This window comes from Nerophis ophidion, linkage group LG07 (genome assembly GCF_033978795.1).
Source record: "Nerophis ophidion isolate RoL-2023_Sa linkage group LG07, RoL_Noph_v1.0, whole genome shotgun sequence".
Taxonomy (NCBI): domain Eukaryota; kingdom Metazoa; phylum Chordata; class Actinopteri; order Syngnathiformes; family Syngnathidae; genus Nerophis; species Nerophis ophidion.
The window spans coordinates 54,869,474-54,992,328 of NC_084617.1; the positions used below are offsets into that span (position 1 = coordinate 54,869,474).

At 39.1% G+C, this 122,855-nt stretch overlaps 7 protein-coding genes across 10 annotated transcripts; 3 read left to right on the forward strand and 4 right to left on the reverse strand.

Annotated features, from left to right (window-relative positions):
* Nucleotides 1-1,831: 1,831 nt before the first annotated feature.
* On the forward strand, nucleotides 1,832-13,467 carry gatc (glutamyl-tRNA amidotransferase subunit C). The gene is made up of 6 exons (XM_061906539.1): nucleotides 1,832-1,981; nucleotides 2,068-2,241; nucleotides 2,322-2,372; nucleotides 11,771-11,940; nucleotides 12,903-13,006; nucleotides 13,101-13,467. The coding sequence occupies exons 2-6, from the start codon at nucleotides 2,080-2,082 to the stop codon at nucleotides 13,160-13,162; spliced, it is 549 nt and encodes a 182-aa protein (XP_061762523.1). The 5' UTR covers nucleotides 1,832-1,981; nucleotides 2,068-2,079; the 3' UTR covers nucleotides 13,163-13,467.
* Nucleotides 13,468-16,144: 2,677 nt separating this feature from the next.
* Nucleotides 16,145-30,785, reverse strand: pxmp2 (peroxisomal membrane protein 2). The gene is made up of 5 exons (XM_061906538.1): nucleotides 30,602-30,785; nucleotides 30,355-30,477; nucleotides 20,568-20,730; nucleotides 17,574-17,693; nucleotides 16,145-17,497 (listed from the first exon to the last, which is right to left on the reverse strand). Exons 1-5 carry the CDS (start codon nucleotides 30,709-30,711, stop codon nucleotides 17,429-17,431), a joined length of 585 nt encoding a protein of 194 aa, XP_061762522.1. The 5' UTR covers nucleotides 30,712-30,785; the 3' UTR covers nucleotides 16,145-17,428.
* A 2,737-nt stretch (nucleotides 30,786-33,522) lies between these two features.
* Nucleotides 33,523-46,815, reverse strand: unga (uracil DNA glycosylase a). 2 transcript variants are annotated; one of them, XM_061906543.1, is made up of 7 exons: nucleotides 46,607-46,815; nucleotides 46,086-46,298; nucleotides 40,275-40,370; nucleotides 35,673-35,770; nucleotides 35,511-35,599; nucleotides 33,954-34,132; nucleotides 33,523-33,872 (listed from the first exon to the last, which is right to left on the reverse strand). In XM_061906543.1, the coding sequence occupies exons 1-7, from the start codon at nucleotides 46,700-46,702 to the stop codon at nucleotides 33,732-33,734; spliced, it is 912 nt and encodes a 303-aa protein (XP_061762527.1). In that variant the 5' UTR covers nucleotides 46,703-46,815; the 3' UTR covers nucleotides 33,523-33,731. The 2 variants fall into 2 exon arrangements, with proteins under 2 accessions (XP_061762527.1, XP_061762526.1); XM_061906542.1 differs by lacking the exon at nucleotides 46,607-46,815 and having other exon boundaries at nucleotides 46,086-46,448.
* LOC133556536 (DNA oxidative demethylase ALKBH2-like) lies at nucleotides 46,073-53,558 on the forward strand. 2 transcript variants are annotated; one of them, XM_061906545.1, is made up of 4 exons: nucleotides 46,073-46,336; nucleotides 49,258-49,544; nucleotides 49,764-49,962; nucleotides 50,024-53,558. In XM_061906545.1, exons 2-4 carry the CDS (start codon nucleotides 49,295-49,297, stop codon nucleotides 50,331-50,333), a joined length of 759 nt encoding a protein of 252 aa, XP_061762529.1. In that variant the 5' UTR covers nucleotides 46,073-46,336; nucleotides 49,258-49,294; the 3' UTR covers nucleotides 50,334-53,558. The 2 variants fall into 2 exon arrangements, with proteins under 2 accessions (XP_061762529.1, XP_061762530.1); XM_061906546.1 differs by lacking the exon at nucleotides 46,073-46,336 and adding an exon at nucleotides 46,451-46,833.
* usp30 (ubiquitin specific peptidase 30) lies at nucleotides 52,767-67,199 on the reverse strand. Of its 2 annotated transcripts, none has more exons than XM_061906540.1 (13): nucleotides 67,051-67,199; nucleotides 62,568-62,677; nucleotides 62,318-62,491; nucleotides 62,133-62,236; nucleotides 61,963-62,061; nucleotides 60,602-60,647; nucleotides 60,387-60,481; nucleotides 60,135-60,194; nucleotides 59,968-60,054; nucleotides 59,808-59,888; nucleotides 56,040-56,262; nucleotides 55,853-55,961; nucleotides 52,767-53,919 (listed from the first exon to the last, which is right to left on the reverse strand). In XM_061906540.1, exons 1-13 carry the CDS (start codon nucleotides 67,119-67,121, stop codon nucleotides 53,664-53,666), a joined length of 1,515 nt encoding a protein of 504 aa, XP_061762524.1. In that variant the 5' UTR covers nucleotides 67,122-67,199; the 3' UTR covers nucleotides 52,767-53,663. The 2 variants fall into 2 exon arrangements, with proteins under 2 accessions (XP_061762524.1, XP_061762525.1); XM_061906541.1 differs by lacking the exon at nucleotides 67,051-67,199 and adding an exon at nucleotides 66,784-67,018.
* A 303-nt stretch (nucleotides 67,200-67,502) lies between these two features.
* Nucleotides 67,503-93,712, forward strand: svopa (SV2 related protein a). The gene is made up of 16 exons (XM_061906547.1): nucleotides 67,503-67,634; nucleotides 75,950-76,116; nucleotides 76,194-76,279; nucleotides 76,362-76,460; nucleotides 77,950-78,021; nucleotides 80,439-80,563; nucleotides 80,644-80,707; nucleotides 80,782-80,907; nucleotides 80,973-81,101; nucleotides 81,166-81,239; nucleotides 81,316-81,392; nucleotides 86,076-86,180; nucleotides 86,310-86,421; nucleotides 86,497-86,578; nucleotides 87,418-87,507; nucleotides 89,271-93,712. The coding sequence occupies exons 1-16, from the start codon at nucleotides 67,588-67,590 to the stop codon at nucleotides 89,481-89,483; spliced, it is 1,668 nt and encodes a 555-aa protein (XP_061762531.1). The 5' UTR covers nucleotides 67,503-67,587; the 3' UTR covers nucleotides 89,484-93,712.
* Nucleotides 92,458-121,132, reverse strand: LOC133556538 (D-amino-acid oxidase-like). Its single transcript, XM_061906548.1, has 11 exons — nucleotides 121,059-121,132; nucleotides 117,561-117,756; nucleotides 117,373-117,487; nucleotides 117,186-117,262; nucleotides 117,044-117,109; nucleotides 99,302-99,356; nucleotides 99,112-99,216; nucleotides 98,965-99,041; nucleotides 98,741-98,858; nucleotides 93,823-93,921; nucleotides 92,458-93,752 (listed from the first exon to the last, which is right to left on the reverse strand). The coding sequence occupies exons 2-11, from the start codon at nucleotides 117,752-117,754 to the stop codon at nucleotides 93,627-93,629; spliced, it is 1,032 nt and encodes a 343-aa protein (XP_061762532.1). The 5' UTR covers nucleotides 117,755-117,756; nucleotides 121,059-121,132; the 3' UTR covers nucleotides 92,458-93,626.
* Nucleotides 121,133-122,855: the final 1,723 nt, after the last annotated feature.

The window sequence follows — 122,855 nt, forward strand, 5'->3', positions numbered from 1 at the left end:
ATGAGTTGACTAATGAACATTATCACATAATTTATTCAGAAAGTATAAATAACGACAAATAAAGATAGAATACTGTTAACCGCAACATGTAAGTGTAAAACTAACCCAACAACATTATAATTTGTGCATTTCCAGTTCGTGCTTGTTCTATTTTTAAACAAAGAAAACAATCTTGAAGTTGTCTATATGTTTTAGGTTATCGTGCCGTGAACTTACCAGTCCGGCCCACTTGGGAGTAGATTTTCTCCATATGGCCCCCCATCTAAAATGAGTTTGACAACCCTGTGCTAAAGGTTCTGAGTGTAGTACGTGCATACAAATGTTTTAAATTAGATTTTCCTCTGAGATTATATTTCCCCTCTTTATTTGAAATGAAATTAAATGAAATAAGTTTATTTCGGTCATATAATCAATCAATCATTTTGTGTGATCAGTTTAACAGTACAGGATATACATAAACAATCATACACATACACACACAAAAGAAAAGAAAAAGAATAACTGAAAAAGGAATAGGCTAAAGCCAAAGTTTATATTTGCCTATCCTATAACTTCACTGAAAATTACATTGCCTGGAACATCAATGTTAAAAAAAAAAAAAATCAATGGGATGAAAGTAATTGGTACTATATTTGATCATTTTCAATTATTTCACCTGTCAAGGTTTTCTTAAACCTTATCAAAGAAGTGCATGTCTTCAGCTCATCAGTGAACTTGTTGCTTGAGAATAAGTGTTGTACATTCTGGTAGCAGGTTATAATTTGCTTTGTACATCATTTTAGCTGTTTGCAATCTTACCAAATCAACAAACTTTAATAGTTTTGACTCAATAAATAAAGGGTTTGTATGTTCTCTATATCCAACATTATGTATTATTCTAATTGATCTTTTTTGTAACACGGTTAACGAATGTAGCGCACATTTGTAGTTATTTCCCCATATTCCTGCACGATAACTCAGATATGGTAACACTAGCGAGCAGTAGAGTATATGAAGTGATTTTTGGCCCAGGACGTATTTTGCTTTATTCATTATTCTCACCCCTGAAAGGCCCTGAAGACGTCGCCCCTTCATTCATATAGTCCAGGGGTTCTCAACCTTTTTTTTAGTGACGTACCCCCTGTGAACATATATTTAATTCAAGTACCCCCTAATCAGAGCAAAGCATTTTTGGTTGAAAAACAGAGATAAAGAAGTAAAATACAGCACTATGTAATCAGTTTCGGATTTATTAAATTGTATAACATTGCAAAATATTGCTAATTTGTAGTGGTCTTTCTTGAACTATTTGGAAAAAAAGATATAAAAAATAACAAAAAACTTGTCGAAAAATAAACAAGTGATTCATCCATACATCCATTTTCTACTACTTATTCCCTTTGGGGTCGCGGGAGGCGCTTGTGCATTCCTCAGCTACAATCGGGCGGAAGGCGGAGTACACCCTGGACAAGTCGCCACCTCATCGCAGACAAGTGATTCAATTATAAATAAAGATTTCTACACATAGAAGTGATCACCAACTTAAAGTTCCCTCTTTGGGGATTGTAATAGATCCATCTGGATTCATTAAATTAATTCTAAACATTTCTTCACAAAAAAAATAAATCTTTAACATCAATATTTATGGAACATGTCCACAAAAAATCTAGCTGTCAACAATGAATATTGCATTGTTGTATTATTTTTCACAGTTTATGAACTTATATTCATATTTTGTTGAAGTATTATTCAATACATATATTTATAAAGGATGTTTTAATTGTTGCTATTTTTAAAATATTTTTAAAAAATCTCACGTACCCCTTGGCATACTTTCAAGTACCCCCAGGGGTACGCGTACCCCCATTTGAGAACCACTGATATAATCAAAGAGAACCATCTCGACGCGCATGCGCTCCTCCAAAACAGCGATGGGTGGGGCGCATGCGCATCAGTTTAAAGGTTACCACAGCTGTGTTTTCAGAGCTCCGCTTGACAAAAGGTACTTTTAATCTTTAATGAGTCGAATTTACTCAACGAAATTGCATGTGAGATCAATTCATTACAAATATAACCTCATTTGTACAGCTCCCCAAGAACATGGCTACGTTTAGCTTCTCTCTCGGGCGCACTGGCTGGAGAGTGACACGGAAAGGGCTTCCAGCTTTCTCAGTGCCACAATGTTTTAATGGCAGAATATGTCGGCGCCGTCACGTCGTTAATTTAAGGCGAATGTTCAGCTCTCAACCTCACAACTCCAAGGTAATTTACACGGTCAACGTTAAGATAGAAATAGTTTTAACCCACATTACAACATGTGCATTTCCTGTTTCCGGGTTGAGGTGCCAGCAGCTGCTACCTGGAAGCCAATCCAAGAGGAGCAGCTTCCAGCGGTATGTACTGTATGGACAATTTATACATTGTGGAGTACAAATACAAGTATAACTACATTAGGAATACACTTGAGTGGTATTTCACAAAACAGATTAAGTGAAAACTCCAGTATGTAAACTGATGGTTTCCAACCTTTTTCCACTGAGGGCCACACACTGAATCAAAGCATGGGGGGGGGACATTTTGATATTTTTCATAGATTTTTTTTTTTTTAAACCTTTAGGCCAAGGGTTTCAAACTCATTTTAATACTGGGGCCACATGGCGAAAAATCGACTACCGAGTGGTAAAATCCCGGCACGATAACTTTAAAATAAAGACACCTTCAGATTGTTTTCTGTGTTTAAAAACAGAAGAAGCACATTATATCTATATCTAAGAAGCACATTCTGAAAATATTGTTTTTTTTACACCTACATGGCGGTTAATAGTATTCTATTTTTTCTTGTCGTCATTTATATTTTCTGAATGGATGAAAAACCCCCGCCTCCCCCAACCCCACCCACCTCAACTGAGGCATGGAGGGTAGTGAGGGTGTATAATGTAGCCCGGAAGAGTTAGAGATGCATGGGGTTATGGGTATTTATTCTGTTGTGTTTATGTTGTGTTACAGTGCGGATGTTCTCCCGAAATGTGTCTGTCATTCTTGTTTGGTGTGGGTTCACAGTGTGAAGCATATTAGTAGGAGTGTTAAAGTTGTTTGTACCACAACCCTCAGTGTAACCTGTATGGCTGTTGAAGAAGTATGCCCTGCAGTCACTTGCTCGTTGAGTCAGCAGCCGCACACTAAATGTGGCCAACCGGCACTCAGATAGCATAGTACTAAAGCGGACGCGACGACATGGTCGAGAGGACGTTTAAGGCATTGCCATCACGTCAAGCCCTCAATATTGTTGTCCTGGTGAAAATCGGAGAATGTTATCCCGGGGAGATTTCTGAGAGAGGCACTGACCCCTGATCTACAGAGATACAAAGAATTGCTATTGCAACATCAAGTAGACACATGTAGAAGAGCTGTTTCTTCCATTAAAAAATTTCAGGTTAATTTATACACTTAGCAAACTCATCCCGCGGGCCGGATAAAACCTGTTCGTGGGCCTGATCCGGCCCGCGGACCGTACGTTTGACACCCCTGCTTTAGGCAGTGGTGTGTCGTCAGGGCCAGCAAGTGCTTCTCTGCTAGCCTAACATATAGGCTAGGTTATCATGCTCATAATTAAAGGCCTACTGAAATGAGATTTTTTTATTTAAACGGGAATAGCAGGTCCATTCTATGTGTCATACTTGATCATTTCGCGATATTGCCATGTTTTTGCTGAAAGGATTTAGTAGAGAACATCGACGATAAAGTTCGCAACTTTTGGTCGCTAATAGAAAAGCCCTGCCTGTACCGGAAGTATGTGCGCGTGACGTCACTGGTTCAGGGCTCCACACATATTCACATTGTTTTTAAAGGGAGCCACCAGCAGTAAGAGCAATTTGGACTGAGAAAACGACAATTTCCCCATTAATTTGAGCGAGGATGAAAGATTTATGAATTAGGATGTTGATAGTGAAGGAATAGGAAAAAAAAAATAAAACGACTGCTCCGGGCAATGGCAGTGTGAGCGTTTCAGATGTAATTAGACACATTTACTAGGATAATTCTGGAAGATCCCTTATCTGCTTATTGTTTTAGTGAGATTTTAAAAGATTGTAAAGACATACCTCGAAGTCGGATGGCTGCGGTGAACACGAAGTGTCTCAGAGAGAAGCCGAGGAGCCAAGCTCACAGCTGCCGCTGCTGCGGGACGACAAGTAATCCAATGATTTCTCCGGTAAGATATATATCACAATTTCCCCATCCAAAAACATGTTGGTTGACGTAGAGAAAACATGTTCGCTTGACGCCTCCGCTTCACAACAAACAAAGAAAAATCGGCTGTGTCTCGGTGCTAAAGAAAGCTGCAACACACCGCTTTCCACCAACAGCGTTGTTTTTTATTGTCTCCATTATTAAATGAACAAATTGCAAAAGATTCAGCAACACAGATGTCCAAAATACTGTGTAATTATGCAGTTAAAGCAGACGACTTTTAGCAGCGAGTGGTGCAGCTGCTAATATTTCCTGACAGTCAGTTACGTCATGCGTACGCGTCATCATTCCCCGACGTTTTCAACAAGAAACTCGCGGGAAATTTAAAATTGCAATTTAGTAAACTGAAAAGGCCGTATTGGCATGTGTTGCAATGTTAATATTTCATCAATGATATATAAACTATCAGACTGCGTGGTCAGTAGTAGTGGGTTTCAGTAGGCCTCTAAAGATGACATTTATTTTTATTTTACTTTCCCTAAATATCTAAAATTATTCATATTCTCTTGTCATATTATGTTCCTTCAAGCACTGTTTTTTTTTTAGTTTATAGAGTTTTTATCCAATCAGAATTCAGCTGGTTTATGTTGCCATACTGTACCAAATCTGCCTGAGGCCTTCAGGATCAACAACGCGGGCGTCCGTGTGCTGTACGTAAACGGACACAAACATTTGACAGACAGTTGTGATAGCCAATCAGATTTTAAGTTGTTGTCAGTAAGGCCTTTTAGTTGGCCTAAGGCCATAGTTGCCAACCTTGAGACCTCTGAATTGGGAGATTGGGGGGGCGGGTTTTGTTTGGTGGTAGCGGGGGTGTATATTATAGCGTCCCAGAAGAGTTAGTGCTGCCAGGGATTCTGCGTATTTGTTTCTGTTGTGTTATGGTGCGGATGTTCTCCCGAAATGTGTTTTTCATTCTTTTGGTGTGGGTTCACATTGTGGCGCATATTTGTAACCGTGATAAAGTTGTTTATACGGTCACTCTCAGTGTGACCTGGATGGCTGTTGATCAAGTATGCCCTGCATTCAGTCATGTATGTGTAAAAGCTGCATATATTATGTAACTGGGTCGGCACGCTGTTTGTATGGAGGAAAAGCGGATGTGATGACAGGTTGTACTGTAAAGGTACTGTAAAGGTAGTGCCTTTAAGGCACGCCCCCAATATTGTTGTTGTCCAGGTGGAAATCGGAAGAAATTCAGGAGAATGGTTTCCCCGGGAGATTTTGGGAGGGGCACTGAAATTCGGGAGTCCCCCGGTAAAATCGGGAGGGTTGGCAAGTATCCCTAAGGCAGACATATATTGTGATGTTCTGAGCTAGGTAACATAAGAACTGCATTACCCAGTACGCCACAGTCGTGAAGTGCATGCACAATAGCCCCGTTTAGGTTGTTGGATGTAGCCATGCCGGCAGCGGGATGTTTTTGATGAGCATGCTGTGGAGTAAAGTTTAAGAACTCAGCCATCACGCCTCGTCTGCATCTTTTATGATTAGACAAAACAACACATATATTTACAAGGCCATTTTCAAGAAGGATATTTAAAGAGAAACTACATCTTGTGAGATGATGTCGGCCAACCCTGAAAGCTCCAATGGGTCCTACATACTGTGAGTTCAGATATTTTATTTCTTTATTTTTTCACAATTAATGTTTTTTGAAATTTAAATTTTGACAGTACCACATAATATATGTTTTAATTGCTGATGCGGGTTTATTGATTTTTAAATGCGCCAGAAAATAACCCATGTTGTACACTGTTGAGGTGATTTAATGCCCAGTAAATGTGTTCTTGTGTAGTATTTATCCAGCAATGGCCATGTGGTGACATAAATAATGGTATTTTGAGAGGTAATTATTGAAGTTGGACAACACTGAAGGTGGGAAACGCATGGCCTGCCACTGCCTTTAGGGCTCCTTTCAAGTTTGGTCCCGAGGATCTGGAAGCATCCCAGTCTCAATAATGAAACAAAATAAGCCACATAGTTTTTTCATTTAATGCTTAAATCTCTAGATTAGCTTCAGGTGAATCGGTCGATAAAAAGTATAAAACTTTTTTTAATGGCAAAAACACAAAATATGCATTATTTTCCCACCAAAAACTCAAAAGTGGAATATTTGATGTGAAATAATTGTAGCCTTAAAAAGGTCAAATAAACCTCATTGTATCCTTGAATTATTCATCAAATTGATTTTTATTATTTTTTTGAGCAATGACAGTTTAAAAAAAACAAACACAAAAATTATTCGGGATGCAAAAGGGCCCTCCCTACTCATAAGTGCTAAAAAAAAGTCATAGCTTTTTAATTTTTTTTTCTTTACTTTCAAAGCTAAAGTCTCCAGATTGATTTAAGATCCATCTGCCCTTTTGTCAAAAAACAGATTGTTTTGTATACGGTAAACTCAAAAGTGAAAGTGTTTCCGCTGGGCATTAAAAGTCATTGAATGGATTTTGTGAAAATTAAGGCCTTAACTGGCCTTAAAAAGCATTAAATATGATATCCAAAGGCATTATAAAAGGGATAGATTCTATGACATACTTCGCATTTTTTGATCGTATCTGCTTTTAGTGGTAAGATCTCACTAAGTACTCCGATAGTTTGCTCTATGTTTGCTGCACAGTTGCTGTACTGGTTTGGTGGCCCACCACATTGTTCACTTCTGTTCAAAAATCACATGTCCGAATACAACCTATTGCGATAAATTATATTATTGCCATTATTTTTTGAGACCAAATTAACAATTGATGTAATGATAGTGCATAATAATGCAAGTATACCCTTTTCAAATGGAATAAACTTGTATTTCTCATATATTTTAACATTGTAATTGGATTCAAAACTTTTACATTTCCAAGTTAAGTTAAACAAACACATAACAATAAAATAAACGTTATATTAGCAAAATGTTGCACTTAAATAAAAATTACAACCAAAAGCAATACAATATGTTACGGTTGGGGGAGAGAGGCCTCAAATATACAGAACCAAAACAATAAATAAAATGGCTAAATAAAGTATTGACAAACAAGGGTGCACTTCAATATTTAACATGTAGGCAGAGAGATTTACGGCTATATAAATAAACATTGATTGATTGATTGAGATACAGTTGTACATTACTCAACTGAAAATCAAGTTAAGACTTTTTTTTTTTTTTAAACAAAAGTGCAGAGTAACAATATAAACACTACAGTTTAAGCAGATGTATTAACAGGTCATATGCAAAAAAAAACAAAAAACTGAAGTCTGGCAGATTCCGAGTGTGGAACACAGACATCACATGACAACAGGAATAAAGTCTGTCAGACGTTTGCAGCACTTTCAGAAATGCTAGTTTTATAACTGTATTATAGGGCAGCATGTCTTTGGCGATGTATTTAACCACACTTTCTGTGAGCGCACACCATTTTGCACTGTTTTGTTTACAATGACCTGGCTTGTTCACCGAATGCGAAGAGAGTCCGAACAGCAAGTGGTTGTTTCAAATGGGAGTGGAGGTTTGTTGTAGTTGCACATATTCTGCAAATTGGCTTCTCCGTGGAAATAGGCTGATCTTGTTCCAAAGGTTTAAACTGAAATATTCCCACATTGGTTGCTGCACAAAGAGTCAAAGTCACTTAATGAGGCCAAGATTATTCACCCCCTTGTTTCCATTCCGCTATGGTACAAACCCGCATAGCTGCTGAAAGCAATTAAAAGCGTGTAGGCTTTTGAAGCATGCAGACGGCTAATTATCAACGCTGTAAAACTTACCGACTTAATTTAGTTTATCGTCAGTTAATTGACTTATCAAATATTGTCTTCCAATTACAGGGATGTTCCTGACATCACGTCCGGCTCACGTCCCGCCCAATGAATATGCGTGGTGGTCAAGCTAGCTCTGTTCTCAATGGGAATAGGCGCCATTCAGCCTTTCTCGAAGAAAAAATGTCCTATACTTGTGTTGTTTTTGGCTGTACAAATCATTCAAATCGCAAAAAGTATCAACATTTCATCAGAGTTCCTTAAGAGGTAATTAAAAAGGGAGGAAGAGTGCAAGATTTTAACAAAACAAGAAAAGTGAAACACATGCCAGTCTAAGGGAGCAGAGTTGAAGATTGGATGAGTTTCAGTGGTCACTTTGTTAAAGATTTGTTTGATATACTTTTAACGTTTATTATTTTCCATTTAAGTGTTATCTTGATATTTGTATTTCTTAAACAACATATTTGCTACGAGTATTTTGTAAAGCACCAACTCGGCAAGTCTAAATGGAAGAAATAAAATCTCAGCGAAACCTCTGTGAACCTAACCTGATAACTGGGAGATTTTATAGAACAAACCCAGATATTTCTTTGTCTTATTCATTATGATAAACGTGAAGTAAGATATCAGGCATGCATCTGTCCCTTCGTAACCAGGACATGTTGAAAATAAATACAATTTTGAATAATTATGTCACAAAACGATTTTGAGGCGATGGTTTTTACAAAACCTGTTTCCATATGAGTTGGGAAATTGTGTTAGATGTAAATATAAACAGAATACAATGATTTGCAAATCATTTTCAACCCATATTCAGTTGAATATGCTACAAAGACAACATATTTGATGTTCAAACTGATAAACTTTTTTTTTTTTGCAAAGAATCATTAACTTTTTAGAATTTGATGCCAGCAACACATGACAAAGAAGTTGGGAAAGGTGGCAATAAATACTGATAAAGTTTAGGAATGCTCATCAAACACTTATTTGGAACATCCCACAGGTGTGCAGGCTAATTGGGAACAGGTGGGTGCCATGATTGGGTATAAAAACAGCTTCCCAAAAAATGCTCAGTCTTTCACAAGAAACGATGGGGCGAAATACACCACTTTGTCCACAACTGCGTGAGCAAATAGTCAAACAGTTTAAGAACAATGTTTCTCAAAGTGCAATTGCAAGAAATTTAGGGATTTCAACATCTACTGTCCATAATATCATCAAATGTTTCAGAGAATCTGGAGAAATCACTCCAGGTAAGGGGCATGGCCGGAAACCAATGACAATGACCTTCGATCCCTCAGACGGCACTGTATCAAAAACTGACATCAATCTCTAAAGAATATCACCACATGGGCTCAGGAACACTTCAGAAAACCACTGTCACTAAATACAGTTGGTCGCTACATCTGTAAGTGCAAGTTAAAGCTCTACTATGCAAAGCGAAAACCATTTATCAACAACATCCAGAAACGCCGCCGGCTTTTCTGGGCCCGAGATCATCTAAGATGGACTGATGCAAAGTGGAAAAGTGTTCTGTGGTCTGACGAGTCCACATTTCAAATTGTTTTTGGAAATATTCGACATTGTGTCATCCGGACTAAAGGGGTAGCGAACCAGCCAAACTGTTATCGACGCAAAATTCAAAAGCCATCATCTGTTATGGTATGGGGGTGCCTTAGTGCCCAAGGCATGGTTAACTTACACATCTGTGAAGGCACCATTAATACTGATACAGGTTTTGGAACAACATATGCTGTCATCTAAGCGCTGTATTTTTCATGGATGCCCCTGATTATTTCAGTAAGACAATGCCAAGCCACATTCAGCACGTGTTACAACAGCGTGGCTTTGTAAAAAAAGAGTGCGGGTAGTTTTCTTACCCGCCTGCAGTCCAGACCTGTCTCCCATCGAAAATGTGTGGCGCATTATGAAGCATAAAATACAACAGTGGAGACCCCGGACTGTTGAACGACTGAAGCTCTACATAAAACAGGAATGGGAAATAATTCCACTTTCAAAGCTTCAACAATTAGTTTCCTCAGTTCCCAAATGTTTGAGTGTTGTTAAAAGAAAAGGTGATGTAACACAGTGGTGAACATGCCCTTTCCTAACTACTTTGGCACGTGTTGCAGCCATGGAATTTTAAGTTAATTATTGTTTGCAAAAGAAAAATAAAAGTTTGAGTTTGAACATCAAATATCTTGTCTTTGTAGTGCATTCAATTGAATATGGGTTGAAAAGGATTTGCAAATCATTGTATTCCGTTTATATTTACATCTAACACAATTTCCCAACTCATATGGAAACGGGGTTTGTAGTTAGACATACAATCCTTGTATGAAAACAACAAAGACAAATCCTTGATTTTACATTTTTAAACTTTGTTGGGATTTGTTAGAAAGTAAAAAAAAATTTGAGTACCTAAAAATTTTTTTTTTTTCATTATTGTAATTAAAGCTGTGCCATTTCCTGCTGAGAACTGCAGCGGCCTCCAGACTAATACAATAATGTCCACTGCAGAGGACGCCATGAGTGTATTATTTCATTTGCACAAATTGATCGACCATAAAGTGAACTAAACTGATTTTTAGCAAATGAAGAAAAAAAACGATATTTTATATATTTATTGTCTGTCATAATCAAAGTTTAAATAGACATTAAAATTGATATTTTGGGGGTATGTCATTACTGTAAATATAAGTGGTATATGTGCTGTATCTTGTACAAAAAACAAAAAACAATAATACTCTGCCAACGCGAGCTGAAATGGTAAATTGGGTTAAAAGAATGAAATATTTGGCCACTCAATGAGATTTGCTTTGCATTGACTTTACATGTCAATTGTTATAAAATAATTCAGAGATATTTTCAGGTACCTAATTTGTGTTCTTCTACCAGTGGGACTGCAGCGAAATAAAAATATTTTATTTCATAACATTCCTCCATTTGTTTACCTCTGGGCTAATAGGAAAATTTGATTACATTCTAATTTAATAAACTTCAGTAATTATGTCATTAATTTGCATATTTTTTCTTTAAAAAGGGTTAATCTTACTTACCCTAAACATGCAATAACAATTGGGTAAAGAAATACAGTGGAACCTCGATTTGAAATCTTAATTGGGTCCTGAACAGGGTTTGTAAATAGAAAAGTTTGTACATTGAACCAAATGTATATATAAGACAAAATGTAAATATGAATAATAGGTTCCACCCTCAGTAAGTGTACATTTAGTTATGGTTTGTACACTTTGAATACAACACAGAGTGCTATACAGTACTGCAGTGATTCTCAAACTGTGGTACGTGTGCGCCATACAGTCCAATGCCAAATAATCACTTGATTATTACAGTGATTATTTTTCCTACATTCAAACAGTGTTACTGTTCAAAGTGTGTGGCCAAAATATTAAATATACTTGTTTTGATGAGATATGAAATGATTACTTAGGCATAATACGCAACTTTATTGTACTGTACATTATGGTGGTACTTGGAGAGCCAAGTGTTTTCTGAGGTGATACTTGATGAAAAAAGTTTGAGAACCACTGCAGTACTGTATATCAAGCAAACAATTTATCAACTATTAACTGAACTATCCTCATTTGCAGCCTCACTAGCACTGTGGTGCACTCGGTTTGAAATCACAAAACTAAGTTTAAAACCCAGGTTGCTACAATAATTGCTACCTTTCATTGACATCTGAAAATTTGTATCTTTCAAAATGAAGTCAGAATATTTGATGAAGAGTCCCACTGTACATACAGTCTAGTTGTTAAAAACATATTTTGTTTTCTAGCCGACACGAGTACCACCTGACCTGGTGGACAAACTTGAGCGTCTGGCTTTGGTGGACTTCCGGAATAAAGAGGGTGTGGCCTGTTTGGAAAAAGCCATCCGCTTTGCAGATCAACTTCATGTTGTGGACACGTCTGGAGTCGAGCCCATGGATTCGGTTCTGGAGGACAGGTATGCAACAGCTTGCTCCTTTCACAGTGCATACCTCTCTATTACCTTTGTGCAACATTAAGATTGACGATACACACTTACTCCTAGGATCAAAAAGGGATCCGCTCATTAAAGTGTAACAAGTCATCAATAAATTAATAAATATTTACTTTCAGCACTTGAAATATTTTAAACACTTCAGATCAACCTATTGATATGTTTTTTTTTATTTGTGGCTTTTTTGTCCAAAAATGCAATATTTCAAAAAAAAAAAAAAAAACAAAGTTGCAGGGTGGAATTAGTTGCGGTCGGTTAATTACTGCATTGATTACGTCAAATATTGATTTATAGCAGACAAATATGTGAGAGAAAGCAGGCAGGAGTTATTTAGTTCACAAACGTTTTTTATATTCATCTGCCATGTTATTTATGTATGTATATACTTCTGCCCGAGTGCTGCTGGGATAGGTTCCAGCACTCCCCGCAACCTCGGGAGGGACAAGCAGTATGAAATGGATACAATTTTGATTGCATTTCAGTGGTTTAATGGCAGTTGTTTATACTCGTCAAAGCTCTGAGAATTATGCTAAGTTTTTTGGCACCATCTAGTGGTTAAAAGGCAAAATTACACAAACAATATTATGGTTTGAGTTTATTTTGAACATAAATGTATTTTTTAAAAAAAGTTTTAGGTCATTTCCATGCAACCAAAAGAAGCCACTCCAACCTGTAGCCTGTTTTGAAAACATTTTATTATTATATTATACCAAATAATACATTGCAAGAGTCTGTTTCAATCGACTCGTCACCCCAGAAATAAGAATGAGAAATCATTTGGTGCCCAAAGGCTCACATCTCTATGAACAATCATATCACATTAGGAACACATGTAATGTCAGATTTTGTCCCTGGGGGTGCTCAAGGGGTTAAATACTAGCATCCCATTAAATATTTGTGTTTGTAATTCTTTATTTCACATCCAGAGTTTTATACCTGAGGCATGATGCAGTGACGGAAGGAAACCACGCAGAAGAACTTCTGCATCTCTCCAAAAACACAGTAGAGGAATATTATATGGCACCACCAGGTACAACAAAACAAACTAATGTTTAGCAACATGAAAGTAGTTGAGACATTTCCACCATGTTTTATTAATTGTCTTGCTCTTTATTTTACTACAGGAAATATTCCGTTGCCAAAGAGGGAAGAGCGGGTCGCCATGTTGCAACACTCTGAATTCTGACATTTTGGACTTTTATTGGTTTTGTAAAGTTTATTCTGGTTGGGCGGTGGTCATGGTGCAAATCAATGACAGGACACACAAACATTTACCTTCCTACTCAAACCTGTGGACAATTTAGAGTTTACCATTACCCTAACATGCAGGAGGATGTGGGAGTAAATTGGAGTTCCTGGAACAACCCACACAAGCACAGAGAGATTTCACATCCTTGTCCGTGCAGGATGTTTTCTTTTTTTGTGTAAACCTTATCTTGCAGTATAGTTTCAAAAGAAACAGTAAATGAGTAGTGTGCACCAAGAACAACATTCAAGTGTCTCTCACTCTTTAAAAATATCTGTTAAGGTCATGTAGTTGAAAATATATTTGAAGGGTTCTTGTATACAATGCTAATCTTTTCTTTTTCACAGCAAGACTTATTCATTAGTTTAAAGTCACTTTATTAGAGCTATGACATTTACTCTTATTTTTTTTAATTCAGCACCTGTCAGCATAGCATCTTGGGTTGAAAGGATGGTCTCCCAATCTGATAAGAGCGACACCAATTAGTAACTGTCAATCGGGTTCTACATGAATCTTTTACTTTATTTATTGGACCATATATATAAAGTAGAACAGTGGTTCTTAACCATAGTTAGACTGCCCAAAATGTTTCTCAGCTGTGGTCCATATGAGCTGCAAGGGTACTCGGAAAGGCGGAGGAAGATGGATGGATGGTACTTAGTTGGAATGCATTTTTCCACCATTTGTGGCAGTATCGACTATCAACCAAAAAAAAAAAATCAGGTGAAAGACAAGTAGAGACAGCAGGAGCAGCAACAGCAAATTAACACTGTTGGTAGTAACATATATTTGGAGAATGCAGCCTGTTGTCAACCTGGAACTCGTACCCTTTTCAGGGCAGGCAAGGTTTGATGCCATACAGAAAGGCATCAACATGCTGCAGCTTAATGTGGAGGGCCTTACAAAGGCCAAATCTGTCATAATTGAGTAACTTCTACAGACATACAAAATAACGGCAATCCTCCAAGAGACCCACGTAACCGACCGTTCTCGTCCAAAGATCCCCAGATACACATTGCCCTCACACTTGTAGAGGGACATGCATGGGCTTGCCACATAAATTAAAAAAAAGTGTGAAATGGAAAGCAATTGCAACATGCCCCCCAGACTCCAGCCTGGAATGGGCAGCCACACAAATCTAAGGTGTAACTGTCATTAACATCTACAAGACCCTAACAACTCAGCTTCAGGTAAATTCCATCCCTGCTTTTTATGCCGGTGACTTCAACTGTCACAGCACTACTTGGGAATGCAGACAGTGTCACTCTCGAAGGAAAGGTCATCAGCAACTGGCATGAAACTCCTTCAGAGACAATAAAAGTAGAGAAAGATGGGAGGAGATGGTGAGAGGAATTGACTTCACTCGGTCCTGGAGGAAGTGCTTGGGAGACCTTTAACCACCTTGCAGGTAGAAGCTCCAAACATTCTCAATGCCCAATGACAGCCCACTGTCCCGCCGTGAGCTGCACGAGCCCCGGGAATGACCAAAAGGCACCCAAGAGAAAACCAGCGAAAGTGGGAGAGAAATTGAGGAAAATTCAGAAAAAGTGCAAAAAAGGTTAAAAAGCATACCCAGAATGGACTTCCACAAGTCCCGATATAGCTGCACAGCTCCTTGCAAATGGCTGCTTCAAGGATCAAACCAGATCCATCAAGAAAGAAACAATTAGCCTATGGCAAACATTAGGAGTTGATGGCCATACATCAGTACCATTCTCAGCTGGAGAGCTCACTAACGTCATCACCCAAATAAAGAGTGGAAAGGCCCCAGGCCCTGACAACATCCCACCTGAGTTTCTTATACACAGCGGCCAGAAATGCCTAGACTGGCTCCAGGTGTTCTACTCCTCCCGTCTCCTTTGTCAGTTGATACCCAATTATAGCCGACCCAAAGAACTACTGCCCTATTTCACTACATTATCAACACAAAGCTGATAATGTTCCTACCAGCCCACAGGCCAAAGAGACAGACCATAGGCATTTGAGAGAAGCCCTCAAAACATGTAACCCCAGCTGGTCATTTGTGAAAAGTGCTTCCAGTTCCAGAAATAAAAACAGAGTGGAAGAAGAGGAAAAAAGGTAACAGATGCAACAATATTCTCATTCCTTATGTATCAGGTCTATCTGAGAAACTGTTTTACCAACACAACGTCCCAGTACACTTCAAACCAGGCAACACCCTGAGACAGAGACTGTTGCATCCTTAAGACCGGAGACCCCACACCCACAAAAATAATCTGGTGTATGCTATCCAGTGTAATGATGAATGCACTGATTTATATATTGGGGAAACAAAACAACCACTAAGTTGATGCCTGGCACACTCTTAGCTGTCTTCTTGCACCTCAGCGAGAAACAACACTCCTTCGTGAACAAAAAATTACAGATTCTGGACAGGGAGGATGGATGGTACAAAAGAGTGAGGGAAGCGTCTGTCAAGGTTGAAAAAACATCCTTGTACAGGGGAGGTGGTCTGCAACAGCACCTGTTTCCCACATACAACACTGTCCTTTCAACCTTTCCTAAAATACTCTGCAATTTAGCCTCCTACAAATAACAGGAGTTGGAAACATTCTGGTCACAGAAAGTGACATTTGTTTACAACTGAATAGAATGCATATGTGAGGGATTCTGACTGTTTTGGACTAGTAGTAGTCGATCCACAGCTATGGTTCTGCCACATAATACCTAAATGCTAACGAGGGGAAATTATACTTTAACGACTGTCGTTGGCTTTGACAGTTAGGATTGCTGATTGTTTTTCTCACTACGACAGGGCGAAACCATCCTTGCCCAGACACACCCTCCTGGTTTTTAGAGTACAAATATTTGAGGTTTTGACACCAGCTGCTGGACGAGATCTGACCAATCTAAGACTGAGCGTGAACTAATGTGAAGCCTACTTGGATGAGAGACGAAACGTTTAAGGCAAGGCAACTTTATTTGTATAGCACTTTTCATACACAAGGCAGACTCAAAGTGCTTCACAGACAACAAAGTGAAATGAGAGAAAATAAAAGTTATGCAGACAATAAAAAAAACAGTGCGGACGTTAAAAGATTAAAAGATTTAGCTGAAAGCTAAGGTGAACATAGAAGTTTTTAGTCTAGTTTTAAAAGTGGTCAGAGTTGGGGAAAGTCTGACATCTTCAGGAAGTTTATTCCAGCTATTTGTTGCGTCGTGACTGAATGATGCTCTCCCTTGATTTGGGTTTACTCTGGGAACCGCTAACAGATTGGTCTCAGATATTAGTGATATAGAGCAGTAGTCCCCAACATTTTTGTAGCTGCGGACCTGGGAGAATTTTTTTTTTTTTTGTCATGAAAAAGGGAGGTTTTTGGGTTGGTGGACTAATTGTAAGTGTATTTTGTGTTTTTTTATGTTGATTTAATAAAAATTAAAAAAAATTCAACATTTAAAACATTTTTAAAAAATTAATAAAAAATTATTCTGCGGTCCGTTACCGATTGGCCCGAGGGTTGGGGACCACTGATCTAGAGGGCTTATATAGTGGGAGCATATCAGTGATATACTTCAGCCCTAGACCATGTAGTGATTTATGTGAGCAGGAGGATTTTGAAATCAATTCTCTGATGTACAGGGAGCCAATGTAAGGATTTAAGAATTGGTGTAATGTGCTCATATTTTTTGGTCTTTGTTAGAACTTTAGCAGCAGCGTTCTGAACAAGCTGTAGTTGTTGTTTAAGACAAACTAAACAGTCCAGTTGAGATCGATTGAATGCCCTGAGATGACAATGACCTGGATGAATGAGAACATTCACAATTAAGGATGGCTGTACACCTGAGTGCAACATCCGGGCGCTGAGTGCATTCTCTGCCATGGTTAGTGTGAACAATCGTGAACTTCTCAGCATAAGTGTGTAAATTGAGTCATCTGTATTTCTGTTATATTTTATTTTTCATATTACAACACCGACATCTACCATTCGAGGCACTTTAGTATCAGTAGTTAATACACAATTTTATTATTTAATACAGTATTATCGTGACTTGCAATACAGGTCTTGGTATGTTTTAAACCCTGTCAAGTATTAGAAATGTTTAAATCACAGTGATAAAAGTTATTGTTATATTATTATTGTCCACAAAAATGGACTGCTGACCAGTTGGCTGCATGTATAATCTCATTGTTCTCCCATTGTAGTCCATCCAGTTGATTTACCTGAGTTGAAATCTTGGGATGCTTCATTTCCTGACCGATGCGAGGTAGGCGTACCAAAATAAGGCCACCATGTTGGCAAATAGCACTCGGAACTGAAAGCCAAACACACACAGCCAAGGTTGGCCACCGCAATGATGAGAGTGTGCGTAACAAGAGTGAAAAAAATACCTGGAGAGGCACAAAGTTGATATTGATGAACTGGAAAGGTGTCCAAACCCTCCAGTTCATCTTCAGAGCGGTCCAGTAGCTTCTTCTGAACTTCTTCATAAAGTCATCCAGTCCTTTTACCTGAGATTAGGACATATGCTTTTGGTCCATTATTTTGATACATGTTTTAATACATTTGCCCCTAATGCAATTTCCTTTGAACAATTACTGTATCTAAAAAGGCATTGCATGATTTCTGAACAAAATAAGTCGGTCACATAAATACTAAATTGGAAGACAGGTAGCCTCAACTTTTTTATAACCAATACACAAATAGTCAATAAGTTATGGGAGAATGACTGTAGCAGAGATGTTTTTGTTGAAGGCAGCCATGTTTTTTCTACCAATCTTGCTCAAATGTTTACAAATGTGTGCTTATCAGTCCCCTAAGTGTGTACAATGTTCCTGGTCATTCCGCCAACACGCAAAAGTTATGTAAGGTATTTTTTTTTTTTTTTTTTTAGAGAACATTGAGAGCCGTGTGAGTGATTTCAAGACACTGAGCTCTGGGGTCAAACTTTGGGGTTCTGTTCAATTAAATCATTTATAAATGTAATAACAACCCCCGCTGACCAAAGTGCTGTGCGGACATAAAACAAATGAAAAGTACATACAGGGTGGAATAAAATTCTTGAATGGCAATCATACAAAAATGTTACCACGTAAAAATAATAAAATATAGAAAGTAAAGACAATAATAACCAATATATGCCGCCAAAGTGGATTTTAAAGCCAGGGGTTAAACATACTTTGTTTCTTAGATTGTGTTTAAACTTACTTGGGGACTGAGAAGATCGGAATACATCCTTAGACTTCTTCTGTCCAGTTGAGATGCATGATTTGTAATCTACTCAAAACGTACAGGAAGCAAGGAAGCGGCAGACCACTCGATGATGTAAACATAGGGACACAAGCGCCTCTTTAAATAGTTTGTGTTAGCACTTATAATAACAATATCACTAATACTTGGTTAATATTCAGGTCATGAAACGTAAATGGAATATTGTCAGTGTTTTATTGAATGTATAATCGGATTTTATGGGTGAAATAGAGGAGCTCCCATTGGCTCCGCTGTCACCGGATTTTATTTGGAAATTATAATGCGTTAATGTCTTTCATAGGGATTGTGCACGATAGGCAACATTCCCAAAAAGTGCAGTTCCCCTTTAAATTGTTTGTAACAATTAGAGGTCAGAAGACAAATAGCGCTGTCATATCTGCAAAGAGGGTCCGTTTGACCAAATATATTATTTCTATTTTATTTTTGTTTCAATATGGGAAATTCGTCCCTATCCATGCCTGGACATCATGCAGACATTTCTGCAGAGTAGTCATGGTTGTTACAGGCAGATAATGTATACATGCCATCTGCAAAACAGGGAAAACATACATTGTGCTTTTAAAAAACAGCCCATAGGAAGCCTGTGTAAAGAAATGAGGACAGGCACCAAGATTGATCCCCGGGGTACACCTCAGTTGTGGACCAACTCAGGAGTATTGGCAAGGGTGCCCAAACCTTTTCCCCTAAGGGTGGCACACACAAAGAAAAAAATCAAAGCATGTGGGGCCCATTTTGATGATTTTCATTATAAAAACCAATACGATATTTTTTTTTCCCTTTAGGGTTCCCCTCAAGTTTGGTCGCAGGGACTAAAAAAGGGTTTCAATCATAAAAAAGTTAAATGTTGATGTGAATATTTTTATTGTGAGTTTTGTCAAAAACAACCCAGTTCTTATGGCAAAACTATGCATTATCCCCTCAAAAGTGGAATATTAGATGTGAAATAATTGGAGCCTTAAGTAGGTCAGTAATTCATAACATAACATTGACAGTTTGTAAAAAACAAAAAACTAAATCCCACCAAAATTATTCAGGGATCCAAAAGGGCCCCCACTCATAAGTGTAAAAAAAGTTCAAACATTCATTTTCTTTTTCTTGTTCAACACTTACTGTAAGATTAACTTCAGATCTATTCGTCGATTACTTTTCAATTGTTTTTTATGGTAAAAAACTAAATATGTCATATTTTCCCCAAAAAAGTATTTCAAAGGGGAATATTTGATGTGATGTAATTGGAGCCTTAAATAGGCCAATGATTTATAAAAACATTGATTTTGATTCATTATTATTTTTTGAGCAATAACAAAAGAAAAGAGAAAACGATAGCGTGCATGGCGGCTTTGTGTTATTAACATTGAACTATGTCTCGTTATATTTAACCTGTTTGCTCTTTTTAAATAAATAAATGGGTTGTACTTGTATAGCGCTTTTCTACCTTCAAGGTACTCAAAGCGCTTTGACACTACTTCCACATTTACATTCACACACTGATGGAGGGAGCTGCCATGCAAGGCGCCAACCAGCACCCATCAGGAGCAAGGGTGAAGTGTCTTGCTCAGGACACAACGGACGTGACGAGGTTGGTACTAGGTGGGATTTGAACCGGGTACCCTCGGGTTGCGCACGGCAACTCTCCCACTGCGCCACTATTCCACTTTGGTCTTTTAAAATAGTATTTTTAAAAGGTGCCAGGAGCCGTTAAAAATTAGTTGCGGGTTGCAAATGGCCCCAGGGGTACACTTTGGACACCCCTGGCCTAGGCTTACAGAAAAAAAACAAGATAGGACGGGAACCATTTTAGGGTTGTACTCTTAATACCCACACACATCTGCAGGCAAGTCAAATGAATGTTAAAATGCTAAATAAAAACGCCACCAAGTACTGCATATTTGATTAAATATACACTAAAAAGGCGTAGTTTATTACAAATTCTAATTTAGTCCACAACAGTTCAGGACTGTGATGGTAGATGTGTTAAACACTCCCCCACCGTGCTCCCGTTATGCTATGTAATGGTGGATAGAATGTGGTGCTGTTAAAACTAAAAATAAAACATTTACCACAGAGGTTTTCAGAATCAAAGTGAGACAGCAGTCAGTGTGGTAGGTACCCACCTCAAGGATGTTCATTACAAAGAAGAAAAGCAACAGGAAGCCAGGGGCAAAAACAAGGCGATCCAAAAGCAGACGTTTGAGCACACAGTATGGATCTGTACTTGGCATCCACACCTCCATCAGCTGGTAAAAGTAATGGCTGACTGGTCCTGTAATGAACAAACTGGAACGACACAAAACCGTGTGGGACCAGCACAAGAGAGACTTTAATTCTTGAATAATTTGTTTAGCTATGGAATGGGTGTTAAAAAGTCCCACTAGAGATGTGACATTTCTTGAACAGTCTTTTAGACCAGTGGTCTCAACCTTTTTTCAGTGATGTACCCCTTGTGAAATGTTTTTTTAATTCAAGTACCCCCTAATCAGACAGAGCAAAGCATTTTTGGTTGAAAAAAAAGAGATAAAGAAGTAAAATACAGCACTATGGGCGGTATAGCTCGGTTGGTAGAGTGGCCGTGCCAGCAACATGAGGGTTGCAGGTTCGATCCCCGCTTTTGCCATGCTAGTCACTGCCGTTGTGTCCTTGGGCAAGACACTTTACTCACCTGCTCCCAGTGCCACCCACACTGGTTTAAATATGTAGCTTAGATATTGAGTTTCACTATGTAAAGTGCTTTGAGTCACTAGAGAAAAGCGCTATATAAATATAATTCACTTCAGATCTCATCAGTTTCTGATTTACTAAATTGTATACCAGTGCAAAATATTGCTCATTTGTAGTGGTCTTTCTTGAACTATTTGGGAAAAAATAACTAAAATCTTGTTGAAAAATAAGTGATTCAATTATCAATAAAGATTTCTACACTTAAAAGTAATCATCCCCGCGACCCCAAAGGGAATTAGCGGTAGAAAATGGATGGATGGAAGTAATCATTAACTTAAAGTGCCCTCTTTGGGGATTGTAATAGATCCATCTGGATTCATGGACTTAATTCTAAACCTTTCTTCAAAAAAAAAAAAGAAATCTTTAACATCAATATTTATGGAACATGTCCACAAAAAAATCTAGCTGTCAACACTGAATATTGCATTGTTGTAGTTTTTTTCTTCACAGTTTATAAACTTACATTCATATTTTGTTGAAGTATTATTCAATAAATATATGTATAAATGATTTTGAATTGTTGCTATTTTTAGAATATTAAAAAAAAAATCTCATGTACCCTTTGGCATACCTTCAAGTACCCCCAAGGGTACGCATACCTCCATTTGAGAACAACTGTTTTAGACGATTTTTTCAAGTGAATGATTCCCAGTTGTGAACGTTTTGGTTTTTTTGCACGTAAACATTGAGCATTGGCGATTACCCCCTCTGAACGTCTGTGCCACACGACTGGCAACAATGAGTCAGAGTAAATATGAAAATACTGTGTGTGTGCGTGTGTGTGTTTGTGTGTGTGTGTGTGTGTGCTTCATAATGCGCCACACATTTTCCATGTGAGACAGGTCTGGACTGCGGCAGGCCAAGAAAGTACACAAATTCTTTTTTTACGAAGCCACGCTGTTGTAACACTTGTCTTGCTGAAATAAGCAGGGGCATACATGATAACGTTGCTTGGATGACAACATATGTTGCTCCAAAACCTGTATGGAACTTTCAGTATTAATGGTGCCGTCACAGATGTGTAAGTTACCCATGCCTTGGGCACTAATACACCCCCATACCATCACAGATGCTAGCTTTTGAACTTTGCGCCTATAACAATCCAGATGGTTATTTTCCTCTTTGTTCTGGAAGACACCACGTCCTCTGCTTCCAAAAACAATTTGAAATGTGGACTCGTCAGACCACCTTTCCACTTTGCATCAGTCCATCGTAGGTGAGCTTGGGCCCAGCCAAGCCGGCGGCGTTTCAGTATATTGTTGATAAATGGCTTTCGCTTTGCATAATAAAACTTAGAGTTTCAACTTGCACTTACAGATGTAGCGACCAACTGTAGTTACCGACAGTGGTTTTATGAAGTGTTCCTGAGCCCAATGTGGTGATATCCTTTACACACTGTCAGTTTTTGATGCAGTACCGCCTGAGGGATCAAAGGTCCGTAATATCACTTACGTGCAGTGATTTCTCCTGATTCTCTGAACTTTTTGATGATTTTACGGACCGTAGATGGTAAAATCCCTAAATTCCTTGCAATAGCTCGTAGAGCAATGTTCTAAAACTGTTTGACAATTTGCTTTCAAAGTGGTGACCCTCACCCCATCCTTGTTTGTGAATTACTTAGCATTTCATGGAAGCTGCTTTTATACCCAATCATGGCACCCAATTGCTCCCAATTAGCCTGCACACCTGTGGGACGCTCCAAATAAGTGTTTGATGAGCATTCCTCAACTGTATCAGTATTTATCGCCATCTTTCCCAACTTCTTTGTCACGTGTTGCTGCCATTAAATTTTAGAGTTAATGATTATTTGCAAAAAATATATATATATTTATCAGTTTGAACATCAAATATGTTGTCTTTGTTGCACATTCAACTGAATATGGGTTGAAAATGATTTGCAAATCATTGTATTCTGTTTATATTTACATCTAACACAATTTCCCAACTCATATGGAAAGGGGGTTTGTGTGTGTGTGTGTGTATATATATATATATATATATATATATATATATATATATATATATATATATATATATATATATATATATATATATATATATATCTTCTACCGCTTATTCCCTTTCGGGGTCGCGGGGGGCGCTGGCGCCTATCTCAGCTACAATCGGGCGGAAGGCGGGGTACACCCTGGACAAGTCGCCACCTCATCGCAGGGCCAACACAAATAGACAGACAACATTCACACTCACATTCACACACTAGGGCCAATTTAGTGTTGCCAATCAACCTATCCCCAGGTGCATGTCTTTGGAAGTGGGAGGAAGCCGGAGTACCCGGAGGGAACCCACGCATTCACGGGGAGAACATGCAAACTCCACACAGAAAGATCCCGAGCCTGGATTTGAACCCAGGACTGCAGGAACTTCGTATTGTGAGGCAGATGCACTAACCCCTCTGCCACCGTGAAGCCCCATATATATATATATATATATATATATATATATATATATATATATTAGGGGTGGGCAAATTAATGAGTTAATTACGAGTTAACTCATCAATTTATTAACGCCGACAATTATTTTATCGCACATTTGCGTATGTTGTTTACATGCTTTTATTTTGTTAACGCCTTTTCTTAACAAGATGGCGTCGCCCGGTTGGGAATTCGGCGTCGAGGGGCTCTTGGTAAAGATGGAACATTTGACAAAAATACCGGACAATTCTGCAAATTTCATGGCTGGCTTACAGTGTCGTCACTCCGGGATCACTTACGACCGCCAGACAATTCTGGATGTGGATAGATCGGGCCGTTTTGGACTGAATGACGCGTGCTTGCTAGACCGTCTGGGAATACTTTGCCGGCTACATCCAGCGGCTTGTGAAGCAGCGGAGTATATGTGTTGTCTGTCTATTTATGAATAATGCAGACGAGGCGTGTTGGCTGAGTTCTTAACGTTTACTTTCAGAGCGTGCATATCACAACATACAAGATGCCGTCATGGCGACACAACCTATACCGAGCTACCGCGCATGCTCGTCACTCCTATTGCATGCTGGGTAGGGTAGTTTTTTTTTCCCTGGCTCATAACATCACAATATAGTGCCATGTATATGCGTTCAGTTTATCAAAGCACCAAGCAAACAATCGGAAAATTCCTATCATATTAATTCCTAGATATGGTCATAATTATTTTAAGTGCACTACGCAGAATAAACACAACATTAATATTGCTACTACGGATAATTTGATCAAAAATTCCCTAAAACAGCCCACTACCTATAATATAGGTTTTTTAAACATAAAATCCCTGATATAAAAAAAATGTTTCTGCTGTTACCTCAGAAATTGCCTGTTCAGATGTTATGATTGTGGCTCAGAGATTTGTATGTAGATTATATTTATTTTCCATAAACAGGATAACTTAAATACCATTGCAGTGGCAATAAGCTTAAATGTTTGTATTTACATTTTTTGAGTTGATTTTCATAAAATATGCTATTTAACTGCTACTGGTTAACAAGGACTGATTTAAATTGTGTTTGCACAACAAATGTTTTGGCGCTTTTGTTCATGTGGGAGAATATTCCAATAAAGGTGCAGTACACACTACTTTTGAATTCATTATTGGGCTTTGCGTATACAATGCAGTTAATCGCGATTAATCGGAGAAATACTGCGATTAACTCAGATTAAAATTTTTAATCGTTGCCCAGCCCTAATATATATATATACACACACACACACCGTATGTTCCGCACTATAAGGCGCACCTTCAATGAATGGCCTATTTTCATATTTTGTTCATATATCAATCAATCAATGTTTACCTATATTGCCCTAAATCACTAGTGTCTCAAATGGCTGCACAAACCACTACGACATCCTCGGTAGGCCCACATAATATATAAGGCGCACCGCATTATAAACCGCATAGAATAGATGCTACAGTAGAGGCTGGGGTTACGTTATGCATCCTTTAGATCAGTGGTCCCCAACCACCAGGCCGCGGCCCGGTTCGCACAAAAAAATGTTGATTGATTGATTTATATATATATTTTTTTTTTTTATAAAATCAACATAAAAAACACACTATATACATTATATATCAATATAGATCAATACGGTCTGCAAGCACACATGATTGTATTTCTTCATGGAAAAAATAAATAAAAATGTTCAAGCGTTGATCAGTCCGCAACTACAAAAAGGTTGGGGACCACTGCTTTAGATGGAGCTGCGCTAAAGGGAATGTCAACAAAACAGTCAGGTCAGTCAAACTTTATTAATTGTAGGAGCCATTTAAGTCATCCTTATTTTTGAGATAGCATTTACTTTCTTTTGTCACTAGGTGGTGGGCTTTTTGGTTGAGCAGTGCAGGGGGAAGGGAGATGTAGGAGCACAGGTGAGCCAAACGAAGAAGGACTCGGGTGTGGGAGCACAAACCTTTCTTACCAACGGCAGACAAAGGCAGACAGCAACAGGGAGGAGAACATATAACACAATATCACTGCAATAATCCACGGTATATTTCATTCACCCTGCAAGTTCTTTAATAAATATGCATAAACTGGATTTCCAACTTGACCTCACTTCATATGCAATGTTTGTTTTACAGTCGTCCTGTCCCATGAGCAGAAAAACACCCCCAAAGAATGATGCTACCACCCCCATGCTTCACAGTATGGGTGGTGTTCTTGGGATGGTACGCATCATTCTTCTTCCTCCAAACACGCATAGTGGAATTATGACCAAAAAGGTCAATTTTGGTCTCATCTGTCCACAAAACTTTCACACAGGACTCCTCTGGATCATCCAAATGGTCATTGGCAAACGTAAGACGGGCCTTAACACGTGCTGGTTTAACCTTCCGTGCCATGCATGATTTCAAACCATGACGTCTTAGTGCAGGGGTGCCCACACTTTTTCTGCAGGCGAGCTACTTTTCAATTGACCAGCTCGAAGGGATCTACCTCATTTATATATATCATTTATATTTATTTATTTATGAAAGAGACATTTTTGTAAACAAGTTAAATGTGTTTAATGATAATACAAGCATGTGTAACACATATAGATGTCTTTCTTTCACAAAGACAAGAATATAAGTTGGTGTATTACCTGATTCTGATGACTTGCATTGATTGGAATCAGACAGCAATGATGATAACGCCCACATTTTCAAATGGAGGAGAAAAAAAGTTGTCCTTTCTGTACAATACCGCATGAAAGTGGTTGGTTTTTGGCATCTAATTCATCCAGCTTCCATACACTTTACAAGAAAAACATTGGCGGCAAATTCCGTAGCTTGCTTGATTGACATTCACGGCACCCGAGGGTCTTGTGAGATGACGCTGGCTGCTGCCAGTTCATTATTATGAAAAAATGACAGAGAGGAAGGCGACAAAACACTTTTTATTTCAACAGACTTTCGCGCCGTCCCTTCCGTCAAAACTCTAAAGGCCGACTGCACATTTCCTATCTTCACAATAAAAGCCCTGCTTCATGCTGCCTGCGCTAACAAAATAAGAGTCTCGGAAAGCTGGCGTGCACAAGTGATGTGCACGCCAGCTTTCTGAGGGATCGCTTGTGCACGCCAGTTTTCCGAGACTCTGTATTTAGTTAGCGCAGGCAGCATGAAGCAGGGCTTTTATTGTGAAGATAGGAAATGTGCAGTCGGCCTTTAGAGTTTTGACGGAAGGTACGGCGCGAGAGTCTGTTGAAAAAAAAGTGTTTCTCGCCTTCCTCTCTGTCATATTTTCATAATAATGATCTTGCAGCAGCCAGCGTCATCTCACAAGACCCTCCGGTACCGTGAATGTCATTTAAGTGACGTCTTGGTGAAGATTGATGATCACTAATTTTTAGGTCTATTTTTTTTAAAAGCCTGGCTGGAGATCGACTGACACACCCCCCGCGGTCGACTGGTAGCTCGCGATCGACGTAATGGGCATCCCTGTCTTAGTGTATTACCATACATGGAAATAGTAGTCCCAGCTCTTGTCATGTCATTGACCAAGTCCTGCCGTGTAGTCCTGGGCTGATTCCTCACCTTTCTTAGCATCATTGAGACCCCATGAGGTGATATATCTTGCATGGGGCTCCACTTCGATTGAGATTGACCTTCATGTTAAGCCTCTTCCATTTTCTAATGATTGCTCCAACAGTGGACCTTTTTTCACCAAGCTGCTTGGCAATTTCTCCGTAGCCCTTTCCATCCTTGTACAATTTTGTCTCTGGTGTCTATGGACGGCTCTTTGCTCTTATCCATGCTGAATGTTTGGGTCTTACTGATTGTAAGGGGGGGACAGGTGTCTTTAAGCAGCTAACGACTTCACAGAGGTGCATCTGATTCAGGATAATACAGTGGAGTGGAGGAGGACTTTTAAATACGGACTAACGGGTCTTTGAGGGTCAGAATTCTAACTGATAGACAGGTGTTCAAATACTTATTTTCAGCTGTATCACATGAATAAATTGTCAAAAAAATCATAGATTGTGATTTCTGGATTTTTAAGGGGGAGAACTTGCAAAATAGCAGGGTGTTCAAATACTTATTTTCTTCACTGTGTGTGCATATATATATATATATATATATATATACATACATACATACATACATACATATATATATATATATATATATATATATATATATATATATATACATACATACATACATATATATATATATATATATATATATATATATATAAGCGGAAGAAAATGGATGGATGATATATATATTATACACACACACACACTTCTAATAATTTATTTTCATTTGAATTCACTTTTCGGGTTGATTACTCTAACGCGTAGTAGTTTAAGCCTACACACAGGTCGTAATTAAGGCATACACACACCAGGTAAGTTAATATAATTTTGTAGTCACATTTTTATTCTGTCCTAATTTTTTTGAAGTTTTATTAAACTTTTTATACCTAGTAATGCGTTTTATTCTTCCTAATAATTAGTATATTTGTTTTCTCTTTAGGTAAAATGCTAAAAATATTAGGTGAGGGAAAATTCTAACCCGTGGTGTCACTGCCAAGGCATGGAACTATGGCAACGCCTTATGGAATGTTTACATTGAAAAACACAACAAAAAATACAATTATAACCAATACTTGCGAATAATTTCTATAGGTAGAGTAATATTTGTGTCAATTTAATTATTCTGATGTACATATTTGATCATTTCCTTGATTAAAAAAACTGTTAAAATTATAGCTGCAAGCAGCGATGGACGGGACCGACTTTTGCTGGTGTTTCCTGCCTTTACCCATTCAACATATCTTTACCTTCACGTTACCTACCTTCCCTGCATCCTGGGGTCACACTGGTGCTTCTTCCTGTCACCCATAATGTTTGAAAAAAGGTGACGGGTTTTTACAAAACTTTTGCTTTGAAGGGGTAATTGCCAACTTCCTGTGGATTTTTGCTGAAGGATGTCAATTATTAAAATGTAGGTTTAAGTGAGACCTACATAGAGGTTTTTTGTTTCATGTCTTTCCAACATTCCTACCGGAAGTTACAAGCAGTTTTGTCTGTGTTTCTTCCTAGGAGCAGTTTTGTCTGTGTTTTATTCCTAGGGGTCGCTAAAGCGCAGAGTTTTTTGTTTTTTTTATTAGATCGCAATTTTCGCCAGTCCTAAAGTGTGTGTCCAGTTTGGTGAGTTTTGAAGCATTTTAGGAAGTCAAATTACAGCTCAAAGAGGCAAAAATTACATTTTTAGGAAAATTTAGTTTTGAAGTGGTTTTTGCCAACTTCCCATTGATTTTTGCAGAAGGTCGTCATTTTATGAAATCTAGGTCTTAGTCAGACCTACATAGAGGTTTTTTGTTTCATGTCAGTACGACCTTCCTAACGGAAGTTACAAGCCAATTTGTCTGTGTTTTTTCCTAAGAGGCGCAAGAGCGCAATTTTGAGTTTTGGGGTTTGATTTTTTTATTAGATGGCCATTTTCACCAGTCCTGATGTGTGTGTAAAACTTGGTGAGTTTTGAAGCATGTTAAAAGGCCTACTGAAATGATATTTCCTTATTTAAACGGGGGTAGCAGGTCTATTCTATGTGTCATGCTTGATCATTTTGCGATATTGCCATATTTTTGCTGAAAGGATTTAGTAGAGAACATCCACGATGACGTCACATGTTGATGGCTCCTCACATATTCATATTGATTTTAAATGGGAGCCTCCAACAAAAACAGCTATTCGGACCGAGACACCGAAAATGTCCCTATTAATTTGAGCGAGGATGAAAGATTCGTGTTTGAGGATATTGATAGCGACGGACTAGGAAAAAAAAAAACACAATTGCATTGGGACGGATTCTGATGTTTTTAGACACATTTATTAGGATCATTCTGGGAAATCCCTTATCTTTCTATTGTGTTGCTAGTGTTTTAGTGAGTTTAACAGTACCTGATAATCGGTAGTGTACGTCCACGGGTGTCTTGACGCGCAGTGTCTCAGCGATGTCGACGGCAGCTATATGGGCGGCACAAGCTCAGCTGATATCCGGTAAGAGGCGACTTTTTACCACACTTTTCTCACCGAAACCTGCTGGTTGACATTCAGTTGGGATCCATGTCCGCTCTGATCCATAGTAAAGTTTCACCTCCGTGAATTTTAAACAAGGAATCACCGTGTGTTTGGGTGGCTAAAGGCTAAAGCTTCCCAACTCCATCTTTCTACTTTGACTTCTCCAATATTAATTGAACAAATTGCAAAGGATTCAGCAACACAGATCTCCAAAATACTGTGTAATTATGCCATTAAAGCAGACGACTTATAGCTGTGTGTGTGCGCAGCGCTCATATACCCTAACAGCCCGTGACGTCAAGCGTACTCATCATTACGCACGTTTTAAAAAAAAAAAACTCCGGGGAAATTTAAAATTGCAATTTAGTAAACTAAAAAGGCTGTATTGGCATGTGTTGCAATGTTAATATTTCATCATTGATATATAAACTATCAGACTGCGTGGTGGGTAGTAGTGGGTTTCAGTAGGCCTTTAAGAGGGTCAAATTACAGCTCGAAGAGGCGGCGGAATAATAATAATAATAATAATAATAAAACCTTAGAAATACAATAGGGTCCTCTGTCCCAAAGGGACATTCGGTCCCTAACTAATTATAATAACAGGCCAATCTTTTGAACGGCTCTTCAGGATCCGGCTCCCTTTGAAGAGTCATAACTCCCATCTGTAAAGACTCACCCATAAATGGCATAGCGTGCAGCTCCAGCTGTGTCAATCTTTTGGACTACTCCATCATCTTTGGACTTTTTTCTTGCCTCCACAATCTGAGAAAGCAGATTTCCTAAGGCTGAGAGGATGCCACTAAAAAGAAAAAACAAGGATAAACATTGAAGTGTACAACTTGTTCACTACACAAACAACACATAAGTGACATTAGCTGCTAAGTACAAACAAAACAAATATGCCAAAGTCCACTACGTCCGACCTTGTTATTGATTTAGTCAGAATGGGATATTTCTTCAGAAGAAATAAATACTGTTGAAGCAAACTGAAGTGAACGGACACATCCCGCACCGGCAAACTATTAACAGTCATAATTGCAAACTTCCTCACAAACACAGCTGTCACTCCCCGGTCGGTATCGGACTACCAGATCAGTCCACGCATGCGCGAAACAACGTCACTTCCTGTTGATTTATTTATTTATTTTTAACCTTTATGTATACATTTCAAAATTTACAAACAATCGAGAAAATATAACCAAAATAACAGCGCCAGGGGTACAGGAATCCTGTCAACTTATTTTACAGTAGGTATGTTCGTACATGCCGTCACCATTATTTATTTTTTTGTACTCGTTAACAACAAAGCAAACGTTTTTAAGCGTACACTATTTATTTTTAAAACGTACATATACTGTACATTTATTTTGGAATGGAGATTCGAGGTTGGCTGAAAGGCAAAGGTATGTCCACATTTACTATAGAATAAATTAAATGTGGTATATTTATGAAAGAAATTATTATCAATATTATGTTGCAAGTTTGTCATAGATAAATGTCAGTTTCTTAAAGTGAAGCCCAAATTCTCTCTTTGTATTATCCATCCATCCATTTCTACCGCTTATTCCTTTTTGGGGTCGCGGGGGGCGGTGGTGCCTATCTCATATACAATCGGGCGGAAGGCGGGGTACACCCCGGACAAGTCGCCACCTCATCACAGGGCCAACACAAATAGACAGACAACATTCACACACTAGGGCCCATTTAGTGTTGCCAATCAACCTATCCCCAGGTGCATGTCTTTGGTGGTAGGAGGAAGCCGGAGGACCCGGAGGGAACCCACGAAGTCACGGGGAGAACATGCAAACTCCACACAGAAAGATCCCGAGCCCGGGATTGAACCCTGACTACTCAGGACCTTCGTATTGTGAGGCAGACGCACTAACCCCTCTTCCACCATGAAGCCTCCCTTTGTATTAATTATTTTAAATTATTTATACACCCTTGGAAAATGCTAAAAAATATAAAATAGACAAAATGTCTATTGGGGGAATTTAGGTTGTTTTGTTTTTATAACTACTGTATGTTGACTGGGGATTTTGGAAAATATTGAAATGAATTGGAGTTGTGACTACCGTATTTCCTTGAATTGCAGCCGGGGCGCTAATTAATTTAAAACCTCTTCTCACTCCTGCGCTTACCAAAGGCATGCGGTAAAAGTAAGCATGTGCTAATTATTTTAAAACCTCTTCTCACTCCGGCACTTACCAAAAGCATGCAGTAACAATTTGAGTGTGATGTAAGCTTAATTGGACCTTAAATCCCACTGAATAGCTCTTAATCTTCTTCCCTTTATGCGATTTCAATTTACCGGAATTCAAATCAGCCTCCTCCATTTTGAAAATGATGACAGTGGAAGTGTCACTCGTGACGTCACGAGTTTGACCAGGCGGTAATACTACGCATGCGCTAATTAATTTTGGGAAGAGTTCGACCCGGCCGTAATTCAAGGCAGGCGCATTCTATATGCCCTGCGGCAATTCAAGGAAATACGGTATATATTGTTCATGTATTCATTTTATAATAAATAAAAACCTTTACTTAAATTTGAATCTGCAACCTAACAAAAAGTACAGTTACATTGTCAGTATAGTGAATTGATGTAAATAAAGTGGTACCATTCAAACTTTATGGTTGATTACGTTATTGCTCATACAGGAAATCACTTTTTTTACCTCAACATTCATGATACTGAATTAACACCAACCGGAAGTATTAAATATTATTCTATTGGAAGCTAAATTTTTCCTACGTCAAAGTATATTTAAAAAAAAAAAAAAAAAGGGATTCATTACTTTAAATTACTAATTTAATCTTGGAAAATGTCACCAAAAAATAGTAAAGCCTTTAAATGCCTTGAAAATATTTAATTTGTTATAGATAAGCCCGCCCTGCGATGAGGTGGCGACTTGTCCAGGATGTACACCGCCTTCCACCCAACTGTAGCTGAGATAGGCACCAGCACCCCCACGACCCCATGGGGAATAAGCGGTAGAAAAAAGGATGGATGGATGGATAGTTAAGCCCATTTTATTAAATGTTATTATCTCTTCATTTGTATTGTCTCTCATTTTAACTTTTACTTCCTTTAACATGTTTTGTTTTTATTTAACTTTTATATGAAACATTGCTGAACATGTTGTAAAATATTGGAAACAATTAATTTTATTGAACGTGTCTTTAATTTGTTTGAACATTGTACATATACCGTTTGTGTGTTTAATTAAAAAAAAATGAAAAATACTAATCGGGACAGTACAGTAATTCTCTGCGTTTTGTTTGTGCTGTACTTTAGACAATAATATAATTTTTATTTATTTATTGTAAAGTATTTCAGGATAATTAACAATGGTGGAAAAAAATCTTTACAGCAAGATCAGGGGTGTCCAGAATGCAGCCTAAATCAAAACTACTGGTATTACAAAAAAAACACAATTGAATAGAAGCGCAAACAGCAAAAATAAACATAAGCATATTGTTTTTTTTCTATTTAAAATGTAAATAGTATTGATGTATGTATATGTATATAGTATTGATTTTGAAAGTGAAAAATATAAAAAAATGGCCCCAAATCTTTTGATACCCCTGAGCCTAATAAATGAAAACATATTGTATAAACCATTTTAGTTGATGTCCTGCTGTATTAATAAACATCTGTCCAAATATGCAAGTCGAATTTAATTCACATCAAACTTTTTTGATAATAAAAACGACACCACGTGATCTCTTCTCCTGGTTAGAATTTGTGTACCAACTAGAGGTTTTCTCTCATGAGTTGCTTTGGTTTGGTTTTATTTGACGCTTACGTTGACTGAGCAATTGAAATGTAATAAAAGTGATAACAAATCAGTGAAAGGTTTAATGTATACAAAAATATTTACAACACTGACACTACAAAGAACAGGAAATAAAAACTAAACGCACCATAGCAGCATGCAACAAAATAACTTTGCCACATAGCTTAAAAGTGTTATAGTGTAACTTGGAAAGGAGAAAAAGCTTATAGAGGATTTTTACGAGTGTTTGACGTGTAGTTAAACCAAGACGATGTGTTCAAAGTGCCTTCCAGTCGACTGGTGACTTTCCAGATTTCTCCAGCAGATTGTTGGCCTTTGAGAAATGTTTGCAGCCAAAGAATCCTCGATGGGCCGACAGAGGAGAAGGATGCACCGTCTGCAGGATGTGGTGACGTTTCTATGGTGAACGTGACCATCGTTATTTAATAAAACAATGTAGCGTGATAATGCACAAATGTACGGTTGAATATATGCTTACTCTGTTAATGGTAGCTCCCTTTTTCTGAGCGTAGGCCCCCCACAGGATGAAGACCAGGCCCTCCTGGTTGTTGCTGAGCCACTGTACCACTGCGTCAGTGAACGTCTCCCAGCCTTGGTCTTTGTGAGAGTTGGCCTGGTGGGCTCGTACGGTCAGCACGGCATTGAGCAACAACACGCCTATTGGGTTACAGATAAATATTTTATAGTGTTATGTGGTGATCACGGGCGTATTCAATCTTTTGGGACCCCAAGCCAAACTCAGTCATTGGGACCTCCAGATAACTACCATGACAGCTGCACATTAGGGATTGGCAACATTTTTACAGAGATCATTATTTGTGTAGTTGGACCTGACATGCAGCGCTATTATTGTGAAATGTGTGACTGGTGGGAAAAAGAGAGCTAATCACGGTGATCATGTTTGAACGAGATGAGACTGTTGACTTTAGGAAAAAAGTTCCTACCTGCCGAGCTTGCCTACACCTTACCAGACCCTCGGTTATGACAGTTTATCATTTTGAACTCATTAAAACTCACATGTATGTGATGAAACACGTCGCTCTCCACTTGCACTGCAGAGATTACATCTATGGCTCTTTGAAGGGAGCTGTTCCATTACAAGACTGGCTTTTATTTATTTACTAAGGAAACAAACACTTGTTGCAGTAATAACATACCATCTGATTATAATATTTTACCAATTAAGACTATTGGTGAGAAATTATTTCAAAAATATTGAATATAATTCTTTCATTTTTCTTTTTTTTACCATAAACATTCCATACGGTGGTGCAAGTTCCCCGTTCTTTGACAGTGACGTCACTTTTTCGATTTTTCCTCACCTGTTTTTGTGTATTTGGGATCCCTGTAAGCCCCCGAAAATTTTAAATCAAACCACAGATGCATTGTGCGGATTGAAAAAAAAAAATAATAATAATAACATCTTGTCTTCTTCCAAACCTGCTCCATAGAGCCGCTTTGAATTTGAGACTTGAGTGACGTATTTTGCCTTAGCTACGTTACCAGATATCTGCTTATATGGTAGAGGTTTACCCGAACAGCTTTGCGTAAGTCTGACATTTTCATTCAGTTGTTGTAATCCAAAGTTGTAGTCAACAAGTTCCTACTTTTCCTTTGTCTTCTTGTTGTGGTGCAGACTGGCTCATACATGCACATGCATCCTCTGCGGTTGCCATTTCTATTGAACAGTTGTGGAAAGTTCTAACTTATATCTGTCAGTAGATTTTTTTTATAAAACTTTTATAAAAACCTGTCATATCAACAGGTTTGTTTTAAATGGTCTTCTGGAATCAAGTCTGAACATGTGCAGTTGCATGGAATACAGTCCTTTGCTTGACAAGGGCAAAAATTTGCATGATACATTAAGCATTTTATTTTATTTAGAAGGGTACAAATTAGGGCAAAAAAAGACAATTGTTCTCCAAAGGAAAAAACTGTTGTTTTTTATGAGATGTTTAGTGTTTGCCTAATAGTTTTAACTCACCCTTGTTGGTGATTATGTGTTCAGTCTTCTAGATTTCATTTTAAAACCCACCTTGTTTGGCCCAGCAGGTCAGATCTCCATGTCCAGGGCGCTGGAAACCTTCAATGTCACTCACCAGCTCTTTGTACATGTTCTCCAAACTGCAAATAGACACAAACATGTTTATGGTGATGCCACGTGAGAGAAAGGTATATTGCTGTCATTCGTGAGTACCTGGGCGGGGGAGGCACGGGTCTTTTGACACTGAAACACAACCCATGGGCTTGGTTTAGACCATGGTACGGGTCCTGACCAAGGATCACTACTTTGACCTGGAAAGAGAAGAAAAACTAGTGAGACAACGAGATCTGTAATAAATAATGCCTCACTAGTTTTCAGCTTAGCAAACATCAAAATATTCCTTTTTGAAGTTTGTTAGGCTTTATAGGACTGCTTCACAACTCTTTCTAAATCATGTGAAGACAATGATATACACAAGTATCATTATCACATGTTAGTGAAGTAAAAGTACAGTACCTCAAAGTACAAGATTAACTGTCTCTGAGATGGAGCTCTTATCTCAACACACATGTATCTGAAAGCTATATTGCCGACAGAAATAAATCAAAATCAATTAAAGCGGTGTTTGCCCCTCCAAAACAGCACAACTTTTAACATGCAACATGTCTGTTAAAAAGAAAAACTAACTTTTAAATGAGAAATATTGTATACAAACAATACAATATAATGTACTAATAATAACTACAGAAGTTTAATGAAGTAATGTAATATCAAAGTACAGCATTTACCTTGGAGAGTGGACTTCTACAATGTCAATAGCTGCTTCTCGATCAAACACAGCATCAGCAGCTTTCACATATATTCATGGATACATTTCCGCAGTTAAGATGTTATTTTAAAAGTCTTTGTAGTTTGGCGAAGAAGTATTGTATAAATAGTCATATTTCCAAATTTCCCTAACTAAACGCTCCTCGTTCTGCACCATTGTTTCTATAATTGAGGGTTTAGTTTTGTTTTGCTTTCGCCAGGCAGGAAGCCCCAAAAATGATGTAGTGACAAGCGGACCAATCACATCTCTGCGTTTTGTGTTACCGCTGCCGCAAAGCTAGTTCTTTTTGGATGACCACGTCAAGGTCTGCGGGATGATGCGCAAGATGGCGTCGCTTCCGCAAACTGCGTGACACAAACGTATATTCCAGGCTTTAGACGGAGTGTTTTTAGGTGTTTCACTTCTTTTATACAAATGTATGTTGGTTAAAAATGTAAAAATGTTCTTTCATAAATATTTAATGACTGTCACAGTTTCGCCCTGGAACATATTTCAATTGGTACTACTTCAATAGGGAATATTGTGAGAAATTCTCCGTAAAACTTGGTTTGGGGGAATGAGTTGAGCAAAAGATATGGTAATTTGACCAGTATAAATGCTGGGGATAAAAAGAGGAAGATTGAGGGAAAAAAGAGGAACATTTTTAATCAACAAATTGCTGCCTGGCAGTCCCCAAAATAACATTTTGAAAATCAAGACTAAATTTCTACATTTAAATTTTACCTTTCCATTAATTCTCATCTACCAACTTCTTTTGGCTGTCTTTGACACTAACATGTCATCTAATGTGTAGCACAGTTTTTTTATACTTTACTAACATTACTATCTTTGAAAATGGGATGTAAAATTCTATAACATGCATGCAAAGATTTCAGAATCGTGACCTCTTTTTACATCCGTCAAGTCAAAAATATACCTTCTCACTGGCTACTAATACTCCAGAACTACAACTGGTTCGGAACTAACAATGGTTGGATTGTAATCATTAAAATACAATTAGTAGAAAAGTTGACACCCGTCAACGTTGTGGCTCGGAGAGCGAACGCAGGCGACAACAAGTACAGTGGGGCAAAAAAGTATTTAGTCAGCCACCGATTGTGCAAGTTCTCCCACTTAAAATGATGACAGAGGTCTGTAATTTTCATCATAGGTACACTTCAACTGTGAGAGACAGAATGTGGAAACAAATCCAGGAATTCACATTGTAGGAATTTTAAAGAATTTATTTGCAAATAATGGTGGAAAATAAGTATTTGGTCACTTCAAACAAGGAAGATCTCTGGCTCTCACAGACCTGTGACTTCTTCTTTAAGAAGCTCTTCTGTCCTCCACTCGTTACCTGTATTAATGGCACTTGTTTGAACTAGTTATCTGTATAAAAGACACCTGTCCACAGCCTCAAACAGTCAGACTCCAAACTCCACTATGGCCAAGACCAAAGAGCTGCCGAAGGACCCCAGGAAAAGAATTGTAGACCTGCACCTGACTGGGAAGAGTGAATCTACAATAGGCAAGCAGCTTGGTGTGAAAAAAATCAACTGGGGTAGGATTAATTCCACTGATAATCTCCCTCGATCTGGGGCTCCACGCAAAATCTCATCCCGTGGGGTCAAAATAATCATGAGAACGGTGAGCAAAAATCCCAGAACCACACGGGGGGACCTGGTGAATGACCTGCAGAGAGCTGTGACCAAAGTAACAAAGGTTACAATCAGTAACACACTACGCCAACAGGGATTTAAGTCCTGCAGTGCCACACGTGTCCCCTTACTTAAGCCAGTGCATGTCCAGGCCCGTCTGAAGTTGGCCAGAGAGCACATGGATGATACAGCAGAGGATTGGGAGAATGTCATGTGGTCAAATGAAACCAAAATAGAACTATTTGGTATAAACTCAACTCGTCGTGTTTGGAGGAAGAAGAATACCGAGTTGCATCCCAAGAACACCATACCTACTGTGAAGCATGGGGGTGGAAACATCATGCTTTGGGGCTGTTTTTCTGCTAAGGGGACAAGACGATTGATCCGTGTTAAGGAAAGACTGAATGGGGCCATGTATCATGAGATTTTGAGCCAAAACCTCCTTCCATCGGTGAGAGCTTTGAATGGTTGACCAAATACTTATTTTCCACTATAATTTATAAATAAATTATTTAAAATTCCTACAATGTGAATTCCTGGATTTTTTTTTCACATTCTGTCTCTCACAGTTGAAGTGTACCTATGATGAAAATTACAGACCTCTGACATCATTTTAAGTGTGAGAACTTGCACAATCGGTGGCTGTCTAAATACTTTTGGCCCCTCTGTAAGCCAGCTCGATGATGCTAACTAGCGAGCTTGCTTTGGTGCTTTCAACCACGGTCTTAACTTTTTTCCTTCTATTCATTTTGTAGCACTGAAACAAGCTTAATAGTTAGTTAGCTAACCATCTAACTGCCTTAGTTGTTGTCGCCTTTATTCCCTATCAGAGCCACAACATTGTCGGCTGTCTACTTTGCTGCTAATCTTATTTGCTCGTTCTCTAAGTCAGTGCTGAGTTTAGGCAAGAAGAACAGTAATTAACCTGCTCAGTGGCCTAGTGGTTAGTGTTTCCGCCCTGAGATCGGTAGGTCGTGAGTTCAAACCCAGGCCGAGTCATACCAAAGACTATAAAAGTGGGACCCATTACCTCACTCAGCATGAAGGGTTGGAATTGGGGGTTAAATCACCAAAACGATTCCAGAGCGCGGCCACCACTGCTGCTGCTCACTCTCCGGTTGTGTTGACGTAGGCATTTTGTTGCATAAAAATAAAATATGGGAATGCCTTGTGTTAAATTAAATATACAAATTGTTGAAATGTTTAGGTGAAATATTAATAAACAGGGTTCAACAAACAAATTATTGAGTACTGTAAATACATTTCTAAACAAAGCGGTACTCACATGCTAAATTTGGGCCAAGATTTTTGTGCTTGAACAAAGTCAACAGAGAAATTTAAAAATAAAATGTTTGATATTGAGTTTTGAAAATACAGCAGTGACTCTCAAATATGCGTACCAGACTCTATCTAGTAGTAAGCCAAATATTTACTGAATTAAATATTGTTATGACATGACTAGAGCGTTATAAGTTTCAACAGTTTATCAGCTTCCCTAATTTCTATCTCTCAACACCTGTGGGAACCGAATGTTCTACACATTCTCCACTTATGTCCGTCCTTACCCAGCCTAAAAGCCAATCAACACACTTAACACTTGAAGGCTGAGTCATACCAAAGACTATAAAAATGGGACCCATTACCTCCCTGCTTGGCACTCAGCATCAAGGGTTAGAATTGGGGGTTAAATCACCAAAATTATTCTCGAGCGCGTCCACCACTGCTGCTCACTGCTTCCCTCACCTCCCAGAGGATGGGTCAAAAGCAGAGGGTAATTTCCCCACACTTAGTGTGTGTGTGTGTGTGTGTGTGTGTGTGTGTGTGTGTGTGTGTGTGTGACTATCAGTGGTACTTTCACTTTAAGTACATGTGGCTGAGGAGTGTTTAACAAATTTTGTTCGGATTGTATTTGTATGGATATTTCATAAAAACATGTGGAAGTGATACTTTGACGTGAGAATGAACGTTTAAAAACGTGTTTTGGCAGAAATATTGCATGCCTGAAATAAACAGTATGTTGATTTTGTTTGCGTAGTTCTAAATAGAAAAATAGTTTGCATGCTTTTTGTCTTCCTTTTTGTGTACGTCTATATACTGTGTGTATATGTATAGTCGAGGTTTCTATGGTTCATCTGTTATTCAGTGCTCATTACCGGGGTAGAGCGGAATATACGTTGGGTCAGGGAAAAAACACTGCTCTTCAGGGGATAAAAGCAGGGGAACCTGCAAAACAGGCTTGTAGGAATGAAATAGCCTCTGTTTTTTTTCCCTGACATGTATATATGTATGTATGTTTGCACACTAGTGCTCATTAAAAATATATGATTAAAAAAAAATGCAACTCACATCACGAACGTCACACATCTGAGTCCAAGTGAAAACCTGTTCAGGAGGAGGGTAAACTGTGTGACGCTTTCTCTCATCATCAACAAACCGCATCAACTGTAGGGAAGAAAAATAAAATCGGAGTAACACTCAGTGGTCCTCAATTATTTCCTGTCTCGCTTACCTTAGGGGACAAAAATGCCTCTCCGCAACAATTAAAACATTGAGAACCTAATAATATTTTGTTATTTGTACAAATTAAACCACTGTATGAGCGCATGAAAACAACATTTTGCATACAATAACTTGACAAGTCATGACTTCATACTTGATAATAAAACTTTCTAATCTATTGTAATATCAAATATATTAATACAATTAGATGTGAAAACATCTGCAACACCAAAACAAATTCCAAGTAAAGTTTTTAACTTGAGCATGACACTTCACCCTTGCTCCTGATGGGTGCTGGTTGGCGCCTTGCATGGCAGCTCCCTCCATCAGTGTGTGAATGTGTGTGTGAATGGGTAAATGTGGAAGTAATGTCAAAGCGCTTTGAGTACCTTGAAGGTAGAAAAGCGCTATACAAGTACAACCCATTTATTTGTAACATTTAAAAATGGTCAGCATGTTGATTAGTTAGAACACTGCTGCCTCCTAGCTGGTGGAGTGTGTATTGTTAAGCATGAATTTTAAAAAAAATACATAATACAGAGAGTGCCCCTGCCTCTTTTAGTGAAATTTTAAGATGGTACGAATAAAAATAACCACATTCAACCGAGGAGGTAGCATTTGGAATGTTTTGGCTACTTACATTGTTCATTTTTGTGTACCAAACCATAAGTGTGACTGCAGCTTCCTTTAACTTTAAAGGGGCACTTCATTTTGGGGGGAATTGTGCCTATCATTCACAATCCTTATGTAAGACAAGAATATGTTCCGTTTTTTAAATACATTCTATCTTGTAAAATACAGCAAGTACGGGGTGGCTAATAATGCAGCTAATGGCCATTCTCGATTGGGCCGAATAGAGCCCCCTAAAAAACATACAAAAACGCCAAATACTCAATTTACATCTCGTGACCTGAATATTAACTAAGTATAAGTGATATTGGTATTTAAAGTGGGCTTCACGGCGGCAGAGGGGTTAGTGCATCTGCCTCACAGTAAGAAGGTCCGGGGTAGTCCTGGGTTCAATCCCAGGCTCGGGATCTTTCTGTGTGGAGTTTGCATGTCCTCCCTCTGAATGCGTGGGTTCCCTCCGGGTTCTGCGGCTTCCTCCCACTTCTAAAGACATGCACCTGGGGATGGGTTGATTGGCAACACTAAATTGGCCCTAGTGTGTGACTGTGAGAGTGAATGTTGTCTGTCTATCTGTGTTGGCCCTGCGATGAGATGGAGACTTGTCCAGGGTGTACGCCGCCTTCCGTCCGATTCCAGCTGAGATAGGCACCAGCGCCCCCCGCGACCCCAAAGGGAATAAGCGGTAGAAGATGGATGGATGGTATTTAAAGTGCTAACGCAGACAAAACTATTTTTAGCGACACCGGGATCACACAGAGCTAACCATCTTATGCAACTATTGACATACTAAGCTGCTGCATCCCTTTGGAGTTGGCGTAAGTAAATTCTAGATGATGAATCATGGCGTTCACTTGAATAGAAGGTTGGTCAACTTTGACATTCAACATGAACTCGGAAATGGTAGGAAATATGCCGAAAAGATGCTCGCTTTTTTTAACCTCTGTGAGGATTACCGGTATGTCTAATTATTTATCTAAACGCGAAGACAAACAGTCCATTAGTCAGCATCCCAGGGAGAGCAGACATTGTACAGTAAGTTATTGTTTTATTATGTTTGTAGTTTGTATATATTGTTGTTTATTTCATTAGGATGACAAAGTTATTTACCTTCCAACTACAGTATGATGGTAAAAGTTCTACAGTCATGGTAAATAAGTTAATATATATCCTTTTAAATGGTTAGTTGCATTATTATTATGTATTCGAACTACATTTTATCATAATCACTGTGTAGTTTTTATCAGTTTATGAGTATGATGCAAACAAAAGCTCACAGTCTGTATATAACACAATATTTTTAAAAGGAGATTTTTGCATTTTATTTCCATTTGTGACCCCTTGAGACAAGAATATGTTGATTGACTCCGGATTTGCAGGTTTGCCTCTATTGCCACCCGGCAAGCCCGATTTGAAGCGAGACCAAGACGACCCGTCTGCCCTAGTTGTCCTACATCGGACCCGCTCCGGCTCGGCCCCAGCGACTCCCGTCGGCGTATACCCCCTGGGCCCACGACCCAGGTGGTGCCTTCGGGCCTGGGCAGCGACGGCTGCGGTGCTTCCGGAAACACCTTTTTCATGTCTTTCTTAGCTCGTTATTTTCGCAGTTTTATGCATTTTAAGCATAAATCGAGAATCAAATCGCAATATTGGAGACAAAAATCACAATTGGGTTATTTCTGAAAATCATGCAGCCCTATTCAGCACTTAACAATACTGCTACTGCACTATATGATGTATAGTAGACCTGGGTATCCTTGGCCACTTCACGAATCGATGCAAAGGGCTACGATTCGATTAAAAATCGATTATTGATGCATCTTTAATTTATGTATATTCATGCAGTTTTACATTTATTTTTGTTTCACTAAATAAGTGTTTATCACGTGCAATTTTTTAAAACAGTGCATTTGTTATAAGAATTCTCATCACATTTATTAAATTAATGGACATGTGTGAAAAACTGGAACATAAGTGCCCTATAAAGGAGCTGGTCAGATCTCTTAAGGCGGTAGCTCGCTGCAGTCAGCCAAATTTTAGAACTGTCTCCATTACTTTATTTACAATAAATAAATCAATAACTATTGCCGTTTACTAATCGATTTTATAATCGTCCATATCTGATTTACGATGAATCTAAAAATCTATTATTTCCCCCACCACTAATGTTTACTATTTTACTAAAACTGAATCTTTTTAGCACACAGGTTCTAAAACTTGGACCTCATCCTCTGAATACTCAGGTTAAAAAAATACAAGATCATGGATCATCATTTGTCCCAAAGTAGTTTTTGTTGTCTCTCAGTCTGCCATGAGGACTTGCGCTGTTGTTGTAGGAAGAGCAAACCGTGATGAGTCTGTGAAATTAACGCACCGCTGTATGCTCAAAATACGTAAATATTACATGTTATTATAAATGTGCCTGTTACTAAATGTAACATATAGTGTGTATGTAAACAGTAACACTGTGCTGTGCGTGTATATAAAAGGTTGATGGAGGTTTTTAGAGGACCTTATAGGCAGAATTTGGCAAATCTCACTATTAGTTTCTGCTATGTTTATTTATGAGTTAGAATGCATAACAAATAAAAGCAAATGGAACAAAAATGTATCTGTTTAGCCACAATACCCAGCAATATGTTTAGAGGAGAAAAAATTGGGCCTTTAATCCCAGGAACACCAGCCTAAAGCATGGTGGTGGTAGTATTATGCTGCGGGCCTGTTTTGCTGCCAATGGAACTGGTGCTTGACAGAGTAAATAGGACAATGAGAAAAGGAGGATTACCTCCAAATTCTTCAAGGCAACCTACAAACCCCGTTTCCATATGAGTTGGGAAATTGTGTTGGATGTAAATATAAACGGAATACAATGATTTGCAAATCATATTCAACCCATATTCAGTTGAATATGCTACAAAGACAACATATTTGATGTTCAAACATAAACATTTTCTTTTTGCAAATAATCATTAACTTTAGAATTTGATGCCAGCAATACGTGACAAAGAAGTTGGGAAAGGTGGCAATAAATACTGATAAACTTGAGGAATGCTCATCAAACACTTATTTGGAACATCCAACAGGTGTGCAGGCTAATTGGGAACTGGTGGGTGCCATGATTGGGTATAAAAGTAGCTTACATAGAATGCTAAGTCATTCACAAACAAGGATGGGGTGAGGGTCATCACTTTGTCAGCAAATCGTTGAATAGTTTTAGAACAATATTTCTCAACGAGCTATTGCAAGGAATTTAGGGATTTTAGCATCTACGGTCGGTAAAATCATGAAAAAGTTCAGAGAATCTGGAGAAATCCCTGCACGTAAGCGATGATATTACGGACTTTTGATCCCTCAGGCGGTGCTGCGTCAAAAACCGACATTCGTGTGTAAAGTATATCACCACATTGGCTCAAGAACACTTCATAAAACCACTGTCAGTAACTACAGTTGGTCGCTGCATTTGTAAGTGCAAGTTAAAACTCTACTATGCAAAGCCAAACCCATTTATCAACAGTATCCTGAAACGCCGTTGGCTTGGCTGAGCCCGAGCTCACCTAAGATGGACTGATGCAAAGTAGAAAGGTGTTCTGTGGTCTGACGAGTTCACATTTCAAATTACATTTGGAAACAGAGGACGTGGTGTCTTCCAGAACAAAGAGGAAAATAACCATTCGGATTATTATAGGCACAAAGTTCGAAAACCAGCTTGTGTGATGGTATGGGGGTGTATTAGTGCTCAAGGCATGGGTAACTTACACATCTGTGAAGGCACCAATAGTGCTGAATGGTCCATACAGGTTTTGGAACAACATATGTTGTCATCCAAGCAACGTTTGCTTATTTCAGCAAGACAAGTGTTACAACAGCGTGGCTTCGTAAAAAAAGAGTGCGGGTACTTTCCTGGCCCGCCTGCAGTCCAGACCTGTCACCCATCGAAAATGTGTGGCGCATTATGAAGCGTAAAATACAACAGCGGAGACCCCGGACTGTTGAACGACTGAAGCTCTACATAAAACAAGAATGGGAAAGAATTCCACTTTCAAAGCTTCAACAATTAGTTTCCTCAGTTCCCAAACGTTTATTGAGTGTTGTTAAAAGAAAAGGTGATGTAACACAGTGGTGAACATGCCCTTTCCCAACTACTTTGGCACATGTTGCAGCCATGAAATTCTAAGTTAATTATTAGTTGCAAAAAAAATTTAGCTTATGAGTTTCAACATAAAATATCTTGTCTTTATAGTGCATTCAATTGAATATTGGTTGAAAAGGATTTGCAAATCATTGTATTCTGTTTATATTTACATCTAACACAATTTCCCAACTCATATGGAAACAGGGTTTGTAAAATCATCAGCCCGGAGGTTGGATCTTGGGCGCAGTTGGGTGTTCCAACAGGACAATGACCCCAAACACACGCCAAAAGTGGTAAAGGACTGGCTTAATCAGGCTACAATTAAGGTTTTAGAATGGTCTTCCAAAAGTCCTGACTTAAATGTGTGGACAATGCTGAAGAAACAAGTCCATGTCAGAAAACCAACAAATTTAGCTGAACTGCACCAATTTTGTCAACAGGAGTGGTCAAAAATTCAACCAGAAGCCTGCCAGAAGCTTGTGGATGGCAACCAAAAGCGCCTCATTTTAGTGAAACTTGCCAAGGGACATGTAACCAAATATTAACATTGCTGTATGTATACTTTTGACCCAGCAGGTTTTGTCACATTTTCAGTAGACCCATAATAAATTCATAAAAGAACCAAACTTCATGAATGTTTTCGGTGACCAACAAGTATGTGCTCCAATCACTCTATCACAAAAAAACAAGAGCTGTAGAAATGATTGGAAACTCAAGACAGCCATGATATTATATTATTTACAAGTGATCGCGACTGTATGTGTGCTTGTCTCACATAAGGATTGCTAAAGGCAAAATAGCAAAAAAGTGCAGTTCCCCTTTAAGAGTGGTGCACTTAAAAATGCGCTTTCAATACAAATTAATTAAAAGAGTAGTGCACTAGCTCACAGTGCACTCACCTGTTTGAAATAAGGTTTTGCAAACTCAGCAGCGAGTGCCTTTTGCCAACTTTCTCCAACCCCAGCAGGAATGTGGCCGGAAGTAAGCTTCTGCAGCGCTGCCTTCTTGTTACGGGCGATGGCGTCCAGCTGCTCCTGAGTTAGAGGCGCCGGTGGCGGGCTGGAGGGCTCCGGCTCCGGCTCCGGCTCGACCTCCGAGGACTTCCTCTTCTTCTGCAAGATTTCGGTACATTGTGCACAAAACAGAGCAGGTAAGAAATGAGCTGCCGTGGGCGGAATGAGCTGACTAAAAGGAAAACGGCGCATCGCAAACATGGCCACACGCTCTTATTTAACGGTCCTAAACAGACTTGTGGTTTTGAATGCAGCCTGCCCGTCGCCCAGAAGCACACGGCTGGTGATAGTTAACTAATAACGTCACATTAGAATTGTGTTCGTTTACTATCAATAACTTTAAAAGCCAGCATAAACTTGCTAAATCATGTCAGCAAAGTATATTGGCGTGTTTAAATGACGCTCACCGAATGTTTCGCGTCCTCCTCTTCATTGTGTTCTTCACAAACCTTCTTTTTGGAGACCGGTGAAAAGAATGAATTAATGGTTTTCTGTCCAATCATTTTATGGATTCTACGACGAGTGTCCGGTTGTTAAATGTCCTATAAACAATGGAGAGTTCAGCAGACCCTTACACGCCGAAAGGATTTCGCGCCAACACTGAAGTGACGTCATGCTAATATGCTAATGAGCGGTGAGCCCTTCAAGACCTACCACGTTTACTGGTGTTTTTTGACAGCCTCGTTGGTTGTTGTTGTAGGCATTTTGTTCTATAAAAAATAAAATATGGGAATGCCTTTTGTTAAATCAAATATACAAATTGATAAAATGTATAGATTAAATATTATTCAACAGGGTTTAGGATTCAGTACTGTAAAAACAGTTCTAAACAAAGCGGAAAACCCATGCTAATTTTGTTTTTGAAAAAAATCAACAGAAACTGAAAAACTGAACGACCTCTCAACAAACTTGAAAAGTTTAACAGATTACTCTTCATTTACAATTGAAGTTAAGTAGCTTTGGAGTAATCAGAGCTGCTCACACGGTCACTAAGGTGGGCACTACGTTTGACAGATCAACTTAATGTGTATTAAATTTATTTATGACAGCTTTTTTGTTGTAAATTGTGAGGTATGTCTGTTAAAATCGTGGTTGTTTTTACAAATGATGACAGATGAACAAGAGCTTGTGTAAATGCGATGTGGTTGTATTGTATAGTAAAGGCCTACTGAAACCCACTACTACCGACCACGCAGTCTGATAGTTTATACATCAATGATGAAATATTCACATTGCAACAAATGCCAATACGGCAGGTTTAATTTACTAAATTACAATTTTAAATTTCCCGCGGAGTTTCCTGTTGAAAACGTCGAGGAATGATGACTTGTATGATGACGTGTGTTTGTGATGTTATTGGTTGGAGGGGACATTTCAGCCCAGCACCACTTATGGCTAAAAGTCTTCTCTTTTCATCGCGCAATTACACAGTAATTTGGACATCTGTGTTGCTGAATCTTTTGCAATTTGTTCAATTAATAATGGAGACGTCAAATAAGAATGCTGTTGGTGGAAAGCGGTGTATTGCAGCTGCCTTTAGCAACCGAAACACAGCCGGCGTTTGTTGTGAAACTTTAACACAGAGCAGTCAAGCGAACATGTTTCTCTACGTCAACCAGCAAGTTTTTTGGATGGGAAAATTGTGATATTAAGTCGGCTCTTACCGGAGACTTGAGTGGATTTCGCGACCTCATGCTGCAGCTCAAAAAGGCAGCTGTGATCTTGGCTCCTCGGCTTCTCTCAGAGACATTGGCGTTCACCGCAGCCATCCGACTTTCAGGTATGACTTTATAATCTCACTAAAATACTATTAACACAATAAGCAGATAAGGGATTTTCCAGAATTAACCGAGTAAATGTGTCTAATTATCAATCAATCAATAAATGTTTATTTATATAGCCCCAAATCACAAATGTCTCAAAGGACTGCACAAATCATTACGACTACAACATCCTCGGAAGAACCCACAAAAGGGCAAGGAAAACTCACACCCAGTGGGCAGAGAGAATTCACATCCAGTGGGACGCCAGTGACAATGCTGACTATGAGAAACCTTGGAGAGGACCTCAGATGTGGGCAACCCCCCCTCTCTAGGGGACCGAAAGCAATGGATGTCGAGCGGGTCTAACATGATACTGTGAAAGTTCAATCCATAGTGGCTCCAACACAGCCGCGAGAGTTCAGTTCAAGCGGATCCAAGACAGCAGCGAGAGTCCCGTCCATAGGAAACCATCTCAAGCGGATCAGCAGCGTAGAGATGTCCCCAACCGATACATCTGAAACACTCCCACTGCTGCCGCCTGGAGCCGTCGCCTTATCTTATTTTTTTAGTGCTTCACTCTAACTTTCATCATCCACAAATCTTTCATCCTCGCTCAAATTAATGGGGAAATCGTCGCTTTCTCGGTCCGAATTGATCTTATTGCTGGTGGCTCACATTATAAACAATGTGAGGGTGTGAGGAGCCCTCACACCGGTGACATCACGCACACATCGTCTGCTACTTCCGGTACAGGTAAGACTTTTTTATTAACGACCAAAAGTTGCGAACTTTATCGTCGATGTTCTCTACTAAAAACTTCCAGCAAAAATATGGCAATATCGCGAAATGATCAAGTATGACACATAGAATGGACCTGCTATCCCCGTTTTAAATAAGAAAATCTCATTTCAGTAGTTATTTAAGTATGTGTCCATGAAAGGGTATTTTATGACTTTTCTTAATTTGATTACGCGATATGGTATGATTTTATTGTCATTTTATTGCATGATTTTTTTTATCCCTTTAATTTAGATAGCCAGGGACTGCAGATGGAAATTAGCTATTTAGCTATAATCCGGTACAGAACATATCTTTCTTTGAGCTTAAAATTTCTGTGCATTGTCCCTTCAAATAAAGACTAAACATACAAAAATAAAGTTCTGATGTTGAGTTTTTAAAAATACATCAATGATTCTCAAACCGTGAAACGCGTACCAGGCTCCATCTAGTAGTACACCAAATATATACTGTATAACAGAAAAAGTCCTGATTGTCGTCATTCTCTGTGTCTTTAGACCTGGGAAAGAAGGTGGCTCCTGGTTGCTTGATGCAATGGAAAAGTTTATGAGTAAACGATCATGCAGTACTGATGATAGCCAAATAAACCTCAGAAAAAAAATTAAAGCAAATGAGAAACTGGAGCAGATGGTGAATGCTGAAGAAGAGGATGAGTTCTCTGATCCAGTTCCTTGGCAAAAAATCGAGTCAGAAAGTCTGGACTGTGACTACGCTTTGCTCTTCAGCAAGGAGGAAGCAGACCATCTTTTGGTGAAACTGGAGGAGGAGGTGGTGTATTCAACAGGTGCTTTTCAAACTTTTTTCACTGAGTACCACACTTGGCTCTCCAATCACAACTTAATGACCGACATTTTATATAACAAGTACATTTAGTATGTTTGGCCACTGTAACATTGCACACGGTTTGAACAGTAACACTTTGTTTGAATGTGATTGATTCGTTGGCGTGCCACAGCTGTTTGAGAATCACTACGTTTGAGGTTTGTTGTTGTTTCTATTCCAGGTGAAGAAGCACAGGTGCAGGTGTTTGGAAAGGTGTACAATATACCGAGGAAGCAGGCCACCTATGGCGATACAGGACTGACTTACACGTATTCTGGAGTGACACGTCTATCCTGCCCATGGACACCCACACTGGCACATATCCGCGATGCTGTCACAAAAACAACAGGACATACCTTCAATTTTGTCCTGGTCAACCGGTGAGATAAAAAAAAAAAAAGAACAGCTGAGACTTGATGATCTGACAGCTTTTTAAATCAGGTACAAAGATGGGCGGGACCACATGGGTGAACATCGTGACGACGAGAAGGAGCTGGATCCTAGCTGCCCCATAGCATCAGTTTCTCTCGGTGCCGCGCGAGAGTTTGTGTTCCGTCACAAGGATGCACGTGGAAAAGAGAGCTGCCGGCGCATCGAGCCCGTCAAGCTGGTGTTGGCTCACGGAAGTCTGCTGCTCATGAACTCACCAACCAACACTTTCTGGTATCACAGCCTTCCTGTACGAAAAAAGGTCCTCATGCCTCGTATCAACCTCACATTTAGACGCATACTGCCCACTCGCAGAAAATGACAGCTGGGATAGGCATCGAATTTGGTACTTTTATAGGTACCGACCAAAGAAGTACCGGGTACCGATTTCACCCCCCAAAAAATCAACCGGTACCATATTGCGATACGGTCATGTCTGGTCACAAACTAGCACAGAATAATTTCCACGCTGACAAAGCAAGAGGAAGGCGCCCAAAAGTACAATATGGCTTTACATCTTAAAAATGCGATAGCTTGATGCTAATTTACACTGGATTTACCATAGACATGCTAAAGATTAGCATCAGCAATGGCGATAGACTTGTAATGGAACGCTACAATAAAACAGATGGTGTGTAATAAATACAATACTTAAAGTTTAAACTAAGGTTTTCAAAATCAACGAATCAACCAAGCATGGAATTGATCACAAAATATTATTGCATGAATCCTGTATCAACACAGATTAATCACCCAGTTTGGTTGAGATACGACAGAGGTATTCAAGTTAAGTGTTTTAGGGGCCTAATTTGCAGAAAGCTAAGGACCAGGCAGCCAGACTTATTTAATGTATATTCCGGAGAACCAACGTCTTCTTCTTGGGGCGGTATAGCTCGGTTGGTAGAGTGGCCGTGCCAGCAACTTGAGGGTTCCAGGTTCGATCCCCGCTTCCGCCATCCGAGTCGGTGCCGTTGTGTCCTTGGGCGAGACACTTTACCCATCTGCTCTCAGTGCCACCCACACTGGTTTAAATGTAACTTAGATATTGAGTTTCACTATGTAAAAGCGCTTTGAGTCACTAGAGAAAAGCGCTATATAAATATAATTCACTTCACTTCTACAGTAGACATCTGATTTTGGTCTATATTTCTTGTGAGTTTCTCAGTTTTTTTAAAACTCGAAAGGCCCCCAAATGAATAGCCCAAATGATGAAAAAGAGAGGACCTAAAATGGGACTTAGAGGGACACTATTAGTATAACGAAAGAAGTTTAACGAATGACTAAGTCACATTACCAAAAAAATCTGTAACGGCCAAAAAGGAGGACTTAAAAGGGTGCCTTGGGGAATGCCTCAGTTATGTAACTGACAAGTTTAGACCGCAGTGTTCTGTGTTTAGTAACAAGGTTAAAATGTCAGTGTTTACTGTGACCCAAGTTCCTCGATACAATAGGAGTACTCTAGTGTTTTTAGAAATTTGCTGTAAAAACGTGTTTCCCCAGTTTTGCACTGAACTCGGGGGCCGGTATGATGTCATTCCCATACCGGTTTTGGCCCCCTGGACCACTTGTTGACTAGCCCTATTATCAGGTCAATGCATACACCATTGCTAAGATGAGTGGAGACTCTGACTCGTGTGCTTTGTGACAAATTTTGTTTCATAATACACTCCAATGGGACTTTGGATACAACTGTTAACAGGTTTTGAGCAAATAAATGATGTATATGGAATAAAATGTTTTTTTAAATGTTCACGTATGACATTCAGATAATAAAACTGCATGTATGCCAATTTCTTAGGGTATTTTAAAGTGTGTTTAAACTATGGAAGCAAGTAATCTCCTGTGTATATGTCATTACAATTTAGAAGTGTCAATTTGATTTTGATTAATGTGAAGTTTAAAATCTATGAAGGGTTCAGCAAAATAAGACTGGCACATTCGTCTTAATGGCAAAGAATACTTCTTGGCTAAGGCAATACACCATAGTCATTACGCTACTGCCATCTAAAGTCTTGAAGTTGCAACAGCATGCAAAGTCTGCTATTTACAGTCATTCCTTGTTTATTGCCATTAATTAGTTACGGACATCCATCCATTTTCCTACCGCTTGTCCCTTTTGGGGTCGCGGGGGTGCTGGAGCCTATCTCAGCTGCATTCGGGCAGAAGGCGAGGTACTCCCTGGGCAAGTCGCCACCTCGTCACAGGGCCAACACAGACAACATTCACACTCACATTCACACACTAGGGCCAATTTAGTGTTGCCAATCGACTTATCCCCAGGTGCTTGTTTTTGGCGGTGGGAGGAAGCCGGAGTACCCGAAGGGAAATTACGCAGTCATGCAAACCACACAGAAAGACCCCGAGCCCGGGATTGAACCCAAGGCAACTCAGGACCTTTGTATTGTGAGGCACATGCACTAACCCCATGTTCCACCGTGCTGCCCGGTTCTCTCTCGATAAATAATTTTTCACAATGTAGAAATCAAACATAAATCAAATATTTTCATCGAGCACAAACACCTGTACTTCCTGCTAAATAGACACGAAAAACACTTCATCGTGCTCTTATTGGATTGCTTTTACCTTGTGGCCTATTCTTTTGTAATATTGATATTTTTACTTTATTTAGTCATTTTTAATGTTTATAAATAAAACATTTTTTAAATACGCTTTCAGAAAATAAAAAAAGTCCAAATAAAATTTGCCATGTGGTGAGGCCGCTGTAATACAGTACATGCAAATGAGACAGCACAGCTCGGTGTTAAATGCTGAATAAAAAAATATCTTTTTTATTGAACATTTATTAACACATTTGAACAAACAAAATTACTGAAAATTGGTTCCGTATCGATTCAAATATGAAAGGTACCCGTCCCTAGACAGATGACGCCATTCCTCTCAATTTCGTCTGTTTGCCAAAAATTATTTATAAAACCTCCATCCATTTCCTACCACTTGTCCCTCTCTGGGTCGCGGGGGGTGCTGGAGCCTATTCCAGCGGCATTGACTTTTTTCATATCAGAAACTGGTCACTTTAGAGATTGCAACACAAAACATGACCACATGAATATACTGTATCAAAGTGCAAACATTAACAGGCTTTTGCGCCGCCGCCTTTCCTTTCAGCTGGTTTTGGTAAGAGGGAAATGGCAGTTACTACCTCTCGTGACGTAATCGTGACACCAAGCGAGCCATTCAATTTCCATGTTGGCATGAAAGAAAATTGCCACTTTTTCATTAGCACGTAGGCTTTCATAGGTTTATAGAAACCTGACAAAATGGTAGCTACAATATGCACACCTTGAAAGTAATCCTGTATTGTAATATTTAGAGAGGTGATAAGCTGTATTATGCATCATTTCTAAAATATGTCTACATAGATTGCTGTAAATAAATTGGTGCCATCTCCCTGGCGATGTCAAGAGTAAATGCATCACACATGGACAACCTACTGAAGGCATGTTATTCAGGAACTTTGTCCTAAAACTCCTACTAGGGCACATTCTTTGGGATTGTTCTGGATTAGAGCAGCAACCTATGCTATGATCCATTCAGTCAAAATGACTTCACACTTTCTGGTGTCAATGCACCATCAGTAGTAATGGGCGTGTTCATTCGTGACAATATGACTAGAAAGGCAGGATGAGCGTACTCACTCCTCTGGATGCAAGGCGGCGGCGGTCTGCTTACAGACCCTTTCATAGAAGAGCATGTAAGCGTTAGAAGACAGCACCTCGTGGAAGCTGGCTTTGCGGACGGAGTCGTCGGACACCCAGAGCCACTGAGAGATGTAGGGTGAGGAACTGCGTGGCGGCGAGGGGCTGCGGCGGTACGTTACAAAATGTCCTGAGTGCATGTCGCCGTGGTGAACCAGCACGGCGCTGAGCTGGAACAAATACTCTGTAGAACTAGCATAAAGGAGGAGACAAAAAAAAAGAATGTTTACATTCTCCATGTGTGAATATATTTGCTTTTACATAAGGTGGTTTGAGCAGGAGAAACATTTCTAAAATATTGTTTCTAAACCTGCTTGTAGGGCTGCACCATTCTGAGAAAAAAACTAATTGCGATTATGCTCTCCAAAATAGCGCTACTAATCGCGATGTGTATGTTTTATAGATATAAATGCATATAACTGTGAGAATAACGAGTTAGGGCTTCACGGTGGCAGAGGGGTTAGTGCGTCTGCCTCACAATACGAAGGTCCTGAGTAGTCCTGGGTTCAATCCCAGGCTCGGGATCTTTCTGTGTGGAGTTTGCATGTCCTTCCTGTGAATGCGTGGGCTTCCTCCCACTTCCAAAGACATGCACCTGGGGTTAGGTTGATTGGCAACACTAAATTGGCCGTATAGTGTGTGAATGTTGTCTGTCTGTGTGTTGGCCCAGCGATGAGGTGGCGACTTCCAAAGGGAATAAGCGGTAGAAAGATGGATGGATGGAATAACGAGTTACTTTTAGAATACCAATCAACATATTCTTGTCTCAAGGTGTCACACATTTAAACAATATGCAATACTTTCAAAATTATTTGGCTTTATTCAGACGGACTCAGAGCTTTTGTCTACATCATGTTCTTGAACTGAATAAATAACCGATAAAAACTATAGTGTTTATAATGTAATCATAATATATAATAATGCAAGTAACCTTTAAAAATAAAGTTTATTTTGAACACGAATGCAGTTTCAACATGATACATCACATATTTTCAATTTCTCTTTACAACATGCTCGGAAAGGAGCAGAAATAAGCAAAACCTATTTAATCCTACCCCTTTTCCACTTCATGGCAGGTTTCTTACACATATGTGTTCACTTCCTGTTTTCAATTTGTAGCAGTTATATCAATGTTTTCTAAATACCGCACTTCTCTTCATAAAGAGTTAGGTCAGTTATGATTCACATAAAGGGATGAATTATATCTTATTTACAATAAATATCATTGTTCTTCTTCCTTATACATTCTAAACACTGTGTTTGAACTGCCTCAAGTTAGTACCTTGTTAGACTTCTTTGCTTAATCCATTCTATAATTTAATTCCACATGCTGATATGCTTAAGGTCTTAGGTGTTGTACGTGCCTACCAATGTTTTAAATTACATTCGTCTCCAAGGTTATTTTTCTCCTCTTTTGTTTAGAAAAATGTTTGTACATTCTTGGGTAGCAGGTTATAATTCGCTTTTTTTTTTACATAATTTTAGTTGTTTGCAAACTCACTATGTCGTTGAATTTCAGTGTCTGTATGTTCTCAATATCCAATATTATGTATTATTCTAACTGAACTTTTTTGTAACACAGTTAGTAAATTAAGTGGACTTTTGTATTTATTTTCACATATTTCTACACATTAACTCAGATATAATAACACTAGAGAGCAGCAACTGCTTCCTTACGGTGAATCAGGTGCTTGTCACTGCCCTCTTTCTAGAAAGAGGAAAAGCTTGCGCTAGTTTAGTTTTTTAAATCAAATACACAAACCGCAGCACCAGCATCAACGTGTCAGCTAGAGTGAGCAACAAGGCAAACTGAATACCCTTTGTATGCTCTGCTCAATGAATCTGAATGCCAAGATGGAGGATTTTATAACCAAGCCAAAAAACTGTTTTAAGTGAGCTTCCTGATCAGATTTTTACAACAAAGTTTCCCAGAAATGGGATAGGCGCATGTCAGTCATATTGAATTAAAAAGGTACAACGATAAATGGTTTTGTTTTATAAAAATAAATAGGATTAATTTATATTCATACAAATAGCTTCCAAAGCCAAAAAATGGATGGTGTTGTGTTCACTGTACAATCTTTTATGTTAGCACTGATGCACAGTAATGAGTCGGCCGTCTTACCAAAAGTCAAACACGAGGCCCAGCGGAGTTGTCCCACTAGTAGAGTGTAGATAAACAGATGGACAGTCTCCATTTGTATAGGGTTGATTGTTGTTATGATGCTCTTCATCTACAAAAACAAACATCAACAAACTAAGACCTCATGTGACTATGGAAACAGGCGGGATATCGTTAACGTTCACCCTACCAGTGCCATTAGTAGAGGGCTTTCCTGTAGCCTTTTCTGATTGTTCTGATTTTTGGTGCTGTGCCAGATGTTTGCTCTGCTTCGTTATCTGTGTGGAGGCGCCGTGTTTGTAGCGGTCCATTGAAAGATACTCTGAAAACTGTACATGCTCTTGTCTTTTAATGGGGGTTCCTTCGCCGGACCATGTGAGTCTTTGCAGATGGACACAGAGGCACTGGGGTAGCTGACAAACGGAGTAGAGTAACACACTGGTTAGATACTTAATCATACACACTTACTTTGTGGTTATAAAACATTCATCAAGCCTTGCTGATAAGAATTACTAACAAAATGTTACTGTTCTTTATATTCATCATATTTCAGCAACCATTTGTATTACAAACCCCGTTTCCATATGAGTTGGGAAATTATTAGATGTAAATATAAACGGAATACAATGATTTGCAAATAATTTTCAACCCATATTCAGTTGAATATGCTACAAAAAAAAACATATTTGATGTTCAAACTGATATTTTTTTGCAAATAATCATTAACTTTAGAATTTGATGCCAGCAACGCGTGACAAAGAAGTTGGGAAAGGTGGCTATAAATACTGATAAAGTTGAGGAATGCTCATCAAACACTTATATGAAACATCCCACAGGTGTGCAGGCTAATTGGGAACAGGTGGGGGCCATGATTGGGTATCATAACAGGCTTCCATGAAATGCTAAGTAATTCACAAACAAGGATGGGGTGAGGGTCACCACTTTGTAAGCAAATTTTCGAACAGTTTTAGAACAACATTTCTCAACGAGGTATTGCAAGGAATTTAGGGATTTTACCATCTACGGTCCGTGAAATCATCAAAAAGTTCAGAGAATCTGGTGAAATCACAGCACGTAGGCGATATTTCGGGCTTTTGATCCCTCAGGCGGTACTGGCTCAAAAACTGACATCAGTGTGTAAAGGATATCACCACATGGGCAAGTTAAAACTACTATGCAAAGCGAAAGCCATTTATCAACAATATCCTGAAACGCCGCCAGCTTGGCTGGGCTTGAGCTCACCTACGACGGACTGATGCAAAGTGGAAAGGTGTTCTGTGGTCTGACGAGTCCACATTTCAAATTACAGTTGTGATCAAAATTATTCAACCCCCACACAATTTTGGTGTTTTAGCAAGTTGGACTTTTATTCCGTATTTTGTTTATAGTCATATCAAATAAAGATGCATTAAATAGACAAATGCAACTTGAATGACATTATATTTTGTAACATACCAAACGGTGTCATTTCTCTTAATATGTCATTGACAAAATTATTCAACCCCTTGAAGAACATAGCTCTTAAAAACAGAATTTGAATAAGGTCTTTTCAATCAGGTGTTGAAAACACCTGTAGATGTGATTAGAACCATAACGAGCAACAATTAAACGGATTGAAAAAGACTGTGACGCTCAGCTTCTTGTAGATGGTCAATGGTGTATTTGCCACATGGTGAAGTCCAGGGAGTGGTCAAAGAAGTCAAGAGAGGAGGTAATTTCTCTTCATAAGAAAGGATTTGGATATAAGAAAATAGCAAAGACATTACACATTCCAAGAGACACAGTTGGGAGCATAATTTGCAAGTTTAAAGCTAAAGGCGCAGTGGAAACACTACCTGGGCGTGGTAGAAAGAGGATGCTGTGTGCAACTGCTGTCCGGTATTTGAAGCGGACGGTGGTGGAAAAACCCCCGGGTAACAGCTGAGGAACTACAACAGGACATTGCAGAGGGGGGAACGCAGGTTTCGTCCCAGACAAAAAGGCGCGCACTACGAGATGAAGGCCTCCATGCCAGAACTCCCATGCGCACCCAACTTCTGACTAGCAGGCACAAGAAAAATAGACTCCAGTATGCCAAAAATCATCTGGACAAACCCCAAATGTTTCGGGAAACTGTTCTATGGAGTGATGACACAAAACTGGAACTCTTTGGGCCTATGAATCAACGTTATTTCTGGAGGAGAAAAAAATGAAGCTTACAAAGAGAAGAACACCTTGCCTACTGTTAAGCATGGTGGGGGGTCATTCATGCTCTGGGGCTGTTTCTCTGCCTCAGGTACCGGGAATCTCCAGCGCGTTCAAGGCATTATGAATTCTATTTCCTACCAGGATATATTAGCTGCAAATGTCATGAAGTCAGTGACAAAGCTGAGGCTTGGGAGACGTTGGACCTTCCAACAGGACAACGATCCCAAGCATACCTCCAAATCAACAGAGTGGTTGCAGAAGAAGAGCTGGAAGACTATGGAGTGAACTTCACAGTCGCCAGACCTAAATCCTATAGAAAACCTGTGGTGGGACTTGAAGAAGGCAGTTGCAGCACGCAAGCCCAAGAATATGAATGAACTGGAGGCCTTTGCCCAAGAGGAATGGGCTAAAATACCTGTAGATCGTTGCAAGAAGCTTATGTCCAGTTCTGTATCACGTTTGAAGGATGTAATTACTGCCAAAGGGTGTTCTACTAAGTACTAAAGATGCATGTAACTAGGGGGTTGAATAATTTTGTCAATGAGATATTAAGAAAAATGTCCTTTTTTGGTATTTTGTAAAATACAGTGTTACAATTTCAGTTGCATTTGTCTATATGACACATCTTTATTTGATATGACTATAAACAAAATACGGAATAAATGTCCAACTTGCTAAAACACCAAAATCGTGTGGGGGTTGAATAATTTTGATCACAACTGTATATTTGGAAACAGAGGACGTGGAGTCCTCCAGAACAAAGATGAAAATATCCATTCGGATTGTTATAGGCGCCAAGTTCAAAAGCCAGCATCTGTGATGGTATGGGGGTGTATTAGTGCCCAAGGCATGGGTAACTTACACATCTGTGAAGGCACCATTAATGCTGAAATGTACATACAGGTTTTGGAGCAGCATATGTTGTCATCCAAGCAACGTTATCATGGACGCCCCAGCTTATTTCAGCAAGACAAGTGTAACAACAGCGTGGCTTCGTAAAAAAAAAAAAAAACAGTGCGGGTACTTTCCTGGCCCGCCTGCAGTCCAGACATGTCTCCCATCGAAAATGTGTGGCACATTATGAAGCGTAAAATACGACAGAGGAGACCCTGGACTGTTGAGCGAATGAAGCTCTACATAAAACAAGAATGGGAAAGAATTCCATTGTCAAAGCTTCAACAATTAGTTTCCTCAGTTCCCAAATGTTTATTGAGTGTTATTAAAAGAAAAGGTGATGTAAGACAGTGGTTTACATGCCCTTTCCCAACTACTTTGGCACGTGTTGCAGACAGGAAATTCTAAGTAAACTATTATTTCCCAAAAAAAATAAAGTTTATGAGTTTGAACATCAAATATATTGTCTTTGTAGTGCATTCAATTGAATATATGAGGTCCTCTCTAAGGTTTCTCATAGCATTGTCACTGGCGTCCCACTGGATGTGAGTTTTCCTTGCCCTTTTGTGGGTTCTTCCGAGGATGTCGTAGTCGTAATGGTTTGTACAGTCCTTTGAGACATTTGTGATTTAGGGCTATATAAATAAACATTGATTGATTGATATGGGTACCACAGTTTGAGAATCACTTCTGCTCACTGGATGTGCACTCACTTGTGGTACCAGCTATTTAAACAATAATGGTTCTATGTTTACTTAATTTTAGTGCATAGTAAATCTACACTGCTTACCACGTTGTACACTGACTACTCTAAGTTATATAAAAAGTAAAATAAATAATGCCATAAAATTGTTACTGAAATCAAAATTCTAATTACCTTTCCCAATTTAAGCTGCTTTACAAAAGTGGTCCGCTGACTCTCTGCAACCTGTCCACGGAACATTGTTCCATGTTGAAGCTAAAACAGACCAAAATCATGAAACCCATCGAACAGTGAAAGTCGTACTGATAATGACAAATAAAAAATAAAAAAATACCTTGGTGCAGTTTTCACACTCTACTTCCTTGATGGTTTCTGAGGAGATGAAATGCTGTAGACACTGATCCAGAGAGATGGGTCGACCCTAAACTCAAACAGCCATCACATAAAACAAAAATGCGCAACTTCTCCACTGAGCTCAGTTTTAAAATGAATTCTTCTTACCCACTGAGGTAAAGGGATAGACAGTGAAAGGCTTTCAAATGAATCATATCGTACTGGACTCTGAAAAATAAAACATTCTGTAAGAATGGGCCATTTATTTTACCCTGATTATTGGGATTGATTGGGTTATCATGGCGAAAAAAGTTGCAAGGACATTGTTTATGTTGATTTTTGTAAGCCTGCTGACTAACCAACAGCGATCAAAAACATAGGTCTTGTCTTTGCATTTTTGTGTAAAATAAACAAACTCACTTGATGCTCACACCGCTTACACAACATGATGCTTGTTAAGCGGCCATGAAAGGGATGCGGAAACTTCCATGAGCTTGGTATTGGGTGAAGAGGAGCTGCAAACGTAAACAAACAAAACAATTGAAAAACATTTAAAAGTATAATTATATTATATTATTATTTATTTAATACTATATTGTATTTTTTGCAATAATATGTCAAATTTTCTGTCTTACCTCGACTTCTGCAAGTCCTATTTCTTTCATTCTGTTCGGGAAGATTCTGGTATAAGCACAGACACAAACAAAATTATATTGTGAAATGATATTCTATTGTGGTTTTAGTGAGTATTTTCTAGCAATGTATTCATTTTTTAATACATTTGATGTAGTAAAAAGTGGCAATGAGTGAAATTGCAGTAGGTATTAGTAGTAGTAGGGCTGCAGCTATTGATTACTTTAGCAATTGATGAATCTGTAGCTTAGTTTGTTCTATTAACCGAGTAATCGTATAAAATTCACTTTATAGCATTAATCCGTATTTTAGAGAAAATAGTTGACATAAACAATACTTTTTCTGCTGAGTGTTATGTGCGGTCGCTCCACTGCCTCTTCATTGTGACACGTATGCCTCGCTGTAGCCCACTTGTGGGGTGTCTGCAGTACTGCATACATGACCAAGCCTTGTTTAAATGGTTTCATCAAGCCTATATGGGTTATGTTCAGCAGGCCAAATGAAAAGCTTCGGCGGGCCGGATGTTGCCTGCGGGCCGCCAGTTGAATAGTCCTGTCATATGAATTACTTTTTTGTGTTAGCGATGTGTCAAATAAAAAGTAGCAACCATGGTGATATCCCAAACTTCTAGTAGACATGTTTTTTTCTTCACTCATATGCTCACTCATCCATTTCAGATTTCACAAGCTAATCTTTTTGCATGTTGCACGGCCCATTCATCTTTTTTATTATTAAAATATAAAAATCGAATTAATTGTCCATCCCTAATATGGAGTGATTTCTGGTCCACAACATCCCATCCATCCATTTTCTACCGCTTATTCCCTTTTGGGGTCGCGGGGGGCGCTGGCGCCTATCTCAGCTACAATCGGGCGGAAGGCGGCGTACACCCTGGACGAGTCGCCACCTCATCGCAGGGCCAACACAGATAGACAGACAACATTCACACTCACATTCACACACTAGGGCCCATTTAGTGTTGCCAATCAACCTATCCCCAGGTGCATGTCTTTGGAGGTGGGAGGAAGCCGGAGTACCCGGAGGGAACCCACGCATTCATGGGGAGAACATGCAAACTCCACACAGAAAGATCCCGAGCCTGGATTTGAACACAGGACTGCAGGACCTTCGTATTGTGAGGCAGACGCACTAACCCCTCTGCCACCGTGAAGCCCGGTCCACAACATATTTTGCTTTAATCCTTAGGTAGCGATAAATGCATTTTGACAAATACATGAATATATGGAAACACAGTACAAAACACAGTTTTGTCATGGTTTGAGTACAAGGCTGAAAAAGTTTTGTAATGTTTCTCTTTCTTTAAAATCAAATCAGATCTTGCATTAAGGTAAGGGGTGCTTACCTCAAGAGACTGCATGTCAAAGAAATGGGGGACTTTAGGCCGGCGGTCCCTTTCCTCCTCAAGTGATGACGTTAGAACATGAAAGAGTTCGTGAGCATCCTAAAAGAGCGATGACAAAAAATTTACCTTTCAAAAATATAGCTACAAATATGCACTCCATCGGTACTAACCTGCTCTTCAAATGAACTGATGTGCCACCGGTAGAGCCTGAGAACATCCAGCAAGCATCCAGCATCCAGCACATCTTCATCCCCAGGCTCATTACTGGACAGAGCTGTCAGCACAGCAGTCAACGTCAAAATCATGAATGGTCAACAAGGCTCTGCTGGCACAAACGCTGTACTATTTTCCAAACCTTTGAGAAGATGGAGCAGTGTTGTGGACAGTTTGTTTTCTTTACACGAGTGGATTACAGGTGAACTTGAAAACTTCTCCAGCCACCGGATAAAGGATGGACACGCAGCCAAACCCTGAAGCAAAGAGTTCAGGAAGCAAGTGTTGCCGAGGTTCAGCAGACCAGGAACCATACCTGTAGGACAGCGCAGCTTGCTGTTGAGCTTCATAATAGGTCCAATTATGGTACTGCACATAACACCAGTTGTTACCTCTCTTTCTCTTCTTTCGCTCTGTGATCGGGCCCCACAAAACGTAAACACCGGCCACGATGGCAGCAGCAATACCACCGATGACACCCCAGTTTTTTAGCATCTTGTTTCTAATGAACAATAAAACAAAAATCCATCATACATATGGTGGTAGTGATGTACATATCTATCACTGATCTTCTTTTCGATCCTATACCGAGTAAAATTCAGGCTGGTATCGGCAATACCGATCCGATACTGATACTTTCCGCAAATACTGTGTACCTCATCTTTCTGCTAACATTCAAAAAGTTATTATTTCAAACAACATATCTCAAAATACACTTAAAATATAAACAAATTTTAGTTAGGAATTTAAAAAATAAAATACTAACTTATGAATGAAATTGAAAAATAATATCTGTATCGATCCACAACTTACTAAATGGTAATACCTTCACTTAAGAGTGCCCATACTTATAAGTGTTTCGGGGCAAGCGCTGTCTCTCGGCTAATTGTTATGCTTTAAGTTGCAAAAACAAAATGTGCAAGCATCCCTGCCAATATTTGGCTTGGCAAATATGAGAGAAATACAAAAGTATTGCATTTAAAGGGTATACTTGCATTAATATCATGTATAATCATTACATTAGTGGACGGCGTGGCGCGGTTGGGAGAGTGGCTGTGGCAGCAACCTGAGGGTTCCTGGTTCAATCCCCACCTTCTACCATCCTAGTCACGTTCATTGTGTCTTTGAGCAAGACACTTCACCCTTGCTCCTGATTGATCCTGGTTAGCGCCTTGCATGGCAGCTCACGCCATCAGTGTGTGAATGTGTGTGTGAATGGGTGAATGTGGAAATAGTGTCAAAGCGCTTTGAGTTCCTTAAAAAGGTAGGAAAGTGCAATACAAGTACAACCCATTTACCATTAGTGGTTAACTTGGTCTCAAAATAATGTTGACAATAATACCGTTTATCGACAATAATTTGTAGGTCAATATGTCATTGAGCTAAATTTGTGATCAACCCAGGCCTATTCACACCTACAGGCAATTGGAAGTCTCCAATAATTTCCTGTCATTTTTTTTTAATTTTAAGTGTAATTAAAATATGTTAAACATTTGTGTCAATATAGTGTGTATCCTTCTGGATGAATGGAAAACTTACTAATCCTGCAGACAGTTCTCCCAATCACGAGGTTGTATCAAAGAGGTGGCAAGTTCATCTTCTCTTCAACATTAAAACCTTGTAGTTTTGATATACCGTAGCTTGCTTACTTACTAAATACTGATCTGTAGTCACATTTTCCGTGCACAGAATTGTATGTAAGATTCCTTTACCAGCCCTCCTTGTTGCTCACTTTAAAACCAGACAGACAGACTTCAAGCTGGGGGCACATGTGGTCATTGGTCCTGCACTAGCAACCATTTCCTAGAAGTCCTGAGTACTTCCTTCGTACTTAGCACTTCGGTGTTAACAGCTTTGTTATAAAGTATATCCACAACATTGTTGCTTATCTTTTCCATTTCATTTACTAGAGCATCTGTTCACCTCCAGTTCTCATTTTGTAACGCAACTTAAATCAAAGAGTAACAAACACAACCGTTCTCTTAAATAAATAGTTAAGTACGTTATGATTCACACAATGAGATGGAGATTTTTTTCATTTTCAATAAAGTTCAATATGTTTATCAGGATTCTTATTCCTTGTACTTGAAAAAAAAAAAAACATTTACCATAGTTTAAACAGTTTATTCAACTGAATCATATTAGTAGTTTTTTGTGACTTATTTGCGTAATCCTTCCAGTCCATAATTTAATTCCACATACAGATATACAAAAGGTTTCAAGTATTGTACACACACACAAATTTTTTAAGTTACATTTTCCTCAAAGACTATTCTTGTCCTCTTTTGTTGATAAAAATGTGTTGTACATTCTTGGGTAGCATGTTATGGTTCGCCATTTGCATCATTTTAGATGTTCGAAAATACACCAAATCTTGGACTTTCAATATTTCTGATTGAATAAATAAAGGGTTCAAAAGTTATCTGTATCTATCATTAGGCATATTCTATCTCATTGGTCCTCGACCACCGATCCGGGGACCGGTACTGGTCCGAGATGCATTTGCTACCAGGCCGCACAGAAACATTAAATAATTTACAAACCACCGCATTTTCTGCGACTTAACTTTGGCCTGTCCCACTAAACACACCAATATGTTTGTTAATAGTTGTATATTACAACTCATTTATATTATAACTTCAGCATTATAGGGAGTTAACTTTTCATGCTCATTTTTGTGTTGTTTTTATCTGCCACACGTGGAAGGCTGGTCCGTGAAAATAATGCATACATTAAACAGGTCCCTGGTGGAAAAAAAGGTGTGACCTATGTTCTAACTGACCTATTTTGTAAGTTATTGAATTTAATGCATTTTTGAAATTATTTCCCCAAATTTCTGCAAAATAATGAGTAAGACTAGACTAGCAAGCAGTAGAGCAGATGGAGTGATTTTTGGTCCGATACATATTTAGCTTCATTATTTAAATATTTTGCAGTTCATTTCATCATGTATAATACACCCAAAAATGTGATTTATTTAACCATGTCCACTCCGTCTATTTGTATTTGTGTTTGGCTTTCTCTTCTGTCTGCGATGAGGTGGCGACTTGTCCAGGGTGTACCCTGCCGTCCGCCCGATTGTAGCTGAGATAGGCGCCAGCGCCCCCCGCAACCCCGAAAGGGAATAAGCGGTAGAAAATGGATGGATGGATGGATTTCTCTTCTGTTTAAAAACATTTAAGCAAGTTTTACCAACGACATCACTTCCTTTGCTACTTTTCTCAACTCAACAAATGGTTGAAAGAAAGCATGGACCATTAATGTTCTTGTATGTGTGTCATGCTAACATTAGCAATTTTTAAATAATGAATTGTAGCTGAGATAGTCACCAGCGCCCCCCGCAACACCAAAGGGAAAGGGCGGTATAAAATGGATGGATGGAATAAAGCTAAAATATATTTACTTTTATTCATTATTTAAATATTTTGGCCACATTATGTGGTATATTTTATAAGGTATTTCCAGTTCATTTCAGCATGTTTATCAAACCCAAAAAATGTATTTATTTAACCACATCCACTCTGTCTATTTGTATTTGTGTTTGGCTTTCTCTTCTGTTTAACAACATTTAAGCAACTTTTACCAACGACATCACTTCCTTTGCTACTTTTCTCAACTCAACAAATGGCTGAAAGAAACCATGGACCATTATTGTTCTTGTCTTTGTGTCATGCTAACATTAGCAATATTTAAATAATGATCAAAGCTAAATAATATTTAGCTTTATTCATTATTCAAATATTTTTGGCCACATTATGTTGTATATTTTATAATTATATTTCCAGTTCATTTCATCATGTACTATTACACCCCAAAATTTGATTTATTTAACCATGTCCACTTCGTCTGATCGTGAGATCGACAGGCGGATCGGTGCAAAGTTTTCAGTAATGCGGACGTTGTATCGATCCGTTGTGGTGAAGAAGGAGCTGAGTTGGAAGGCAAAGCTCTCAAGTTACCAGTCGATCTACGTTCCAACCCTCACCTATGGTCATGAGCTTTGGGTCATGACCGAAAGGACAAGATCACAGGTACAAGCGGCCGAAATGAGTTTCCTCCGCCGGGTGGCCGGGCTCTCCCTTAGAGATAGGGTGAGAAGCTCTGCCATCCGGGAGGAGCTCAAAGCAACGCCGCTGCTCCTCCACATCGAGAGGAGCCAGATGAGGTGGTTTGGGAATCTGGTCAGGATGCCACCCGAACGCCTCCCTAGGGAGGTGTTTAGGGCACGTCCAACCGGTAGGAGGCCACGGGGAAGATCCAGGACACGTTGGGAAGACTATGTCTCCCGGCTGGCCTGGGAACGCCTCAGGATCCCCCGGGTGGAGCTGGACGAAGTAGCTGGGGAGAGGGAAGTCTGGGCTTCCCTGCTTAGGCTGCTGCCCCCGCGACCCGACCTCGGATAAGCAGAAGAATATGGATGGATGGCACTTCGTCTGATTGTACTCGAGTTTGGCTTTCTCTTCTATTTAACAACATTTAAGCAACTTTTACCAACAACATCACTTCTTTTGCAATTTTTCTCAATCCAACAAATGGTTGAAAGAAACCATGGACCATTATTGTTTTTGTTTGTGTGTCATGCTAACATTAGCATGTGCGCTAACTTACCAGCAAAAACAACGAGATCCATCTTCTTTCTGTGTATTTTCAGGAATTCACATACAGCTAAACAACATGTTAAGATGAATTCGGAATGTTTACTCGCCGCAAAATTTTATAGCTGAGGATTAGCAAGCGCTTGTTTGTCTGCAGGTCTCAAGCGTAAATCTGCTCAACGACGGCGGCGGCGTCTTCACCCCCGCTTCTATTTTGACCAACTGAACCATTGACGTTAAGAAGATTAATTTGGCGTTTGCCAGAGGAAAACGACTTTACCTGACGCCGGGTCCGGTGCCAAGGTACTCTCTGACGAGCTTATCCGAGCTTTCGGGCCGGCACCACAACATCCTGTTATTGCGGGACGCTTTTCCGTGGCAGCATTGTTCCCGGGGGGACCCACATAAGGCACGGACCAACAAGTTCACTGTTTATGTTCCGGCTGAGACGTAAATTTATCTCAAAATAATTATTTTTTTTGTGATAAATTATTAATTATTATTATTATATGTGGATATATATTGTGGTGTAATTTACGGCCATTACAACTTTTGTCTACTGTTTATGTTCCGGCTGAAACGTAAATTTATCTCAAAATAATATTTTTTTTGTGTTAAATTATTAATTATTATTTTTATATGTGGATATTTATTGTGGTGTAATTTACAGCCATTACAACTTTTGTCTACTGTTTATGTGCGGCGGGTCCCGTATGTGGCTTCTCATTGGCCGCGAGCAAGTCGCTCTCCTCAGTGCTGAAATCGCTGCTGGTCGTGATCATGTAAACGGCGATGAGGCCAAACGAAACGTCGGCAAATGCACACCAAAATGGACGATGATCTGTTTCAGCTGAGACAGTTGCCGTAAGTTAAACCACCTTTGTGCAAATCGTCTGTTGTGTTTCGCGCTGGGCCACATTGTATCCAGTCCGGGCTGTAACAGAATTAGCTCATCAAGGCGGCAGCGTCATGTGATGTCAGTGCGATGTCAACACGGTAAGACGATGTGCAGATATTGCTGGGGGATATCGTCAAAATCCTGTTTTATTGCTGTGTCGTTTGTCCACAGAGAGCTGCAGCTTTGCTTAGAATGGCATGATTCTGACTGATCGACTTTAAATGTCATTGCTCAGTACTTAATGGGTTTTACTCTGGCTAGCCTCATGAAAGCACTAATACTGACCTTCCATCAAACATCAAGTGATGATACATTAGGGGTGTTCACTGGAGAAATAAAATGAAACAAAAATACAGCAAAAATGCATAATATTGAGGGGGGAAAGCTTAATTTTTAAATACTAATACCAGCACTAACATTTTTTCTGCAAATGAATACTGCACTTCTACAACTAAAATAAGGCAAAATTTGGCAACAAATAGACGAATAAAAATTGAACGAGCAAAGGAAACCACATTTTTTTGGTGATTTAAAGGCCTACTGAAATTAGATTTTCTTATTTAAACGGGCATAGCAGGTCAATTCTATGTGTCATACTTGATCATTTTGCGATATTGCCATATTTTTGTTGAAAGGATTTAGTAGAGAACATCGACGATAAAGTTCACAACTTTTGGTCGCTAATAAAAAAGCCTTGCCTTTACCGGAAGTCACAGACATTGACGTCACCCGTGTGAGGGCTCCTCACATCTTCACATTGTTTATAATGGGAGCCTCCAACAAAAAGAGCTATTCGGACCGGGAAAACGACAATTTCCCTATTAATTTGAGCGAGGATGAAAGATTTGTGGCTGAGGATACTGATAGCGAAGGACAGGAAAACATAAAATAATATCCATCCATCCATCCATTTTTCTACCGCTTATTCCCTTTTGGGGTCGCGGGCGGCACTGGCGCCTATCTCAGCTACAATCGGGCGGAAGGCGGGGTACACCCTGGACAAGTCGCCATCTCATCGCAGGGCCAACACAGATAGACGGACAACATTCACACTCACATTCACACATTAGGGCCAATTTAGTGTTGCCAATCAACCTATCCCCAGGTGCATGTCTTTGGAAGTGGGAGGAAGCCGGAGTACCCGGGGGGAACCCACGCATTCACGGGGAGAACATGCAAACTCCACACAGAAAGATCCCGAGCCTGGGATTGAACCCAAGACTGCAGGACCTTCGTATTGTGAGGCAGACGCACTAACCCCTCTCCCACCGTGAAGCCCATAAAAAAACATAAATAACATAAAATAACATAAATAAAGTTAAGAAAAAAAAAAGGCGATTGCATTGTGAGCGATTCAGATGTTTTAGATACATTTACTAGGAGAATTCTGGGAAATCCCTTATCTTTCTATTGTGTTTCTAGTGTTTTAGTGAGATTATATAGTACCTGATAGTTGGAGGGGTGTGTCCACGGGTGTCTTGACGCCAGTCTCTGAAGAAATTAGTCACGGCAGCAGCAACACCACAGAAGTTCTGCTGATCTCCGGTAAGAGGCTACTTTTTACCACAATTTTCTCACCGAAACCTGCCGGTTGATAAGTGGCCGGGATCCATGTTCGCTTGACCACTCTGATCCATAATAAAGCTTCACCTCCGGGAATTTTAAACAAGGAAAAACCGTGTGTTTGTGTGGCTAAAGGCTAAAGCTTCCCACCTCCATCTTTCTAGTTTGACTTCTCCATTATTAATTGAACAAATTGCAAAAGATTCAGAAACACAGATGTCCAAAATACTGTGTAATTGCGTGTTGAGAAGAGACGACTCTTAGCCACTAGTGGTGCTGCGCTAATATGGCTCCTCCAACTCGAGACGTCACGCGCACGCATCATCATACGCGTCATTATTCCGCGACGTTTTCAACAAGAAACTCCGCGGGAAATTTAGAATTGTAATTTAGTAAACTAAAAAGGCCGTATTGGCATGTGTTGCAATGTTAATATTTCATCATTGATATATAAACTATCAGACTGCGTGGTCAGTAGTAGTGGGTTTCAGTAGGCCTTTAACCCTAAAACAATCCGGACAAAATTTCTTGAACGCTCTCCTCCCTTCCATCAAACATTAGGTTATGATACATTAGGGGTGTCAACTGGAGAAATGAAATGAAACAAAAATACACCAAAAATGCATAATATAGAGGGGGGAAAGCTTAATTTTTAAATACTAATACCAGCACAAACATTTTTCTGCAAATTAATGCTGCACTTGTTTAATATTTCTCCAAACTAAAAATAAATAAGGCTATTTGGTAACAGTAGAAAGTCAAACACAAATACAAATAGAGCAGACCTGGACAAATTAAGCCCCGGGGGCCACATGTGGCCAGTTGAGCTTTTCAATCTGGCCCGCCAGACATTCCAAAATATTTTTTTTAGATCTTTAAGATGGAAAGCGTGGCTATCATTATTTTGTGCAGTGATGTTTTCTAACGACCTTAAGTCTTGAACTATACAAAGTATTTCAATGGTTGGAATCTGCGCTTATGGATGATTTACCAGTTACTTTGGTCATGTAGTTAGTTACTATGGTTATGTAAGTCACAGCAGCTCAGACGAGGCACCAAGCAGTGTAGGTGGGGAACGATTCCACAGACGCAGAAGGAGATGTTCACAACAAAGTTCTAAAGCTTAGTGATGTATCTGATATATCTGATTGTAGGTGGGTTTATTTTGTACCCTTCGCGTTCATATTTCACTGTTTGTTGCATTTCTGTTGCATTTCACTACATTGTAAAATGTGTTGATCCAAAGGGGGTGTGATGTTCATATTTTGTCAATATTCAGTGTTTTATCCATCATAGAAAAATGTAAAATTACATTATGTTTTTTAAGGCGATCAGTCGTAACGTTATTAGCATTCAATCAGACATTATTGTGAGGTTTTGTATTAGTGTTCATAAAAATAGATATACCACCCCCCAGACAAAAAAAATTCTGTAAATGTGGCCCCCGAGTCAAAATAATTGCTCTTTCATTTGAAAGAGCAAATGAAACCAATTTTTGGGGGGGTGATTTTACCCCCAATTCCAACCCTTGATGCTGAGTACTTCCCTGCTTGGCACTCAGTATCTTGGTTTGGAATTGGGGGATTAATTCACCAAAAATCATTCCCTGGCGTGGCCACCGCTGCTGCTCACTGTTCCCCTCACCTCTCAGGGGGTCATCAAGGGTGAACAGTCAAATGGAGACAATAATTTCACCACACCTTGTGTGTGTGTGTGACAATCATTGGTACTTTAACGTTTACTTTAAATAATGATTGAAGATAAATTGAACTGGAAATCTCATGTAAAAAATATACAACATAAAGTAGCAAGAACCACGTCAATAATGAATAAAGCAAAACATGTTCTACACCAAAAATCACTCCATATTCTCTACTGCTTGCTAGTGTCACCATATCTGAGTTATTGTGTAGAAATATGTGAAAATAACTACATATGCGCACTTCATTCATTAACGGTGTAAAAAAAAAGATCAGTTCGAATAATATATAATGTTTTATATAGAGCACATACAAACCCATTATTTATTGAATTAAAAATACTGAAATTCCATGACATAGTGAATTTGCAAACAGCTAAAATCATACACATAGCAAACTACAATCGGCTACCCAAGAATATACAGGAATTCTTCTCAACAAAAGAGGAGAAATATAATCTTAGAGAAAAATATAACTTAAACATTTGTACGCCAACCATCACTTAAAACCTTCAGTACATCAGTATGTGGAATTAAATTATGGAATGGATTAAGCAAATAAATTAAACAATGTACTAATATGATCCACTTCAAATAACTCTTCAAACTTAAAACTGTTTACAAAGTACAAAGAAAAAGAACCATGATAAACATTCTGAATTTATTTCATCCATCCATTCATTTTCAAGATAATCTTACTTACCTCCACTGATCCATCCATCCATTTTCTACCGGTTATTCCCTTTGGGATCGCAGGAGGCGCTGGTGCCTATCTCAGCATATTACATACAACTAATTTACTTCACCAATTATCATGTATTTATTTTTATTGTTATTACTTATGGATATTATTGTGAATAAATTGAGAACAGGAAGTGAACAAAAGTTTTAACAACTGCTATGTAAAGGAAAAGGGGTAGAATTAAATAAGCTCTGCTTCTTCATTCTCCTTTTCGAACGTGTTGAATAGAGGAACTGGAAATTGTTATGTGTCATGTTGTCTGCATGCATGTTCCAAATAAACTCAAACTCAACTCAACTCAACTCAAAGTGAAAATAAATGCAATCTAAGTGGTCCAATGAATCATTTGGTTTTCAGTATGTGGAAAAAAAGTCTGGTCAGTCCTGTTGTATATAAATGCAGGAAGGCGTGTTTTATTGCAACAACCATCAATAGCGCCACATACATAAAAAATACAGCGGCACCTCAACTTGTGTTTTGAGATAAGAGCTGTCTTAAGATTTTAAGTTGCAAGCAAAAATTTGAGTTACAAGTATCCACGCTCCTAGTTGGCGTGGCAAATGTCACAGTGAACCCAGTAGCATTAGTTGATTGCGAGATAGGGACATCATTTAGTTTTCCAACTATGGGAAAGAAGAAAGTGAGTGTGAATAACAGTGCTAAGAATTTATAATAATATTAAGTGAATTAGATAAATACATAATTAGAAACATGACGGACAACCTGCGATGAGGTGGCGACTTGTCCAGGGTGTACACTGCCTTTTCGCCTGATTGTAGCTGAAATAAGCTCCAGCGCCCCCCGCGACCCTGAAGAGAATACGCGGTAGAAAATGGATGGATGTATGGATGACAGACAACTTGGCAAAGCAAGTTCAGCATATTCCTGCTCATCTACCCCATATTGAGGCAGAATGAGTCTAACACCAGCCAAGAATCTAAACGGCTGACATATTTCCATTAAAATAGGGAAAAGCTGCTGATGGTGTGTTTGATTGCTAAGTAGCTTGAAAGAGATACCGTAGAAGTCTGGTGTACATTATTACAATATCACTTCATAAAACTACTGTAGTTGATAGTAGTACGTATTGTATTGTTTTTATAAAATATTTATTTTATAAACGTTACTATTGTTTATAAAAAACATGTTAAAATTGTACTTTTTTGGTGGGCCAGAGTCAATCAATAGTATTTATTTAAAGTCATTTCAATGGGACACGTTGATTTGAGAAACAAGCGTTTTGAGTTAAGAGCGCCATCACAGAACCAATTAAGCTCACAAGTTGAGGTATACCTTATTCAGTTTGTAATAGCTATCTATATGGGCAAACACTACTGTATGTATACACACAAACATGCACAATCCAACCGTTTGTTAACTTGCTTGAGGGCATAAAGTGACCTATACATGTATTTAATGGTATGTAAGGGGTCTTAAACCTGCCACCAGTCATTCAAATAAAACCTGGTCTTTACCTTATATTTATATGTCTAAACAAAACACTTGCATTTAACTGGCTCGCACTCTGTTTACTAACAGCTATGTGGAGCCAGTTGACATAAAGTCACAACTATATATTCAATATTAAAGCTCAATTTCACGTAAGGTCTGCAGACTATTGTTTATTTTTGGTTTATTAATTATTATCAGGCTTAACAGAACATCTTATGAGCACAACCCCAGCATTGAGAACTGACTGTTGTGCAATGTAATTACAGTGATGGGGTATCTCTGAGACTGACTGTTTTTTCTGTATACTTAGGAAACTGTTCATTATCTGTAAGTGGTAGAAAATTACATCTTCCGTCCGTGGAAAATGTGGTCATTTATGTCAGTGGTTCTCAACCTTTTTTTCAGTGATGTACCCCCTGTGAACATTTTTCTAATTCAAGTACCCCTTAATCAGAGCAGAGCATTTTTGGTTGAAAAAAAGAGATAAAGGAGTAAAATACAGCACTATGTCATCAGTTTCTGATTTATTAAATTGTATGACAGTGCAAAATATTGCTCATTTGTATTGGCCTTCTCTTGAACTATTTTGAAAAAAAAGATATAAAAATAACTAAAAACTTGTTAAAAACTAAACAACTGATTCAATTATGAATAACAATTTCTACACATAGAAGTAATCATCAACTTAAAGTGCCCTCTTTGGGGATTGTAATAGAGATCCATCTGGATTCATGAACTTAATTCTAAACATTTTTTTGTAAAAAAAGAAATCTTTAACATCAATATTTATGGAACATGTCCACAAAAAATCTAGCTGTCAACACTGAATATTGCATTGTTGCATTTCTTTTCACAGTTTATAAACTTACATTCATATTTTGTTGAAGTATTATTCAATAAATATATTTAGGAAGGATTTTTGAATTGTTGCTATTTTTAGAATATTTTCAAAAAATCTCACGTACCCCTCGGCCTACCTTCAAGTACCCCCAGGGGTACGCGTACCCCCATTTGAGAACCACTGATTTATGTCACCATGTTCAGCCTGCAGAGCTGGCCTGACATGGATTACACATTGGGCAATTTGTCTCATATTCACCAATATAAAATATATTTAGATTTTTTTTTTTTTTTTTTTTTTGCTGTTGTTCAGATCAGGGTCAATTTCGTAATAACAGGTGTCCAAAATTTTGCCAATAATGGCTGCACACTAAAAAAACCAAAGCATGCAGAGGCTATTTTGATATTTTTCACTTTCAAAAAAAACCCTTACAATTTAGATTTTTTAACCTTCAGGACTTTTGTACACGGGGGACCCAGAGTGGTATCAGTCATATAAATGTTTAAAATAATTCTTGTACTGTATTTTTTTTCAATGCTTAAATCTCAATATCAATTTCAGATCTATCTGTTGATATAAAGTTTTAATATTTTTTGTTTTATGTCCATTTTGTTAAAAAATGTTTTTTTATGGAAAAAACACAAAATATGCAACATTTTCCACCCAAAAAAGAAAAGTGGAATACTTGTGAAGTAATTGAAGCCTTAAGTAGGTAGATAATTCATAACAACATTGATTTTGATTAATTATTATTTTTCGAGTAAAGACAGTTTTTGAAAATAAAATCCCACTAAAATTCTCAGAGATCCAAAACGGCCCCACTCACAAAAGTGTTAAAAATGTTACGAAATATGAGAGTGGATCCCACGGATGCAGAGACGTATTTTGGTTGTAGTAAAGTTCTTCTTTATTTTGGTGGAAGTGGGACGTAGCCAAAACAAAAGGCGATGGTGGAAATACAAAAACACACCATGAAGAAAAAACTATATCAACCAACCAAAAATAGAACAGAAAACGCTAGACAAAGATAGGAACAATACAGACTGGGAAAAATACCAAAGAGGGGTACAAGGTACAAAAATAAGGACGCTAGACGAAGCTAGGATAATTTACTTAAAAAACGAAGTAAAACAAAGAAACAAAATGCTAACTAAAGGCGCTTGACAAGGCTAGGATATGATAGGCAAACCTGAGAGGCGCACAAGACAGACTAGAAAGACTGCTAGTGTGAAGGAGGCCAAGACACATGCGAGTTGAAACTTGCAGTGGACACAAAGTTCCGGCACTGACAGGCCGTCAGCACCCAGACTAAATAGGCCACCTTTAATCAAGTTCAGGTGTGCAAGATTGCCCACCGTCAGCTGCATTCCAGACTGTGGGCGAGAGCGAGAGTCAACATGATGTGCAAACCAACACAGAAAAAACAAGGAAAATTCAGTTCACCACAAAAAATAGGTCATACTTTTTTTTGTTTACTTTCAACGCTGAAATCTCTAAATTAACTTTGAATATATTCCGATGATTAAAATTGTTGGGTTTTTTTGTTTCTTTGTTTTTGTCCGTTTTATGCCCTTGTTGCCATATAAAAATTAGCTTTTTATAGCAAAAAAATCCAAAATATGGAATATTTTCCCCTGGGAAAAAAATTCCAAGTGATGTGAAGTAGTTGTTACCTTCAATAGGGCAATAAACATTGATTTTGACTCTTATTTATTTTATTTTTTTCGAGCAACGACAGTTTTAAAGAAAAAAATAGAGTTGTTATTAGGGTCAACATTGCACCCGTTTTTTTGTTACATTTTACCTGTTTGCACTTTTGTTCCACATCTTTATATATTTTTTAATTAGTAATAACCCTTTTAGAATGCGCTGTTAAAAAATTAGTTGCGGGCTGAAATTGGTCCCTGGGCCGCACTTTGAACACCTCAGCCTTAAACAGAACACATTTTAAGAAGAGCTGTTATGTTTTCATGTTGTTTCTCAGTGTCGTCCGCTTCCGTCACACGGGCGAGAGCACTCGCTCGGAGGATGAGGGCGACAATTGGGAGCCAGTTGCAGAGGTTCGTGGGGAAGAGCAGACAGCAGAGCTGGAGTCTGTGGCGCTTACAGACGGAGCTCCTGTCCCTCGGGAGTTTGCCAACCCAACTGACGGTAGCCTACTTGTCTCTGTACTTATGAAGCAAACACACTCTTTGCAGCGTTGTAGCTATCTATCTGGCTTCTTTCAGACACATTCATGGTGGAGGATGCTGTGGAGGCTATCGGCTTTGGGACCTTCCAGTGGAAACTCTCCATCCTCACTGGCCTGGCCTGGGTGAGGACTTTTGTCATAAACATTATTTCTACAATTCCGACATTTATGTTTTTGTCAGTGAACACGTGATTATTGTGTTCAGATGGCCGATGCAATGGAGATGATGATCCTAAGCATCTTAGCCCCACAGCTCCATTGCGAGTGGAGACTACCAAGCATGGAGGTGGCACTGCTTACATCGGTAATGATGATCTCATGTTATTCTATTGGCTACTGTCAGTATCTAACAAATCATTTATACTGGTGCGTCTCAATAAATTGACTTTTTCATTTCAAGAGTTCAATTAAGACTGAAAGACCAATACTGGGTTTGTTTTTTTTAATTAGCTTTATGGTGTAAAAATCACAATCAAGAAATTAAGGAAAAACATAAATTCATTTTACTGCGTGAATAATATGGCAGTTCACTTTTTGAAGTGAATTACTTAACTAAATTAGTCATTTCAAATATTTTTTTAGATGTACCTGCATTTTATATATATAAGACATGCACCTGGGGATAGGTTGATTGGGAACACTAAATTGGCCTTAGTGTGTGAATGTGGGTGTGAATGTTGTCTGTCTATCTGTGTTGGCCCTGCGATGAGGTGGCAACTTGTCCAGGGTGTAAACCGCCTTCCGCCCGATTGTAGCTGAGATGGGCGCCAGAGCCCCCGCGACCCTAAAAGGTAATAAGCGGTAGAAAATGGATGGATGGATATATATATATATATATATATATATATTTAAAAAAAAAAAATATATATATATATATATATGTATACATATATACTCTCTGTTTTTCCACAAATGTAAATGTCTTTGTTAATATGAACATGAATGAATATATGTTCATGTCAACATTTAAAATAGCTAGCAATTAGTGCTCTAGTTGCCACCTAGCAATTAGCGGCGCTAGTTGCCATCTAGGGCTTCACGGTGGCAGAGGGGTTGGTGCGTTTGCCTCACAATACGAAGGTCCTGCAGTCCTGGGTTCAATTCCAGGCTGAGGATCTTTCTGTGTGGAGTTTGCATGTTCTCCCCGTGAATGCGTGTGTTCCCTCCGGGTACTCCGGCTTCCTCCCACTTCCAAAGACATGCACCTGGGGATAGGTTGATTGGCAACACTAAATTGGCCCTAGTGTGTGAATGTGAGTGTGAATATTGTCTGTTTATCTGTGTTGGCCCTGCGATGAGGTGGCGACTTGTCCAGGGTGTACCCCGCCTTCCGCCCGATTGTAGCTAAGATAGGCGCCAGCGCCCCCCGCAACCCCGAAAGGGAACAAGCGGTAGAAAATGGATGGGATGGATGGATAGTTGCCATCTAACGATTAGCAGTCTGAGCTGCCAGCTAACTATTAGCAAGCTAGTGACCAGCTAGCAATTAGCACAGTAGTTGCCAGCCAGCTATTAGCCGCGCTATACTGTATTATTTGTACATCTTATTATTGCACAATAACAAGCAACTTTTAGAATAGTTTTCATTTAAAACACAATTTTATACAGGATATAAAAGTAGGGGTTCCCCAATCCGTCTCTCCATCAGTTTGGAGGTCCTTGGCCTGGGAAATGTTTTTACTGTTAATTGGTCCATTTGTTTACTATATGTGTCTCATTACTTTTGCCCATGTATCCTAACTGTAACACTTAGACATGTGCACATTCTGACAGTATTTTATTCATTGACACAGGCGGTGTTCATTGGAATGATGATCAGCTCCTCTCTGTGGGGAAACATATCCGACAAGTACGGAAGAAAGACAGTAAGTATATATACATTTATGCCTCTTCTCAGGGGGTTTGCAATCTGGCTACTTTGCGACATCCCAGCAAGGTGGTCATACTTATTTTGACATGAAGTCCGATTCTCAGAAAGAGGGGTGGAGCGCCCTCTGCTTCAGGGTATGAGGAAACACAAAAATGTAGGATTAAGTATTATTTTAATCTAATCTTGGCATGTGCATATTAACACTGACGTGCGACATGCAATGTTATAATTGCTGCTAAAAGCAGTTTATTTTGTGCAGCCTGAATCGTACATGATGTTGTGACCAGGTGAATCTATATAATCTTTATGAATTTTATTATTTGGCCATTTCTGGAAAAAATGGTGGTGACATCTTAAATATATGTATTTAAACAGTGTACATTTTCAAAATACAAATTATGATACTGTTGAGGAGGCTGTAGCGTGGTTTTATTTGCAATCTGAGAACGCCTCTACAAACTCAAAAATGTATTTATGATATTTACAGGGAAAATGCGGGAAAATTAGTTTTTGTTTCCATCACAAATTATTGTGGAATCAGTAAAAAAAAACATTTTAAAAAGTTATGTCATGACTTAACTGGGGTTTGATCTCACATTACTTGTGTGTCGTACAACCACTCATCTATATCCATTCTGAAATTTTATATGGGCAGGCAAATCCTCAGTTTTACTAAATCAAGTTCAGTTAGTTTTATTTAATTTAAAATTTTAATTACTGAGAAGTAATGCAGGTGAGTCTGGTGAAGTATATTGTTGTTTATTATTAGCGTGATGCTGCTTATGCTTCAACTCTGTCCGGAAACAGTAAAAAATGTATTCAGTACACATTCATTGTTCATTCAAAGTGATTATTTAAGTTTGTAATGGCTAGAGGTGAAAGTCTTTGGGCACCTCAGGATTCAATTACGATTTTTGGATTGATGATTTGATTCTCGCTTTAATACAATGGCCGTAATATATTGTGGGGTGTATCAATTGGGGCGGTATAGCTCGGTTAGTAGAGCGGCTTTGCCAGCAACTTGAGGGTTGCAGGTTCGATCCCCACTTCCGCCATCCTAGTCACTGCCGCTGTGTCCTTGGGCAAGACACTTTACCCACCTTGCTCCCAGTGCCACCCACACTGGTTTAAATGTAAAAATTAGATATTGGGTATTCCTATGTAAAGCGCTTTGAGTCACAAGAGAAAAAGCGCTATATAAATATAATTCACTTCACATCAATTATAGTAAAACCTTTTCAAAACCGGTTACAAAATCTCCTCTTTGCTGCTAATGTACAAAGTATAAGTGCAGTGTTGGCCTGAAAACATATTTTAAATTATTACAATTTTATTTACAAAAATCACAGAATTTTAATCAAACTACACAGGAAAATAGAGCAACCCTAACTCCAATATAACTACAATTCTTAGGATATAAATTTACAAAGCTATTGAGAAGACATACAAATACAATACTAAAAGCAATGCTATTAATAATAATAATATCAATAATAGTTGTTTAATGTTTTTGATCCAAAAATTGATTCTTAAAAAAAAACACTTTTTTTTGTTATATAATAAATGGAAATTGCTATTTGTATTGGAATTGTTTTTTTGAACATCCCTATTGGTTATTATTTTTATTTGAGCAGATTGTCTGTTGTATTGACGCACATAATTACAATACAAGATATGCTGTTAACAGTCATGTTGTGATACCTAGTTTAAAGTTAAACTCAATGGGGAAAAAGCAGAAATGTATATCGCTATGGATTATTGTCATAATTTACCACTTGATATTCGTCTAATAAAAGTTAAATCAGCCTTTAAAAATGTTGCTAAAGTATTTACTGGAATGCAAATGACCTCAGTTGAGGCAATAACATTAAACTAAATTAATTTGTGTTATTTTGTACCAGTGTTGATTTTTCATGTCGCTTGATGTAATTTAACCATTTTTTAAACATATTTTATACATATACTGATAGTGATAGATTATAATGTGCTCTCATGTACAATCTTGTAGTCTCATTTTTGTTTTACAGTTAATGTTTTGTGTAGGACGAGCTGACTGCCATGCCATCAGCCAATGAGGATCCTTTTCAAATAAAATAAACAATTACTATTTAGGTTAAGGGAATAAGCGGTAGTAAATGGATGGATGGATATACTTCTAATATTTTTATTGCAATAATATTACTAATATTTTTTTCAATGAATAATTTACGCAGTGGGTGTCAAAAATGTGTGTTCCTGATGTTAGTGACCTGCCATTTATTTTGATTGTTTATTATAGTACATTAGCAAGGTCCATGTTAATTAAAGAGTTCAAACTAGATAAATACAATTTTCAAACCTTTCGAATATGCTAATTGGCATTGTAATTTTCTCCAAATATTTTTTTCTTTCTTTCTGTTTCTTGACAAACAGGGTCTGACAATGAGTGTGTTGTGGACCATCTTCTACGGTCTGATGAGTGCTTTTGCACCCATCTATGGCTGGATCCTCGTCCTACGGGCCCTGGTGGGCTTTGGCATAGGTGGAGCTCCGCAGTCGTGAGTACCGCTCATCTACGCGATCGTACAAATTCCAAATCAAACTACGCTTAACAGGCAATTGTCTCTGTCTTGATTAGGGTGACCTTGTATGCGGAATTCCTCCCCATGAGGTCCAGAGCAACGTGTATATTGTTAATTGAGGTTTGTACTGTCATCGCCTGACGCTTACCTTGACCAGTACAGAACTCTCAAACTCTTATCACCTTGCCTTACAGATATTTTGGGCAGTGGGCACAGTGTTTGAAGTTCTTCTTGCCATCCTAGTGATGCCCTCTCTGGGCTGGCGATGGCTGCTCGCTCTCTCTACCATCCCCTTGTTAATCTTTTCCGTCCTATGTTTTGTGAGTACTTCAAGCTGAGTCATCATAAGCAACACTGTCAACTGATGAGTCTTTTTTTCGCCCAGTGGCTACCTGAGAGTGCTCGATACGACGTGCTGACGGGGAATCACGATAAGGCTCTGGCTACTTTAAAGCGGATCGCCATGGAGAATGGAGTGCCCATGCCTTTGGGAAAACTTATTGCTGCAAAACAAGTAAATCCGTTTCTGATTAGCTGTCATTTATGTTACGACCTGTAAGTACTCTGTTTTGTACTAGGAGGAGCGTGGGAAGATCCGAGACTTGTTCTCATCGCACATTCGCTGGACTACAGTCCTGCTGTGGTTCATTTGGTAAATAGTGGGTCTGATCATGTCATTTATTTATGGTTGTAACACTTCATAGACACGTTATGTTGTGTCTCCTTAGGTTCGCAAACGCCTTCTCGTACTACGGCCTGGTGTTGCTCACCACCGAGCTCTTTCAGGAGGGAGGTGCATGTGGAGGCAAGTTACTGCTCCATGTTTATTTTGGCTTGTGGACAATTCCGAACATGAAATATCAATTCCTATTGAGAATTGGAATACGATTGACTCCACCGTGCAGCATGTTGGACTTAGACAAACTTTTTTGATCCGCAAGCGAAATTGTTCCACACAATAGCTCATTTACAAAAGATAAGGATGGAAATGATAATGCACACAAGCGCACAAAAAGAGGGCATAAAAAAGGTATAAAGTAGACAAAAAAAATACTAGCAATATAAAATATAACATATATGTAATGTTGACATATTATATAAACAGTATATAATATATACTGATATATTATATTTTATTATCCATCCATCCATTTCTACCGCTTATTCCCTTTGGGGTCACGGGGGGGCACCGGTGCCTATCTCAGCTACAATTGGGCGGAAGGCGGGATACACCCTGGACAAGTCGCCACCTCATCGCAGGGCCAACACAGATAGACAGACAGCATTCACACTCACATTCACACAGTAGGGCCAATTTAGTGTTGCCAATCAACCTATCCCCAGGTGCATGTCTTTGGAAGTGGGAGGAAGCCGGAGTATACAATATAAAACAAATCCCAATTACCATGTACAATATTACAGTATATGCAACAGCTGCAGCAAAAAAAGGGCAGCATAAAATAGAGTAGATCCAGCAGATCATATAGATTATAAACAAAGAGAGCTAGCTAACATATAAGGTGTCAGGTATCAAACAGCTATCATCTATTGCTGTATGGCACGTGATTACACAGCTGGAGGGAGTGCGGAATGAAGGAGTTCTTGAATCGAACACTGAAAACGAAGCTGAAGGAACCTGTTAGAGCAGGGGTCACCAACGCGGTGCCCCCGGGCACCAGGTCACCCATAAGGACCAGATGAGTAGCCCGCTGGCCTGTTCTAAGAATAGCTCAATTAGCAGCACTTACCAGTGAGCTGCCTCTATTTTTTAAATTCTATTTATTTACTAGCAAGCTGGTCTTGCTTTGTTCGACATTTTTAATTCTAAGAGAGACAAAACTCAAATAGAATGTGAAAATCCAAGAAATAATTTAAAGTCTTTAAATAAATTCATTTATTTTTTTACTTTGCTTCTTATAACTTTCAGAAAGACAATTTTAGAGAAAAAATACAACCTTAAAAATGATTTTAGGGTTTTTAAACACATATACCTTTTTACCTTTTAAATTCCTTCCTCTTCTTTCCTGACAATTTAAATCAATGTTCCAGGCATTTTTTTTTTTTTACTGTAAAGAATAATAAATACATTTTAATTAAATTCTTCATTTTAGTTTCTGTTTTTTTCGACGAAAAAAATTTGTGAAATATTTCTTCAAACTTATTATGATTAAAATTCTAAAAAAATATTTGTCTTTGTTAGAAATATAGCTTGGTCCAATTTGTTATACATTCTAACAAAGTGCAGATTGGATTTTAACCTATTTAAAACACGTCTTCAAATTTCTAAAATTAATCTTAATCAGGAAAAATTACTAATGAGGTTCCATATATTCTTTTTTTATTTTTTAAAAAAAAATTCGAATTAGTTAGTTTTTCTGATTCTTTTGTTCTGTTGAATTTTTAATTTTAAAGAGTCAAAATATATTTATAAAAATATTTATCTGTTTCTATATACATTTGTGAGAAATCATTAAGGTGATTAGTGTTCCCACAAAGATAAATATCATTAATTATTAAAAATAACATAGAGTTAAAGGTAAATTGAGCAAATTGGCTATTTCTGGCAATTTATTTAAGTGTGTATCAAACTGGTAGCCCTTCGCATTAATCAGTACCCAGGAAGTAGCTCTTGGTTTCAAAAAGGTTGGTGACCCCTGTGTTAGAGTATGACCTCCACTGTCTCCCAATTGTCTGGTGGAGTGGCTGGGCAGGATTGTCCACGATGGCAAGCAGTTTGTCCAGTGTCCTCCTGTTCCTTCTTGACACAAATGCCTCCAACTGCGTGTCAATAGTTTGGCCGGCTTTCCGGATCAGTTTGTCAATCCAGTTTAAGTCCCTTTTGCTGGTGCTGCTACCCTAAAAAACCCTGCAAAGTAGAGGGCACTGGCCACAACAGATTGACAAAAGAGCTCCAACAGCTTGCTGGACTTATTAAAGGACCTAAGCTTCCTCTGGAAAAAGCCTAGGTATTTATTTATTAGGTGAATTGGAATTACAGGAAGTGGAATTGAATTCATTGCAATTCAGATAAATTCCTTATAGTCAATTAAAAGGTAAAATTTCTAATGTTTAACAGAGGGTTTAACCTGAAAATACTTTGGAAAGACTACAATTAAACACAAATTCCCCAAATTTTTGAAGTGTTTGTCCACCATTTTCTATAATTTCAAAGAAACAATAACTATGACTTTTAGTTTTATACCTACAAAATTGGCTAAAATGCTCAGTTAGTACTAGAGATGGGTATCGAATCCGGTACTTTTTTGTCACCGACCGAATCCCGCTGGTCCTAACGCGCACTGGTTCCCAAAAAATCCAACCGTGCAATGTTTTCGAACCTGGGTTGTGCGTGGTGTCTTTGCACTTCGGCACTTGCCGGTCATTTCAGCAGCACTGAGAGCCGGTCAAACTACCTTTATGTAATGTTGCAATTTTCAATGCCAACAAAGAAATTGACTCAAGAAAATGCTCAAACGTAAGTAAAGTAAGGCTCCCCTTTTCCACTAATGCGCTAGCTTGATGATAATATACAGTACATCGACTTTGCTATTGACATGCTACTTAGTAGCGTTAATGATTTTACATAGCAATTTCAACACCTCCAAATTTGTTAAAGAAAACTACAACTAAAATGCACCTTACAATCAAACAGCTAGTGCTTCATTAGAACAATATATACAGGATTAACATTTTCTGGGTCGCAACAAAAAACAAAACAACCCACCATAAATTATACAGTACTGCCATCTTGGACTTGCAACTGTAATTGCAACTTATGGTTATACCTGCAAATGAAACTCCAAAATGTGATAATGAAACAAGAGGTGGAAACTGGGCAGCAGTTATCATAATCAGCTAATTTTTAAATGTTGCGATAAAAAAATATTTTATCATAAAAACAATGAATATTTATTGACACACACAAATGGTATCCAACATACCGTATCGGGAATTGGTACCGGGAAATGGTACCATTGGCTTCAAATGTGAACGGTAACCATCAACTAACAATATGGTTATTTGGCACTCTCTTGTTAGAATGTTAAGTGCTAACATGCTAACAAGAAAGTGCCAAATAACAATATTCATGACTTTTTAATTTTTGATTAAAAAATAATTTGGTGTGTTAAATGTGTAATACAGGGGATGGGCTCTCTAGGTGGCTGGGGTCCGTACTCTGGCTCCTGCACATACTGGGAATCAAATATATTGTACATAGAAATACACCTATATACTCACATACTGTACACACAATTATTCATACATATTATACATACGCCCACATACAGGTACCTACACTCCCACATACATACACAAATACAGTACACATCTACACACTCAAAGTTCGTACATCCACACGCACATTCACTGTACAAACATACATATACAAATATTGTACATAAACATTCTCTGTACAAACATACACATACTGTAAATATTCACTCACTGTACAAACATACATATACACATAGTACATATACAAAGTACATTCACTGTACAAACATACATATACACATACTGTACATATACATTCACTATACAAACATACATACACACATTCTGCACACATTTTTTCACTGTACATACATACATATACACATACTGTACATATACATTCACTGTACAAACATACATATACACATACTGTACATATACAAGCACATATGCATACATATACTCATGCATATAACCACGTTTCATCAAACACAAAAACGTTGTTGCCCTATGGGAAAGTGGATAACACACGGCACACTGATTAAGCTTAACCTATTGTGACTATAACAATCTACAAGGTTAATACATTTCGCTTCTCTTTCTTCCCCTTCATTTATCTTCCTTTTTTTTTTGTATTTCAAATTATCATTACATATATGTATTGTTGCATTTGAAACAATTGTATTGTTGATAATAGAGGTAATTATTATTATTCATTATCAAAAGTACTTTTTCTATTGGTATTTGTATTGCTCCATTTGTATTGTAATTATGCTCATTGTCATTTCTGTGTTATTAATATTTATTTCTCTAACTGCTTCTTTGCTATCACTTTTACTATCATATTTGTACACCTCTTTTTGCTGATGTTGTTCTGTTGTTGTTTTTGTTGTCGTTTCTTTGTCTTATCCCCCTCTTGTCCCCACAATTTCCCCCTCTGTCTTCCTTTTTTTCTCTTCCTATCCCCTCCTGCTCTGACCTGGCTGCACCAAATGATAACATAAATCCGACCTCCAGTTACCCATAAGTTCGACACACACTTTAAATTCTTCATCTGACATCAACAATAATTTGTGGGAACAGTTTGGGAAAGGCCAATTTCTGTTCCAACATGACTGGGCCTCAGTTCATAATGCAATTAAAATGGACAGACACTTTTGTCTTTATATGTGCTGGTAATTGATAAAGTAATGAATATGAGAGTAATGAATATGAGGATACAATGAGTACAGCTATTATTATTCCAGCTGTAGTGTTTTATATTTCTCTCTAGTGTCCAAAGGTAATAAGATGGAGCTGCAGTGCAGCTTGGAGTGCAAATATCTGAACAGTGACGACTACAAAGACCTGTTATGGACAACCTTATCGGAATTCCCAGGTGATAAATTGCAATACTGCATTTTTTTTTTTGCGTTGACCACATTATAGATAGAAAGCCAGTAAACTTATCCTATTCTTTTTCAACTGTAACCTATTATGTTGATTATTTTATTGTTGTGTTCCACAGGATTATTGGTGACTTTGTGGGCGATCGATCGCTTAGGAAGAAGGAGGACCATGGCCCTGTGTTTCCTGGTCTTCTCTCTGTGCATCATTCCTCTTTATGGTTGTGTGGGGAGGTAAAACGCTACAAATGATTTAAAATTAATTTGTGTCAGTCATACAGTATGGCCGCTGTTCCTAATTTCTTCAAGAACTTCCATGACGGTGCTGATATTCATCGCCAGAGCTTTCATCGCTGGAGGTTTCCAAGCTGCCTATGTGTACACCCCAGAGGTTCGTTACAGTCTTTACCTTCTCGCCATAGGAATACCCAGGGGTGCCCACACTTTTTCTGCAGGCAAACTATTTTTTAACTGAGCAAGTCATGGGGATCTACCTCTTTCATTTATATAGTTTATATTGATTTATTTATGAAAGAGACATTTTTGTTCACAAGTTAAAGTTGTTTAATGATAATACAAGCATGTTTAACACATATAGATTCCTTTATTTTCATGAAGACAAGAATATAAGTTGGTGTATTACCTGATTCTGATGACTTGCGTTGATTGGAATCAGACAGTGCTGATAACGTCCGCATTTTCAAATGGAGGAGAAAAATAGTCCTCCTTTCGGTCTAATACCACATAAAAGTGGTTGGTTTTTGGGATCATTTTTGTCCAGCTCCCATATTTGTTTTTATACACTTTACAAGAAATACATTGGCGGTAAACTCCGTAATTTGCTAGCTTGTGCACGCCAGCTTTATGAGACTCTTATTTTGTTAGCGCAGGCAGGATGGAACAGCGCTTTTATTGTGAAGACAGGAATTGTGCAGTCGGTCTTTAGAGTTTTGAGAGTCTGTTGAAATAAAACGTGTTTCTCGCCTTCCTGTCGGTCATTTTTTCTTAATAATGAGCTCGTCAAACGCCATCTCACAATACCCTCGCGTGCCGCGAATGTGAATCAAGTGAGGAAAGTGACTTCTTGGTGAAGATTGATATCGCTAATTTTTAGGTCTATTTTTTAAATGCCTTAATGGCGATCGACTGACACCCCCACTGCGATCGACGTAATGGGCACCCCTGGAATAGACTAAGCCAACCCAAAGCAATAATTCTGATATTCTACAGGTGTATCCAACTGCAACCCGAGCTTTAGGATTGGGGACGAGCAGTGGAATGGCCAGAGTTGGTGCCTTCATCACACCTTTTGTTGCCCAGGTAACAACTGTCAAATGTTGACGAGGTGATAGACAAAAATGAGCATTTTTCCACCTTTGCTATTGTTGTATATTTGATGGTCGTGTGATGGGTGATGGGCCAAGGAGACGCCAAGGAGGAATCGTCGAACAAAAAGCTTTATTTGTTTCAGCGAGCCTCAGACAGGAACTGCAGTTTCCCGGAGAAGGAATGGGTCGAATCTCTTCTGATGTCCTCTCGGACAACTATCCTTTAATACGTTTTACCTAAAGACCCCCACTCTTTGTAACTCTAGACTTGGGGCCGACCATTTGGACAATATTCAGTTTGTTTGTGCAAATGCAGACAACACCTCGGCGTTTTCCCTTTGCTCAATGGAGTCGGTTGATGTCCAAGCACTGACATCTACTCCGACTGAAGGGCTCTTACCAAATGTCGTTATTGTGTTTGCACTTCCTCCTAAAATCCAACTGCTGCTGTCTTTTAAATTCCCCAATTTCCTGGGGGCAAAGCACCCTCTCTGGACTGCTTGTGCTGGACACGTGCACTGTTGACCTTAGTAGAGTAATCCTAAATACAGTGGGGCAAAAAAGTATTTAGTCCGCCACCGATTGTGCAAGTTCTCCCACTTAAAATGCTGACAGAGGTCTGTAATTTTCATCATAGATACACTTCAACTGTGAGAGACAGAATGTGAAATCCAGGAATTCACATCGTAGGAATTTTAAAGAATTTATTTTTTTTAAATTATGGTGGAAAATAAGTATTTGGTCAACCATTCAAAGCTCTCACTGATGGAAGGAGGTTTTGGCTCAAAATCTCACGATACATGGCCTCATTCATTCTTTCCTTAACACGGATCAATCGTCCTGTCCCCTTAGCAGAAAAACAGCCCCAAAGCATGATGTTTCCACCACCATGCTTCACAGTAGGTTTGGTGTTCTTGGGATGCAACTCAGTATTCTTCTTCCTCCAAACACGACAAGTTGAGTTTATACCAAAAAGTTATATTTTGGTTTCATCTGACCACATGACATTCTCCCAATCCTCTGCTGTATCCAGGGGCGCCGAAAAGGGGGGGGGGGGAGGGGGGGGGGTAAAGGAGACGGATTCTAGGGGCCCATGATGGAGGGGGGCCCAGAGAGGCCCCTAATGATGATTAAATTATATGAAATTATGTGTTGGGAGCCCTTAAAGATTCTTTTCATGGGGGCCCAAAATCCCTAGTGGCGCCCCTGGCTGTATCATCCATGTATCCATTTTGGTATAAACTCAACTCGTCGTGTTTGGAGGAAGAAGAATACTGAGTTGCATCTCAAGAACACCATACCTACTGTGAAGCATGGGGGTGGAAACATCATGCTATGGGGCTGTTTTTCTGCTAAGGGGACGGGACGATTGATCTGTGTTAAGGAAAGAATGAATGGGGCCATGCATCGTGAGATTTTGAGCCAAAACCTCCTTCCATCAGTGAGAGCTTTGAATGCTTGACCAAATACTTATTTTCCACCATAATTTACAAATAAATTCTTTAAAATTCCTACAATGTGAATTCCTGTTTTTTTTCACATTCTGTCTCTCAAAGTTGAAGTGTACCTATGATGAAAATTACAGACCTCTGTCATCATTGTAAGTGGGAGAACTTGCACAATCGGTGGCTGACTAAATACTTTTTTGCCCCACTGTAAATCCTCTAAAGGACTCTGTGACCAAATGCAAATACATGTTACTACCAATCATATAAGAAAATTGTACATGATATAATTCACTTCACTATCGCGCAGGTGTTGTTGGAGTCGTCAGTGTATTTGGCGCTCTCGGTGTACTGCTGCTGCTGCCTGCTCGCCGCCATCGCCTCCTGTGCGCTGCCGATTGAGACGACAGGCCGAGGCCTGCAGGAGTCCAGCCACCGCCAGTGGGGGCAGGAGATGACGGGCCGGGCCTCCTCCCACAGCTCAGAGCAAATCCCTCACTCGGGCTCTTGCTCCCAGGACTGAGTAATAATGACATTATTGAAATGAGGGACAAAAGTTCTTGACCCACGCCGTCAATCCTCGTTCTCTGCGGTTAAGTGCACTAAAGTGGCTTCAGAGACAGCACAATCGTGTAATGTTACAACCCCAAGTAGTCGTCAACCACCACTACTGTCACCATTTCACCATTGTGTACCAACAACGGGAGGGCCGGATGTGGGATTGAGCCACAAATGGTGGAGGACTTTCTTGGAAAAATGATACTGACTGTAGCTGGAGTGAAATGAAGAAACGTGCTTTGCGAGGCACAAGCACAGAAGGGAACAGAAGTTGTACCGTAGCGTCCGGCAAATGAGAAAACCTCACAAATAGCTCTAACATATTGTTTACCATCTTTGACATGTGTGTTGTCTGCTGCATTTTGAAAAATGAACACATTCTGCGATAGTACCATATTTTTTGGACCAAAAGGCGCATCGAGTTATAAGGCACGGGGTTGATGAACGAGTCTATTTTCACACACAAGGCGTATTAGAGAAGTTATATTATGATTCCTTTTTTATACATTCAGGATGCGCCGTTTTGTGGGCGGGTCCTATTTACGTGGCTCCACTTTGACAGCTCCTTCTCCCCGTCATCTTTTGTTATGGATAATAGTGCTTCCATAGCAAGTCTACTGACGGATATAAGAACTGTATGCAACTTTATATTAGAAATGGCAACAGTGGAGGATGAATGCACCACAAGAAGAGGATAGAGAAAAAGAAGGAGCTGAGTGAACACACCGCCTGCACATTTATGGGACTTAAGCAGATTCCAAATACACGACAGCAGGTATCAAAAGGTAAAACAAAGTTGGTTTTGCGTAATAGGTCGAAACAAAACGCCAGATAATATGTCTCCTAATAGGTGACATTTGGGGGCCTTATACACACACCATAATAATACCCGTATGTTGAAACAGTACGTCTGACTAAGATAGCCGTAATGCTCTTCCGTCCATCAAGTTGTGCGGCTTCGTATCTTACCAAAGTCGTTTTCAAAACATTTTGTCAGATTTTTACGCGCCGTGTGTACTGTTCTATATTCTCAATGAAACATCCATGTTTTGGTGTTGCTTGCTTACCGGCATTTGCTAGAGTCATTTATTGAACAGGCCACACCTATCCCCTATGTGTGACTGCCATCTACTGGTCACACTTATCATTACACCAACTACCAAATAACATTGCTACCAACCAATCAGAATGCGTTCATCAGTATTGTGGCCACTGATTGGTTTAGCATCCGGCAGTGTGACTATTTTGCAATAAAATACCATAAAGGTGACTAAAGGGCGGTATTTCTTGTCTAGAGGGCTTACTAATTGTTGAAAAAATGTACTTAGGAGGTAGTAAACATTTTTTTTAATGATGTAGCTATGAAAAATATATATATAATTAATGATTCCTACTTCGCGGAAATATCATTTATCGTGGTCATGTCTGGAACGAATTAACAGTGATAAATGAAGGATTACTGTATTATGTAAAACTGTTGTAGCAAAACAAAGTCAATATCATACAATAACTAAACAACAGCAAAAACTACTGCATAGTTACCGGCAAATCAATCAATCAATCAGTGTTTACTTATACAGCACTAAATCACAAGTGTCTCAAAGGGCTGCACATGCCACAACGACATCCTCGGTTCAGATCCCACATCAGGGCAAGGAAAAACTCCTTTGGTATTTGCCCTCAAAGTATTCCTGTGTCCGGGGAATATTCCCAAAGTTGATTAATAAAAACAACAACAAAACAATATTTTGAGAAAACAAAAATATCGACCTAATCATTCTAGTATCACTCTTATGCTGATATTACACTTGGTATTGACGTAATGATACTCTATAATGCTACTCAAAATACTACAAAATGTTTCTTTGCTGGGACGGCGTGGCGCAGTGGATGTGTGACCGTGCGCAACCCGAGCGTCCCTGGTTCAATTCCCACCTAGTACCAACCTCGTCACGTCCGTTGTGTCCTGAGCAAGACACTTCACCCTTGCTCCTGATGGGTGCTGGTTGGCGCCTTGCATGGCAGCTCCCTCCATCAGTGTGTGAATGTGTGTGTGAATGGGTAAATGTGGAAGTAGTGTCAAAGCGCTTTGAGTACCTTGAAGGTAGAAAAGCGCTATACAAGTACAACCCATTTATTAATTTATTATAGTCAGTTTAAAGGGATCACGTCCACACTGTCATCTAGGGAACTAAAATAAATATATTGTCAGCCAGAAGGGATTGGTATTAAAAGGCAATAATCCGCAATGGCGATCACATACTTTTTCATGAAAATCATGCTTAATGGCCGATTTATCAGGCATCCTAACTTAAAACAATGTGTTAAGACCTAATTGAGTGCCAAACGTCACGCTGCATCTGTCAAATTTGTTCACGCTCAGAGTGATCTGTAAATAATGCATCCAACTTGTTTAGTTGTCAGGCTTTTCTTTGTAATGAGGTGATGTGAAAGACAACGTATTTTGCCCAATCTGTGTTTGGAAACTAACTAGCAGATGCCCATCTAGCTGGTTCTTCCATGATTAATTCTATCGGTGTAAAGACATAGTGCTGCATTAGGTGTCTGTGTGCACCGATTCCTGTCAATACACTGGATGTGGCAATAAAAAGATTCTTGCAAAAAAGCAGTGACACATGCTGTTTTGTTTTGTCAAGTCATTCAGATTCTTTCAAACATTTTAACCGTCTTTTTGTCGATGCACATTCGTAAATGTGATATTATGTTATACTTCCCACTATAAACCAGGGCTTTTAACCATAGGACTGAGGCGCCAAAAATATGTGTTTGTCAGCTGTAGTCCATATGGGCCACAGCAGTACTTAGTTGTAATACACGTTGTCACCACTTGTGGCAGTAATGACAAGATCAAACAGACAGAAAAAGTATGGAGCTAAAGTTATACAAACATTTCTTAAACGCAAAAATTACAACCAAACTTTCATTTTCACTTTAATTTTATTGACAGTTTATTTAAGAAACATTTATATTATGACAAGCGGTAGGAAATGGATGGATGGATGTATATTTTAATTTAGCTTGAACTTATTTATTTTAGCACTGCATAATTTGAATCATCCATCCATCCATTTTCTAGCGCTTGTCCCGTTTGAGGCCGCGGGGGACGCTGGAGCCTATCTCAGCTGCATTCGGGCGGTAGGCGGGGTACACCCTGGACAAGTCGCCACCTCACCGTAGGGCCAACACAGATAGACAGACAACATTCACACTCACATTCACACACGAGGGCCCATTTAGTGTTGCCAATCAACCTATCCCCAGGTGCATGTCTTTGGAAGTGGGAGGAAGCCGGAGTACCCGGAGGGAACCCAGGCAGTCACGGGGAGTACATGCAAACTCCACACAGAAAGATCCCGAGTGCAGGATTGAACGCAAGACTATTGTATTGTGAGGCAGACGCACTAACCCCTCCTCCACCGTGCTTCCCCTAATTTTAATTAATAATTAAAAAAAAAAATGTTATTGACAGCTAAGAAACACATTTCTTATTAATTTAGTTTATTTATTTCAGCACAACATAATGGTATGCAATTTTTTTTTTGTCAGTTGGGACCCATTTTGCCACTTAGCATCAAAATTATTCCTGAGCGCGGCCACTGCTGCTGCTCACTGCTCCCTCTCACCTCCTAGGAAGTGGAACAAGGGGATGGGTCAAATGCAGAGGGTGATTTCACCACACTTAGTGTCAGTGGTACTTTAACTTAAGTCTCTTTTTATGCAGTATATTCGGTTAGTACTTATCTAATCAGTCTGGGCCTAAGGTTTATCCGTTAAATAAATTGTAATCTTAGTGATTAACATATGGTTTTGTATCATTTGACATGGTTGTAAACTGTAAGTAGGCTATTTACTTTGTGCTACTTTTTATATGTATGAAAAGTGCTATACAAATAAAGTTTGATTTGATTTAGATATAATTATTGAATACCCGTAAGATTACTGATTCAGTATTAATATTTGAATGGGGCTCCAGCTCCCTTATAATGGAAAAATTGAGTTCTGAGGTCTAAATGGTAACGAACCTCACATTAATGTATGCGTCATTAGCCACTGGAAAGAAAATTCCAACCGAATCACCAACACAAATTCACAGGTGAGCTTTCAGTTCAAGACTCTTTTGTCCCAAGATCTGACCCAAAAGCCTGGCAGCTTCCTGAGCACAGCCTCTGTAAATGGTTAGTCCAAAACCTCCGTGGCCATAGTTATGAATCACCTACAGCAAAAACACAGTAAACTCAGATACTGAGAACCAATAACACGGCTACATCTGGATTTGGAATCACCTCTACTGCAGTGGCACCGCACTGTATTGTCTCTCTCTCCAGTCGGACTGTGCTTCGGACTGGTCTGAGGCCGCTCCAGTCGTATATTTTCCGGGCATGCTGAGGGCAGAAAAAAACAATACATAAAAGTAATTATATTGGCAACAAGATAACATTGCATGAATACATAATTAAAAAGGTATGGTTTTGTTTTGTTTTGACTAGTTTTGGCATGAACAAGCTAATGCAGGAAAAAATAAAATAAAAAGACACAAGCGATTAATATGGAGCAAATTCAACAGAAAAAAAATATGCTTGAACATATCTTAATGTAATTATAATCAAGGATGAATATTTGACCAAACTGTACTTGACTACAATTACTTGATCAACTATGGGGAACAGTACCGTAGGGGTGTCTTCGACTAAAGATCATCATAGTTGAATCCTATTCAATAGACCAGGGGTACCAAAAGTGGGGCCTGTGGGCCAAATTTTGCCTGCCGAGTTGTTTCATTTGGCCCGCAAAAAGGTGGCTTCACCATTGCATTTTTAATGACCTGGTGTGTCTGCAAAGCTCGTTGCCATCTATTGAACGAGGCGATCTCCCCACCTTATACAGTATATGGCGGTAGGGCTGGGCGATATGGACGAAAAAGTATATCTCGATATATTTTTACCTAAATTCGATATTCGACATGTATCTCAATACTTTCCAGCGAAAGTATACATATAAAGATATTCATTTTTGAGCGAGATTCACTGAAGTTGAAGCGAATGACAACTGGGTAACACTTTAGTATGGGGAACACACATTCACCATTAATTAGTTGCTTATTAACATGCAAATTAGTAACATATTGGCTCTTAATTAGTCATTATTAAGTACTTAATGCCTTATTCTGCATGGCCTTATTATAAAACCAATAAGCCATCAACTAAGAGTCTTCCCTCAATAACCTCAGAATTATTGCTTATTAGTAACCCTAAGCCTTACATATCCCCCTTGGGTCCAAATAACTCTAAATTAAGTATTTGCTACTTTAATAAGCAACTATCCATCCATCCATCCATCATCTTCCGCTTATCCGAGGTCGGGTCGCAGGGGCAGCAGCCTAAGCAGGGAAGCCCAGACTTCCCTCTCCCCAGCCTTTTCGTCTAACTCTTCCCGGGGGATCCCGAGGCGTTCCCAGGCCAGTCGGGAGACATAGTCTTCCCAACGTGTCCTGGGTCTTCCCCGTGGCCTCCTACCGGTTGGACGTGCCCTAAACACCTCCCTAGGGAGGCGTTCGGGTGGCATCCTGACCAGATGCCCGAGCCACCTCATCTGGCTCCTCCCGATGTGGAGGAGCAGCGGATTTGCTTTGAATTCCTCCCGGATGGCAGAGCTTCTCACCCTATCTCTAAGGGAAAGCCTCGCCACCCGGCTGAGGAAACTCATTTCGGCCGCTTGTACCCGTGATCTTATCCTTTCGGTCATGACCCAAAGCTCACGACCATAAGTGAGGATGGGAACGTAGATCGACCGTAAATTGAGAGCTTTGCCTTCCGGCTCAGTTCCTTCTTCACCACAACGGATAATAATAATAAGCAACTAATTAATGGTGAATATGTTCCCCATACTAAAGTGTTACCGACAACTGTACTGTAAACAGTAAGTGGCACTTTTATTAACCCAGTTAATCAAGTTGGGTATTAACAGCACACAAAAGAAATTGTTTAAGTGGCACAGAATCAGATAACATGAATTAAAATGGAAAAATATTATTTCTATGTAAAATAAATAACATAGCTGTGCAAATAATACTAAATGCATCAAACTCAGATAAAAAATTAATTTGCAGGCAGGCACTATTCAATTCCCAGTAAACAATGTAATGGACTGTCACACACGTTTCTGGTCAGCGCCAAATAAGTGACTTGACCTAACTGTGCGGCTATGATCTTCCTCACTTCGGCATACATTTTTGGCAGCATTTCTCATGCGATATACTCGAGAACAGTTTTGATTTGGGCTTACATGGTAAATAACTCAAATTAATGTTATATTCAGACGCATACATTTGTCCAAATGTGGCCAAGTAGACACATTCTGGGTTACCATGAATTGATGAACGTGGACCCCGACTTAAACAAGTTGCAAAACTTATTCGGGTGTTACCATTTGGTGGTATATTGTATGGAATATGTACTGTACTGTGCAATCTACTAATAAAAGTTTCAATCAATCAAATTCTGTCGTCTACATCAGTGGTCCCCAACCACCGGGCCGTGGCCCGATTGGTAACGGGCCGCAGAATAATTCTTTATTCATTTTTATTTAAAACAAAACAAAAAAATAATAATATTTTTTTTTTTTTTTTTTTTTATGAAATCAACATAAAAAACACAATATACACTTACAATTAGTGCACCAACCACAAAAACCTCCCTTTTTCATGACAAATAAAAAAATTTAAAAAATTTAAAAAAGGTTCCCCCCCCCTCCCCTGGGCCGCGGGACAAATTATTAAGCGTTGACCAGTCCGCGGATACAAAAAGGTTGGGGACCACTGGTCTACATCACTAAAAGAAAAACCTATAGAAGAGTATCCTTCTGCCATCCTCCACTAGTTTTTTAATATATATGAATCGCCCGGTTGAATATTCCCTTTTCTCTTCTTCGACTCTCTCTTTGTTATTTGGGATGTCTGTTGTGATTTCCCTTACTGGTTCGATGCCTAGCCCTATCTTGCCTCTGATGGGCCTGTCCCTAATGTTTTGCCCTAATGTCAACCAATCGTGACTCATCATAGTACACAACCAACCAATAATGGTTGTTGTTATACGTGCATGCACGTCTTGGAAGGACAACGGGGAGGGTTTTAGTAGCCCATGGATGTTGAGAGGGAAAGGGAAGCGGGGAAGAACAAGGAACACAAAAAATAAGCGGCGTTTGGTCATTTTAACATGAAATAAATTATATAGATATTACAATATTTTCTTAATTCCTATCTGATTTAAAAATATGTCGATATAGCTTACAAACTTGATATATCGCCCAACCCTATATGGCGGTATGTACCGTGCCCATAAAAACATAAAAACTCTCATCACCTCATCAATAAAAACAGTGAATTTGCGCGCGCAAACGGTCTGTGAATTTTGACGTCGGGGACTGAACCACATGACCCTAGGATGCAGATATGGCAGGCATATGCAGGTGGAGCTGTTCTTTTATGCAAATACAAATTCAAGACAAAAGTAAGAGCACCAGCAGTCCAAACGGGGAGACACGAAAACTTGCGGAACACAACAAAATAAAAAAGCGCAATTCCATGTGACACAACAAACATCATACATTGCCAACAGATGTGTCTACAATCATTAAACAAGGGGTAGGTGCGAAAATCAGCGTTCAAGCCAGAGTCAAAGTTGCTGAAAGTAAAGACACACAGGAAATGGAACAAAATATAGGAGCACTGAACAGGAAATGATGCAAAACACAGGAAAATAAAGAAGCGAGTCTAAACTGTCATGTGTGATCATGACACTAAATTCTTCACTCATGGTGCTGCATTTTGCTTAAAATCACACATTTTTACTTTGGCCCTTTTCTTTGTTTTTTTAGAGCACGTAAAGCAGTTCGGAGTGCAGCTGAGATAGGCTCCCGCACCCCCCAAAGGGGACAAGCGGTAGAAAATGGATGGATGGATAGATGGAAAGCAGTTCAAAAATCAGAGACTCCTTAACCACCCACCTATTATTTCTACCACTTGTCCCTTTCAGGGTCGTGGGAGGCTGAAACTAATCCCAGCTGCACTCAGGCGAAAATCTGAGATTTTTTCCGATAATCAAGAATCTGTTTTATCACGGCGGCTTCCGTGTGCGACATGGGAATCCAGTCCAGCGCTGCACGTCGCCCATCTCAGAAAATCCTTCTATAACACCCGCTGTACGCTAGGGGTCTCGGGTACTCAACTTGCTTTCCTTTCACGGAGGGAGGAGGGTGATTCAATGTCCAACAATTCAAATCGTCAAATAGTCAACTATTCTAAGACACCCTTGTGAGCTGGCCATACCAACCTGAGGCCCACCGTCGGCCTTAGTGGGACCCCCCAGAACTTGGACCTCGATCTGGAGGTGTAGTTTTGACCAGTTCGCTCGGGCAATAGGCCTCTCTCACTGCTCCCCTCTGGCAATGATAATGATCCTTCACTCACTGATAACTTCCAATCTCTACCTTGTTTTTTTATCTGAGTGCTTTAGCCTTTTTCATTCAGTGAAAAAAGTTGCAGATGAGATCTGTTTATTTGTAGGATTCCCCAATACCTGTTACCTGACTCTCGCCAGATCCTTGTAGTTCGCTGAGCTCCACACAAGGATCTGGGCTTGAGGGCAATGCAAACTCCTTCAAGGTAGCAAAAAATAAAGAACCAATCAGGATCGCTGGGCGGGATATCATAGATGTGACGTAGCGCCGAAGTGACTGTTTGATTCAAACAACAATGGTGGCACGCGAGGAGTTGTGTGCTGACATTGATTCTGCTATTACAACTGTTTTGTCGAATCTATTGAATTCTAATTCTTTAAAAGATGAACAGAGAACAGTTTTGAAGGCATTTACCGGTATTAGCTTTTCGCTTTGTCATTATCCAATATGTCGGCTGTTCTGTTTTGGATTTCCCAGCGTCGCTCTCATCAGCGTCACGGGTTGATTTCGATGTGAGTGGTTGAAGTAGAACGTCATTCAAGATAACGGACAAGTGGTTTATCCAATCACATACAACAATTTTTTTACAAGGCCCCGCCTTCTGAAATACATCTCCTGTTGAGAAGTCCCAGATCATTGTGTGGAGCTCATCAAACTACAAAGATCTGGCAAGAGTCAGGTTACAATAACTGTGCTGTAAAAAAAACAATGCCAAAACTTATAGATAACTATGGGCAAAATTGTTACCTTTAGACTAGGCTCCAGCTGGCAAGCCTTTTCCCAAATGTTTTCATGATCAGTGGGACTATTGTGCTCATCCCAGTTATCCAACTGGAACAACCCACCGACTGTCACGAGACGACTCCTGAAAACAGAGTGCAGAGAGTAAGATGTGTACACTAAAAGTCTAACTAAAAGTGCTACACTACAAGACACTATGTGGTACTGCTGTTATGTCTCACGGACGCTACCCTGGGATGATGTATGGTGAGTTGTATATACTTGAATGGTGGGTCAAAATCCAGTGCTTCAGCCATGGGGCATCCACCTGAAAACCAGGAATGTAAATACATTACTACTCCTTACTATTCGAATAAAAAAATGGTGATTAGCCTAACCTTAATTATTTGTCCACGGCCTGGCTTAAGTTCAGGGTCATGCTGGAGCTCTCCGGCTCTTACACCAGTGCAGTTTATGATCACATCTGCACCATTTTTCGACAGCTAAATACAAAAGCAAAACAATGTGAACTATTTGGAATGATGTATAAATATATGTTTGACAGGACAACAAAATTCTAAGGCCAACCTCTATAAATGAGCCAATTTTCCTGTGATAAAATTTCACACCTCGTTTTTGCAACCTGAAAAGGACAAGGAAGCAGATGTAAACAAAACATCACTTTAAACACTTGTGCTAATCAGTAACTTTCAGAGGTGGGACAAACTCATTGTTTTGCAAGTCATAAGTAACTCTCAAGTATCTGCCCTCAAGTCCCGAGTCAAGTCCTGAGTCAAAACAGGCAAGTCCCGAGTCAAGTCCAAAATCAAGACTGGAAAGTCTCAAGTCAAGTCCCAAGTCCTGCATTTTGAATTTCGAGTCCTTTCAAGTCCTTTTAACCACAGACTAATATATTTACACAGATTGTGTATGCTTTTAAAACACTGTATTTATTTATTAAAACAAGTGCATTTGAAATTACAGGGAAAAAAATAGTGCTGACATTGCACTTTCTTTACAGAAAAAACACATTTGAAAAAACAAGTGCAACTGTACCTATTTGCATAGAAGTGTTAACATTGTATTTCCATGGCATATTGCATTGTAATTAGTTCCACAGCAGTTTCTATCCTGTTCTTGCCTTAACTCATTGATCTCATCTCATACTCTATGTGTAATGATGTATGCATATACATGAAAAACATATCAAATACATGAACATAACAATGAACAGAGTTGTACTTTTTAGATGCAATATGTACACATATTCTTGGTATAGTATACATTTTAACTGACCTTAATTTGACTATGTTTGTCTTTTTGTGGGTGGCTAAAATACGCAGAGCTGCTGACTGCCTTCTAACGTTACGTTACTGTGTGTGATAAATTGACTAACGTAATGTTATGTGTAGGTACCTCATGCAACCCTGCTTAAAAATAATCACTTGACAAAAAGTATGAATAAGGTAGCGAACTGCAGTGGACGCAACTGATTGCAGTGTTTGCAATGGCGTTATAACAATAGACATCAAACAAGTAGACGCAGCATTGGCTGCTGTGATGCAAGAAATTCGGCCGCCATCTTGAAGTGGTGATGAGGAGCCGCCGAGCAGCCTAAGCTGACAGTTGACAGTTAGAAAACAAAGATGCTGGGCCGCTCAAATGAGCGGAGTATTGAAAATAGGAATCGGGGGATTACATTTCACAATTAAGATATAACATTAACGTACAATTGGTTGTATTTTGTGAAAATAATATTACCACAGAGTTGAGAAGGAGAAAAGATCTTCAATATTTGTATGTTAAAATCACAAAGAAATCTTCTGGGGGAGGATGACCGCCCTACAGGGGTTTGGTTTACAAACTTTCAGCCCCACCTAAAACAAAATTCTCCAGCCGCCACTGATTATGATGCATTCTCATTTTAGGCAAAGTATAAGACAATACTTTCTTAACAGTATGTATGTAACCAGGAATAACTCTTCAAGTAACAATATTCATATACTAACATTGTTGGGTAAGACAGGAATTTGGTTTTATTCTGAATCCAGTGAAACAGTTTGGTGGTTTTAGCTGATATAAAGACTTTCAGGTGTTTATATATGTTTATGTTTAAGTATTTGGCAGACGCTTTTATCCAAACAACATACATAAAAAACAATCACTGTAAACATCATCATTTAAGGGAAGAATGTAATACAAAATATAAATACAAAGTGTCAAGACACAATAAACTCTCTGCTGCCACAGCAACAGAGATACAGTCTATAGGTCCCTAAGATATATAGATATCTAATGTATTCATACATTGTTTATGTAGGATATACACATATATATGTAAGAGAGTATTAAGACCATACCTTCTGTCAAAAATGATTTATGGGGGGTCATAAATCAATGATTTATGAGGGGTCAAGGTCAAAGGTCAATGATTTATGAGGGGTCATAAATCAATGATTTATGAGGGGTCAAGGTCAAAGGTCAATGATTTATGAGGGGTCAAGGTCAAGGGTCAAAGTAAAAGGTCAAAGTCAAAGGTCGGGGTCAAATGTCAAGGTCAAGTGGGTGTGGCTTACCCTGGAAGAGGGTGGAGTTAAGACCTGCGGTGGGAGTGGTTAAACCAGGAAGAGGGTGGAGTTTTAACCAGAAAGAGGGCAGAGTTAAGACCTGCGGTGGGAGTGGTTAAACCAGGAAGAGGGTGGAGTTAAGACCTGACGAGGGAACAAAGGAGGGTTCAGTTTTTTAAGAAAGCTTGAGAATGTCATCTGAGCAGCATGTGACCAGCCATTTGACAGTTTAAATGTTTACGATCGTTTGAAACAACTTCCAGATTTCGATGTATTGATGGCTGGGAATGTTACGTGTAGAGATGTGGACACGCACGCACTTCACACACACACACACACACACACACACACACACACACACACACACACACACACACACACACACACACACACGCAGAGGAGGGGTACAAAAGGGCGGTGTAAGGCTTAGTCATTATTTGGAGCTTTATACGTTAGCGTAAAGACTTTGTTCGATTCGGTCATGATTAGTGAAACGCCTGTGTCGATTTATAAAAATAATAAAACTTACATTGACGCTCCGCAAAAAAGTCGAGTGTTTCTAAATCGTATTCAGATGCCACCGACCGAGTCTTTGCGTGAGAAATGGGACTTGGAAGCGTACGGGATGGAGGGATCTTTTGGTTTTGTATTCAGATACGAAATGGGTGATATCTGCTTATTTCAGCTAAAAGAAAGAAGAGACAAAAGCCCTTTCTCGATATTTTCATCGTTATCTACCGTGGATTGGGAAGTTTTTGTTACGTGGGGAGATGTGGACACGCACACACACGCACACACGCACACACACACACACACGCACACACACACACACATTCGTACGTACACATCGTTAAGACCAGAAGAAGGGACAAAGGAGGGTTCAGTTTTTACTGACCAGCCATTTGACAGTTTAAATGTTTACGATCGTTTGAAACAACTTCCATACCTCACGAAAACATATTTAAACAGATGGAGAAACTATCGCAGAACACAGTGTAACCTAGCAACTGACCAGCCATTTGACAGTTTAAATGTTTACGATCGTTTGAAACAACAGGTCAGTTTGGGGACAAAGGAGGGTTCAGTTTTTACTGACCAGCCATTTGACAGTTTAAATGTTTACGATCGTTTGAAACAACAGGACACGCACGCACGCACACACACACGCACGCACGCACGCATGCACACACGCACGCACACACACACACACACACACACACACACACACACACACACACACACACACACACACACGCACACAAGCTCACACACACACACACACACACACCCCATTACCTCTGCTATACCATGTTATTAGACATTGGTTTAAATCCATTTAAGCATTTAAACGTTAAAAGCATTGCACTTGTACGACGTTGTAATACTTTTTTTTTTTACCAGCCGATGACGATGAAGTGAAAGACGATGAACTTTGTTTAAACGATCTTACAAAGTTGGAAGATGATTATCGAGGTGTGTTTAAACCTTCGAATTATTTAATATTATGTGTATTCATTATTTTGTTTCATAGAGGAATTGCCGTAAGATCCTAACGCGATCGTTTTAACACAATCGCAGTCTGGTGAGTCAAATGATTCTCATTTTACAAGAAAAAAAACATGCGGTATACAATACATATATACATATATTTACTTACAGATTTTCCGTTTACATCTCCGGCTCGCTGGTCTCCCTTAACGCTGGCGGGTCCGTCAACGGCCGTTCCAGGCAGAGGAGAAGGCTTGATTGCGCCAAAGACTCCAGACATCGAATCCTTGCTCTGAGGGGAAATCATCGAAAACGACGGTGAATGTCCGACAGGCACCCGCTGTAAGTTTTTCTCGTTTTCTGTAAGCTTTTTAAGATTCTCAGGAGCTTTAAAGAGCTCCTCTCATTCCAATGTCTTTCGCTCAAATGAATTTCGCGCCTAAGGGGAATGGGCGGGGACTGATTCCGGAGGTGGGCGGTTGTTTCCGCCAAGCAACCTTCTGGTGTGCATTAGCGTCACTTACTGAAATGGAGTGTGGACCAAGATGGATCCCTACTCTATATTCTTTTATTTAACCCAATGTTTTTTAAATACGTGTATAATGCTTTATATCCTATGTGTTGTGAATTCCATCCTACAATATCTTCCAAGGAACCCAAAGAAATGTTACCACACCTCCCGCTTTATTTATTCTATAGATTGCCTGAACTATTTCATAAACTAAATCTTGTCTTGTTTCTGATGCTATGTTTTTTTTTTATGCTCATCAATGCACTGCTGGAGTCCGAGCACACAACTACTTTCCTTGCTTTGTTTTCCTCTATCCAGTTAACTGCCATATAAATTGCTACCAATTCCCCCGTAAAAAACAGATAGTTTATCACTGATTATTTTATTTAATACTATGTTTCCTTGTGGGATAACTGCTACAGCTCTTACCTTTATTTTTTTTTATAGTTTTTGATGCATCCGTATATATCATATCTCAATCCATTTTTCTATCCGGTAACTATTTAAATTTCTACTCTTTAGTAATTGCATGTTTTCTTTTGGGTTATCAAACATCCACGGTGGTATTGCAGGCATTGGTACTGTAGGACTAACTTTAATATTGTCAATTTTAACTTTATTACATATGTCTCCTATAATCCACCCAAAACTATTCTTTTTTTTATTTTTTTCTCTTTTTCTTGGCAGTTTGGTAGCACTGGACAAGTCGGATATCCTTGCTTGGATCCTTTTAAAGTTGCCCGATAAACTGCTGAGAGTTGATCTCTCCTCTTGTCCAAAGGTTTTTCATTCATTTTTACTTGTAATACTGCCACTAGGGTCGATGTAGTAGCTCCACAACATAACCTTAAAGCCTGTGACTGGATCCGGTCTATTTTCCCAAGTCATGTTTTTGAAGCAGATTGGTAAATAATGCAACCGTAATCAATAACAGATGGAATTAAAGTTATAAATATATACATATATTGTTTTCAACGTTAACCTATCAGCCCCCCAATCATTACCCCTCAAAGCCCTCATTATATATCACTTTCAGGATCATTTTATTTTTAGCCAGTAAACAACAGTTATGTACTTTTGAATCGGGTTTTCCCCTTTAAATAACAAAAATTATAGAATTTTACAATATTCATTATTATTAAATATTAAATGTGCCAACTAGTTTTACGGCATACATCATCCCCCCTTTACCCATTTGTTAAAAAGACGAAAGTTGATGCGAACGCCTACGTGCTGTCAGAAAACTAAAAGAAGAAGAATGCCTTTGTGCAATTACTGCTATCCTGGCACAAGTTATAAAACAAACAAAGTTACCACATTTTTTTTCTGAGGAGACAAAACGAAAAAGAAAGAAAAATAATAAATCAATCAATAAAATGCATCAGTCAAATAGTACAGGCAACTTCGTTAACATGGAGCCACAGACAATTTCATTCAAAAAGTCCCAATTGCTAACATAAAGATACAACAACAAATAAAGGCAAAGAAGGCCTAGTAGGTAATTACAACAACAGACAAAGTATTAAAAATGTCGGTCCAATAACTGCACAGGGATGGGCAGAGCCAAAACATGTGTAGCAAGTAAGCTGGAGACTGTTGACACTGAAATAAGGCTATATGTGGCACAGATAAAAGATTTATAAACTCTACTTAAAGCCCCACTTAAGAACTTTCAGTTTTGGTTTATATTGGCCGCACCAGTGAACCAAAGCGATGGCGTTTTCCCAAAAGGAAAACCACATTTATCATGAGGACTAGCGCATATAGCGTCCAACTGACACGATAATGCCACAATGATTCTGTATTACTGAACTTTCCACAGTAGGAACCTACATCCGTTTTCTACCGCTTATTCCCTTTTGGGGACGTGGGGGGGGGGGGGGGGGGGGGGGGCGCGCTGGCGCCTATCTCAGCTACAATCGGGTGGAAGGAGGTGTACACCCTGGACAAGTCGCCCCTCATTGCAGGGTCAACATAGATAGACGGACAACATTCACACCAACCTATATATTTTACTCAAACCTTATATTTGCAGTTTGAAGTCACTGCATTGTTTTTTCCTTGTACAGTTCTTTTGAGTTTGTTGCGTGGTTGGTCATTGTGAAACTGCGAAGTATCGCGCTGGTGGGTATTTATTGCTACCACACAAATTTCCAGTAGCTAAAATTAGCATTATTATTCTGATTTGAGCATTGAAAGTCACTTACTAGTTTAGCAGGAACAGATCCAAAGCAGCATTGGTCTAAAATCTCTCGTCTTTTGACCTCACGCAAGCTAGTGAAAGTCGTGCCATTGTTGATCCTTGATTGTCCCTCCCTTTTTCTTTTTTTTTGAAAACCCGATTCAAAAGTACATAACAGTTGTTTACTGGCTAAAAATAAAATGATCCTGAAAGTGATCACATTCAGTTTAGATTTAATTATACTGTACAATATCCTTAAAACATGTCCTTGTGAAATAATTGATAATATTGTACATTGTACATATTACTCCTCGTTTCATATTCAAAGTGAAAACATTTAAATGATTGGTTTGCCATTTAAAGTGAGATCCGTACAATTAGGTCAGGGCTTCTCAAACTTTTTTTTTTTTCTGTCATCCCCACTTTAGACTAAGGGGTTAGTTTTCAAGGCTCACCTACCCCCATCGCCCCAACAAAACAATTAATTGGACATCATGTGATGCTCGAGGTGTCTCTTTAATTTGTTGGGTCTCATGCTGTCTGCTGATAGCCGTTTTAGACACAGAACACACAGGGGTCTCTCCTCTGCCCCCACCTCCGCTGCCGTGAATCCAAGAGCAAGATACCCTTCGCCATATTTTCTTTTAGGTTGACTTTTTGGTTGATTAGACCCGTCATATTTTTGTTTCTCCGCAGACCTTTGAGGTGCGAGTTGCAAATGTATCCATTTTGTGTAATTGTGGTCCGCACATTAGCCTGCTACCCATCCGCTCGAAAGTTTGTTCCTCTTAGCCCCGCCTGCAAAAGTTACTGTTGCTATGTCTGTCAAACTTTCGCTCCTGCCGAGAAATTTAAAGCCTACAGGAAAAATAAGTAATTTACATTTATTTATACGGCGGATTTCACAGACAGAATCGCAAAGTGATTTACAGTGTGTATAGAAAATGAAAGCATAGTAAAAAAATAAAAATTAAAGTGAAATTTCCTCCCTTTCCTCGCGCCCCACCTGTCATGTCTCTATTCCCCACACTTTGAGAAATGCTGAATTAGGTCAACATTTTTCGACCCGTATGTACAGTCACCGTGTGCTCGGAGAAGAGGTAGGATTAAATACAAGTTTTACTTCTTAATATTCCTTTTCAGATTTGTTGAAAGGTGCAAATGGAACCATGTGATGTTACTTGACGTAAACATGTCTGTAACAAATACATCAAAACCATAGCCGCGTGTGTAATGACTAACATTTACATAACATTTTGTAGATGGCATTGCATGTCTTGACTTGTTCTATTCTGTCTTTTGAACGTACAAGTCAATGTCTTGTTTTTAGTGTGAGGTTTAACTGTTGTGTTTATTTTGTGTCATTGTGAAGTTTTTTGTACCTGAAAATCAGATATCCCGGCCCCCCAGACACATTTTTTTCCTCTAAATCTGCTCCCCAGGTCAAAATAATGAAACAGGCAACAGAAGTACAACAAATCAAAGTTGAAAGAAATATTACATACGCAGAGGCATTTAAAGTGAGAAATCAAGAAAGTGTAGAAAAGAACAGAAGTGTGAATAGTTCAAGAAATAAAAAAAAACAAGAGGCAACAAATACAGGAATTTCCACGGACAAATTAGTTGTATTCCTGGCTCACGTAATAAACTGTACAGAACAGGCTAGAAATAAGACTGAGAAGATCAAAATGATTGTCAAAGCAGCAGCAAAGTTGTTGAAAGAACTATCTTGGGACCGGGTGCAAGCTGTACTACAGAGAGTAGACGTGACGGAGTCATGTTACCACATTCCAACACCCTGTTAATTGTCCGGTGGAATGCCAGAAGTTTGATAGCAACCGAACATGAATTAAAGGGATATATTAAAAATATGAAAACTAAACCACATATAATTTGTATTCAACAAAACAGGGCTGAAGCCAAAATTAAACTTTATAATAAAAGGATATATAACGATTCATAATGATAGGAATGAAGGGTAAAGAGGATGATGTGCCACATTTATTAAAGAAGATGTAGTCACGGGTAAAGAAACAGCAGAACCTTTAGCAAAAACATTTGTTAAAGTGCACAGTAATGATAATTTGAGAAATGTGGAAAAACAAAAGAGAGAAAAAACAATGGGTTTAAATATTGGGGAAATGATGGAAGACAACGATAATAGCTTTACCAACACTATGGATATGACATTTTCTTTGAATGAAATGGTTCGAATTTTGAAAAAGGTTAAAAATACGTCACCGGGGAAAGACCTAGTGGGTTATCAAATGATCAAAAACTTAGGTAGCATCGTCAAAGAAGTGGTCTTGAAATGATATGACAGGATATATGAAGAAGGAGAATGACCGGCAGAGGGGAAAATTAGCGGTAATAATTCCAATATGCAAGTCAGGGTAAGACCCGGAAGAGGCAGGAAATTATAAATTTGGGGAAAGTAATGGAAAAAAAAAAAGATTAATGAAAGACTAGTATATTATTTAGAGTCAAAAGAAATAATCAAAAAACTAACAAAGTGTTAAATAATGTTCAAGACTGGGGAACGGCTTGAGGTTTAACATTCTCTGTTGGAAAGACAAAAGTCATACATTTTACAAAGACAAAAGTACAAAACAAGCTCCAAATAAAAACTCTAAGGTGAAAATATAGAAGAGGTACAAGTATTTAAATATTTAGGAATATGGTTTGATAAAAATATGAACTAGTCAACCCACATCAGCAAAATAGATTTGATTAGATTAGATTAGATAGTACTTTATTTATTCCTTCAGGAGTGTTCCTTCCAGAAAATTAAAAAATAGGGGAAAAAGTAAAAAGGTGTTAAATATAATGAGGGCTTTGAGGGGTAATGATTGGGGGGCTGATAGGTTAACGTTGAAAACAATATATGTATATATTTATAACTTTAATTCCATCTGTTATTGATTACGGTTGCATTATTTACCAATCTGCTTCAAAAACATGACTTGGGAAAATAGACCGGATCCAGTCACAGGCTTTAAGGTTATGTTGTGGAGCTACTACATCGACCCTAGTGGCAGTATTACAAGTAAAAATGAATGAAAAACCTTTGGACAAGAGGAGAGATCAACTCTCAGCAGTTTATCGGGCAACTTTAAAAGGATCCAAGCAAGGATATCCGACTTGTCCAGTGCTACCAAACTGCCAAGAAAAAGAGAAAAAAATAAAAAAAAGAATAGTTTTGGGTGGATTATAGGAGACATATGTAATAAAGTTAAAATTGACAATATTAAAGTTAGTCCTACAGTACCAATGCCTGCAATACCACCGTGGATGTTTGATAACCCAAAAGAAAACATGCAATTACTAAAGAATAGAAATTTAAATAGTTACCAGATAGAAAAATGGATTGAGATATGATATATATACGGATGCATCAAAAACTATAAAAAAATAAAATTAAAGGTAAGAGCTGTAGCAGTTATCCCACAAGGAAACATAGTATTAAATAAAATAATCAGTGATAAACTATCTGTTTTTACGGGGGAATTGGTAGCAATTTATATGGCAGTTAACTGGATAGAGGAAAACAAAGCAGGGAAAGTAGTTGTGTGCTCGCACTCCAACAGTGCATTGATGAGCATAAAAACATAGCATCAGAAACAAGACAAGATTTAGTTTATGAAATAGTTCAGGCAATCTACAAAATAAATAAAGCGGGAGGTGTGGTAACATTTCTTTGGGTTCCTTGGAATATATTGTAGGATGGAATTCACAACACATAGGATATAAAGCATTATACACGTATTTAAAAAACATTGGGTTAAATAAAAGAATATAGAGTAGGGATCCATCTTGGTCCACACTCCATTTCAGTAAGTGACGCTAATGCACACCAGAAGGTTGCTTGGCGGAAACAACCGCCCACCTCCGGAATCAGTCCCCGCCCATTCCCCTTAGGCGCGAAATTCATTTGAGCGAAAGACATTGGAATGAGAGGAGCTCTTTAAAGCTCCTGAGAATCTTAAAAAGCTTACAGAAAACGAGAAAAACTTACAGCGGGTGCCTGTCGGACATTCGCCGTCGTTTTCGATGATTTCCCCTCGGAGCAAGGATTCGATGTCTGGGTTCTTTGGCGCAATCAAGCCTTCTCCTCTGCCTGGAATGGCCGACTCTCTTCGACGGCCGTCGACGGACCCGTCAGCGTTAAGGGAGACCAGCGAGCCGGAGATGTAAACGGAAAATCTGTAAGTAAATATATGTATATATGTATCGTATACCGCATGTTTTTTTCTTGTAAAATGAGAATCATTTGACTCACCAAACTGCGATTGTGTTAAAACGATTGCGTTAGGATCTTACGGCAATTCCTCTATGAAACTAAATAATGAATACACATAATATTAAATAATTCGAAGGTTTAAACACACCTCGATAATCATCTTCCAACTTTGTAAGATCGTTTAAGCAAAGTTCATCGTCTTTCACTTCGTCGTCATCGGCTGGTAAAAAAAAAAAAAAGTATTACAACGTCGTACAAGTGCAATGCTTTTAACGTTTAAATGCTTAAATGGAGTTAAACCAATGTCTAATAACATGGTATAGCAGAGGTAATGGGGTGTGTTTGTGTGTGTGTGTGTGTGTGCTTGTGTGCGTGTGTGTGTGTGTGCGTGCGTGCGTGCGTGTGTGTGTGTGCGTGCGTGCGTGCGTGCGTGCGTGTGTGTGTGCGTGCGTGCGTGTCCTGTTGTTTCAAACGATCGTAAACATTTAAACTGTCAAATGGCTGGTCAGTAAAAACTGAACCCTCCTTTGTCCCCAAACTGACCTGTTGTTTCAAACGATCGTAAACATTTAAACTGTCAAATGGCCGGTCAGTTGCTAGGTTACACTGTGTTCTGCGATAGTTTCTCCATCTGTTTAAATATGTTTTCGTGAGGTATGGAAGTTGTTTCAAACGATTGTAAACATTTAAACTGTCAAATGGCTGGTCAGTAAAAACTGAACCCTCCTTTGTCCCCTCTTCTGGTCTTAACGATGTGTGCGTACGAATGTGTGTGTGTGTGTGTGTGTGTGTGCGTGTGTGCGTGTGTGTGCGTGTCCACATCTCCCCACGTAACAAAAACTTCCCAATCCACGGTAGATAACGATGAAAATATCGAGAAAGGGCTTCCGTCTCTTCTTTCTTTTAGCTGAAATAAGCAGATATCACCCATTTCGTATCTGAATACAAATCCAAAAGATCCCTCCATCCCGTACGCTTCCAAGTCCCATTTCTCACGCAAAGACTCGGTCGGTGGCATCTGAATACGATTTAGAAACACTCGACTTTTTGGCGGAGCGTCAATGTAAGTTTTATTATTTTTATAAATCGACACAGGCGTTTCACTAATCATGACCGAATCGAACAAAGTCTTTACGCTAACGTATAAAGCTCCAAATAATGACTAAGCCTTACACCGCCCTTTTGTACCCCTCCTCTGCGTGTGTGTGTGTGTGTGTGTGTGTGTGTGTGTGTGTGTGCGTGTGTGAAGTGCGTGCGTGTCCACATCTCCACACATAACATTTCCAGCCATCAATACATCGAAATCTGGAAGTTGTTTCAAACGATCGTAAACATTTAAACTGTCAAATGGATGGTCACATGCTGCTCAGATGACATTCTCAAGCTTTCTTAAAAAACTGAACCCTCCTTTGTTCCCTCGTCAGGTCTTAACTCCACCCTCTTCCTGGTTTAACCACTCCCACCGCAGGTCTTAACTCTGCCCTCTTTCTGGTTAAAACTCCACCCTCTTCCTGGTTTAACCACTCCCACCGCAGGTCTTAACTCCACCCTCTTCCAGGGTAAGCCACACCCACTTGACCTTGACATTTGACCCTGACCCTTGACCCCTCATAAATCATTGACCTTTGACCTTGACCCCTCATAAATCATTGATTTATGACCCCCCATAAATCATTTTTGACAGAAGGTATGGTCTTAATACTCTCTTATGTAACCTAATCATATTGTTTCTTCAATTTAAATATATGCTGAGCATTTTTTCCCCCTTTTCTGGGATTATATTCCCAGTTTAGATCTTGGACGTCTGGTCACTTATAGCATATAAGAATATTATATTACTGTTAAGCAAATTAGGAATAATAAAACATGTGTCCTTTATCATAGCTACACATATGACAAAAAAACGTGCAAATATCAGTGGTATTCAGTGAGGTAAGGTGAATTAAATGCGCTGACAGTTCATTGCTCCTGCCAAAAGAATTGCACTGAGTGGAGCGGATCAACACTCCAAGGTGGCGGCACCGCGTCTAGTCAGTGCCAGTGGGCAGTAGCGCTCGATGCTGCATCTACTTATAAGATGTCTATGGTTATAGCAGTGTGTTTACAGCCTCACTGATTGAACTACACAGCAAATAAAAGTTACGTTACTTAGCCAATAAACATTAGCTTACATTTAAAAATTGATTAACGTGGACCCCGACTTAAACAAGTTGAAAAACTTATTCGGGTGTTACCATTTAGTGGTACGGAATATGTAGTGAACTGTGCAATCTACTAATAAAAGTATCAATCAAAAACCAAAAAAAAACCCTTCTTTGTGCAACTTCAAATGTTGAACGAAGTTGGAAGTTGTTGCGTATCCGTCTGTAAGCCTCGAACCACGTTTTGCATACTGCAATTCGTTTTTTTGACCAACTCGCAGTTTTAATACCCAAACGAAACTCTTTGGCATCATTTTTCCTCACTGGCGCGTAGTTCGACAGCTCTTCTTCGTTGGTAGTACTGCAATTTGATTGGATGAATGCTGTGGGATGAAAACGTGGATGTAATTTGATTAGATGTTGTACTGACGGGGCAGCACACACGCTGACAGACATACACATACTCAATTAAAGATACAGAGCGCTCCTGAATAACTTTTTAATCTTTGGGTTTTGGGGAAAGTAGCAATTCTTGTCAAGTCAAAAGGCTCAAGTCCAAGTGAAGTCACAAGTCATTGATGTTAAAGTCTAAGTCGAGTTGCAAGTCTCTTTACATTTTGTCAAGTCGAGTCTAAAGTCATCAAATTATTGACTCGCGTCTGACTCGAGTCCAAGTCATGTGACTCGTGTCCACACATCTGGTAACTTTTTATTCATGCTAGTTAATATGTCTGAACTAATGTGAATATATTGCAGCTAGAATTACAGGCTATGCAAAAGTACAGACAGCACTTTTGCAATAAAATATCATTATTCATTAAACATGTTGACCCTCAAATTATTATTTGTACTCAATTGCCTGTTTTTTTTTTTTAGACCCTCATCTGAAAAGTACTTTTACTAAGTTCTATCAACATTCACGAGTGGGGGAAAAAAAAAAAGAGTCAGAAATGTTCTCTTGACCAAAATACAAGCTGCTACAAACTAAACATTAACTTTGTCAAGTTCAATTTAGCTTATAAAAGTTTATAAAAAACTCTTGGCACGACTTACTGCACATCAACTTTCTAAACCAATTGTCCTTATCACAGTCACCAGCGACCTGGAGTCTATCCCAGCTGACTTTGGACTGGCCAGGGATGGGAGATATGGCCTAAAATATATATCACGATTTATATTGCTGCATCCTGCAATGACGATATACAGTACAGGCCAAAGATTTGGACACACCTTCGCATTTCAATGCATTTTTTTTTATTTTCATGATTGTAGATTGTCACTGAGTGCATCAAAACTATGACACCTGAGAATTGAAAACCCTTTTAGGTGACTACCTCTTGAAGCTCATCGAGAGAATGCCAAGAGTGTGCAAAACAGTAATCAGAGCAAAGGGTGGCTATTTTGAAGAAAGTAGAATACAAAACATGTTTTCAGTTATTTCACCTTTTTTTTGTTAAGTACATAATTCCACATGTATTCATTCATAGTTTTGATGCCTTCAGTGAAAATCTATAACAGGGGTCGGGAACCTTTTTGGCTGAGAGAGCCATACAAGCCAAATATTTTTTAAAGTATTTCCGTGAGAGCCATATATATATATATATATATATATATATATATATATTTTTTTTTTTTAACACTGAACTATATGCGTACATTTTTAAGAAAGCCCAACATGTCTAGAGTATGATAAGTCTTATTCATTTTAATAACATTGTTATTCTGAGGCTAACCAACAATAAATAAAATACTTCTCACCATTACTGCGACTTCTTGAACAGGTGCGGTAGAAACCAGATGGATGGATGGATGGATGAAAATGCATGAGAATGTTTTATATTTTGAACGTTATTTTTGATACTGTGATTACCAGCGAAATTATTCCTTACTTATCGTGTTAAGCAATGTCAGCTAAGATTTATCTGAGAGCCAGGTGCAGTCATTAAAAGAGCCACATCTGGCTCTACAGCCATAGGTTCCCTACCCCTGATCTATAATGTAAATAGTCATGAATGAGAAGGTGTGTCCAAACTTTTGGCCGGTACTGTATATCACAATATATTATTAGGTATGACAATAATAATAGAACCATTTCAAAACAGGTTACAAAACCATTTAATTTGGCTTTAATATAATGCGTAATTTCGAGTTGTATTGTTTTCTCAAAATTATTATTAATCTACTTGCTAATTTACTGTTCGTAGCTGCTTACTTTCTGTTGTAATATGGTTCTATCGACACTTCTCTTGAAATGTAATAAGCATATTTTTGTGCTGTTAGGACACTTTACATTAGTTTTTGGCAATATAACAAATTTGGTTATCAATCCAATTCCAAATAGTTACAGAAGCAGTATTGGTCATACCAATGTTGATATTTAATACCTTTAAAATTTTGGATCACAACTGTAATTCCACAAAAACACAAAATTGCAGGGTACCAATATCGTACGTATAACGTCACATCCGGAAAAAAATTGCTGTTGCTGGCTGCTGCGAAAAAAGCTGCATGCTATCTTTCTATCTGTGTGCTTCTAATTGTTTTACAGCTTTCTTTATTCCTCCACAAACATTTATTAGTCTTATCAAACTTACAAAGCACCCACTCTCTGTCTCACTGCCTGTCTCTCAGCTAGCTAGTTGCTAAGCTAAACAAAGCTAAGTTAGTCGCGGTCAAAGGCAACTATGCTCCAAAGACGTCTGCTCCCTCACGCTGCTGCTACTACTCCGAAGATAGCAAAAACTCGACTCGGTGAAAGAAACACAAATATGGCTCCCTGCTCTTCATGCACCGTTTTCATACAGAAAATGGCCCTACTAGAGGACCGTGTCCGCCAGTCAGAGCAGAGTAATTTCGTAACTTTAGACGCCGTGGACACATTTGCTAGCATTAGCTGTAGCGAGCTGACTAGCCCAGCATGTAGCAGCCCTAAGCGGCCTACAAGCCACGGTGAACCGGTTGAGATGCATAATAGATTCAGCCCGTTAGCTAGTCCTACACCCCAGTCTAGCAGGCACCACACCTTAGTCATAGGGAACTCCATCAACCGGAACATACTGTTTCGTAAAGTGTATGTTAAGTGGGCCAGAGCACCTGACATTGAAGCTAGTCTTAGGGAACGGACTCGCAACAGAACTACTAAACACACACGAAAGGCTACTCGCACCATTAGCTACGAAAACATAGCTGTATACGTCGGCTTCAAATGACACTAGGGTGGGACAGTCAGAGATTGCAAGAGGAACATAGCTCAGATTTGTAATCTTGCTAGAAAGATGTCCCAGAATCGAGTACTTCTCTCTGGCCCCCTGCCTGCGAGAGGCAGTGATGAGAGGTATAGCATATTAATCTTTCTTATTAATAAGTGGCTCGCTAGTTTTTGTAGAGAACAGGGACTAACTTTTTTTGATAATTGGCCCTCTTTCTGGGGCAAACCGCGCTTGCTGAGGAGGGACGGCCGTTACCTTAACCGGGAAGGTGCCATCACTCTTTCCAGAAATATAGATTACTATTTGAGTCAAGCCTGACTAACTACACAAGAGCAAGCTCGGACACAAGCAATTACAGTGTCTGTTAACCCGGGTGATGAGTCAGTAAAGCTAGAACTAACCAGCGCTGGAAAATTCCTGCACACATAGCATTTCTCATAAGTCACATAATGTTTTTTCTGTCGTGAGTGTGCCAGGGTGAACATGCATTCTACTGAGGTGGCAAATAATGACGCATTCAATCTATCGCAGCACCAAGCAAAGGATCTTAAGATCCCCATGATATCAATTCTAAGATGCGATTTAAATTATTTAAAGCGCACTAAACAAAATCACTGTAACTTTATTAATATCACTACTACCAATACCATTAACAAAAATTCCTCAAAACAGCACACTACCTATAATATGGGCTTTTTAAACGTAAGATCATTGTCTCTCAAAACGTTATTAGTTAATGAGTTCATTAGAGACAACAATCTTAACGTCATTGGTCTCAGCAAAACTTGGCCAAAACCAGATTAATGTTTCCCGCTCAACAAGGCATCTCCTCCTAACTATAAGGAAGCACATATTACCCTTCTCCTTAGAAGTGGAGGTGGGGTCTCACTAATATCCAATGAAAACAATGACCTTACCCCTAACCTAAGTAAGAGATCATTTGAGGTGCTTACTATGAGGTCCGTCACCTCTCTGTCCGGCTGTTCTCTATCGCCCACCTGGGCCCTATTCTGACATTATCAGTGAATTTTCAGTTTGTTGCTGATCTAGTGATGCACGCAGGTAATAAAATTATAATGGAACATTAATATCCATATTAATACCCTGTCAGACCCTCTTTGCGTGGCGCTCCAGACTATAATTGATAGCTGTGGTCTTAAACAAATAACAAATGAACCCTCGCATTGCAATGGTGATACGATAGACCTAGTCCTTGTCCTGGGTGTCACCACCTCCAAAATTGTGGTACTCCCATCCACTAAAGTAATGTCCGATGATTACCTTATAAAATTTGAAGTTCTGACTCATTGTCAACAAGCTACTAATAACCAATGCTTTAGCAGCTGCAACAATAATGCTGTTACAACTATGACTCTTGCTGGCCTACTGCCTTCGGTAATGGCACCATTACCAAATTTTGTGGGCTCTATCGATAACCTCACTAACAACTTTAACGATGCCCAGCGCAAAACCATTACTAGTATAGCACCGCTAAGGCTAAAAAAAGGCCACTCAAAAGGCGTTTCCCCCAGGTTTCCAGAAGAAACCAGAGCTCTTAAACTATCTTGTAGAAAGCTGGAACACAAATGGCGTGCGACTAAACTGTTTGAGCGCGTTTTCCATCAAGCTTGTCATACAGTGATATACTCTGAAGAAACACAGTTCAATTGCAGTCATGGAGGCGAGATTTAGTGATTTCAGAAGCTGTACTGTGGAGGGACATTAGCCATCAGCTCCTAAACAAATACTGTGCTGGAATGTGACATCAACATGCATTATTAAGATATAATGTTAAAAGCTCTATTGTTGGCCAACTATATATCATTTATATCATATAGCGACTATATTGCGCAACCCAACAGTCACCAGTCAATCACAGGACGCTGAGGGGACCTTTATCAAACTCCTTTAAGGGAATTAATCAATGATATATAAATCAAATGATTAAAATGTGTGTTACAGTTGACCTTTTAGTGCGAGTTAGATACTTACCAGTCCATTAACCAGGGTAGGTATGTTTTACCCTCCAACATGAGACTAGTGTGGAACCACCCATAGCTAAAAAGGGAGGACATTGACAGAATAATTGGCTTGGATGACTGACATGTGTCTTTATTGACAACCACAACTCTACCTGTAGCCAGGAAACATCTGCAGCTCACGCTCTGAGAGACGTCTAAAGCCGAGGACTATATCTTTAAAGGATGGGTCCTTCACATAAAAACAACACGTGAGCAAGTCACCTTAAACAACTTCGAGATTAGATCAAATCTTATCTTTTAGGTGTGAATTGGGCGTGTCAAGAGCAAATCTATACTCACAGGTGTTTGTTCCCTGCAGAGGTTGTAGCCAGACTGGAGGAAAACACCCATTTTTACAGACTCGGGTGAACCGAGGCAACTGAGCAAGTAGTCAAAGGTCTGTTTATTCCATTCCCTAAAGGGGAGGAAGATGTAGCAATGACAAATGTAAAGAAACAAGTTAATATGAGTTAAGGCGACATTAGTACCTTTCCTTTAGATTGCCCTTGTCATCAAGGTATGGCTGCCAAAAGCCTGCCGCGCCATCACTGGTGGTCAGTGGGGTGAAGCGGTCTGCATACACCTCAATGGTCAGTGGACTAACAATGGAGTGGTACTGCTCATATATACTCTGAGCAGTGGACAATCCAATGACTCCAGCGCCGATTATAGCAACACGCATGTCTGCAATGGCACAACATTATCATGCTTTTTTAAACAATATGAATATTTTATATTACATTTTCTGTTACCAAAATGATCATGGCTGTCATTGTTATAATACGGTGAATTTGCACACAGCTAAAATTATGTACAAGGAAAACTATAATCAGCTATGCAAAAATGTAAAACACTTCTTCTCAAAAAAGGAAGAGCAATATAACCTTAGGGAAAAATATAATTTCAAAACCTTTGTTTGCACACACAAATGGTAAAATGGTAAATGGTTGTACCTGTATCGCGCTTTTCTACCCCTTTCTAAGGAACCCAAAGCGCTTTGACAGTATCTCCACATTCGCCCATTTACACACACATTCACACACTGATGGCGGGACCTGACATGCAAGGTGCTAACCAGGACCATTAAGGAGCAAGGGTGAAGTGTCATGCTCAAGTTAAAAACTTTAGGACACAACAGACGTGACTAGGATGGTAGAAGGTGGGGATTGAACCAGTAACCCTCAGATTGCTGGCACGGCCACTCTCCCAACTTTGCCACGCTGTCACAACACCTAAATTCTTTAGTATATCAGTATGAGGAATTAAATGGTAAATGGGTTTTACTTGTATAGCGCTTTTCTACCCCTTTTTAAGGAGCCCAAAGCGCTTTGACAGTGTTTCCACATTCGCCCATTCACACACACATTCACACACTGACGGGGGAGCAGCCATGCAAATCAAATCAAATCAAATCAACTTTATTTATAAAGCACATTTAAAATTTACCACAGGGGTAGCCAAAGTGCTGCACAATGGGCAGGTTGAAAGATAATACGAGGACCGAGCAAACAACACAACACAAACAGAACATGATAAAAAATAAATAAATAAAACATAAAAACAGGTTCACAGCAGGTGTATAATAGGGCGCCATTGCAGAATGGATATCACTCAGGGTTAAAAGCCAAGGAATAAAAGTATGTTTTTAAGAGAGATTTAAAAACAGGAAGAGAAGAGGCTTGTCTAACACTCAGAGGTAGGTCGTTCCAGAGCTTGGAAGCAGCAGCGGCGAAAGCTCTGTCACCTCTAAGCTTCAGCCTTGTGTCAGGGACCGTCAGTAGCAGCTGATCGGCTGATCTTAGGGATCGAGTGGGGCAGTAAGGCTAAAGGAGGTCGGAGAGATATGTTGGCGCGAGATTGTTTAGACATCCATCCATCCATTTTCTACCGCTTATTCACTTTTGGGGTAACGGGGGGAGCTGGCGACTATCTCAGCTACAATCGGGCGGAAGGCGGTGTACACCCTGGACAAGTCGCACGTTGTTTAGACATTTAAAAGCAAATAGAAGGAGTTTAAAATTGATTCGATAACGCACAGGGAGCCAGTGAAGGGACGCTAATAAGGCGCTCACCAGGAACCCATCAGGAGCAAGGGTGAAGTGTCTTGCCCAAGGACACAACGGACATGACTAGGATGGTAGAAGGTGGGGATTGAACCAAGAACCCTCAGATTGCTGGCACAGCCACTCTACCAACTTCGCCACGCCATAATTAAGTTATGGAATGGATTAAGCAAAGTACTAATATGATATATTTTAAGATTTTTTTAAACTCAAGTACAATTAGTAAAAAGAAGGAGAATTGGGATAAAAATTATGAACCTAATTGAAAATGAGATAATCTTATTCATCTCACTATGTAAATTACAACTTACTTAACTAAGTTTTGAGAAATGTGTTATTTATTATTGATGGAGTTGATGTGTGGATAAAATTGAGAACAGGAAGTGAACAAATGTGTTTGTAATTGATATGAAATGGAACAGAGGTACGATGAAATAAGCTTTGCTTCTTCCTACTCCTTTTTGGACATGTTGTAAAGAAAAACTGGAAATTGTAATGTATCATGATGTAACTGTTAGCATTTTTTTCTACTTAATAAACCCAAACCATAAATCTTATAAATAAACAAAAGCAAATAAAAACTGCCATCGACTCTCATTCTAATCCTTTAAATTATTTCTGCGTCCAATAATTTATTCCCTGAGTTTGTAAACAATACTGATATCTCTAGATCAGGGGCGCTCACACTTTTTCTGCAGGTGAGCTACTTTTCAATTGACCAAGTCGAGGAGATCTACCTCATTCCTATTTATAATTTATATTTAGTTATTTATGAAAGAGACATTTTTGGTAACAAGTTAATGGTGTTTAATGATAATACAAGCATGTTTAACACACATAGATTCCTTTCTTTCATGAAGACAAGAATATAAGTTGGTGTATTTGATTCTGATGACTTGCATTGATTGGAATTAGACAGTGGTGCTGATAACGTCCGCATTTTCAAATGGAGGGAAAAAAAAGTCCTCCTTTCTGTCCAATACCACATGAAAGTGGTTGGATTTGGCATCTCATTTGTCCAACTTGCATACTCGTTTTTAAACACTTTGTTATGAGAGTAGCATATGTGTGTGGCCCTTTAATGTCTGGCAGCAGGTGAGTGACGTCAGTGAGTGTGCGGGTGGGCAAGCAAGTGAGAAAGCGGTCGCTGAGGGCCGGGGAGAAATACATTGGCACCAAACTTCGTAGCTTGCTAACTTGTGCACCCTAGCTTTCTGAGACTCTTATTTTGTTAGCACAGGCAGGATGAAACAGGTCTTTTATGGTGAAGACAGGAACTGTGCAGTCGGTCTTTAGAGTTTTGACAGTAGGTACGGAGTCTCTAGAAATAAAATGTGTTTCTCTGCGTCCGCCCTGTTAGTGATTTTTTTCTTAAATATGAGCTCGCAGCAGCCAGCGTCATCTCACAAGATCCTCGGGTGCCGAGAATGTCAAACAACTGACGAAAGTGAAGTCTTGGTATGATTGATGATTGCTCATTTTTATGTATATTTTTAAATGCCTGGCTTGAGATCGACTGACACACCCTCCGAGATCGACCAATCGATCGCGATCGACGTAATGCCCACCTCTGATCTAGATTTATACATCTTTGACCAGCACAACAAAAACACGCACATATTTGAGGAAAATATAGACGATAACTGATATGTATCAATCTCATCAAATCGATACTATACCCTCGTATCGGTATTATCGACAGTAGTACTGTACTTAGCTAGATAGATAGGTTGTGACACTAAAAGTCCAATAGTTTGAGAACTATGTATTCAAATCACTCTAACACGGATGCGAACACAACAACCTTGCTAATAATTCAAACAAAACTACGAACTAAGTTGAAAAGTTTATAGAGTATAGCGCGCAGCGCTTTCACACAAATTCACTCACATAGAGTAAAAGTTTTAAAATCAGGGTTCTTACTTATATTGTAACGTCAGGGCGGAAGTGGAGAAACACGGCGGAGCTACGAAGAAGTGCTGTGTGACTGTCACATTTAAGGGCGGATTATATCTCCCTTTCGGTTTATCTATTGGACCACACATTTGATTGGCATTTATATAAGCGAATAAGGTATTAGTTCAACAACCTGTGTTTGTAGTATGTAGTGGATTGCACAAGCTACATGTACATCATGACAACCATCCACAAAAAATGACAACCATATTAAATCATTTGTTTAAAGTTAACAATTGTTTGTAAAAAATAGGAAAATAATATAGAGGAATATGGTTTTAATTTATGTCAAAGATGCACACAGTTGCAATATAGTACATCACATATTTCCAGTTTGTCATAGCAACACGTCTAAAAAAGGATGAAAACATTATCTCGTGTAAACTTAATCATTTTGCATTTCATAGCACTTTCAACACATGTGTTTGTTCACGTCATGTGCTCAATTTGTGACACGAACAAATTAAATACAGTTCACATTAAAAATGTGTTGTTTTTAAGTTGTGATCCCCCTCTACAGTTCTGTTGAAACGTAATAAGCCCAGTTTTTTGTTGTTTGGCCACTTTACATTAGTTTTGGGCAATACAACAAATTTGAGTATCAATCCAATACCAATTAGTTACAGACGCAGTATTGGTCATACCAATGTTGATATTTAATCCATCCATCCATCCATCTTCTTCCGCTTATCCGAGGTCGGGTCGCGGGGGCAGCAGCCTAAGCAGGGAAGCCCAGACTTCCCTCTCCCCAGCCATTTTGTCCAGCTCCTCCCAGGGGATCCTGAGGCATTCCCAGGCCAGCCGGGAGACATAGTCTTCCCAACGTGTCCTGGGTCTTCCCCGTGGCTTCCTACCGGTTGGACGTGCCTTAAACACCTCCCTAGGGAGGCATTCGGGTGGCATCCTGACCAGATGCCCGAACCACCTCATCTGGCTTCTCTCGATGTGGAGGAGCAGCGGCTTTACTTTGAGCTCCTCCCGGATGGCAGAGCTCCTCGCCCTATCTCCGTTAGAGATATTTAATGTGTTCAAAATTTTTGATCACAACTGTAATTCCACGAAAAAACAGAATTGAATGGTAAAAATATCGTACGTATAATGTCACGTCCGGAGAAGATCTGCTGTTGCTCGCTGCTGCGAAAAAAGCTAAATGCTATCTTTCTATTTCTGTGTGCTTCTATTGTTTTACAACTTTCTTTATTCCTCCACAAACATATTTATTAGTCTTAACAAACTTACAAAGCACCCACTCTCTGTCTCACTACCTCTCTCTCAGCTAGCCAGCTGCTACAAAGCTACGATAGTCGACTCGACTCCGTGAAAGAAACAACACAGGTATGAGCACCATTTTCATAAATGGCCCGATTAGAGCAGTGGTTCTCAAATGGGGGTACGTGTACCCCTGGGGGTACTTGAAGGTATGCCAAAGGGTACGTGAGGTATTTTAAAAATAGTTACAATTCAAAAATCCTTTATAAATATATTTATTAGGGGTGTGGGGAAAAATCGATTCGAATATGAATCAAATCGAATCCGTTGTGCGATTCAAAATAGATTCTCTTTTTTTTTTTTTTAAATCTATTTTTTTGGGGGGATTGTTATAATCAATCCGACAAACCACTACACAGCAATACCATAACAATGCAATCCAATTCCAAAACCAAACCTGACCCAGCAACACTCAGAACTGCAATAAACAGAGCAATTGAGAGGAGACACAAACACGACACAGAACAAACCAAAAGTAGTGACACAAAAATGAAT

Excerpts from the sequence above, each read along its gene's own strand:
- LOC133556538 (XM_061906548.1), bottom strand. The coding sequence starts at position 117,754 with ATGCGTGTTGCTATAATCGGCGCTGGAGTCATTGGATTGTCCACTGCT. Across the intron at positions 99,357-117,043 it reads CTACCCTGGTTAATGGACTG|GTTGCAAAAACGAGGTGTGA; the intron begins GTAAGTATCTAA and ends TGTCCTTTTCAG. Across the intron at positions 99,217-99,301 it reads AAATTGGCTCATTTATAGAG|CTGTCGAAAAATGGTGCAGA; the intron begins GTTGGCCTTAGA and ends TTTTGTATTTAG.
- usp30 (XM_061906540.1), bottom strand. The coding sequence starts at position 67,121 with ATGTTGTGGTGCCGGCCCGAAAGCTCGGATAAGCTCGTCAGAGAGTAC. Across the intron at positions 62,678-67,050 it reads GGCACCGGACCCGGCGTCAG|AAACAAGATGCTAAAAAACT; the intron begins GTAAAGTCGTTT and ends ATTGTTCATTAG. Across the intron at positions 53,920-55,852 it reads GGCCTCGTGTTTGACTTTTG|TTCTACAGAGTATTTGTTCC; the intron begins GTAAGACGGCCG and ends CCTTTATGCTAG.
- pxmp2 (XM_061906538.1), bottom strand. The coding sequence starts at position 30,711 with ATGACTGTTAATAGTTTGCCGGTGCGGGATGTGTCCGTTCACTTCAGT. Across the intron at positions 30,478-30,601 it reads CTGACTAAATCAATAACAAG|TGGCATCCTCTCAGCCTTAG; the intron begins GTCGGACGTAGT and ends TTTTCTTTTTAG. Across the intron at positions 17,694-20,567 it reads TTGTAATGAACATCCTTGAG|GTAAAAGGACTGGATGACTT; the intron begins GTGGGTACCTAC and ends TCCTAATCTCAG.
- svopa (XM_061906547.1), top strand. The coding sequence starts at position 67,588 with ATGCACACCAAAATGGACGATGATCTGTTTCAGCTGAGACAGTTGCC. Across the intron at positions 76,280-76,361 it reads TCCTCACTGGCCTGGCCTGG|ATGGCCGATGCAATGGAGAT; the intron begins GTGAGGACTTTT and ends TATTGTGTTCAG. Across the intron at positions 80,564-80,643 it reads ATAGGTGGAGCTCCGCAGTC|GGTGACCTTGTATGCGGAAT; the intron begins GTGAGTACCGCT and ends TGTCTTGATTAG.
- gatc (XM_061906539.1), top strand. The coding sequence starts at position 2,080 with ATGGCTACGTTTAGCTTCTCTCTCGGGCGCACTGGCTGGAGAGTGACA. Across the intron at positions 2,242-2,321 it reads CTCAACCTCACAACTCCAAG|GTGCCAGCAGCTGCTACCTG; the intron begins GTAATTTACACG and ends TTCCGGGTTGAG. Across the intron at positions 2,373-11,770 it reads AAGAGGAGCAGCTTCCAGCG|CCGACACGAGTACCACCTGA; the intron begins GTATGTACTGTA and ends TTTGTTTTCTAG.
- LOC133556536 (XM_061906545.1), top strand. The coding sequence starts at position 49,295 with ATGGAAAAGTTTATGAGTAAACGATCATGCAGTACTGATGATAGCCAA. Across the intron at positions 49,545-49,763 it reads GGAGGTGGTGTATTCAACAG|GTGAAGAAGCACAGGTGCAG; the intron begins GTGCTTTTCAAA and ends TTTCTATTCCAG. Across the intron at positions 49,963-50,023 it reads AATTTTGTCCTGGTCAACCG|GTACAAAGATGGGCGGGACC; the intron begins GTGAGATAAAAA and ends TTTTTAAATCAG.
- unga (XM_061906542.1), bottom strand. The coding sequence starts at position 46,400 with ATGTTTGCGATGCGCCGTTTTCCTTTTAGTCAGCTCATTCCGCCCACG. Across the intron at positions 35,600-35,672 it reads CCCGTGCCTCCCCCGCCCAG|TTTGGAGAACATGTACAAAG; the intron begins GTACTCACGAAT and ends GTCTATTTGCAG. Across the intron at positions 33,873-33,953 it reads AGGGAGCTACCATTAACAGA|AAACGTCACCACATCCTGCA; the intron begins GTAAGCATATAT and ends CGTTCACCATAG.